At 66.3% G+C, this 122,398-nt stretch overlaps 3 protein-coding genes across 7 annotated transcripts; 2 read left to right on the forward strand and 1 right to left on the reverse strand.

The window, feature by feature from the left end:
* The first annotated feature begins 5,793 nt into the window (after positions 1–5,793).
* On the forward strand, positions 5,794–10,990 carry GINS2 (GINS complex subunit 2). Its single transcript, XM_062586388.1, has 6 exons — positions 5,794–5,954; positions 6,675–6,789; positions 7,911–8,010; positions 9,135–9,261; positions 9,662–9,788; positions 10,791–10,990. Exons 1-5 carry the CDS (start codon positions 5,865–5,867, stop codon positions 9,785–9,787), a joined length of 558 nt encoding a protein of 185 aa, XP_062442372.1. The 5' UTR covers positions 5,794–5,864; the 3' UTR covers position 9,788; positions 10,791–10,990.
* A 2,271-nt stretch (positions 10,991–13,261) lies between these two features.
* On the reverse strand, positions 13,262–92,946 carry GSE1 (Gse1 coiled-coil protein). Of its 5 annotated transcripts, XM_062586363.1 has the most exons (18): positions 92,686–92,946; positions 91,879–92,532; positions 68,262–68,433; positions 26,075–26,293; positions 24,690–24,892; positions 22,962–23,143; positions 22,108–22,305; positions 21,641–21,832; positions 21,225–21,547; positions 20,799–21,123; positions 19,071–19,648; positions 18,603–18,715; positions 18,224–18,494; positions 17,964–18,086; positions 17,089–17,442; positions 16,360–16,662; positions 15,777–15,880; positions 13,262–14,439 (listed from the first exon to the last, which is right to left on the reverse strand). In XM_062586363.1, exons 1-18 carry the CDS (start codon positions 92,869–92,871, stop codon positions 14,305–14,307), a joined length of 4,635 nt encoding a protein of 1,544 aa, XP_062442347.1. In that variant the 5' UTR covers positions 92,872–92,946; the 3' UTR covers positions 13,262–14,304. The 5 variants fall into 5 exon arrangements, with proteins under 5 accessions (XP_062442347.1, XP_062442346.1, XP_062442348.1 ...); XM_062586362.1 differs by having other exon boundaries at positions 17,964–18,071; positions 91,879–92,946; XM_062586364.1 differs by lacking the exons at positions 68,262–68,433; positions 91,879–92,532; positions 92,686–92,946 and adding an exon at positions 65,595–65,667.
* A 19,164-nt stretch (positions 92,947–112,110) lies between these two features.
* On the forward strand, positions 112,111–116,380 carry CIBAR2 (CBY1 interacting BAR domain containing 2). Its single transcript, XM_062586861.1, is given in 8 exon segments — positions 112,111–112,145; positions 114,206–114,440; positions 114,991–115,059; positions 115,120–115,221; positions 115,814–115,819; positions 115,980–116,084; positions 116,190–116,256; positions 116,259–116,380. Coding segments are annotated over 8 exon segments (741 nt in total).
* The last annotated feature ends 6,018 nt before the right edge of the window (positions 116,381–122,398 follow it).

The following is a 122,398-nucleotide window of genomic DNA, read 5'->3' on the forward strand; positions in this document are numbered from 1 at the left end:
AGAAACTGGGTGATGCACAGGAGAAGTCCCAGGTGCTGCTGTCACCTGGGGCCCGAGGGTCGATTTCTGCCCTGCCGCGTGGGGGCCAACACCGGGTGTGGGGCCAGGGTGGCACAAGCGGGCTCCGGGGAAGAGCCAGCGCTTGCGTGTCTGCACGCCGGGCGCTCGCCTGGCAGAGAGACGAGAGACCTCCGGCCGCGCGGGGGAAGCTACGGCGTGGGGCTTTCACGGCGCGGGGAGCGCTGGGGGAACCCGGGCGAAAAGCAGAGTTAAAACCAGCGCAGCGCGCAAAGGAAAGTTCCCTTCGCCGCTGCCCGGTGTCCTGCCCCGAGCACGTCAGTGCTGCTTGGAAATGCGCAGTAAACCCGTGACGGAGGTCAGGCAGCGGCAGAAGAAGGTTTTCTGCAGGTCCTGAGAGGTTAGACAAGCAGAAATGAGTCACTGACCCTCTTTGCAATAAACTTTTCCCAGCAGCTGTGGGCAGGAGGGATATGAATTTCCCAGTAAAGGCATTTTGCCCAGAATGATTTTCAGCCTTTTTTTTTAAAAAAAGGGGGAAACGCTGCAGCGGGCAGTGTCCTAAGACACACCGCCGTAACTCGGGACCTCCAGCCGCCCGCGCCTGCCTTGCCCAGCCCCTCGCCCAGCCTCTCTGTGCCTTGCTTGGGAGCTTCCCCCCCCCCGGCTCAGCGCGGAGCCGGCTTCGCCAGGGAACTTTCCACCCGAAAGCTCTCGGAGGCACCGCGGGAACCCGCTCCGCCGTCGGAGGCGCGCGCGGGAGGTTTCGTGGGCAGACGCCTGGTGCCGTCGCTCAGGCAGAGCACGAGCCTGCCGGCGCGGATCCCAGCTCCGGGGACGCCTGGGAGGAGGGCTGCGGAGCGAGCGGGCCGGCTGCGGTTCCCGGCAGGGCGGCGGTGGGTTTGCGCCTTCGCCTTGCCGCGCCGCGGGGGCAGGCGGCGGGGGCGCGTGCGTCCCGGCCCGGCATCGCCGCCCCGCGGACGGGGAAATCCGCCCGGGCGCGGAGCGAAGGGGCCGTTTCCGCCGGCGGCGCCGAGCCCCACGGTCGCGGGCTGGGAGGCGGGAGCTGGCCCGGGGCAGCTTTTCGTACCCCGAGACCTGGCGACGCGTCGCTCTTAGCAGAGGTCGGCGTTGCTTTCTGGAGCCCGCGAGCCTCGTCCCGGGCTTTCTGCAAACCTCGCTGGGGTGAACGGGCAGCCCGGAGCTGGTGCAAAGCAGGTGCAGGTGGCGGCAGGATCAAACCCAGCCTCCCGCTTCCGCCTTTCGCCGTTTTGCCGGCTCGGCAGGACGGTGCCGAGCCCATTCGGGCAGCGGGCGGGCTGATCTCCCGAAGCGCGGGCTCGGCTGGGTCGCGAGCCCGGGACGCCGAGTTTGTAGCTCGGCAGCCGAGATTGAGTCACTAAACGCCGTGACATCAGCCGGCGGTTTTTCTGCCGAACAGCAAAGCTTCCTGTTGTGCCCAGGCAGCGCTCTGCGCCTGGGTGCATGTATTTATATATATATATATATATATGCACATATAGGTGCATGCTTTTAGCAAGCAATCAAGTTCTCTCTGGAGCCTTTCGCTCGAAACATCAGCGGCCCCGCTTCCCGCCGCGGCGCTTCCTGCAACGCTCGCCTCTCTGTTTTGCAGGGCGAGCGGCGAGGGCGAGCGGCAGGGCCGGCGAGCCGGGCGCCGCGGCGAGGATGAAAACATGGGGCTGAAGTTATCCTGCCTGAAAGGTGAGCGTGGCTCGCTCCGGCCGGGCTCCGGAGCGCCCGTGGGCCGGCCGGCCGCGCCGCGTGGGAAATCCTCGGGGACGGGAAGGACCTCGGAGCCGAGCGGGGCCGGCGGTTTGGGGAGCGGGGAAGGACGGGTCGCGTGCCGGGCGCCGCAGCATCCTCCCCGCCGGCGGGGGCTAAGGGACGTGACCAAGGGCGCTTTGCAAAGCAGTGGCAGGGCGGGAGGGCTCAGAGCCCGGGCGCAAACCCGGCGCGGGCGCGGGCCCTCCGACGCGCCAGCCCTCCGACGGCATCCCTGGGGATGCCGGACCCAGGGACGGGCGCTCGGGGAGGGGGGGCCCCAGCGGCGCCTCCTCTGGGACACCGAGCTCCCTGCGGAGAGCTGGTCCCGGCAGCAAAAAAAAACCAAAAAAACAATAAAACCCCCAAACAAAACAAAAAGGCAAAAAAAAAAAAAAAAAAAAGGCCATTTAAAAGCTGGAAAGCACATCCCCGTTGATCCTCCCCAAACGCAGCCCGACCCGGCCCCAGGTCAGAGCCATTAAATATCCGCCTGCCCCTCTCTTTTTTTTTCCCTGCGGATAAGCAATGAGTCTTGAATAAAATAAAATTACCCCCCCCCCCCGCTGCCCTGCCAGCTCTCTTACATAAGAGAGGGCTTTATCCTTAATTAAAAAGAGATTAAAAATATCAGTGTCTGTCCCCTTCGGGCATTTTCCTGCTTCAGAAGAGTTAAAACCTCCCCCCCCCCCCGCCCCGCCGGCAAAGCAGGGCTTTTCTCTTGATTAAAAAGCAGATTAAAGCTATCTGCTCGGCGGTGGGGCGAGGTCTGGGTGTTTACCAGCCACCGCGAGCCCGGGGCTGCGCCTCCGCCGCGGCTCCTTGCCCCAGCCCGGCCGCGGCGGAGGGCGATTCTCCGGCGGCTGCTACGGGGTTGAGCGCCTCCCTCGCCCCGGGCTCCCGCTGCCCGGCCGGGCCGTCCCGGGCGGCCTGGAGCGCGGCCAGCAGAAAGGCCGGCTCTTTCCCCGCGGAGGCTTCGCCCGGCGCCGAGGCCGCGTCTCCTCTTTCGGGAGAGGGCACTCTTGAGACGCGCCAGCTGCCGGCTCCGGCGCCCAGCGCGCTCCCGGCTCCGGCTCCCTTTGGCCCGGCTCTGCCCGGCCCCGGGGGGCCGCAGCAGCCAGACCCGCCTGGGTTGCAGCCGGGCCGGGGAGCTGCCGGCCGCGGGAGCGCGGCGAAGCCGAGAGCGTGGGGAGCGGCTCGGGCGGTGGGAGCCTTTGGTCTGCTGCGGTTTCGGGCGGTTTCCAGAGCGGTTTCGCGCCCCGGGAGCGTCCCCGTCGCTGCGCCGGGACTCGCTCAGCCGTGAGCACCCGGGGCGGGATTTTCCTCCGCGGCGGGGCGCGATGCAGCCGGCTCGGTGTATAACCAGCGCTCGCGTGCCTCCTCCCTTCTCCAGGCCTGAAGACGTGCGTGAGCGGCGGGAGCGGGGGGCGGCAGGCGGCGGGCGGCGAGAAGCGCCTGCGGGTCCCCGCCATCGTCGTCACGCCGCCCACCCCGACGGGCACCGCGCTGGCGCGGGAACCCCGGCGAGCCGGCGGGCAGCCGCCGCGCGGCGGGCGCTGAGCGCCGCGCCGGGCCCCGGCCCGCGACCAGCCCCGCGGGACCGCGTGTTCCCGCGAGCCGCCGGGACGGAGCCGGCGGCCCCGCGGCGCCAGCCGGGATCGTCCGGGACGACGAAGCCCCGGGAGCACGGCGATGCCGCGGGCGGCACGGGAAAACGGCGGCGTTCCCCGAACGCGACCAGGCACCATTCCCGGGGGCCGTTTCCAAGCAGGTTGTGACATTGCTGACTCTTTTTTTTTTGTTTGTTTGTTTTTTCCTTCTTCTTTTCTAAAAACATTGCACAGGGGTTTCCGCTCTATGGCAGCCAATAAAGTGCTCAGCACCGCCCCGGCCCATCCGGGTCTGACCCCTCCGGCTCCCTTTGGCTTTCACCTCCACCTATATACATATTTTAAAGAGAAGGTGGCTGTAGCAAGCTAGAGGACAAAAGCCCCCTTCACCCGGGCGAAGACGCTGCCGGCGTTCGCAGACGGGGGCGGCGAGCTTTTTCTTGCTGCTCGTTTTCCCCTACGAGGAGCACCCGCGATTTTAAGCGGCCCTGCAAAACGGACTCGGTGAGGAGCAAGGCGGGGAGCAGCATCCCCAGCGCCGCCGGGGCCGAGCTCCCGGCCGAGCCCGGCGCCCCGCGAGCCCCGGCCGCGTCTCCCGGCGAGGCGGGGGCGATGCTCCCGGCAGAGAGGCTTCGCCGGGAGCCTACGGGAAAGGGGAGGGAGAAAGAGTGTGAAAACAGATGGAAATTTAATTTTTTAATGACAGCAGCAGATGGCAAAAGACACAAAAGTGTATTCACACCGTGTCAGAGCCATTTATAGAGCGCCTGGCACAGCCGTAACGCATCCCGGGAGGACGGCGGGTGTCGCTCCCCGGGGGGACCGAAGCTCCGGTTTCGGTGGGGGGGGGACACCCCTGCCTCTCCGCAGGCCCCCGGGGGCGGCCGGATCCGGCAGGGCCGGGCGACGGAGCCAAGCATCCAGGAGACCTGTCACTGCTAATAAGGCTCGGAGGGTTTCCGTTTCCATGGCGACCCGGCAGCCATTCCGGGCTGGCAGTGCCCGGAATCACGGTCCCAGCCCGCCCCATCCATCTTTCCCTCCGGCGTCTCCCGCTTTCTCCGCAAGAGCCAGGGGAAGGGACGAGAACTGAGCCAGGGAGAGGCAGGAGCAAACCCCCGCGGAGATGCTCCGAAAGGGGTTGTTTGCGGCCACCATCGCATCACCGGTCACATCAGGGCAGAGGTGGCCAACCCTCCTCCCCCCCCCCAAAAAAAAGCAGCAGCCTTCACCCCATGAATCCGTGCCCTGCCCTCCACCAGGCCTTGCCAGGTGTGAGTTGAGGTGGTCTGGTGACATAGGAGCCCAGTGGATAGACAGACGGAGGATAAAACACCCGAGGTGGCCGGATGGATGGTGGGTATGGGTGGGTGTCTGGTCCAACGGCACGGATGGGTGGATGCGGGCCGGTGGACAGGTTGGTGGAGCCAGGATGGATGGATGGATGGAGCCGCACGTGTGTGTGCGGATGAGCAGATAGACGGGAGAAGGAGGGCAGACTGCTGGTGCAAGGCATGGGTGGGAAGACAGAGGATGGATGAAGAAGGACGGGCTGATGAATGGAGGAAACGGATGGCTGATGGCTGGCACAAGAGCATGGGCAGCTGCACAGGGACGGAGGGACGGATGGATGGATGGATGGATGGATTGATGGATGAATGGATTGATGGACTGATGGTTAGATGGCACATGGACAGGAAGGGATGGGCAGATGGGTGGAGGGGTGGCTGGACGGCCATGGGGATGGACGACTACCCCTGCTCCAGGCCCCGGTAGATGGAGGGACGCCTGGATGGGGCGGGATAGCCAGTGACGGAGGAGGGCCGGAGGGCCGACGGCTGACGCTGGCCCACGCGCATGGCCTGCTCGGGGGACAGGGGCGCTGGAGGCGCCCGGGGGTGCCCCAGGGTGTCCCGGGGTGTCCGAGATGCCCCACGGTGCCCCATGGGCGCCCCCAACCCCGGGGCCCCTCTGCCGGGCGCCGCCCTCCCCGCCGCCAGGGGGCGGCAGCGGCGCGCAGCGCGCATGCGCAGGGCAGGTGCGTTGGGCGCGTGCCACGGCCCCTTCGGCCCCCTGGCAACAAGTGCTGGGAGCTGATTGGCCAAGACTGTCCACGCCAAGCAACGCCGGCCGTCCTTCCGCCTGGCCGCAACACTAGCCAGTCACAGAGCAGAACATCAGCAGGAGAGCCAATCAGAAATGGCAGAGCCCTACTAACCAATGAGCGGTCCACGACTCTCTGGGAGAGCCAATCAGAGTGCTCCAAGCTTCCCGAACACCCGCCCCGAAGCTGGGACCGCGAAAATGAGTCCGGCGGCGGGAAAATGGGGCGCTGTGGGAGGGGTTTTGCCGCCGTTCAGCCAATGGGGAGGGAGGCCGGGCCGGGCCGCGCGGCGGGTGCGGGTCCGGGTCCGGGTCCGGTGCCGTTGGGGTCCGCCCGGGTGTCGCGCCATGGAGCCGGCCGAGGCGGAGTTCCTGGCCGAGAAGGAGCTGGTGACGATCGTGCCCAACTTCAGCCTGGACCGGATCCACCTCATCGGGGTGGGCTGGGGCGGATATGGCGGGGGGAAAGGGCTGAGGTGGGGCAAGATGGCGGGGAAAGGGCGTGAGGTGGGGCAAGATGGCGGGGCAGGGCGTGAGGTGGGGCAAGATGGCGGGGAAAGGGCGTGAGGTGGGGCAAGATGGCGGGGAAAGGGCTGAGGTGGGGCAAGATGGCGGGGGCAAGGCGTGAGGTGGGGCAAGATGGCGGGGGCAGGGCGTGAGGTGGGGCAAGATGGCGGGGAAAGGGCTGAGGTGGGGCAAGATGGCGGGGCAGGGCGTGAGGTGGGGCAAGATGGCGGGGGCAGGGCCGATGGGGCAGGGCCGCTGGGGCAGCAGGGTCGGGGCAGAGGCAGCTCCTCCCCCCCCAGTGGTTGGGGGGCAGGCAGGGCTGTGCACCTCCAGATACGCCTTGGGTATTGGGCCTGTGGGGTCACATTGTGGTGATAAACATAGTTTCTAGCTCTAAGTTTTGTGAAACACCATTGAAAAGAAAATGCACTGGAAATGTTAGTTATTACTCCGCAAAGAAAAGGAGCCAGAATCTGTGAGCAAGAATTATGAGAAGCAAGAGGCAATGCTGATGCTATTTGACTTGGGCTTTTCAAAATCCCCTGAAAATTCATACTCCTTTGAAATGGCTGAGGCCAGTTTAGCAGATAAGTATTGCAGTATCCTAGCCATTGCTAGCTGTCTTATTCTCATCTTAAATTGCTCTTCCAGGGAGATCTAGGTCCTTTCAATCCTGGTTTGCCAGTGGAAGTACCTGTCTGGTTGGCCATTAATCTGAAGCAGAGACAAAAATGTCGTCTGATACCTCCAGAATGGATGGATGTTGGTAAGCGCAGCAGCTTAAACTCAGGCCTGCCTCAGCCCTGGGCTTAAGTGGTTCCAAAAGAAGCACAAAATAAAGACATATAGTCTTTGTCCTTTAGTGGGAAGCATAAGTCAACAAATACAAAGTAACTCTGAGAGAAGGAGCTAATGTTCCATCACTGGAAAATTTTATATTTACCAGAAATGTAATCTTCCAAGTCAAGCTAGGTGTTTAACTTCTGCTTCCTTGATTAGGAGGAAGAACAAGGATTAGATTTCATTCCTGGCTCTGCCCCTTACCTTCAGTGTGCTGCTTCCTTGCTCTGTGCCCTTTCTGGCCAGAGATAGAATGAGCAACACTTGCATTGCTGCAAGACTTGTTTGTAAAGAGCTTTGGGGACCTTGGATGACATTCTGTGAAGGGGGTGACTTTGGAGAGCATATATGTGTTTTAATGACTTGTTCATTCACTCCATGAAGCTCTTTTCTTTGAAGGCATGACAAATCAAAGGTCTTCTCACTCTGTAAAAAGCAAGAGTCATGGTCCCCTCTTTTTCATAATAATAATATTATAATAATAATATAAATCTTAAGGATTTTATCATAATAATAAATCGTAAGGAAAACTCAGGAAGAAAAGTAAATACTAATGAAACTGCAGTGAGAGAAAGAGCTGCATCAAGCATCCATACTATATTCAGTCAAAAGGACAAAAATCAGTGGAAGTGTTTTGTGGGTAAAGGAACCCCTCTCCCAACTCCTGATCAGTGCAGTGATCAAGCAGCTGTGGATTAGCCTCCTAGACTGACATGCAGAGAGCTGTTTTGCAATGCTTGTCAGCATCCGTGTGTGTTGATGGGCATCTTTTCTCCCTAGGGAGTTGAGAGCTGCTATGGCAATGCTGATGCTAGACACCAGAACAGACATTAGCTGTTAGGGTTGTTTTGCTTCCTTGTAGAAGCCTTTTTCTGTCCGTATATTGATTCCAACTGGTATAAACTTTGGTGTGTAGTTGATCTTCCTGAAATAGGACATACAGAAATAGTTGGTCTTACAGAAAGAGTGTGTGTGTTTTGCTGGGGAAAATCATGTCTGGAGTATTGAAGATCTGGCAAAAGTTGACCATTCGTGGTTATGTTTCAGAAAAACTGGAGGAAATCCGGGACCAGGAACGTAAAGAGGACACCTTCACTCCGATGCCCAGTCCCTATTATATGGAACTCACAAAGCTGCTATTAAACTAGTAAGTAGGAAATGTAACAGTTTCCGCCTGAGTTAATGCTTGCATAGACAATTCTTCAAGCTTTCATTGGCAGTAACCCCAGAGGCCTGTGGGAAAGTGAGAGTTAATGGAGGTTTATTTCACAGTGTGCCAAGATCTTGTTGCAGCAGTTTTCTCATGGTAACTTTGCATTTCAGTAACTTGGGATTGCTTGTTCTACGGCCTGATAATTGGGGCTGTGCTGCTTTACTGAGCAGGAGCTAAGCATTGAGGCCTTGGGTATCTGCAGCACATTCCATGGCTGCAATCTGTTCAGCAGCCTAACCCCTCCAGGCGTCTTTCTTGGCTCTCCTTCAGGAGGAAAGCTCTTCTTTCCTCAGCCTGAGAAGCAGGAGATCAGGAATATTGTGAGTCTAAACTCGTGCCTGCTGAGGCATTTCACTTGTAAAATGTGCTGGCTGGTATTTTTCTAAGCACAGATTCTTCTGACTGTAAGCCCTTGATTACAGTGCAGTGGTCATTTAAGCACTGGCTTTTCCTCTGGAGATGGCGCTCTTGGCGTGCAGCTCCTTTCCACATGCTAGAATAACCCTGGCAGTTCTGTCCATGTGAATTGATCTTATCTCTTGAGGTCCTTATGGCAGTGCTGAATTGCCTTAATGGGAGGATGTGACACAACTTGTACAGTCCTTTCAACTTAATGCTCTCTGATAGAGCTGTGAGAGCAGAGGTCTGAACTCTGGCTCTAATCACAGTTGAGCCGTTTGCATTCCCTGGCTGAGTGCGACTTTGGCCAGGTTATTGGCCCTCCTTGTACCTCGTACCAGCTGGGCAATTAAAGAGCAGAAGGACTGTAGTGAGAACCAGATGCTGCATCAGAGCTGAGAATTCCTGGGTAAATAAACTATCCCAAAAATCCCAGCAGAAGTACCAGGCTGGATTTTAATGTTGAGTGTTGCTTTTTTTTCTTTTTTTCTTTTTTTTCCTTTTCCTTTTTTTTTTTTTTTTTTTTTTTTTTTTTTTTTTTTATATAGCAAACTGCTCTGCTTATGCCTTAGAGGGTTGAAAAGCTGCCAGCATTGCTTATGCCAGTGACATAATGTACGAGTCCCTTGCAGCCTGTTCTGATCTGCTCTTCCCTCTAGTGCCTCAGACAACATCCCAAAAGCCGATGAGATTCGGACGCTCGTTAAGGATACCTGGGACACTCGGATAGCCAAACTGCGGCTGTCTGCGGACAGCTTCGTCAAACAGCAGGAGGCCCATGCCAAGGTATGGTAGGGACGCTTGGAGAGGTTTGTTAGCTCTGTCCTGGGAGTGTTCCAGATGCCATGTGATTGTGTGGGCTTGTGACTGATTAGAGCTGCTCATGAAAATGCCAGTTGGGGCATGTTTTTCCTGGTCTATGGGCTTGTCAGTTGGGAACTAAAGCCATATGCTGAAACCTCTCTCTGCAGCTCCCCACGCGTTATGAAAATAGTGCTCTCGTTGGTCATATGCCTCTCTTGGCCAGGGGTGGCAGCTGGGCCAGTCCCTTGGGGTGTCACTGGAGGAAGAGCGTGTGCCTCTGCTGCAAAGCTGCTTTCTGATTTCCTTGTTCTCCGCTGCAGTAGGGGCTGTAGTGCTATTTCCCCAGATTCTGCTATTTTCTTTTCCGTTTTTTTTTTTTTAGCTGGATAACTTAACCTTGATGGAAATCAACACAATTGGGACTTTTCTTACTCAAGCCTTAGATCACATGTACAAGCTCCGGACCAACCTTCAACCTGGCGAGAGTGCCCACTCTCAGGATTTCTGAGGTATTTTCCAACCTTGGCCTCAAATCTCCCAAGAGAGGGCTCTGCTGCTCAGCCAGTATTCTGGGGTTCATTAATCTGGCCAGCCTCACCTCCCCGTAGAGATCTGAAACAACAGGCGTCTCGTCTCTTATCAGCTGTGTACAGCTCCTTCTTGGCGGTGCTTGCACTGAGGCAGGAGTTCCCCCTCCGCTTGTGCACAGGCTGTTGAAGGTGAAGGCAGCCTTGTGGCTAAATGTGAGTCACTCCAGAGCTGCCACTAGCACAGGGGCATTCCCTGTGCGGTAGCTCTTGAGCTCCGCTCAGTCACGCACCTCCTGAGCAGTGCAGACGATGGTCCCTGGCAGGACTCTCCCCGCTTCGGTGCGGCTGTTGCTCCAAGACGAATCAGCTGTGGCAGCTCAGCACTGCTGAGAGTCCTTGCTGTTAACACATTCCGGCCTTCTTGGATGGAGCTTGCGTTCTGTTTCTGGCTGGTGTCACAGCAGCGTGGATGGTGAATGTTTCTTGTTGTGTCAGTCTTTTCCCCTGTGCCCAGTTTGACAGAAGCTCTGGCTGTTGGCTGCAGCAGCTGACCCAGTCAGCTAGCTTCACCTTCAGGCAAAGCGCGCTGCGCTCTCCCTGGCTCAGTGCCGAGCAGGTGTTAGCGAGCGCTGCTGTGTGGCACGGCGCTCCCCCCAGGCTACTGTTGATCTCAGTCATGTTGCAGCGCTGTAGGTTTTTTCTCTCTTAGAAATGCTGCGTGTGTGTGTATGAAGGGCGCTCTCCCTCTTTGCAGAGGTTTGCCTCTGTCTTTGGTTCAGAGACTGCTTCTGCCAGAGATCTGCTTAGATACAGGTGGTAGCTTGCCAGCACTAGACTGCTGTCTAATGATGTCAGGCAGATACCTCTGCTCTGGAGAGTGTGGGTGTACTTCATAGAGAGAACTTCTGAGGGCAGCACAGGCCACACACTGGCTTGAAAGCAATAAATTTAAAGATAGTGCTTCACCATGAATTTTCTCAGAGCCTTAGAACAAGGAAGATGTGCCAGCAATGAGAGGTGTCTGGGATTCTGCTGGGGAGACAGGCTGGGAAGCAGATCCATCTGCTGCTTGGAGAAGGACAAAAGGAAATATCTTTGCCTCTCCAAAGCCAGGCTGTTCTATATTATTTTACATCTGACTTCTTATCTGAAACTGTGCATAAAAATAAATAAATAAATAAACCCCCAAATTGCAGCTGAGTGAACTATATCAAATTAGTCCTTGTGTTTCGTCACATGCTGTCTATCAAGTGTACATGGGTTAAACAATGCTTGGAAAAACACACACCTCTCCTCCCTTGGCTCTGATCCCATTCCCCTGAGGCAAACCAACAGACAAGGGCAGGATCCTTGCCTACGTCAAGCTCGGTTGCAGCAGATGTAATTATTACGGGTGTGGGGGGGGGGGGGGGGAAATGCCAGATGTAACTGCACGCGAGCAGCGCCTGCTCGCCGGCCAGCGGAAAGCTGCGAGCAGCGCCCTTCCCCGAGCATCTGGGCCAGCAGCTCTGCCGCTCAGCAGCTGAAGCGCGAGCTCTCGCCCGCCATCTGTGCCCTGCCTGCCTGGCCCGCGTACAGGCGGCCGCGGCCGGGGCGGGAGCGAAGCGCTGTGACACCGTGGCGGAGGTGCGCGCGGGCTGGGGGGCTGGCGTGACGCCCTCCTCCGTGCTGGGGGACGAGGCACGGGCCGTGCCTTGCGCAAGCTACTCTGCTGGGGTGCAGGACTGCTTTTCCAGCACTGGTGGGGGGGGAGAAAGAATCCTTTGCCATGATTTAGGAAGATTTTATTTTTTTGGATGTTTTCAGAAATTACAGCAATATATTCATAAATACCTAATTACTACATTCAACAAATAATATATTACATTACAATTAATTCAAACAAGTACACTTAGAACAGGTTTAGGTTTTTTTTCCTTTTTTTGTTTTGTTTTCTTTCACAGCATCTAAACTGCCCCCCAGCAGGCCCTGGCTTTCCTGCCCCCTCCTGGCCTTCCCATGCTCAGGTTTATCTGCTCTAGCAATCCTGCACAGGTACGTACAAATAAACACAACCAGTCAGCACGGCCCAGGGCGAGCGAGTACTTCTGAGAAACCATAAGCATCGAGTCAAAAACTTGATTATGGGCCTGCGGGGCTGTTCCGGGGGCTGGGGGTGGGGGGAAATCACCTCAGCAGCCCCGGGATGGGAATTGCTATGAAGCAAGCTCCAGCCCGTTGCCACCGTGGGCCATGGTGCTGGTCACTGGTGGCAAGGGGATGTTCGCTGCTGGTTTTCCATCCCCAGCCTCCCTCCCCCTCCCCCCCCCCAGCACCCGGGAAAGGAAAAAGCGAGTCAAGCATAAAGTCTGTTTTTCCTGTGTTAAAAATTCATTGTGAAGTCTTGAGTTGGCAGCTACTAGGCCAGAGGCTGGCTATGCAATTGGGATTTAAAAAAGATTAAACTAATTTCTGTCACAAGGGCATTTTGCTTTTTAATCTTGCACAGCTTTTTTGGTAAAGCCAATGGGAGGCCGGGGGGGCTGGGGGGGGTGGGGTTTAATGCTTTCTTTGCAAGTGCAACAAGGGAATTTAAAGCAGAAAGCAGAGGTCACCTTTTCTTGTAGACGTGAGCCTGTCTCGTGGCAAATAAAAAAAATAAATAATTAAAAAAAAAAAAAAAAAAAACTCCCCTGGGAGTTCAAGCACGCACCGATTAGCAAAGAAAGAAGTGACTAAAAATGGCACTGTGCGGCTCCTGGCGGCTGTGTTTTGAGGCAGAGCTGCCTAATTTACTAACAACTGCGGCAGCTTTCCCTGCTGTCAGTCATGCAGCATCGAGGAGCCTGAGCCGCAGATGCTAAATTCGATTCTGCCGCTGCAGCACCGGCCCCCGGCTGCTGCCAGCGCAACGGGGCTTTTGCTGGGCTTACTTTATTTTATGTATTTATTTCTGCAGCTTGGCATTGCCCCTTGGGCGGGAAGGGGGGGGGGGGTGCACAGTCGAGGTGCTGAGGCCAGACAGGTTAGCTGGGCGCTTTTGCCCTGTAATTATGTTCAGTCTCAGCGCTGCCTCCTAGGAGCCCTGGAAACGCATCGTGTGGCTCACTGGCCTGGCTCCTTTTTTTTTTTTTTTTCTTTTTTTTCTTTTTTTTTGGGGGGGGGGGGGAATAAAAATAATAATAATAATAATAATAAAAAAAAAAACCAAGCCGAAGTTGGCCGGGCTGGAGCTGTGCGGCGCTGGGGTGCTGCACGCTGATTGTCTGGCGTCGGGGGCTGCGGCGGCTCGAAGGGCTCCGCAAGCCCCCCCGAGCGTGTGCGGGAGCCGGGACAAGCCCGAAGCCTTGCTAGGGAGAGGGCGAGGGAGGGAACTGGCTCCAGCTGTACCAGTACCTGGTGCTACCCTGGTGGCAAAGCAAGAGAAAGAAAGACCGGGCATGACAGCGTCAGCCCCAGCAGAAAAGAACTGATTTTTGTTTTTTTTTTTCTTTTAAAGACTTTTAAAACACTTCAATATCTTTTTCTTTTTCTGTCCTGACCAGCAGCAGCAATACAAAAACTAAAAGCAAGTTAATATTTTTTTTTTGCTCCCCCCCCAAAAAAAAGGGAGGGAAAGAAACAAAAGCAGAAACATTAAAAAAAAAAAAAAAACACACACACAGGCAAGCTTTTTATAACAATAATTAAAGTAATAAAAACATACAAAACTTTTTTTTTTAATATATATATACAGTACAAGGCTGAAGCACCTCTGGTTTTCTTGACTCTTAAATTGCAAAAAAAAAAAAATCATTTGACTCAGTACGGGAAAAAAAAGAAAAGAAAAATAGAAAAGAAAATCAATCTAAACCCAGCAGGGTACCGCGTGCGTGCATGTGTGCCTACAGACGTAGCTATAGGGGTGTGTGCGTGTGTGTCGTGTAGCTCTGTACACCCTCTGCTCCCCCCCCCCCCTTCCCCGCCAAGCAGGAATAAAAAGGTACCTTTGATTCGTTTAGTTACTTTATTGTTTTATAGCGAAGTGCATTTCCAGCGGAAAGCCCCGGGGTGCAGGACGCGGCTCGCGGGCGGCCGCCGCGGGGCTCCCCGGCTGGCGCGGCCCCGCGGGGCCCCCTCCGGCCGCGGCGCGGCCCTTTTAGTGTTGTCGGTGGAGTCTTTTATCGTAATTAAAAAAAGAAAAAAAAAGAAAAGAAATGAGCTATATAAAGTGTGGGTCGGGGGAGAGGGAGGAAGGCCCTGCCGGCCCCCCCGTGGCAAGGGTGCGGGCGCCAGCCGCGGCGCGAGCGGGAGGGCCGGGCCGGCGCCGGGGCTGCTCCTCCGCTCGGGTCCGCGCCCGGCTCCCGGCCCCCTTTGCTTCATGCATGGCACATTCTCCATTTATTTATTTTTTTTTATTTTTTTTTTAAATTTTATTTTTTTAGCTTCAAACCTCCCAGTGAAAAATATTAAATATTCAAGGTAATAAAATAGATTATTATTTCTAGACTATAGGTTCGGCCTAGCCCAAGGAGCGTCACCTGGGATACCCCTTGAAATAACCCCTAGACCACTGCATTGCAGGCAACGCAAGGCACTTCCGCAGGTGATCTAGTTCGGCTTGCAGTCGCTCCCGCTCCGACACCATCTTCTGCTTCTGGCTCCGCAGCTCCTGCAGGGTGGGGGCGGGAGAGACGCAGTCAACCCGGGGGCCGGGGCAGCTTTGGAGGGAGCGGCGTGCTTGGCACAGCCCCCCCCACCCCACCCCGAGGCAGCGGGCATGGGGAGCCGCGCTGGATACCCGGGCCCTTTGCAGGGGGACCAGAGCACTGCAGGGAGACAAGGGTATGGCAGGAGCATTGCAGGGGGACGGAGACATTGCAGGGGGGATGGGGGGAATTGCAGGGGGACAAGGGCATTGCTGGGGACAGGGGCATTGCAGGAGGGCAGGGGGACGGAGACATTGCAGGGGGACAGGGGCATTGCAGGGGGACAAGGGCATTGCAGGGAGATGGAGGGAATTGCAGGGGGACAGGAGCATTGCAGGGGGACAGGAGCATTGCAGGGGGATGGAGGGAATTGCAGGGGGACAGGAGCATTGCAGGGGGACAAGGGCATTGCAGGGGGACAAGGGCATTGCAGGGAGATGGAGGGAATTGCAGGGGGACAGGGGCATTGCAGGGGGACAGGGGCATTGCAGGGAGATGGAGGGAATTGCAGGGGGACAGGAGCATTGCAGGGGGACAAGGGCATTGCAGGGGGACAGGGGCATTGCAGGGAGATGGAGGGAATTGCAGGGGGACAGGGGCATTGCAGGGGGACAGAGACATTGCAGGAGGATGGGAGCACTGCAGGGAGACAAGGGTATGGCAGGAGCATTGCAGGAGGGACAGAGACATTGCAGGGGGATGGAATTGCAGGGGGACAGGAGCATTGCAGGAGGATGGAGGGAATTGCAGGGGGACAAGGGCATTGCAGGAGGATGGAGGGAATTGCAGGGGGACAGGAGCATTGCAGGCGGACAGGGGCATTGCAGGGGGACAGGGGCACTGCAGGGGGCTGGGGCGGGGATTGCAGGGGGGACAGGAACATTGCAGGCGGATGGAGGGAATTGCAGGGGGACAGGGGCATTGCAGGGGGCTGGGGCGGGGATTGCAGGGGGGACAGGAACATTGCAGGCGGATGGAGGGAATTGCAGGGGGACAGGGGCATTGCAGGGGGCTGGGGCGGGGATTGCAGAGGGGACAGGGGCATTGCAGGGGGGGACAGGAGCATTGCAAGTGGACACAGGAGCACTGCATGGGGATGGGGGCACTGCAGGGGGACAGGGCTTTGCAGGGAGACGGGGACACTGGAGGGAGACGGGAGCGCTGCAGGGGGACACGAGCATTGCAGGGGGACGCAGGAGCACTGCAGGGGGGGGGGACGGGACGGGACGGGCGCATTGGGCGTGCTGCTGGAGGCTGGGTGCCTCGGCGGCTGGCCGGGCGCCTCCGGGCCACCGCTCACCGCCATGCTGTGCGAAAGCTGCTCCGCCGTCAGGCTCAGGCTGTAGTGCTGGGCCTCCAGCCGCCGGCACTGCGTCTGCAGCACTTGGCGCTCCAGGTTTTGTTCTGCAAGGCAGAAAGGGGGGAAAAAAAAACAACAACAAAAAAAATGAGGTTTCGGTAAAGCGGCAGCGCAGCCGCCCTTCCGCTCCCTGAACGCCCGTTTCCACCCTCTGGGCGATATTCCTAGAGGCATTTGCAGACTATAAACCCAGAAAGAGAAGAGGAGGGAGGGAAAGCAAAGCAGCAACAACAACAACAACCCAGCAGGTTTTAGGGGGATCATTTTGCACGCACGGGCGCCTGGATCCTTTGCCACGCGCCGCTTTCCAGGTATGGCTCAGAGGGCGCCGCGCACAGAGGGCTCCATGAATTTTCTTGCCGGCATGAAAAATTCATGCCGGCATGAATTTTCATATGCACCTGTTGCTTTTCTGCCTCTCCTGCCGTACGGGCCAGCTGCCAGCACCTCCCCAGCTGCGAGCCCGCGGCGGGGGGAAACTGAGGCACGCCCGGCGCCCGCGCGCCGCCTCCCCTCTCCTCACCTTCTAGGTGCTCCTGGTAGGCTTCAAAAATTGCCTCGATCCCTTGCCATTTGGGCCGCGGGTATTCCTCCTCCTCCCCTTCCTCCTCCTCCTCCTCGTCGTCGCCCTCGCCGTCGTCGGAGGCCGAGTCGTGGCGGCGCTCGAGGGGGGCGAGCGCCCGGGGCAGCGGCGGCGGCAGAGCCTCGGGCTGCCCGTTGTGGGGGGGTCCCGGGGGGCGGCCGGGCGCCTGCAGCTCGGGCAGGTTGTAGTGGATGGAGGCGTCGAGCTTGTGGTTCTGCTCGGCCGTCAGCGAGGCGGCTCCCCCTGCCAGGGCCGAAAGCGTCGGGGCGCCGCGTGACGCGGTGCAAAACGCCGGTGGTGGGGGACGGGGGGGGCGGTAAGTTTGCAAAACGCCGGCGCTCCCGCGGTGCGGGGCACCCGCCCCCCGCGCGCGCGCCTCGCTGCCCCTTGCCCTCCCCGCTCCCAGCTGCTCCCTACGCGCCGCAGTAGCTTTTATTCCCCTCCCTCCTGCGCACGGAAATTCGCGGGTTTTGCGGGGACTGAGCCATCTTCCTCCCTGCTACCCTTTTTTTTTTTTTTTTACCTTCCCCAGTAACCGCGTGGGCTGCGGAAGCACCGACGCATTAGCGATTCCCCGGCATCCCCCCCGCTCCCGGAGGCTTTTCCCGCGCGGCGACGGGCTGCGGGGAGCCTTTCCCGACCCCCTCCCGAGCGGGCGCCCCCGGGTACCTTTGTGCTTCTGCAGGGCTTTCTGGGTGGACTGCAGCACCGACTCGTGGAACTGGTGGGCGAACTCCTCGGCCATGAAGGGCTCCCAGGGCTTGCTCTTGCCGTTGATGCTGTGCGACAGCGGCACCGGGATGTCCTTGGGCAGCGGGCCCCGCACGTAGCCGAGGATGCTCAGCGCCTTCTTCCCCGTGTGCCCCTCGCTCAGCCGCGGCTTCTCCGCCGGCTCTTTAGCCCGCAGCAGCTCCTGCGGTCTCAGCTGCTCTAATCGGCAGGGCTCCGCCGTCTTTGGCATCTCCGGCAAGGTGATCCCCAGGGGTTTGTCCGAATCCCCCAGGAGCGGCTGCACCAATGGCTCTTTGGGCAACGAGAGTGGAGTCAGGGGGCATCGGGACTGGTATCTCGGCACCCTCTGGGTAGCACCTTGTCCAACACCTTCCCTGCCTCCCACCCACCCATCCATCCATCCATCTATTCTTCCATCCATCCATCTATCCATGCATGCATCCATCTATCTATCTATCCATTCACCCATCCATCGATCCATCCTTCTATCCATGCATGCATGCATCTATCCGTCTATCCATGCATGCATGCATCTGTCTATCCATCTATCCATCCATTCACCCATCCATCAATCCATCCATCCATTCACCCATCCATTCGTCTATCCATGCATGCATGCATGCATGCATCCATCTATCCATCCATCCATGCATGCATGCATCCATCTATCCATGCATGCATCCATCTACCCATCCATTCACCCATCCATCCATCCGTCACGCCACGGTGCCATGCTTGCCCTCCCCTCCTGTTTGGTCTTGACCTCCCAAAACCAGCCAAGACCACGGGAGACATCAGCACCGGGCGCCTACCGGTGCCGGGGATGCCGGGGCTGTCCCGCGGCGAGCTCTTCACCACCACCACGGCCGGCGTCGTCTTCTGCTTCATGGCCTGCAGCATCTCCACCAGCTTCTCTTTATCTGCGGCATGGGAAGCTGTGGTTTAGTGTAGCCTTCGCTCGGTCGAGCAAACCCAGGGCCCCAGCCGAGCGGCGCGGAGCGGGACTGGGCCAGCAACGCCGCATCCTGCGGGAAAAGCGGCCGGAGCCCGCGGGCGCGGGGCATGGCTGTACCTTTCCGCTTCTCGGCGCTGATGTGCGTCAGGTTGAAGATGGTGAGGAAGCGCTTCTTCTCCTCGAAGTTGGGGCTGTTGTTCATCTCGTCGGGGCTGTAGCGGGTGGAGAGCGGGAGGCGCGGGGAGGGCGTGCGGCGCTTGCTCTGCACCGTGGGCGGCGAGGGGCTCCGCTCCCGCAGCATCCGCCGCCGCTTCCGCCGCTTCTGGCTCAGCAGTTCCTCCTTCTGCTGCTGCGTGGTGAGGCCGAAGAGCTGGAGGAACTCCAGCTTCTGGGGGAGAGCAGGGCAACGTCACCCCCGTCCCGTCGCGCCCCGAGGACCGCGCGAAGCCTCCCCGGGGCGGGGGGGGAGGCGAGGGACGGCGAGCGCCGGCCGTACCTCGGAGGACGTGTCCAGCTTCAGCGGGGGCTGCTCGGCCACGCAGCGGAGGTGCGCCCGCACCTCCTCCTCGTCGCTCTCGTCGCACGAGTCGTCCAGGTCGTAGTAGTAACCTGCAGGACGCAGAGGGGCCGGCCTGAGCCCGGAGCGCCGTGCGCGCGGGGTGCAAGGGGGGGCCCCTTCCTCGTGCAAAAGCCCAGCTGGGGGAGGACGCACAGGCGGGAGCAGAGCGCTCGCGGCACGGCACGGCACGGCACGGCACGGCACGGCACGGCACGGCGCCCGGGCCCAGCCGAGCCCAGCCTGCACCGCCTCATCCTAACGCAGCGCCAGACCGAGCGCGCTCACCGCACCGACGGGCTCCCGCGGGCGCGGAGACGAGCCGCGCGCCCGCAGCCCGCACCCCGCACCCCGCGCGGCGCCCGCCCCGGGGCAGGACCGCGCCGAGCAGCCGGCGCCGCCGCTCACCTTTCTCGCGGGCCTCCCGCCGCCGCCGCTCCTCCAGGTCCAGCTTGCTGACCAGCCTGCGGTGCTGCTGCACGAACTCGTCGTAGACGTACGCGGGGTCCTGGGCCCGCGGCGGCGGCCGGTAGGGCGAGCTGGGCTTGCCGCCCTCGGCGAACGGCGGCGCCGGCGCCGGCGGGGCTCTCTGCTGGCTCAGGATGCTCTGCGTCGACTTCTCCAGCTCGGCCAGGAAGGGGCCGTGGGCGAAGCCCCCGTGCTCGGGCTCCCGCGCCGGCGGGTATTTCTCCAGCGCCTCCCGCTTCCTGGCGCCGTCCTCGAGCTTGTCGGGGCAGAAGACCCGCTCCACCTTCACCAGCGGGATGCCCTGGCGGCCGGGCTCGAAGGGCGCCGGGTGGCCGTGCAGCGCGTGGGGCTCGGCGAGCCGCCGCGGCTCCGGCGCGCTCTCCAGCAGGGACACGGGGTTCCAGAGGGACGCGGCCACGGGGTGGTGCGTGGGCTTGGGCGAGATGAGCGGCGGCGGCCCGCCGAAGTGCTGCGCCACCGGCTCGCGGGCGCTCGCCTCGTGCCGGCTCGGTCCCGACCTGCGGGCGGAGGAGCGGCGCGGGGAGCTGAGCGGGGCCGAGCATCGCGCCCCGCCGGGGCGGGAGCCACCCGAAACGCCTGCCCCGGCTGCAAGCAAACCCCGGCCGGCCCACGGCTGGCAGCGCCACGGGGGCAAAGCAAGCGTCAGCTGCCTTTTGGGGGGCAGAAAGCTGCTAACGGGGCGGGTGCGGAGGGGTCTGGCAGCCGCCGGTCTGGGCAGGGGGGCCCACGCCGCCGCGAGACCCGCCGGGGGAAGGAGCGAACCTGTTAGCGGGATAAATATTTCAGGCGCTGAAGCTGCGCGTTTAACGCTTTTCCGCCTGAGCGCCCCGGCGCTCTGCGCAGCGGAGCGGCAAGTTCAGCCCGGCGCCGCCGTCCGCGGCGCAGCTGCCACCGCGCCGCGCGGAGCTCCGGCACGAGACACCCGCCGCTGCCGGCACCGATCCGATTCCCCGGCGCCGGAGAATCCCCGTTCCCGCAGCCGGTTAAGCCGGCAAGGGCTGGCGGCGCCGGGAAGGGGCCGGGGAGCCCCTCGCCGCCGCGCTCGGCCGCACGCGCCGGGGGCGACCTTGGTCTCTCCTCCCCGGCTCGGGCAGGGATGAGCGGATCTGCCAGGGAGGCTGCAGCCGGCGCTTGCCATTGTGCCGCCCTGCAATCCGCTCCTTATTATACTTGATTAGCTGCGCTAATCCCCCTGATACCCAAAAATAACAATAGGAGCCGGCGGCGGAGCCGAGTGGATGAGCCAGCGCCGCTTAAGCGCTCAGCAACGGCGCGGGAAAGCCGCTGTCCATCAGGCAGCAGGCGCGGGCGGGAGGCGGGGGGACAAGCCGCGGCGGCGCGGCGCTTCCCCACCGTCCCCCCCCGCCACCGCCACCACCCCCCCGTGCTGCCGCTTCCCGGCACCGCCGGACACAGCAGGGAGCTGCCGGCCACGGAGCCCGCGTGGGAAATTCCCACTGCGTATTTGGAAAAACGATGCTCAACAACAACCGGAGCAAAAGCGGGGCGGAGGGGGGGATCTCCACCCTTGGGAAGGGGCGAAACGCAGCCGGAGAAGCCCCGAGGCCGCTCTGCCTGGCACTGCTGGTGCCGGGGCGGCTGCCAGCCCCGGGAAGGGGGGGGATTCGGCTTCGAAGCAGGCCCCACCTGGGGTTTTCCAAGCGGTGCTCCGGCTCCGGCTGGCCCGGGGCACGCCCCATGTCGAGGTGCTGCTCGAGCACTTGCTGCCGAAACTCCGACACTTGGGACTGGCGGTCCTCCTTCTCCTGGCGCAGCCGGCGCTGCCGCGCCAGCCACTTCTCCTCCTCGTTGGTGCGGTGGATGAGCAGCGCCGTGGCCGCGCTGCTCCCCGGCAGCGGGAACACGCTGTGGTTGGAGATGAGGCTGGGCACCGGGTGGTGGGAGGCCGGCGGCGGGTGCAGCGGGTGCTGCATGGGCTTCGGCGTCGGCAGCACCGAGTCCTTGAGTTTCTCTGGGCGAGGGGAGGAAAGCGGGTGCCGCCGGGTGACGACGCTGCACGCCCGCCGCCGAGACCGTCCCGCTCCCGCCCGCCGCCCGCCGGCGGGACGTTACCTGGTCTGCCGGGCGCCGGCGGCTCCGACGGCTTGCCCCGCTCCTCGGGCTGGTGGCTCCGCAGCCCGTGCAGCTCGGCCACGGGCAGGAAGGGGCCCTCCATGGCTTTCACCATGCTCAGCTCCTTCTCCCGGGCGCGCTCCCTCTGCCGCTCCAGCTCCCGCTCCCGCTCCTTCTCGCGCTCCCGCTCCAGCTCCTTCTCGCGCTCCCGCTCCCGTTCGCGCTCCTTCTCCCGCTCCCGGTCGGCTTCCCGCTCTCGCTCCTTCTCCCGTTCCCGCTCGCGCTCCCGTTCCCTCTGCCGCAGCTCCTCGTCCATCTGCAGCCTGCCGAGAGGAGGCGAAAGCCCGCGGCGGCGGCTCAGCACCCGCGGCGCGGTCCCGGCGCTGCACCGCGCCGCGCCGCGCCGCCCCGCTCACCTCTCGGCGGTCAGGCTGGACATGCGCTCCGACTGCAGGGCCGACAGCGAGGAGTGCGAGAGCTCGGCCGGGTACCGCACGCCCGAGAGGTGCAGGTGCATGGCCGAGGGGTGCAGCGGCGGGAGCGAGCCCGGCGCGGGCAGCGGGTAGAAGGGGGACCGCAGGGCCGAGAGGCAGTACGAGTCGTCCATCCTGCGGAGAAAAGGGCTGCTCAGCCGGGGGGCAGGCGCTGCTCGGGGCGTCCCGCTGCGGGAGACACCCCCCGGCACCGGCACCAGCACCGCGCGACGCCTCCCCGGCTGCAGGCACCACGCCGCCGGCTGAGACCCGGCGCCGCTCGCTTCATGCCAGCAGAGGGGCTCCGAGGCTGAACCAGCGCAGTGCCGGGAAAAGCCCGCTCCTTCCCGCGCCGCCCCTGAAGCTGGCGCGGCGGGGAAGGCAATCGCGTGTCGCCCGCCGGCTCCCACCTGAAGGCCGGGTGCGGGAAGGGGTGATGCGCCAGGTAGCTGGGGTGGTAGTAAGCGGCGGCCGCGGCCGGATCCAGGCCGAGGGGCGGCAGCGAGGAGACGCGGAGCTCCTCGGCCGCGTGGTAGGGCCGGAAGCTGCGCAGGTAGTCCTCCGCGACGGCGCTGGGAGGCACCACGTGGTGAACGGGCCGCTGCAGGCTGCCGCGGGAAGAAGGAAGGGAGTGATGGTGCCGCTCCGTCCCGTCCCGCCCCGTCCCAGCCCGGCACCGCGGAGCTGCCCGAGCCGGCGCGCGGGGCGCCGTGCACGGTGCCGGGCGCTGCAGGGATGCTGCGGTGAGGGCAGGGGACCGCGCGCATCCCCGCGGGGGAGCATCCCGCGCACGGTGCCCGGCACTGCGGGGATGCCGCGGCGAGGGCAGGGGACCGCGCGCGTCCCCGCGGGGGAGCATCCCGCGCACGGTGCCCGGCACTGCGGGGATGCTGCGGCGAGGGTGGGGGACCGTGCGTGTCCCCGCGGGGGAGCATCCCGCGCACGGTGCCCGGCACTGCGGGGATGCCGCGGCGAGGGCGGGGGACCGCGCGTGTCCCCGCGGGGGAGCATCCCGCGCACGGTGCCCGGCGCTGCGGGGATGCCGCGGCGAGGGCGGGGGACCGTGCGTGTCCCCGCGGGGGAGCATCCCGCGCACGGTGCCCGGCACTGCGGGGATGCCGCGGCGAGGGCGGGGGACCGCGCGCGTCCCCGCGGGGGAGCATCCCGCGCACGGTGCCCGGCACTGCGGGGATGCCCCGGCGAGGGCAGGGGACTGCGCACAGCGCCCGGTGGAAAAGCCCGGCCCGGCTCCTGGCGGACTCACTTGAGCGGCGGGAAGCGGGAGTCCGGCACCACGGAGCTGGGGGGCAGCCCGAAGGAGTACGGCGTGCCCAGGAGGTGCGCGGGCACCGCGGGGCCCCCGGCCTTCTCCTGCGGCAGCGGCGGCTCCGAGATGAGGCGCTCGCGGCCGCTGCTGCTGCCGCCGCCTCTCGAGCCCGCGTCCTGCTGCAAGGGCGAAGGCAGAGCGGGGCGTTAGGGCACGGCGCGGACCCGCAGCCCCCCGGGGCAGGCTACCGCGAGTGCCCCGAGCTGAACGGCAGGTTTTTCCAACCCCCCCCCCGAGCATCTCCGCCAGATTCGGGCCAAAGAGCATCGCGAAATGTCCAAAGGAGGCAAAAGCAGGGGCTGCGGCTTTGCATTCAGACACGCAGCGGGTTTCTCCGCTCTGGCGCCGGGAAGCGCTCGCGTCCTCGCTGCCCTCCGGACGGCCGGAGCACCCGTCCTCGCCCGGGCGGGCGCAGGGCCGGCGCGGGAAAGGCTGGCAGCAGGCCCGCGGTTCACCTGCCTGGAGATTCACGGGCAGCTTTGCTCTCCGGCGCTATTAATCACCCAGGGAGGATGCAGACGCCCACGGAGCTTGCAGCGAGCCCCCCTCCGCGGAAAGGCCGGCGTCAGCCCGCCGGGCCTCGCCTGCTTTTCGCCGGGCGGCGAGATGCCATCCGTCACGCCGGGAGGGAGGAAGGCGGCTGCCTCCCGGCGCCGGGATCCGCGAGGAGGGGCTGGGCCCCGCGCGAGGGGCCGACCGCCGGCCTGGCGAAGCCGCGGGGCCGGAGGGGGGGGGCGAGGGAGGAGCTGTCGCTGCGGGCAATTAGGGGACGATCTCCAGCAGCCGGAAGGCAAGGCATGCCCTATTAGGCTTAAAACGGACTATTCTTCATTTCACCGTGTCCTTTCAAAGGCTCCCCCATTACGGGAGAAAAATGGAGAGACTGGTTGCGGCAGCGAAACAGCCGCCGCCGATCCCCGCCGGGCTCCCGGCCGCCCTCCGCCGTCGCGCGGGGCCCGCGCGCCTCCCTCCAAAAAGAGGGGACGAAACCCCGCTTTGAGGAGGGGGACGGAGGCGCGATGCACCAGCCCGGCATCCGGCGCGTTTCGCAAACGGGGCGGGCGAGCCCTCCGGCCGCGCGGTCCGCGCTCGCGGGGCGGCAGGGACGGCGCCAAGGTCACGGCGGCGCGGCGCGGCGCAGAGCGATGCAGCGCGGCACGGCACGGCGCGTTGCACCGCGGCGAGGGCCGTGCGCGCTCCCCCCGCCGCCGCGCACGGGGGGCTCTGCTCTCGTTACCGCCCCCGTCCCGGAGGCTCTGCCAGACAGCAAAACCTGCTTGCTTAACCCCTGCCACGCGCGGGTCGCTCCGGCAGAGGAGGCCGAGGCGCCGGGGGGGCCCGGAGACACCCCGCGCCGGGGGCGCCCGCGCCACCGGGCACCCAGGCATTGCATTCACCCCCCCCCCTTTTTCCGCGGTGCCTTTCATCCCCTCCCTCCCCCTCTCCGCTTTGTGGTTTAATTAGTCTTTCCAAGTGGCATAATCCCTCCGGGAATCTGCTCGTAACATGCAAGCGGAGGAGAACCACTAACGATGCTTCTTAATTAGCAAGCTGCCTCCCGGCCCGCTCGGCTCGGCCCCTCCGGACGGCAGCCCGGGAACGCGGGGGCGCGAGGAGCCGGGCGCCAGCGGCCCCCGCTGCGCCCCGCGTCCCGGCGGGCCTCACCTGCCTGCCCTCGCTCCTCCAGACGCCGTTGACCGTCTTGGTGGGGGCGATGGTGACGACGGGCGGCGTGCTGGGCACGCTGTGCCCCGCCGGCGGCACGATGATGGGGCCCATGGGGCCGCGCTTGGGCGTGCTGGCCGGCGAGCTGTGGTTCGTGGCGGGCGACGAGACCGGCGACGACTCGCTGCTTATCGAGGACGACCCTGGGAAGAGGGAGACGTCGGGCCGTCAGCGAGCGCCGCGACCCATCCCGGCACGCGGACCGAGCCGGGTCGGAGCCCTCCCGGCGGTGCCGAGGCGCTTCGCCGGGCGCAATCTGCAGCCCGAGCCGCCCCGAGCCGACGGCGTTAGCAGATCGATACCCTCGCAACGAGCCGGGCAATTAATGAAGCTGAAGCCTTACTTCAGAACCTTAATTTGGCTGCGTGGCGTTAAACGGGCGGGTCTGCGATCGTTATAATTAACTGGCGGTATTCAGCCAGGAGTTAGTCAATGAAACTAATCTGGATCGGAGGCGACGGGAGGCGCAGCGCGGCCGTGTCACCTTTGTTTCCTGACCTCCCGCTTCCCGCTCGGCGAGAGCAGATTAGCAGCCGAGGCTGACAGGCAAATGTAATTAACAGCTGAGACCCTGAAGGAGGCGGGGGGAAAAAAAGGATGTCCCAAAAAAAACATGCATATATATCCAGAATCGCCTACGGACAGACCTGGGCAGGGTGTGAGGCTGAAGCCCCCCATCGCGGCGTCGGGGGTTTCTTTGTGCCTTCCTCCGCCCCGGCGCGCGGAGGGAGGCAGAGCCGGGTCCAGCCCGCGGGATTTCTCCCGGGAAGCTCCGGGCAATGCCGGGAAGCGGGCGGAAGCAACGCCTCCGTCCTTCCCCCGGACCGGTCCGCGCGGGCGAAGCGCCCGGCGCACCGCAAAGCCGGGGGGAAAGCCCCCAGACCCGGCCTCCGGCTGGGACCGGGGCCGGGAGCGAGCTCTGCGCCCGCTGGCACCCACGCGCTCCGCTCCGCGCGGCTCCCGTTAAATCGCCGGTTGAAGAGCGAGGCCGGGGAGCCGAGCCGGGCGGCAGGGAAGGGGCGAGCAGGAGGGGAGGACGGGCTTCTGCACCCCGCGCTCTGCCGGGGCTTTCGCTCGGGGCATTCGGACTGCGCCGGCTGAACCGAATTTCTGAGCTGCGCCCCCGAGACACGAAGCCGGGGATGGACGTTAGCCGGCAAAACGGCGGGGAGAGCGCGCGAGGAAAGGAGGAAAAAAAACATATATATATATATATGTATATGCACGCCCTGTGCCGGCTTTGCAGCCGGGGAGCCGGCGAGCCCCGGCAGCCCGCGGGCGCCGCGGCTCGGCGTGCCGGGATCTCGGCGGCCGGCCGGCCTTACCTCGGGGCTCCTCGGCCTGCTTGGCGAGCTTGCGGAGGGCGGCGGCGAAGCTCGACGAAGGTGCAGCCTGGACGGACAAAGTGCTGTTGGCGGCGGGACTGCCATTGGGGACGAGGGAGCCGTTGAGCGGCGAGGGGGTGAGGGGGCTGACGGTGGCCGTGGTGCGCGTGGCGGTGGAGAGCATTCCTAGGGAAGGTGACTTTGACTCATGGCTCATGCCTGCGAACAAGGAGAACAGCCCACGTCAGCGGGACGCTCGGCCGAGGAAGCCTCTCCCCCCCCCCTCCACCACCTCCACCTCCACCCCCACCGCCCCGGGGCGCTCTGCTCCTTCCCACGGAGCCCTCGCTTTGGGCACGCAAAACGGACGGACGGACAGGCGGACGGGCGGACGGACGGACGGGGGCAGCCCCCTCGCCGGCCGCCAGCGCCCCGGCCGGGAGCGGCCCCGGGGAGGAGGGCAACGCGGAGGGCGGAGCGGCCCTCCGGCCTGCAGCCGGAAATCCGCGGGGAAGCAGGGAAAACCAGCAGGGAAGAATTTGGCCGCGCGCCTGCTTCCCCCGAATCCCACCGCCCCCCCTCCCCCCAGCCCCACTCCGCGCGCGGCGCAAAGCACCCGGAGCGTGCAAACCGGGAAGCAAGCAAGCAAGCAAGCAAGCAAGCAAGCAGCGGGGCGCGAGCGCCCCGGCAGCCCCCGCCGCCCCCTCCCCGGCGCCGCTGCCCTCTCCCCGCGCGCCCCGGAGCGCTTACGGGCGCGGGAGCCGGCGGCGGAGCGCGGGAAGAGCGCGGGGGCCGAGCGCGCCGGGGAGCCCCCTCCTTCCCGGCGAGCGCCGGCGGCTTATCTAACAAAGCAACAGCGCCCGGGCGCTCCTCGCCTGCGGAAAACGAGCCGACGCTCCCGGCCTAACAGCTGCCGCCAGCGTCACATGGCCCCAGCTGATCCGTAATATCCAGAGCCGCTCGCAGGGAGCAGGGGGGTTGTCGGCGCCGCGCACAGCGCCAGCCCCTGCCGAGCAGGGCGGCCGGCACCGCGGGGGAGGCGCTGGGGGCATCCCCGGCGCCGGGGCGGTCCTCGAGGTGCTGCTGGAGGTGACCGGGGGTGGGGAGGGGGGAGCCAGCCCCCCCCCCTTCCCCGCGTGGCGCTGCTGAACCCCAAGTCCTCACCGTTGCACCCCCAAATCCTCAGCGTTGCACCCTTGAATCCTCACCACTGCTTCCCCAAATCGCCACCGCTGCACCCCAGATCGTCACCGCTGCAACCCTGGATCGCCCCCATCGCACCCCAGACCCCCACTGTTCAATTCGCGCTGCTACATCTCCAGATCCCCACTACTGCACCCCCAGACCCCCCACCGCTGCACCCCGAACCCTCACCATCACACCCCCGACCCCCACCGCTGCACCCCGAGCCCGGGGGCCCTGCAGGGCACCGTGTCCCCTGCACCCAGGGGCGCCGGGCTGCGGCTGCCCCCCGCGCCGCGCTGGGGTGCCCATGCCCCCCACCCCCGGCCGTCCCAGCCACGCACTCCAGGGCTCTCCACCTCCGAAAACGGCAACTGCTGATGTCAGGGCCCTTAAAATAGACTTCCAAATGAGCAGCTTCATTAACGGCGGGCTAAAATTAGCCCTTCTCCAGGGTGGGCAGGCGAGCAGGGGCCCCGCCAGCTCGGGGCGGGCTGGGGGGCTGAGCCGGGGGGCTGCCCCACGCGGGCCGTGGCCGCCCGGGAGCCGCTTCTCCACTGCCCCGCGATGGGGGAGGCAGGTTTGGGGGGGAGGGGGGGGGTCATCGTGCCTCGGGGGCGACCCGCCGCGGCAGAGCCCCGGCCAACTCCTCACCGGCTCCGGCGAGCGCGTCGGCAGCCCCGCGCTCCGAGCAGAGCCGGCGGCCAGCGCCGCTCGGCATCGATTAATCTTTGCCCCCCGGGCTCGGGGGAGGCGCGGTGGCGGCCGGCCCCTCTGCCCCCATTACACACGCGTTTATTAACTCCGCCGCTCCCGGCCGTCGACCGCCGGCAATGCCTCGGTACGGGAGCAAGAAACGCTTGGGAATGGGCACACGCTGCCCCCCGGCAGCAGGCTCGCCTTGCCGGCTGCAGGCTCGCCCAAGGCCTTGCACGCTCGCGCGCAGGTCTGCATGCTCGTGCATGGACTTGCACGCTCACGCACGGGCTTGCACGCTCGCACGCTCTCCCCGGGGGAGCCGGGCGAGCAAGGAAGAGCCCGGAGGCAGCCCGCCCGCACCGACGCGCGCGTGCGCACGCACACACCGCCGCCGCGGCACATGATGCTCAGCAGATCTCCGCGGCCCGAAACGCCTCATAATAAATTCATTATTTCAGCCGCCTTCAGCGTGTTCCACGCTCGCTTGCAAAGCAGCAATTTTCCCCCAGTGCTGCGCTGGAGGGGAAAGGCAGCGCGGGGAGGAGAGACGCCGCCCGGGAGGAAAACCCCTCCCCGGGACGCGGCGGGCGGGCGAGGCGACGGCGCGGGCAGAGCTCCTGCCGCGTTTAATCTTTGGGAATTGCCGCTCGCTCGGCCGCTGCCCCGGCCGCGGGCGCCGGGCTGGCGCGGGGCAGAGGGCCGGGAGAGCCCCGAGCCCCCGGGGCGGGGATGGGCCGCCCGGCGCTGCTCCCCGTCCGCAGGCTGGGGCGCGCGACACATGCGCCGAGCGCGCCGGGCCCCCGCGCCGCCCCGCGGCCCCGAACCAGTTCTGCAACTCCCCCCCCGGCGGCCGCCGGATCCCAAGCCGCGGCGGGGCGATAAAATCAGCGCTCCGCCTGGGCTCAGGTCTGCGCGGCGCCGCTCAGCCCACCCCTCCAACGGCGCTGGTGTCCGTCTGTCCGGGCTCCCTGGGGCCCCTGCTCCCCGGACGGGGCGCCCGGCCCAGTCGGCTATGGGGAAACTGAGGCACACTGCAATGCACAGCCTGGCCGGCGCTGAGCTGCGCCAGCCTCCGGAGCCCCGGGAGCCAGGACGCCCGGGTCCCCGTGCCGCCGGAGCTCCCGGAGGCGCCGCTCAGCGCCCTCCAAAGCCGGGGCCTCTCTCCGCCCGGCGGGCGAGAAGGCACCGCGGCGAGCGCCGTCGGCACAGCCCAGCCCTCCAGCACGGCGAGCGAGGGGCTTCTCCAGCCCCTCTCCAGCGGGGCTTCTCCCACGGAAAACGTCCCCGGCTGAAGCTTTGCACCGGGCCGCGCGCGGTGCCGCCCTTGCCTGGGAGCGCCCCGGTTTGCAAACGGGGAGAGGCGGCCGCCCTCGCCCAGCTCCCGCGGGCGCCGCCGGGCCGGGGACGCCAGCCGGCCCGCGTCGAGGTGGGGCCGCCGCGCGCCCCGGCCCCGCCGCCGCGCCTCCCCTGCCGCCGGCTGGTTTTTCCCGGCGGGCAGATCCGGGCTGAAAAACAGGTCGAGTTTGCACCCCGGCAGCAACGCGGGGTCACGTCAGCAGCCCGGATGGCCTCGCCCGGGCAGGCGAGCCGCCGGACGCGGCGTTTCCACCGGGAAACGGGCCAGGGCGGCTCGCGGCTCCGGCTGCGGGGAGCCCCCGGCACGCGCCGGGAGCTCGGGCAACGCAACCGCAGCCCCCGAGACCCGGCGCCCGGCGGGGGCCGCGAGCCGGCGCTCTTTGGGCACCGGGAGGCTCCTCCGCAGCGAGAGCCTGGACCCCGCGGCCGGCGGGATGCACGTGCCAGCAGCAGCCACCCGGCGCCGCGAGGAAGAGGAAGGACGAGGCGGCGACGATGCCTCCGCGGGTGGGAAGGGGCTCGGGGCAGGAAGCCCGGTCCGAGGCGCGGGGCGAGCGGGGAAACCGCCGGCGCGCGAAGGGGTTAAGGCCCCGGCGGCCCTCGCTGGCTTTTGTTCTGCTGCGCTGCCTCTTAACCCCGGGCTGCGGCGATACTTCCTCCCCTTCCACCGCCCCTGCTCCCAATCTGGAGCCGGCATCCAGCTGCAGCCTCTCCGCCGGCGAACAGCTGCTTTGCATAGATTTTCAATGCTAATTGCGTCGCTTTGTGGAGCGCCGGCGCTGCCTCAACGCGGCCGCCGGCGCCGAGCCCGCGCCGAGGCCAGGCAGGCGGCGAGGGGCCGCGCGGGCCCCCGGCTGCCCCCCGGGGCCGCCGCCCGAGCCGGGGCAGGGTGGGGGGCGCGGGCACGGGGTGGCGCGAGCCCCCCGGGGCCGCGCGGAGGGGTTCGGCGAGCCGGCGCGGGATGCCGGGCACACCGGAGCGGCCTCCGTGGCACCGCCTGCCCGCCACGAATACTAATTTCCAAAGCGGGGGACGCCGAATTCCCGAGGGAGGAACACTCGTTTCCAAAGCAGGGAACGCTCGCTTCGGGACCCAACGCCCCGGGCAGGGGCCGGCGGCAGCGGGCGCCTCCTCTGCCCGCCCCGCTCGCCACGGCGTCCCGCCGAGCCGCCGCGCGCCCGCGTTAAAACAGCTCTGCGGCACCTACAACGCGCTCCATTAATTAATTAATCGATCGATTGGAGCCCGCGCTCCTGCCTTCCTCCCGGCCGCGCGCTCCCCGGCACACGGCGGTTTCCTAACGAGCTGCCACGGAGGGGCCTTTCCCTGCGGCGCGGCGCGGCGCGGCACGAGGCTCTCGCTCCCGCTGCCAGCAGAGTCGCCGCCGCTCGCTCTCACCCGGAAAGCGGCTCCGCGGCCCCCGCTTCCCGCGCCGGCCGGGAGGTCTGCGCGTGCCGAGCTCGCGCAAAGCCTGGGCATCGCCGGCGCCCTCCCGGCCTGGCGCGGCCGCGCGCCGGGAGCAGATGGAGCGAACGCCCGCGGGGGGGAGGAATCGAGGGGGCCACGTGCAGCGCGGGTGCAGCGCGGGCGCAGCGCGGGTGCAGCGTGGGCGCCGCGTGTCCCCTGCGCCGTGGCCGGCCCGCTTCCCGGAGACGCGGGCGACAGACACGGGCCCCCCTTGGCTCCCAGCACCCCGAGGCGGACGCCCTCACGGACAGCGCTCGGCCGCTTCGGGGAGAAACCCAGCCCTGCTTTTGGGAAGAGCGGGGTGCCCGCGCCTGCCCCCTGCACTACGGGCTACAGGAGGTGTGCGGGTGGCAGCCGGCATCACGCAGCGCCGCTGGGTGCCGTGGGGGGCAGCCGGGCACCGTGGGGTGCAGCAGCTGGGCACCGTGGGGTGCAGCCAGCATGGCACAGTGCAGCTGGGCACAGCAAGGTGCAGCTGGGCACCGTGGGGTGCAGCAGCTGAGCACCACGGGGTGCAGCCAGCATGGCACAGTGCACCCGGGCACAGCAAGGTGCAGCTGGGCACCGTGGGGTGCAGCCAGGCACCGTGGGGTGCAGCAGCTGAGCACCGTGGGGTGCAGCCAGCATGGCATGGTGCAGCCAGGCACCACGGGGTGCAGCAGCTGAGCACCACGGGGTGCAGCCAGCATGGCATGGTGCAGCTGGGCACCGTGGGGTGCAGCCGGGCACCGCGGGCACAGCCGGGCGCCGCACCGCACCGCCGAGCGTCTCACAGGCGGGAGCCGGGCCCGGCCCCGCACCGCCGCTCCGCTCCGCCGGCCCGGCCGCCGGCGTGCCCGCGCCCCCGGCGCCGCCGCGGGAACCGCAGGCTCTGCCGCCAGCCGCACATTGTTCTCGGCGCGAGAAAACCCCCCTGCCCGGCAGATGGCAGGTATAACAAAGCAGCTTGCTGTGGCCAAGCCAATTATTTATCTAATTATGATTTACCACTTAACCACATGATCTTTCTGCAGAGTTGTGGGCAATTAAAACCAGGGTGATTATGTGGATTATGCAAATCGGCTGGAGCAGAGCGAATAAAATTGGAGATCAGACTTCCGCGCAGGCTGGATCTTGCCGAGGGCAGGGCTCCGCGGGGCAGGAGGGGAGGGAAGGGGCTCGGCGGGCTGCCCCAGAGCCCGGGCAGCGGCCCCGTGCGGCGGGGACGCCCCGGGAGCCGCTGCCTGCCCCCTGCGCCGCGCCGGCGACGCTCACACGGTAACAGCTCCTGCCCTAGCAAAGGTCACGGGCAACCCCTCTCCAGCCGGGCGGCGCGGACGGCGCCGGGGCTGCCCGCCGTCGGCCGGAGCCGTGCCCGCCGCGAGCGGCCCCCGGCCCCTCGCGCGCCCCGCCGCTCCATCGGTTCTGCCGTAATGTGTTTTATGAACACGCAGATGGTACGGCATGGGCCAGAGGGAAGGTTTTACCTTGGGATAAGAAATTAACACTGGCAAATAGCAAATTTACTGCATGTATTTTCATTTTCCTAATACCAGCGCCATCTGCTAGCAATTGGTGCCCCACATCACCAGCTTTTCATTTACACACGGAGAACAGGATGCTGCTGAGGTCTTGGCAAGAGGGGGTTAGACCCTGGGCTGCAGCTTGCTCCTCACCCTGGTGTCACCATGGCCCGGGCACGCGCCGTTCCGGCCGTGGATCCCCGCGACAGGCTGCGCTCAGCCCCTTGCACCACGCTGCCCGGCGTGCACCATCGCCCCGGCACGCACCGCCCCCCCCGCCGGGTCTCATCCTTCCCTTGCATGAAATCGCCTGAAAAACAGCCCCGAGGCGCAGCAAGGAGGGCCCGGAGCAGCAGCAGAGTCTCGCTTTGCAGCGGGACCCGCGCAGCCCGCGGCGGGCAGAGGCGCCCGCCCGTCCGGCGGCGGGCTCCGCGAAAGCCGCGCGCGGCGCCTCCGACCCTTCCTCGCGTCAATGCACAGTCGGCGTTTTGCATTGCAAATTCGGCGGAGGAAGAAGTCTCAGGCTGAGGCCTCCATCTGGCAGCCCTGCCGGCTCCCGGCTGCGAGCAGCCCCGGCCAAGGCGCCGCCGCCGTCCTGGGCGCGGAGCGGGCGGCGAAGGATCCGGGCGTCCTCGAGCCGCCGGAGCCCGTGGCGCTCCGCGGGGCGCGACGGCAGGCGCTGCCCAGAGCCCGGCCGGCTCCCGGAGCAGCTGCGGCTCTTGGCCGCCGCCGCAGCGGGCGGGCGGGCAGCTGGTGCCGAGCCTCTCCTGGAGAGCTCTCCAAAACCAGATGGGGAGGCCGCGATCCTCCCAGGGCTGCAAGCCCCAAGCGCTGGCGGCGGCCGCCCGAGGGGGCTTTGGAGGAAGGGCCGCCCTGCGAAGCGCGGCGGGAGCGCGACGGCTCCGGCGCGTTCCCTATCCCGCCCGGCCGCGACCCGCTCCGGGTCTCGCCGCGCTCTCCGCGTGCAGGGAAGGCGGGGGGGGGGCTCTCCCTGCAGCCCAGCCTGCGCCCCTGCGTGCGCAGCTTCTCCCCCCCCTCCCCTTTTTTTTTTCCTTGCCTACAGTAATCCTCAGCCTTTGGAGCAAATTATTAAAATTCACTTATATTAATCTGCCTGCTGGAATTAATTGAATTTTTACGCTTGGCAAATGTCACCGCGCGCGGGTTGGTGGCCGGCGGGTGCAGCCCGGGCACCGCGAGCCCCACGGCTTTGCCCCACGGGAGGCAGCAGCCTCGGCGGGCTCCGGGCGCCCGCGCACCTCGTGCCACGGCCCTGCCCTCCGTGGGCGCCCGGGCACTAACCGCCCGCCGACCCCCCCGGCTCCCGGTGCCTCGGGACTCGCGCTAACAGCGGAGCCGGCACCACGCGGCAGCCGACCCGGGACAAACTCGGGAGGCGCCGGCGGCGGCTTTTGGGAGGCCGCGAGGACCCGCGTGTGCAGCTACGCGCCGTTCTCAGCCAGGACGGGGCGGGGAGCGCGCTCCGGTCCGCGCCCTGCATCGGTGCCCTGCCGCTGTGCCGAGGGACGCAGCAGCGCGCGGCTCTGCCCGGGGGCTGCACCGCGCCTGGCGGGCTGCACCGGGCCCTGGGGCGGGGGGGGGGGATGCACCGCGTCCCGGCAGGCTGCACCGGGCCCTGGGAGGGGGCTGCACTGTGTCCCAGGGGGGAGGCACCGCGTCCTAGAGGGGCTGCGCCGTGCCCCAGGGGGGCTGCACCGTGCCCCTGGGGGGAGGCACTGCGTCGCAGGGGGGGGCTGCACCACGTCCCAGCGAGCTGCGCCGTGCCCCAGGGGGGCTGCACCGTGCCCCAGGGGGGAGGCACTGCGTCCCGGGGGGGGCTGCACCACGTCCCAGCGAGCTGCGCCGTGCCCCAGGGGGGCTGCACCGTGCCCAGGGGGGAGGCACTGCGTCCCGGGGGGGGCTGCACCACGTCCCAGCGAGCTGCGCCGTGCCCCAGGGGGGCTGCACCGTGCCCCAGGGGGGAGGCACTGCGTCCCAGGGGGGGCTGCACCACGTCCCAGCGAGCTGCGCCGTGCCCCAGGGGGGCTGCACCGTGCCCCTGGGGGGAGGCACTGCGTCCCGGGGGGGGCTGCACACGTCCAGCGAGCTGCGCCGTGCCCCAGGGGGGCTGCACCGTGCCCCTGGGGGGAGGCACTGCGTCCCGGGGGGGGCTGCACCACGTCCCAGCGAGCTGCGCCGTGCCCCAGGGGGGCTGCGCCGTGCCCCCAAGCCCCAGCACGCGCGCCCAGGCCGCGAGACGACAGGCTGCGCTCCGCTCCGCTCGCCTCCCCCCCTTCCCTCCACGCTCCTTGAAAAACTGCCGAAGCGTCTAACTCGCCCGCCTGGAGGGACGCGGGGAAGAGCCCCTGTCTGGCAGGGCACCGAGCCCCGCAGACAACGGCGGGACGAGCCCTTCGGCGAGGGGGAAGGGTCCGGCCGACCCCCCCCCCCCACCGCCGCCGCCGCCGCCCCCCGCCCGGGCCGCCCCGGCAGCCCCCAGCACCCGGGGCGCCCTGCCCGGCCCTGGCGAGCCGGCGGCTCCCGGCCGCGCGGGGACCCCGCGCCGGGGCAGGCGCCGCGCAAACTTGACTCCCGCTCAGCCTCCCTCCCGCCGCTCGCCTGGGATTATCATAAATTAAGACGTAATTACTCCATGGAAATTTACAGCACAAAGATGCGGCGCTAACAAGTGTGTTTCGCAGCAAGTGGGAGACGCACAAAGCGCCGTTGTCTGGCGGGCACAAAAAATCCTCCCCCCCCCCCCCGCCCCAAGGCAGCGCGTCGTCCGTCCGTCCGTCCGCGGGCTCCCGGAGCGGGACGGGCGCGCTCGCTCCCGCCGCTCTCCTCCCGCCACGCGGGCCGGGCAGCGCTCGCCCAGGGCCTCCGGCTTTTCATCCGCGGCTTCCGTCGCCTTCCGAGAGGGGAGCGCGGCGCTGGAGCTGTCAGCACGGGGCGCCCCCCCCTTCCTCCTCCTCCTCCTCCTCCTCCTCGCCCGCCTCTCGCCGCCGGCGCGCGCCCCGCGCCGGTGCTGCCTGCCACGCTCCTGCAGCTGTCACACGCATTAAAAATAATAATCAATGTGGAAAAACAACAACACAGCGCGAAAAAATTTCAGGCGGCTAAAACAAATACAGCAATAAAGGAGCCGGAATCCTCGAAAAGCTATCTGTGCAATTAAGCAGTTTTCTGCTGTACGCCGATAATCACCTAATTATACTATTAATGACAGTCAACCTGCTCGGAAATAAAAGGACATTCTTCCATAACAGGATGCCAGCTGTTTGTTACAGATGTCAAACATCTTTAAAGCATTATTATTAAAAGAAGGGGGGAAGGAAAGGGGAAAAAACAAAAAAGACCCTATAAGCAGAAGCGCAGCCGCCTTCTCCATCCTTGCAAAAAATAACACATGGCAGAAGCGTTCCCGGGCAGAGCGAGGGGGTGCGCGGAGGGGGGGGGGAGCAGCACCCCGCTCGCGTTTTAACTGCGCTTTTAATTCCTGCCAATTAAATAACGCGCTGGAGACGAGGGATGGTTTCTCCTGCGGGATGATGCATCTCCTGGTGACTCAGGCGCTGCCGCCGCCGCCGTCCCCTCCCCGCGTGGAGAGAAGCCGTAAAACCCGCCGCGGCCGCGAGCGAGCGAGCGAGCGCCCGCCCGCGCTGCCCTCCGCGCGGCAGACGGACGCTCGGGATGCTATCCCGGCCGGTGGTTCTTTGAAGCAGGGAGGGTCCTTCGACGTTCGGGTAGAGCCAAGGCGTCATGAACACCCGGCTTCGGCTTTTGACGCGAGGCAGCTGCATTTATTAACCGGAGCGTTGAGGAAATAAAATAATAATAAAATAATAATAATAATAATATGGGGCGGAAGGAGGGGGGGGGCAAACTGAGGGACAGGAAGCAGGGGGGGAGCAGGCACCGTGAATACAGGCAGCAGCCGCTGCCCCTGCGACGGGTCCCAGCCGGGAAAACCCCTGGAAAGGGATTGCACTGAGGCCGGTCAGCCCTCAATGACAGGTCCCAACTGGGAAAACCCCTGGGAAAGGGATGCACTGAGGCCGGTCAGCCCTCAATGACAGGTCCCAACTGGGAAAACCCCTGGGAAAGGGATGCACTGAGGCTGGCTGGCCCCCAGTGACAGGTCCCAGCCAGGAAAATCCCTGGGAAAGGGATGCACTGAGGCCGGTCAGCCCCCGGTGACAGGTCCCAACCAGCAAAACCCTTGGGAAAGAGATGCTTGGAGGCCGGTCAGCTCCCAACAACGAGTCCCAGCTGGGAAAACCCCTGGGAAAGGGATGCACTGAGGCCAGCCGGCCCCCAGTGACGGGTCCCAGCCGGGAAAACCGCCGGAGAAGGGATGCTCGGAGGCCGGTCAGCCCCCAACAACGGGTCCCAGCCGGGAAAACCCCTGGGAAAGGGATGCTCGGAGGCCAGCCGGCCCCGGCGAAGGCCCCTGCCGGCCACGGCGCCCCTGCCCCGGCGCAGCCCGCGCCCGCTGCCTCGCTCCCTCTTCCCCTCCCTCCTCCCCTCTTTCCTTTCTCTCCTTCCTTTCTTCCCCTTGTCAAATAATCACAGGGAAGCTAGCAAGTGGTTGACATGGTTGCCATGACGACCGAATTTAGGACTGGCGAGGGGGGGAGAGGAGGAGGAGGAGGAGGATGGCGGGGCTGGGAGAGGAAGGAAGGAAGGAAGGAGGAGTTTCCGGGGACGGATCCTGCCGGGAGCGGGCGGGCAGCGCCCAGAGACCCCCGCGGCATCGCCCGGTGCCCCGGCATCGCCCGGCGCTGCTGCAGCGGGCGCCGTTCCCGGGAGCTCCCGCGCTCCCCCTGCCCCGGGAAAGGGCCGCGGCGGAGCCGAGCCCCGCGGGTGACTCAGGCGCCGCCGCCTCACCCAGGCGCCTCCCTCTGCTTTGATCCTCGAGCTAAATATGTCCGGGACGGCTTAAAAATAGGAGCCGGTGAGAAAGGGCCTGAGTCAGCAGCCGCCATCGCGGCACGGCCGTGGCGCTCGCCCCGGCAGCGCTTCAGCGGGTTTTACCGCCCGCCGGCGCCCTTCGCGCCGCGCGTCCCACGGCATCTCCCCTTTCCATCGAGGCCGAGGTGCTCCGGCGCCCGGGGGTGAAGCACGGTCCCGCCGGCGGGACCCTCGGGGGGGGAGGGGGGCGGCTCCGGCCGAGCCGTGCATCCCGCTACGCCTCCGGGAAGCCGGCCGGGTCCCATTGCAGGCGGGTGACACCCGTTTTGCAGCTCCCGCACCCCACGGACGGAGCTTAGCAGGATGCACGGGAGGAAGGCGAACTGGCGGGTCCGGGGGAACCGAGCCCGTCCCGGTGCCGACCGGAGGACGCTGCTCCGGTGCCGAGCCGGTAACCGTCTCGCGGAGGCGGCCGCTGGCCCGGCGACCCAAGGGAGGAGCAGAAGGGCACCGAGGAGCACGCGCGGACCACGCACCAGCGGTCCAGCCCCGCAACAGGGCTCGCGGACACCGGGCCCGACCCGCGAGGGCGCGGAGCGGGCACGCGGCCGGGAAGAGCCCCGGACGGCGCCGGTCCCCGGCGGCGCTTGTGCCGCTGCCTCGCCGCCCTCGCGGGCCCAGCCGGGGAAGGTCGAAACCTCCGTCCGCCCTGACCCTACCTGTGCGACCAGCCTCTCCCGACGCCTCCAGCAGCTGCGAGCGGTCGCGCGCAGCGACTTCCCTGTTCGACAGCACCTCGAACAGTCCGCACATAATTTTCCTTAATTGCTCCAAATCTCACAGGCTGACACTTCAACGCTCCTCTCCTGTCTCTCTCTTTTCTCCTCCCCCCCCCTTCTTTTCTTTTTTTCCTTTTTTTTTTTTTTTTTTTTGAGGCTGCCTGGAAAGAAAATAGACCACCTGACGGATGCTCAGAGCGGGCCGCGCCGGGGGGAGGGGAGCGGGTCTCCGCGTGCTTTAGCGGCGCTAGCTGCGACTTCCTGGCACAGCCCCCCTTCCCCAGCTGCAGCATATCTACGGAGAGATATTAAATGCTGGTTGGTTTTACAAGGTGCAGGAATTAGTGCATTAGCAATTACAGTAAAACCGAGAAGTTTCACGCAACAGGAGACGCCATCAGTAAACACTGCTTGATTGGAGCGTGTTGAATACAGAAAAAAAAGGGGGGGGGGGGGAAATATCTCCTTGTATCTGCAGAGCCCTTCTAGGAGTCCCTGCCTGGATTTACCCACCACCAGCAGCCGAAAAAAGCCCCCGGAGAGCGCGGCGCGACTGTGCAGTCGTTATTGATTTCCATTTTAGGCAGCGGAAAAAACAGACCCAAGCGAGAAACGGGAAAGGGGTTTGCGGCGCGGAGGGAGGCCGCCGAGGAGGGGCGCGAGCCCCCGCACGGCGCGGGGCGGCGGCCGCGCGGGTCGCCCCACGCCCCCCGTGGGGCCGAGGGAGCCCTTCGCGGGGGGGCCGAGCAGCGCGGCCGCCCGCCCCCCAGCCCGCTCCCCCCAACCGACCGCGGCGCGCAGAAACCCGCTTCCTGAGCCAAACCACCTTTCCCCGTCGCACGGCCGAGGCAGCGCGCCCGGAAAAGCACCCTGGCCGGGGTGGGGGTGGGGGACCCCACGGGGGGTGGGCTGGGGTGGGGTGCGGGCCCCCCCCCCCGCCTTCGCCCGCTGCCGCGACCCCCCAGCCTCGCTGGCAGCCGAGGAGCCTCCGCACGGCAGCCGGCGGCGAAGCAAAAGTTTGGTGGCCAAAGTGGCGAGCGGGGCGGGGGGGGGGCGGGCGAAGGGAAGGGGGGCGGCACACGGCCCCGCTGCCCCCCACCCCCGGCACAGGGTATAGCGCTATGGCCCCCCCTCCCCGGATCAACACGCCAGCAGAAGCCGTCCCAGCCGGGCGCGCTGCTCCCCCCACACCTCGGTGTGGCTGGGGGCGGGGGGGGGGCCCAGCACTCGTGGAAAGCAGCGGGGAAGGAGGGAAAAAGAGGAGAAAGAGAAAAATAAAACCAAAACCAACCGGGAGAGCCTCGCAGTCGCCGCCCGCTACGCGATCGCGGCTCGCCGAGCCACGAAACGATATTCGGTACCCGGAGAAAGTAACTTCACACCACGCTGCTTCATCCCCCTTCCCTCACTCCAGCGCCGCTCGCTGTTAAATAAAACACGGCACGGCCCGGCCCGGCACGGCCCGGCACGACCCGGCCCCGGGCAGACAAAGGAGCGGCCGCGGCCCCCGACGGCCCCGGCGCGGCCCCGGCGCGGCCCCGGGCAGCCCGGCGAGCCCGCGCACCGCCTTACCTGGTAAGTAATAGAGAGGCGGTTTCAACCCAAACATGATTTATGTTACAGTTCCATTGCGGCGAGAAAAAGCCGAGGTGAAGAGGATGTGTCAGGAAGCGCCAAAAAAAAAAAAAAAAAAAAAAAAAATCAGCAACAAGCCCCACGGAGGGGGTTGGAAAAATAAAGCAGAGGAGAAAAAAAAATAACATGAATCGGAGAGGAGGAGGAGGAGGAGGAGGGGAAAAAATAAAAAAAAAAAAAAAAAAAAAAAGAGGCAGGCGGAGGAGGGGGCCGGTCCCCGGCGGCTCCGGGCGCAGGCTGTCACCTGCGGCTCGGGCGCGCTCCCCCGCGCAGCTGCCGAGCCGAGCCGAGCCGAGCCGAGCCGAGCCGAGCCGCGGCACCTCAGCGGGCAGCGGCGGCGGGGAAGCGCCCCCGGGCCGCCGCCGCCGCGCCCCGCCCGGCGCCCATGCGGGGCCGCCGCTTTGGGCCGGGCCGGGCCGGGCCGGGCCGGGCCGTGCTGGGGCGGGGAGGGGGGGGCCCGGCCCGCTCCCCCCGCGGCGGCAGAGCGTGAGGCTGCGACCGGGCAGGCGGCAGCAGGAGACGGACTAGCCCCTCGATCAATTTTCATGCAAGAATCATTATCGGTAAATTGGAAATCTGGCTACTTGACAGCAGATTTGTCTCCCCTAATGAAAGGGAGAGGGTAGGAAACCATCAGGCATCTGCTCATCGCGGCAGCGTCCCCCGCGCGTCGGCGCTGCCCTCGCTCCTCCGCTCTCCAACGCGCGTCTCCCGCTCGCGGCCGCCGCTTTTATTTTGGGGAGGGGGCGGCGGGGCGAGCGGCGCCGCACACAGCCTCGCCTTGCAAACACCCTCCGTCCCCCGAAAAGCCCCACTCCTCCTCCTCCTCCTCCTCGCCACCCGGATCCAACCCTCCTCCTCTCGCACACGCACGGTTTATTTATTTATTTTTCCTCCCCCTCTGGATGCAGAGGCCGTTTCCAAACAGCTGCTCATCGGGGTGTGTTTTGGGGACGAGGGGGCAGAATAAAAATTAAAAAATATATAAAAAAATCAAGCCCTCCGGTCACTTAGAGGTAAAAAAAAAAAGAATTACAAAAATGTAAGAAATAAAGCAACTTTCTTGCGCGCCGGGGGCTGCGTGTCCGCCCGGCTCCTTCACAAAAGGCGGCGGGAGCAGGGGGCCGCCGTGCCCGGAGCCCCCCCGCGAGCCCCGCGGCGGCGGTAATCGAGCGCCCGATACGATCTCACGCGTTCCCTCTCCGCGATGCATTATCGGATCCGGGGAGACATGCTTGCAGGCAGACAGGGCTAATAAATGCTATTACGGGGAGAGGAGGGAGAGCGGAGATCCTGGCTGCACCATAGTAACGAGGGCCCGGCTTAATTTGCTTTAAGCAAACGATCAGCCAACACGGGAGGCGGGCGGGGGGGGTACAAAGCACGCGTGTGCGCGTGCACGCCCTGTACGTGTGCAAGCGTGTGCACGCCCACGTGTGCGGGTGCGTGCGCTCGGCGTGCCCCCCCACGCCCCCCCACCCCGCCGCCGGCCCTCTCTTCCCGAACCGCCGGCGAAGTTCGCGCAGGCCGCGCGCTATCTCCACCCGGCAAGACGCGGCCACATCCTGTTCGGTAACGACCGGCCCTCCGGCGCAGCCCAACGCCGCCCCCGGGGCTCTCGGAGCCTGGCTTTGCGGGGGGGTGGGGGGGTGCGGCGGTGCGGGGTCCCCCGTGCGCCGTGCCGTGCCGTGCCAGGCCGTGCCGCCGCGGCCCGGGCGCGTGACGCACGGCCGAGTTTCCCTGGGACTCGTTTGGCGAAGAACGGCGCCCGTGGAAACAAAAAAAAAAAATATAAAAAATGAAAACCGACAACCTCTTCCGCCCCCTCGCCTCCCCCCCCCCCCCCCCGCCACCCTGATGTTAAATATTCCTTTTTTAATTTCAGATCAGCGGATTATTGTTATGTCTTTTCTTCCCTTCCTAACCTACATCTGTCAAGATCGGCGCCGAAAGTGTTTCTGGGCCCTCCCCGGAGTCGTCCCTCCAGGCCCGTCCCCCCTCCCGGAGCAGTTACGTTGCACCGAGATGCTCCGGAGCCCGCAGGGTGCAATCTGCCATCCAGCATCTCCTCCCGGCAACCTCCCGCCGGAGCGACGACCCCCCCTTCCCCCCAGGACACCTCTCCTCCGCACCGGGCAGCAGCAAAGCGCTGACGGGGTGAAGCAGCCCCGTGGGGGGGGGGGCGGGGGGGGTTCAGCCCTCCCCGGCCCCCCCCCCGGCCCCGTAGCACGAGGGCTGCGAAGGCTCCGGGCAGGATGCTCAGCCGTCGGGGAGGGGGTTCACGGTCTCCCCCGGGCTTAGCATCACCCACTGCCCCAGGGGACCCCCCCCCACACTACGCCAATCCCCCAAATCCCTGCTTGCAGCTGTCACGCTTTTATAGGGTTTTAATTTGCCGGGCTCATGCAAACATCAGTAGCAATTAATAGGGGACCCCTCCTCCGCCAGCCCCCCCGCCCCCCCACCAGCGATGGCATGAGCCATAAAAATTAATTTGCAAACATGTCATTACACAATAGCTGTACAGGCAATAAACCTGTAATTACAGGCCAACGGCGGCGCGGGCTCGGGGGAGGGACGCTGCCAGCCTGCCAGGTTGGGGTTTGGGGTTTTGCTTCCCCCCCCCCCCGCTCCCTTTGTTCGTTATGCAAACGAGAATTGCTTCATTTCGGGAGAGGGGCGCGCGCTGCCTCCCCGCCGGCGGGCGCCGCGCGCCCCGGCAGCCCCTCGCCCCCGCGGCGCAGACCCGCCCCCCCTGCAACCCACCCGCCCGCCCCGCGCCCGGCCCGGCAGCCCCGCACCCCGCCGGGGCAGCGGGGCCACGCGGGCCCCACGCACCGCCACCGTTGGGAAACGCTCCGGCCCCTTTGCGACATCCCAACCGAATTATCCGCCGGCGCTCGCCGCCCGCTACCCGCTTACCCCCGCGCCGGCACGGGGCACGCGGCGGGGGCCGGGCGCCCGCCGCGCCGTCCGGCAGCCCGGGGCGACGCGCTTGCTCCGCCGCACCTCGACTCGCCCCTCGTTAGCGGGAGCCCGACGAGCCTGACCCACTTCCCAGAGCGCCGCAGGATTAATTGGTTCCTGTTTGCGCGGCCGCCCGGCGCTGCCGGGAGCTGGGGCAGGTGCCAGGCGGCATTAGCAAAGCATGAAAGAGCAGCTCGCGGGGCTGGTGCGGCTCGGCACGGCACGGCACGGCACGGCACGGCACGGCTCGGCACGGCACGGCGGGCGGCCGAGGCGGCACCCCCCTGCCACAGGCATCGCCCCGAGCCCACCCCCCGGCAAGCTTTCGGGGCCAAATCGGGGCTTTTAGGGCACAGCCGAGGCAGGCGGCGGCGCCGGCCCCGCGCCCGGCCCTTCTCCTTCGAAAAGGGGGCGAGCGGAGGCCGTTCGGGGCTCCCCGGCCCCCGCCGCGGCGCGCAGGGCCCCGCGGGCGAACGCCGAGCTCGGCCGAGAGGCCGAAGAGCCGAAGAGGAAGCGGCGCCTGCCTCGCGCAGTAAATAAGCGGCTCAGCAATGATTTCCTGCTCTTGTTGACCTTTGACTATGCAGAATAAAGACATAAATCCATATTTTAAACCCATCTGAGCGCCAGCCAGGCCCGCAAAGCCATTTACAGCCTCCGATTTGGACAGGGTAGTGAGCAGGAAAGTGATGGTTTCTCGAGGTGACATTCCCCAGGAGGGAAATGAAGTGTTTTATTTGCAGATATATAGGGCACGGTCGTTCCTGCGCTTCCCCTTCCCTCCGCCCCCCGCTCATAAATAAAACATACGGCCGCGTAACTGGCTAATTACGAGAGGATGGCAAAACCCGCCGGTCGCCGGGAAAAGAAATCAGCTTTTTAATCATCCCACTTTCCCCTCCATCAGCCTCGAGGAGCGCCGCGGCTCGGGGGCGCGAGCGGCGGCCCCAGCGCGGGGCTGTGCGGCCCCGGTCGTCTGCGCGGGGACGGGGGTGTCAAACCTCCTCTTCCCCCCCCCCCCCCACCCCGGACAGACGGACGGACGGACGGACGGACGGAGGCGAGCGGCTGCGGGGAAGGATGTCTTTGAAAAGTCTAATTGTTCCTTGCACATTAGACACATTAACGAGGTCTCCGATCAAGCGGCCGGCTCGCCGGCGAGGAGGCTTCAAGTAGCAATTTTCCATTTGTGTTTCAAATTTTAATGAATGTTCCCGTCTGCGGCTGCGATGCGCGGCGATAATCCGCGCGGCTCGGGTCAGCGCGGGAGCGGGGGCTGCCGCGCGGGAGGCCTCGGACGAGGGTTTGATTTCTTTGGGGAATAGTTCATACAAAAAATGGAAATGGCAGGCGACGCTCCCCAGCTCCCATTGGCCGCCGGCGCCCGGCAGCTACAAATCAGAGGGTTATTATTTCTTTCCGATGTCCCCAAAGTATCCTATATCTTTAGCAGCAGAGTAAAGTTCAGCCCTGATAAGATTGCAGTGCTGGGTGAGATACCTTCCCGCGCTGCTTTTTCTCTTCTCCTGCCTTTATTTATCTCCCCCCCCCAACTCCTTCCCTCCGGCTCCGTCCCCGGGGCCGGCCGAGCCCCGGGAATGCTGGCGGGAGCCCGGCCCACCGCGGCGCCGGGGGGCCGGATCCGGACCCCACCCCGCCAGGACGGGATTTTTACAACCTTGTTTTGGCATGCCTGCCATTAACTTAATTTACCATCCATATTGCCGCTACTTAATTAAATAGATGAACTCATTTTACATTTGCAAGTCTTAATTCATCCTGAGCAAAATTGGCCGTGTTTCGCTCTTTCTACGCTACCGGCTCCCCGGAACAAACGACCGCCTCTTGCAGCTAACTGCTAGTACAGGTTAAAAGCTAATTAGCAGCCCGGGTTGGGTGTTAACTTCCTTATTTATCACCCGGCGCCACTCGATTACGGAGGGGCGAGGGCTGCCGCCTCCTCGTCCTCCCGCCGCTCCCGGCCGGAGCGGCACGTCGGCCCCCGCGGAGGCGCGCGGGGGGTCCCCGGGGCGTCGCGCTGCCGCAGCCCGCCCCGCGGCTCCGGGCAGGCGAGGGCACGCGTGCCCCGAGCACGGCTCCGGCGCCCGAGCTGCATCCCGAGCACGGCTCCGGCGCCCGAGCCGCGTCCCGCGCGACGCTCCGGCGCCCGGCCGCGCAGCCCGGCCCGGCAGGAAGCCGGCTCCGGGAAGGCTCAGCTGGTTTGACTAACAAATTGCTAACTGCTTCCCCGGAGGCAGGTGGAAGGAAACAAGCTCTGCTGCTGTAAACAACCGCCCAGCCCCTGCTCCCGCCGCTGCCCGGGACGGCACCCACCCCGGGCCCCCGCCGGGGACGCGGCCGGCGCAGCTGGGGACACGAAAGCGCTCGGGGAACGGCCCCCGCCGCCCCCTCCGGAGCGATCCCGGCGCGCTGTTGCAAGCCCCGCCAACTGCCACGGGGGCCGCGGCGCTGCCGGAGCCCGCCGGGATTTGCTCCCCGGCGCCTGCCCTCCGGGCTGGCTCGCTGCAAGGGCCAAGCACCCGGCCGGCAGCTCCGGCACGGCGCTGCCGATCCCCCCCCCTCCCTTCCCGGCCTCCTCCTCCTCCTCGCAGCCAGGCAGGGCGCAGGGGTGACGCAAAGCTTGCAACAGCCGCAGCCGGCCCCGCAGGACGCCCGGCAGCAACAGCGCTGCCGGCCCGCGCCGCGCCGTGCCGTGCCGTGCCGCCCAGGCTGGCGGCGACGCCGGCGAGGCGCGCGGCCCCCGCTGCCTGCTGGCTCGGGCACGCCGGCACGGCGCGGCACGGCACGGCGCTGCACGCCGCACGGGGACGTTGCCAGCTCAGCAAGGGAGCAGCCGGCGTCGAGGACGCTGCAGCTCCGGGCACGCGGGATGCGGCCGATGATAAAAATCTGCCCGTGGCCCGTAAGCCGATCCGCTGCCCTCCGCCTGCTGCAACGCCAGCCGGGCGGGCGAGCGGCAAGCTCCGGTTACCGGCCCCGGCCCCGCAGGCGCCCGGCCCCGGCCGCCCGGCTCGCCGCGGGGCTTCGACGCAGCCGTAAGCGTCGTGCCGGCGCCGGCGCGGCCTCGCCGAGCCCCCTCCTCCGCTCCCCCCCCCCCCCCGGCAGCCCGGCGGCGCTGCGAACCCCGGCTCGCGGCGGCCCCGCCGGGACCCTCTCCAAAACCCGCGCCATCAGCAGCGGCGCACGACGGGGGCCGTAACGAGCAGGCGGGTAACGTGATAACAGCTCTCTGCACGGGAGAGATAAATAGCCCCAGCAGCGAGAAGATGTATTCGGCTAGGAGCTAATAGCGTCTGTCAGGGCGTTTTAGGAAGAGAGCATCGCTTCGGGGCCCGGCAGGAGGATGCCAACAGGAAGTGACAAGGAAGCTGAGCAGAAAGCGACAGGCAGTACACAAAGAGCATGTCCTCTGTAAGTGGCGATAAACCTTGAAAAAAAGAAAAGCTAAATCAGTTGTTTAGCCGATGTACCACATGCTGACAGGGCAAATGTGAAGGCTTTTATGGCCACATGGGTTTTCATTTGCAGTTATTCATAGCAGAGCTGGGCGCTTTATCTCACTTTACATTATGTGCAACCACAATGCAGACACTTGCACCGCAACGCACTGCCTCCCCTAGAAAATATTAATATGTAAATGTCAGCCTCGGAAGGGCAGAAAGGGAGCGGCGGGCTGGGAGAGCCTTGCAGGGGAGATAAAACCCACCCTGAAAGGGAGAGGAACGAACGGTGCACGGCCAGGCTCGGGCCACCCCCGCCAGGCACCTCTGTGCTCGGGGGAGGGAGGCAGGAGCACGCACACGCACGCACACGCACGCACACGCACGCACACGCACCGAGGACACAGCTGCTGCAGGGGGGCGCACATGCCTGCACATACACACGTGTGTGCACACACACAGGCATCCACAACCTCTGGAGGGTGTAAGTATGCACGCACGCACACATGTATGCACATTATCTGTGGGTGCACACACATGCATCTACACATGCGTGCATGCATGCACTCGCATCCTCTGGGGTGCATGCACGCGTCTTCGCATGCACGCATGCACGCACATCCTCTGGGGACGCATGCATGCGTGTGGCCGCACATCCTCTGGGGGTGCATGCATGGGCACACGCACACGTATGCATGCACACATGCACACACACCCTCTGCAGAGGGGAGTGCACACACACACACACACACACACGCACATCCCACTTCCGCAGAAGGCAGTGCGTGCTCACACCAGACTCCTCAGCCAGGCGCAGGGAGCCGCCCCGGGGCACCCACCGCCGCGCCGCACCCCTCCCGCCCCGCCGCAGGCCGTGCCCGGCCGGTGCGCCCGCGGCGGCGCGGCCGGGCGCTGCCGATTTCGGAGGAAGCCCCGCCTGGGAGAAGCGCGCCAGCTCGGCGTGCCAGCGCCTGCACAGCCCCGGCGGGCAGCGCTCCAGCCATGCCTGCTGTTCCCGGGCTCCGTTCCTCTCCAAGCGCCTCCAGCCCCGGGGTAGTGCCAGACTGACAGCCTGCAGGCTATTTATTCGCAGGCAGAGGCAGCGGGGGCTGCTGGCGGACGCAGGCGCCTTTGTCCTGCAGCGAACGTCGTCGTCCCCCCCCCCCCCCCCCGGCTCCGCGGCCGGGGCAGGACTCGAACCGGCGGCCGAGGGACCGCCGCGCGGGAGCGGGGGGCGGCGAGGACCGGCGCGGGGACCAGCCCGGCGGCGCTTCGCCCCGGAGCGCCGCGGGGAGAGGGAGCGCGCCCCCTCGGCCCCTTCCCGCGCTCCGGCGCGCAGGTACAATTAAAGCAGTGTTCTGCTAACGATCTGCCGGCTAATAAGACATTTTCCTCCCTCCCCCGCCTCCCCCCCCCCCCCCCCCCGCTCCAGCCCGATCCGCGTGTGATGGGAGCGCTTTGATATGAGAGTGGACTCTAATGGGTTCGGTGTAAGGGAGCCTTAATTTATTACGTGCCTGTAATTGATGTTTGTATAAAGTAGCTCTTACAGCTCCTCAGAGCGGGAGATGAAAAGCAATCAGTCAGCCATTTGCCTCCAAAGCAAGGGGAGAGGAGAAGACAGACAGCGAGAGAAAACCAGACGTACTTATCAAGCCCCAAGGAAAAAAAAAAAAAAAAAGAAAGAAGAAGAAGAAAGCTCGGAAAGCGAGGGAACGACACGCAACCGGCCGCGCCGGCGCGGCGCAGCGCGAGCCCCGCGGCAGCGGGCGCCCCGGGGCCGCGGCGCTGCGGGGCCGAGGCGCTGGGCCGCAGCGCGGCGCCCCGCCACGACGACGACAAAATCGGTGCTAAATTGAATCAATCCATCTCGGCAAGGGCTGCTGTCAGGCGGCGTCAGGGCGAGCAGCGGGGGCGGCCGGCGAGGCAGGGCAGGGGTCCCCGAGCAGCGCGCCGGGCTCCTGCCCGCTCCTCGCCCCTGGGAAAAGCTCCCGCTCGACCCGCTCCGGCAGCCCCGCTGCGGGCAGCCCGGGCCACGCTGGCACGGCACGGCACGGCACGGCACGGCACGGCAGCGCCATTGCTAAATCCCCGCCGGGTGCTGCAGAGGATGCAAACGCCGCCGGGGCTCGGACGGGCTGCAAGGGTGCCCGGCGTGGCTCCGGCGCCCAGCGCGGCTCCGGCACCCGGCGCAGCTCCGGCGCCCGGCGTGGCTCCAGCGCCCGGTGCGGCTCCGGCACCCGGCCGGCAGCCCGCCGGCGCGGGCAGGAGCGGAAGGCGCGGGCAGACAAAGGCGAGGCGCCTTGACACAAATATAGATGGATCCCTGTGTACAAAACCCGCAGACTGGCAAATTAAAACGTAGCGCGCAAGGGGGCAGCGAGGACGGAAGCAGCCCCGGTGATTGATTTTCCATCCAGACGTTCAAACCAACCGAATATGTCACCCAGACAAGCACTCTAAAAGCCGCGGCGGGCCCAGATTTATCCTCCGCCCGCGCTCGACGCCATCAATCCTGCGCACGGATCCCGAGGCCGGCGAGCAGCCGCCGGGGCCGGGAAGCGAGCCGGCGTCCTCCGCGGCGGCACCGGCCGCGAGCCCGGCTCCTAACGAGGGGAATCAGGCGGGCAAAGCATCTTTTGCCCCGCTGCTCCTAATTAAGAGCCAGCGAATTGCCCGGCCCGCCTGCTCTCCTCCCGGTACGGTCTGTTATTTACCTGCAGCTAATAGCTTCAGCGCAGTAATGATAGTCCTGTATCAAATGACTGGATCTTGGCTTCTGACAGCTGTAAAGACCCGTCTCCGGGACACAAGGGTTTCTAATTACAGCTTTTGTCACTGGAAGGCTCAGTTCAACACCAGCCGCTCTCCCCGGGTGACACTTCTGCCCGGATTTGAAATCTAAACACAGCCCAGACAGTTAAGGTTAAAAATACGGCACTGTGCAAGACAAGGGATCATAATTTGGGTCACTGCCGTGTTTAATTAATTGGAATGGAGCAATCAAAGCGCCGCGTGCGGTAATTACAGACAGGGCCGGAGCAGGGTGCGCAGGATGGCTTCCCCTCGGCGCTCCCCGGGCAGCCGTGGCGGCACCGAGCGCGGGTGTTGGGGGGCGGCGTGGGGACAGGTGGCATCCGCCTGCAGGGCATCATCCTGCCTGGCATACCCCCGGCACACCATCCCGCCCGCGCAGCATCCTGCCCACGCAGCATCCTCCTGCACATCCTCCCACGCAGCATCCTGCCCGTGTAGCATCCTCCCGCGCAACATCTCGCCCGCACAGCATCCTCCCATGCAGCATCCCTCCCGCACAGCATCCTCCCGCACATCCCCCCGTGCAGCATCCTCCTGCGCATCCCCCCGCGCAGCATCCTGCCTGCGCAGCATCCTCCCATGCAGCATCCCTCCCGCGCAGCATCCTCCCGCACATCCCCCCGTGCAGCATCCTCCTGTGCATCCTCCTGTGCAGCATCCTGCCCGCGCAGCATCCTCCCATGCAGCATCCTCCCGCACATCCTCCTGCACAGCATCCCTCCTGCACATCCCCCCACGCAGCATCCCTCCTGCATAGCATCCTCCCACGCAGCATCCTCCCGCACATCCTCCCGCGCAGCATCCTCCCGCGCAGCATCCCATGCATCCCCTCGCACAGCATCCCTCCCGCGCAGCATCCTCCCGCGCAGCATCCCTCCCGCACATCCCCCCGCGCAGCATCCCGATGCTGGGCACAGCGGCTCCATGCGAATCATGCCAAGCGAGGTGGCGCTTCGCCCCTGCCCCAGCCCGGTTCCCGTGGTGCCAGGCTGCCAGCGAAGCGGCAAGTGATTTATTTTATCCAATTACCGGGGCACTTCTCCCTTCCCTGGCACCCCGCTTAATTGATTGAAACCTATTGAAAACAAATTAACCAGCACCGGGACGCAGAGATGCGTCTGCAGCTCCTCCGGCCGGGCACCTGCCCCGCGCCAGGCTCGCGGCTCCGGCCTGGCGCTGCCGGAGGGGGGAACTGAGGGCCGGCGGGACGCAGGAGGGGGCGGCAAGCAGCGCGCTGCCTCCCACGAATGACGGTGACCCCATTACGGGAACCTGGCCAGCATTAATTCGACCCCATATACACGCGCTAATCAGCGGTCACCGTGGCACCCGGCTCAATCCAAATTGATTTACTGAGGCTGCAAATGGATACAAATGTGATTAAAGGCTTTTTTTTATTATTTTACATAGGTCCCCTCTATAAAACGATTTAAGTCCATTCCCGGCGCCCGCGCCGCTGCAGCACGATGCCCGCGGCCGGGCCGGGGAGCAAGCCCGGCTCAGCGTTCCCGGGCCCCGGCACCCCGGTTCCCACCGAGCTCTTCAATCATTCAAGCAATAATCGCACCCTTATTTAAAGTCTAGTCTTGCAGCCTGCGCCGCTGCCGGCTGCCAAGGCCCACGCTAGATTTACACCCCAGCGCGCGCCCGCGCTCACATAGCCAATTAATTAAGTAAACACATTCCTCGGCATGTTCTCAGGTGTGCAGCCGCCGCCACCGTCATTTAATCCCCGGGGCCGCGGGGCAGGAGCACCCAGCCGGGGGCCGTTCCCGGGGCGCCGGAGGCAACAGCCGCGGGGCTCCGGCGCCTCCGGCGAGGCTTGAGCCAGCGCCGGCGGCTCCCGGGGGCCCGGGGGCTCCTGCCCGCTGCTCCCAAGCCACTTAAAGATTAAGCAATACCCTTGTCTACACTTTCCTGCAAATTTCCCGTTTGCTCTCTTGTGCAAAAAAAAAAAAAAAAAAAAGGAAGAAAGAAGAGGAGGGAGAGAAAAGCAAGCGGCGGGGAGGAGGGGCCGGCGGGGGCTGCCCGCCCCGGGCAGCGCTCACGCAGGGCCGCGCGCTCCCACCGACACCTAACGAGGGGGGAGGCAGCGAGTGACAGTCACCGAGAGGTCAATTCATTCATCTGGCAATGTTATTACAAGTCCAAATTTATTGTCACCAGGCCGCATTAGCGCTGGCACAGAGGACGCGAGGTTGCACCCCTACTGAATAAGCAGATAAATGAAAGACATCTGGAGAGCAGAACCAAGGGGCAGATTATTAATGCTGAAATTTAGAAGCCAAGGTCTAAGCCACGAATCCATCAGCGCAACCAGTTATGTCCAATAAATTAGGAGAGATAAGGATTGAAGGATGGTATATTAAAGGCAGCGTTCATCTCTGAACTGGCACACCGGCTCGGAGGCGTCCTCACCCCGCGGCGGTTAACCCTCGCCGGAGGGGACGCGCCGCCGCACACGGAGCCCCTGCGGCCCTCGCGGGTCCGGGCCCCGCTGCGGAGCCCCCCCAGCCCCCGAGCCCTGCCGCGGCCCGGCTAACCCAGCGTCATCCTCCAGGGCCGCAGGCGGGTGGGATGGTGCAGCGTGCACCATGAGGGAGCGCGCACAAGGACGGCGCGTGCGTGGTGGTGGAGGGTGCACCACGACGCGGCGTGCACGACGCCGGAGCGTGCACAACCAACACAGCACGCGCACGACGCGGCGTGCACGACACCGGAGTGTGCACACCAACGCAGCACACGGACGATGTGCCGTGCATGACGCCGGAGCGTGCACACCAACGCAGCACAGGCACAACACGGCGTGCACGACGCCGGAGTGTGACCACCAACACAGCACGCGTGACGCCGGAGTGTGCACACCAACACAGCACACACACAACACAGCATGCACACCGCCGGAGCGTGCACACCAACGCAGCACGCGCACGACGCGGCGTGCACAACGCTGGAGCGTGCACAACCAACACAGCACGCGCACGACGTGGCATGCACAACGCTGGAGCGTGCACACCAACACAGCACACACACGATGTGCTGTGCACACCGCCGGAGCGTGCACACCAACGCAGCACACGCACGATGTGCTGTGCACACCGCCGGAGCGTGCACGCCAACGCAGCATGCGCACGACGTGGCATGCACGACGCCGGAGCGTGCACACCAACGCAGCACACGCACGATGTGCCGTGCACGCCGCCGGAGCGTGCACACCAACGCAGCACACGCACGATGTGCCGTGCACGACACTGGAGCGTGCACACCAACGCAGCACAGGCACGACGCGGCGTGCACGACGCCGGAGCGTGCACACCAACACAGCACACACGACGCGGCGTGCACGACGCCAGAGCGTGCACACCAACGCAGCACAGGCACAACACGGCGTGCACGACACCAGAGTGTGACCACCAACGCAGCACACACACGACACAGCATGCACACCAACGCAGCACAGGCACGACACGGTGTGCACACCGCCGGAGCGTGCACACCAACGCAGCACACGCACGACGCGGTGTGCACGACGCCGGAGCGTGTGCCGGACGACGCGGAGCGTGTGCAGCACAGGCAGGCCCGGCCCGGCCCAGCCCAGCGCACCACGGCCCCCGACCCGGGGCGCGCCGGGGGTCCCCGGCGCCCTCCGGCAGCCCATCCATCCGCCCCAGCTGAGGCAGCTGACAGCTTTGCGGGCCTCGGCGGCTCCACGCGGACACAGCGCCTCCGACCTCCGCCCTGACCTCTCTTCTCCAAAGCCATTACCGGGCTGGGGTTAAGCTGGCCAAGGAGGTCGTCTGGGGACTCGTTAACGAGCTGCGTCGCCGCGAAACGACTGCCGGGACAGGGCCCGGGGGCACCCCGGGCTGCGGCGAAGGGGCGGCCGCCCCCTTTTCGCAAAGGCACCTGCGAAGCAAAAGCGCCCGGTGCAACCCGGCTGCCCGCGCGCCCGCAGGTGCCGGGCCCGCCGCGGCTTTCGGGGCAGGCAGGGCACCGCGGCTGCCCCCAGCACATTTTTTGAACGGCCCTAATCCGGCATCTCGCGGCGTGGGGATTTGGTTAAGCTCTTTCCGCCCGCTGGACTTTAATCGCCGCTGCCCTCTCCCGCCGGCCCCGGGGCGGGTGGCGAGGCGGGAGCCGCTGCCGCCACCGCGGGGGCCCGGTGCAAAGCGGCTCCGTGCCCGCGCCGGGCCCTCGGCGCCCCGGGCCGGCACCAGCTATCGAATAACGGCGCGTTTAAGCCTTGCAGTTTAAAGCGAGGATTTTCCCACGCTCCCGACTCGCCCCGTCCCGCTACCCCCCACCCCCCGGCACCCCGGGGAGCTGCCGGGACTTACTCCGGCTCCGAAGCCGGGACGACCAGGTGTCCGTCTGCGGCGCCCAGCCCCGGCGATAGCGACCATTTTACTCCCTTTGAACTCTGCCGGCGTCTCCGGCGCGCTCGCCCTCCCCGTCCGGCGTCAAGGCAGCTTCGCTTTCGCCTCCTCCTCGCTCCTTGCGCTCGATAGCAGCCTGGCGGAGGCTGCCGAGCCGCGGCTGACCCCTGCCCCGGCGCTGCTAATTAAGGCTCCGCGCCCGGAGCTTGCAGCGCCGCCGCTGCTAATTGGAGGCGCTTTTCCACGTCCGGAGAGCCGCCGCGCCGGGGCTGGGGGGTTCCCTGCCCGGCTCGCTCCGGGGGGTCGCACCCGCCGGCGGGGAGCGGGCAGCGAGCAGCACCTCTGTGCCCTATGCCGGAGCCGCGGGTTTTCCACCCAAAAGCAGCCCCGGGGTCCGGCTGACCCCAGCCTGCCGTCCCCGTGCCGAGCGCGGCCCAGAGCTTCGCGGCTCGGCGTCGAAATCTAGCAGGATGTGCGAGCGCTCGTGCGGCCGTCACCAAGGGATGCTCCGGCACCCCGGGCGAAGGAGCTCAGCCCGCCCCGTCCGGCAGTGCGCCCCGAGCCGGGCATCCCCACACCCGCCCCGTCCGGCAGTGCACCCCGAGCTGGGCGTCCCCAAACCTGCCCCGTCCCACGGCCGGGCGTCCCCACACCCGCCCCGTCCGGCAGTGCGCCCCAAGCCGGGTGTCCCCATACCCGCCCCGTCCCGCGGCCAGGTGTCCCCACACCCTCCCCGTCCCGCGGCCGGCGTTTCCCTCCCGCCCCATCCCACGGCCGGGCGTCCCCGCACCTGCCCCGTCCAGCCACCAGCATTTCCAACCCTCCCCGTCCCGCGGCCGGCGTTTCCCTCCCGCCCCGTCCCGCGGCCAGGCGTCCCCGCACCTGCCCCGTCCAGCCGCCAGCATTTCCAACCCGCCCCGTCCCGCGGCCGGCGTTTCCCTCCCGCCCCGTCCCGCGGCCGGCGTTTCCCACCCGCCCCGTCCCGCGGCCGGCGTTTCCCTCCCGCCCCGTCCCGCGGCCGGCGTTTCCCACCCTCCCCGTCCCGCGGCCGGCGTTTCCCTCCCGCCCCGTCCCGCGGCCGGCGTTTCCCTCCCGCCCCGTCCCGCAGTGCACCCCGAGCCAGGATCTCCGCAGCTCCCGAGGGACCCAGCGCCCCAACTCAGCAGGGGCTCGACGGGGAGGCAATAACGCCGCGACTGCCTATGCCAACGGGCCTTGTGCACGGAAGGAAGCAACCCCGGCGCCCAGGGGGCCGTCCCCCCCGCCGGCCTCGGCTTGGGGGAGCACCGGGCTCCCACCGGTGCCAGGCTGAGCCAGCCGAGCCCTCGCGTCCCGCCCAGGCGCTAATTGCTTTCAAGGGCTCCCGGCCCGGGGAGGTGATGCCGGGGGGAAGGACCCCAACGCCCCATTGCTTGCCCAGAGGAGGCACCGCTCGCCCCAGCGCGGGCAAAACCCTCCCAGAGCAGGGCAAGGCGTCGCCGGAGCCGACCCGAAGCGGGGACCGCGGGGCGCGTCGGGAAGCGTCACCGCGGCATCGTTAGCTCCCGCCAGGCGCCCGGCTGGCTCCGTCCCAGCACCGGGGCCCGCGGAGCCGCTCCCGCCTGGTAATTAGCCCGGCCTTTCGGCACGTGAGCCAGCAAACAAGCAAACAAACAAACAAGTCGTGGGGAGGTTCTGACGCATCAGCAAATTATGCACGCAAGGAGTCAGACAGCTTGGCTCTCGAGACATAATCGTTTTAATTGCAAACCCTCAGAAAGGCCAGAGTTGCAAACTGTTCCCTGCTACCCGCTCGCTGCATTAAAATCCAATTATTCCCCTTTGCTGGGGGTCACTTTACCAGCAACGCAGCGGCCGAGCCCCAGCTCCAGGAGGGACGCGGGCGGGCGGGCTGCCGCGGGGCGCCGGCGCGGCGGGGGCTGCCCCGGGCGGGCACCTCGGCGTGCCGGCTGCGATCCGGGGCGGCAGCCGGGGCGCCGCGGCGCGCGCCGCGCCAGCTGGCGTGCCCCGCTCGGCCCCGGGCTGCCGCCCCCGGGGCGGGCAGCCGCCCGCGGTGCAGGGCGTTGAGGCCGTTCCGGGTCACGTATATCCAGAAACGTAACCCGGCCGCCGGCACGCGGGGAGAGAAGCGGACTCGGAGCGAGCCGGGAGCGCTGCAGTCGGCACGCGGCGCGGCGCGGCGCTCCCCCCGCGAGCGCGGCCCTCCGCCGGGCCGGGGCGGCTGGGCTCGGCGCGCGCCGAGTCTGTCGTTAGCGCCGTGCCAAACCCAAAGTGGCTGCTTCGGAGCGGCAATCCAATAAAAGTGCTACTTGTCTATTTATCATCCTCAGGGCTTTTTATCACAGTGCAGATGGCTGCTACCTTTGCAAGGCACAGCAGTGTGCTGGCACGCGCCCGCCGCGCAGAAGCTCGCGCGCCGCGGCGGCTGCGCCCGCACCTGCGCGGAGCGCGCGGGGCGGCCGGGGCAGCGCCGGCGCCGGGCCGAGCCGCGGAGGGCGCCGGGCCGGGCCGACGTGGCAGCGGGGGCTGCAGCGCGCAGCGGCGCTTCGCACGGCGCTGCACGCCGGCGAGCGGGCGGGCGGGCGGGCGGGCGGCGCGCCAGCCGCCGCCGCACCTGCTTCCCGGCCTGTAATTACCCCGGACGCGAGTTTTTCTCCCCGGCGAGTTTTTCTCCCCTCCCTGGCGGGTGGGAGCCGCCGGAGCAGGTGATTAAAGCCGCGTTAAGCGTCTGTCGGCGCGGGGGAGCAGACACACCTAACCACCCCGGCGCAGCCCAGGGCAGCGCCGCGCAGAGCCGAGCCGGCGGCAGACGCTCCGGCCCCGGCGAGGCTGCCGCGCCCGGCCCGGCCGTGCCCGCGACCGCGGCACCCGGGCAGGCACCGCTGCACCGGCGTCGGGAAAGGTCCGTTCGCCTCGCAGGGAAGGCGCCGGCGGCGGGACGCCGCCGGAAAAGGCGTCCGCCGGCCCCACCTATTGCAAAAAGAGCCGAGCTGGCAAAGCCGGGCTCCCGCTGCCTGAGCGGGTCCGGCGGCTCCGCGGGCGCCTCCCTTGCAAGACGCCGCGGGTGCCGGGCGGCCCCGCCGGAGCTCGCGCCCGCGCCCGGCACCGCGGCAATTCCCGGCTTCGGAGCGGCGGCGGCGGCGGTCGGGGGGGCGCGGGAGGCCGTCCCCCCCCCCTTTCCCTTTTTCTCTTTTTTTTCCCCCTTTCGCGGCGCTCTTCAGAACAAAGTACCCGCTCTACCTCTCCAAACCCACCACCATCTGCGCGCGCGTCTGAGCGCCGCGCGGCAGCCGGAGCCGCCAGCGGCCGCCCCCGAGCAGATGGTGCCGGGGGAAGGACGCGCCCGCCCCGCCGGCGCCGGCACCGCTCCGGCTTCCCCGGCCGCCGCGCGCCGCGCCGGGACGCCTCGTGCTCGGCGGCCTCGTGCTCGGCGGCAGCCGGCAGCATCCCGAGCTCTCCAGCCCCGACGGCAACCCGCGGCGCCGCGCCGGGGCGGGAAGCTCCTTCCTTCGCCGGGACCGCGAGAGCGGCTAACGACGGCGTCTTTTGGACTCATTAAAATTCATTCTGCATGATTTAGGACCTAATCTCGGCGAAACTCCGCAGCGCTTTATTAATAGCGCATTAGCGGATAATTCATGCGTTCGGATGAAAAATCACCCCGCGTTGCTTCGCGGGGAGGGGCCGGCGGGCGCGGGGAGGCACGGGGGGGCCGGCACCTCCGCGCCGCCGCGGCAGCAGCCCCTTCTGACAACTGCCACCGCTCATTAATCTTGACGAGTTTTCTGCTGAATATTCTTCCACGGGCTTTCAAGCCGCTCGCTAATTGCAATTAATCACTTACCGAAACAGATGTCAGGAACAATGGAATTGGGAAGTCTGGAGGCTTGATAAAGCTGTCAGGGGCGCCCGCTCGCGTGCCGGCGGGGAGCGCGCGGGGGCCGCGGGCTCGCCGGCCCCGTCCCGCCGCCGCGAGAGCCCGCCGGGAGGCAGAAAGCCGCAGCGAGCCCCGGCGGGGCGTCACGGCCGCGGTGCCCGCGCCCTGCACCAGCCGCGATCCAACAGCCTGCTCCGGCGGGCTCTCCGCCGGTGCTCACCCGTCACACGCGAAAGGTGCCGCGCCGACAGCTCCGGAGCCGGGAGGCTTCTCCCCCGGCGCGGGCACCCTCCGGCGAGCAGGGGCGCCCGCCGCGGCAGCTTGCAGCGCCGAGCGCGGCCCGGGCACGCGCTAAGATAACTATTCCGGGACGAGGATCCTGAGATCCGGGACGGGGCGGCGGCAGGGAGGGGGGCGACTTTCACGTCGCTGGCTGCGAGCAACGGCCCTCCAGGCACGGCACGGCACGGCACGGCACGGGACGGCACGGCACAGCACGGGACGCCCCGCCGCGGCACACGTCCGTGCGCCCCCCCGCCCCGGCGGCCGGCGCTGGGGAACCGGCACCGATGCGCGGCCCGGCCTCGGGCGCGGCGCCCGGCCCAGGCTCGCCCAATATTTGCCTTGCGCTTGCAAGCGTTTCCTGCCGCCGGCAGGCTGCGGCGGGGCCGGGGCACGTACGGCAGGGAGAAGCGCCGCGTTCGGTTAATTATTAGTGAAGATGCAAATTCCCCCGCCACGAGATAACAATAAACACGGCGATTTCGGAGCGATAAACGGGGCTTTAAATTTCCAGCAGCCTCTCCCGGTGTAAAAATAAGCGTCCCTTATTTATTTAGCTCCTTTGAGAAACCACATCAGTCCCCAAACACAGTCTTTTACTGTCAAGCTACACTAGGAGCCTTTCTACGCGGCGGAGACGCTGACAGCCACCCCTCGCACAACCATCTTTTATTCATGCTCGTAATATAAACTCCATCGCCTGGGAAACAAAAGGATTTAACTCGCTGCCGCCCGGGCCGGCCGCGGGGGTCCCCGCCGCGGACCCGGCCGCGCCGCCGGCAGCACGGCCCCGCTCGGCCCCTTCTCCCGGACGCCCCGGCGGGGGACGGCGCCCGGCCCCGGCGGTGCGCGGGAGGCCGGGCAGGAGGGGAGGCGGGAAGCGGGTCGGAGCGAGGAGGGCCGGAGGATTAAAGACTGGGGAAATTGAGGTTAAACGCCTGCCAGACCTCGGTGCCACCGGCTCAGCAGGAATTGCATCGACTTCCCGCAGCTCCCCAGGCTGCTGCCGCCTTCCTCACCCGCCGCGCGCGCGCTCCGGAGCCGGACCCGTCGGAGCGCCGGCCCCCCTGCACCCCGGGCGACCTTCCCGCCGGAGCTGCTCGCGCCCCGAGTCACGCCGGGCTGCGAGGGAGGAGGAAGCTCCTCTCCGTGCCCGTGGGCGCCCGGCTGAGCACCCGAGCTCGCTCTGCTTCGGTGCATCCGGGGGGAAAACGAAATCAAAATAAAAACCACCCGTTCAACCTTGAGTGATTGGGCAAAGCCTCCTTGCTCTGTGGCTCCGAATCCCATCCTTCCTTCAAACAAGCAGGCAAAGCAGTGGTTACAAGAGTGGTTTGTATTTAATAATGCAATTTATATTCCACTCTCAACATAAACTATTGTAAAGGCACACTAATGTAAAAATACATCTGGCTTGTCAATAGTTTATCTTCTGGATCTGCATCTAAATCCCTGGGCATTCTTGACTTATGGCTGCACCAGTGTCTAATGAATAAAAAGGTGCAAATTATAGGCCTTGCTTTAATGCTCATCATAAAATTAGATGATAGTTGCAAAAGCTGCATTCTCCTGCCCACAGTGCAGCAATGGTAAGCTATAAATAAAGTGTATTTAATGTATCCCAGCGCTGTGCAGAGCCAGGAAACAGTATGTTACTGCACAGCCTTCAATGGATCCGCCACAAGTTCAATGAAGTGATAACTGATCCATCATGTGAATTTATGTTAACTGTCTGCTCACAAAGTCATGGCCTCAACACTGTAAATAGCCTACAATCCTTCTAGCATGGCCTGCCTGCCAATAAAACTGTCACCGGCAGGCTTGTAGCAAGCACCTTAGGACAGTGGAAACAAACCATTAAGTTCTTGGGTTTCGACTTGGGTTTCGCGGCCCCAGTGGGCTCGCGGCTCCTCTGCTCTCCGCCGGCGCGCTTCATCTGCAAGTGAAAGCGCGAACGCGCGGCCTCGCCGCCGGGCCCGCGGGAGCCCCCGGCCCGCCGCCGCCCGCGGCAGGTTCCTCGCGGTTGCCTCCTCCCGTGGCGGGTGTTTAAGGGGCGCCAGAAAGGCGATGCAACGCCCAGTCCCCGCACGGCACCGTCCAAGGCCAGGGCTGCCCTCGCCGGCCGCTGCTCCAGCAAACAGCCCCGGGCGCTCCCGAATCAGACCGGGACCTCCAGGGCAAAGGGGAAGCGGAGAAACCGTCACGGCGCTTCCCGGCGTGGCCCCGCGCCGGGGGCACCCGCGCCAGACCGGAGCCCCACGGACTGAACGTGCCCGAGCACCAGCACCCTTTGCACCCGCAGCACTTGCACCCGCAGCACTAAACCCCGGCCTCTGCAGCCCGGGCGCAGCCCAGGAAGGGTCGCTCCCGCCGCGGCTCCCGCAGCGACGGCGAGGCCCCGAACCCAGCCGGAGAGGCCGGGAAGAGGCGCCGGGGCCGGCACGCGCCGGGACACCAAGCCCACAGAAAGCCACGTTTGCCATTTCCTGGCTCTCATTAACGCGGTGCTGAGTAGTCCCTAATAATAGCAACAGTAAATTCTCCTAACCAATTCGGGTCCATTTCTATAAATAATGTAGAATCTTTTTATTTACTGACAGGTTGTAAAAGTATCAGTGAGAATAATGTGAAATCAGGCACTGCTGAATAATTCATGGCAGCAGCTTAGCTCCCCCCTTCCCCGCGCTCCCCTCTCCCCCCTGGCCCCAGCGTTTACACGGCGGCACCTTACGCCCGGGTTATCCAATAAAAACCCCGACTAACGACCTGGCACTAATTCTTTATCAGTTGGGACTTTTACGGCTGGCGAGGAGGGAGGCGGAAATAGAAAGAAATAAAAATAACCCTCCGTGCACCCCATAAAAAATGCATGGGCCGGCGTGCACGCCTCCGCACGGAGCCATCCGCCCCGCGAGCGCGGCGCCGGGCTGCGCCCGTGCCGGGCCCTGCACCTCCAACCGGCAATTCCCCCCACCCCCCAGCCTCTCCAGAAATCAGTATTAATTAGCAAAGCCGGCAGCTCGGCGCGCGCTTTGCAGGCTGTCGCAAGCCAGGCAGCCCTTCCCGGAAGGAAAGGCTCCGTCGGCTGCTCGATTCCCGCTCCCAGCTGGCTCTTCCCGGCAGGCGGTTGCCTCTAATCCGGGCTTCGCTGCCCACCCGGGCGGCTCAGCGCCGGGATCTGCCGCTCGCCCGCTCCCTCCGGCGCTGCGGGAGCCTCCCGCGGGAATCAGGGCTCGGGCTCCGAGGAGGAGGAGGAGGAGGAGGAGGAGGAGGAAGGCTGCGGGAAGCTTTTAGGTTAAAAGCCCGCGGCGTGAGCAAAGCCCTTCCCGCGGTCAGCCCCCCGACAACCTGCTCCCGCGCCCCTCCCGCGGGGCCCCGGCGGCCCCCCGCTGCCCTCCCCGGAGCGGCGCCCGCCCGCCGCCATTTTGATGTGCGCCACAAAGCCGCGAGAGCTTTCCGTGTAACACGATAAAAGCAAGTCCCCAGCCAGCACAATTATTTGATAATTCTCCCTTAACACCCATCAAATTAAAGCAATGTCCAAGGGCTGCCTGAAGTGGCACTGATAGGTATTAAACTTTAATGAGATTTAATGGCACTGCCCTACTTTTTAAGCGCTTGGGCCTATATTTATGAACATTTAATTTCCCGGGCCCTGACCTCTTTTCTCCCCCCGCCCGCCGGGCGCGCGCAGCTGGTTCCCGTTAGCGCGTCGAAGGCGACGGCCGGGAGCTCGGCAGGGCGGCCGGGAGAAACCCCCGGGCGCTCGGGGCCGAAACGGTGACTCCAGCAGGGAGCCGAGCCGGAGCGGGGAGCAGAGGGCGGCCGGGATCGGCGGGGAGGGGCACAGCCGCGAGCCACCAGCGGCGAACGCGGCCCAGCTCGCGCAGTAACTTAATTAATTTGCTCCCGGACCGACGTTACGCCGCGCGGCGGGTTGGCTCCAGCGCCCCACGCCGCGCGCTCGGCTCCTCTCCCTGCTGCCTGGTTGCGTTTAAGAGCCTCCGGCTCGTCTCCACTCCCCCCAGACAGCCCTCGCCTGCTCCAGGAGCGTGCATCCCACCGTGCGCATCCTCTGCTGCCACCCTGGGATGCTCGCGGGGAGCCCGGGATGCTCACGGGGGCCACAGGATACTTGTGAGGGGGCCTGGGATGCTCGCAGGGGCCGTGGGATGCACACGAGGGGTACCGAGATGCTCGTGGAGGGGCCCGGGATGCTCGTGGCGGCCGTGGGATGCTTGCAGGGGGGTCCTGGGATGCTCACAGGGGGTACGGAGATGCGTGTGGGAGCCTGGGATGCTCGTGGGGGCCGTGGGATGCTCACAGAGGGGTACCAAGATGCTCATGGGGGGCCTGGGATGCTCGCAAGGGGGCCCTGGGATGCCCATGAGGGCCCCAGAATGCTCGCAGGAGCCCCAGGATGCTCATGAGGGGGCCCCGGGATGCTCATGAGGGCTCCAAGATGCTCGCAGGAGCCCCAGGATGCTCAGGAGGGCTCCAGGATGCTTTCAGGAGCCCCAGGATGCTCAGGAGGGGGCCCCGGGATGCCCACGAGGGCTCCAGGATACTCGCAGGCGCCCTGGGATGCTCACGAGGGGGCCCCGGGATGCCCACGAGGGCTCCTGGATGCTCACGAGGGGGCCCCGGGATGCCCACGAGGGCTCCTGGATGCTCGCAGGAGCCCTGGGATGCTCACGAGGGGGCCTCGGGATGCCCACGAGGGCTCCTGGATGCTCACGAGGGGGCCCCGGGATGCCCACGAGGGCTCCAGGATGCTCACAGGAGCCCTGGGATGCTCACGAGGGGGCCCCGGGATGCTCGCAGGAGCCCCGGGATGCTCACGAGGGGGCCCCGGGATGCCCACGAGGGCTCCTGGATGCTCGCAGGAGCCCCGGGATGCTCACGAGGGGGCCCCGGGATGCCCACGAGGGCTCCTGGATGCTCGCAGGAGCCCTGGGATGCTCACGAGGGGGCCCCGGGATGCCCACGAGGGCTCCTGGATGCTCGCAGGAGCCCCGGGATGCTCGCGGGCACCCCGGCCCCACGCCACATCCCGGCCGCGAGCCCGGCCAAGGCCAGGGCCCTGCGCTCCCCGGCGAGGCTCAGTCCCGAGCATCCCGGGGACCGAGCGCCGGATCCCGCTGATCCAGCTGGTTGCTGCCCTCTAGCGTGTGCAGGACACGCCAGGCCCCTTCGCCAGGCGCTGGGATGCAGCACCGGGTCAGGGTGGGGGTGGCTGGGGGGGGGGGGATGCTGGCATGGGCCCCCCAACGAGCCCCCTCCACTCCCCAGGGAGCAACGTCGCAACGTGCCGCCGAGGCCCCGGCAGGCGCGCGGAGCTGGGGAAACCGAGGCAGGCGCCGGGACGCTGCGACCCCCCGTGCGCACAGGGGCAGCGCGGTAAAAGGGGACGTTACCGAGCCGAAAGCCTGCGCCAAGCCAGGGAGGGGAGGCGAAGGCAGGGAAAGAAGAGGGGAGGGAAAAGAAAAAAACAAGAGGGGAAAAAAGAAAAAAAGAAAAGAAAAGAATCCATCCTTAACCCCGCGACCACTTATCATTCAGGCTGCATCACACAGCTCGAAAGCGCAGACACGAAAATGTAATGTCATAACATTCGCAGTTCAATAACCTTTGCTTCACGAGACGGCTCGGGCTGTCAGAGGGGCTCGAAGGTAAATATTTCAGCGCGCGGACGCTGGCCGCGGCGGCGCGGGGAGGGGGCCAGCGGCGGCGGCGGCAGCCCCCACTCTCCCGTCCGGCCTCGGCCCGCTCCCTCCTCTCGACTTAACCGGATTGCAAACGTCGGAGCGGCCGGAGGCGGCAGGCTGCCGAGGGCCCCCGGAGCAGCCCGCCGCGGGGAGGGGGGGGGGAGGCGGGAGCGCGGCCGGAGGCAACGGCCGAGGCAGATGCCGGGCGGCAGATAAGGGCGGCGGGCGGGAGAGCGGTGCCCGGGCGGCGAGGGCCGTGCCACGCTCCAGCTCCGAGGGCCCCCGCGATAAGGCGGCCGCCCTTATCGGCGGCTTCCTCTGCGCCGCGGGCGGGCGGGCGCCCGCGCGGGGCCCCGGCCCGGCGGGGAAAGCGCTGCTCCGAGGGGCGACCCCCTTGGCGGCCGTCCGGCCCCCCCACCCCACCCCGGTGCAGAGGACCACCTGCAGCCCCGCGCTGCCGCCGGCGAGCCTGCCCCCTCTCCCTTCCCCTCCCCGGTTTCTGGGCCACCATCCAGCTTCCTGGCCAGGAACAAGAGCGCAGACGGGAGCTGGAGACGGCTCGCCTCCCCCCCCCACCCCCCCGCCGCCGCCAAGCTCCGGGAACGGCTCCGGGGCGGCACTCCCGCGTCCCCCGCCGCGTGTGCCGGGAGCGGGGCTCGCCGCGAGGAGCAGGGCCAGCACCACCGGCACGTCCCTCCGAGAGCCGGCCGAGCCGCCCCGAACGCGAGGGCACGGCTGCCCCCGGCTCGGCTCGCGATCCGAGGCCCCAGGCGGGAGCGGGAAGGTCGGAGATTAAAAAGCAGCCCCCCCCTTCGGCAGCCCCCCCCCGCCCCCCAGCCCGAGCCTGCAGCCCCGTCCGGGGCCCTAGCATGCCAGGGAGCGATAAAACGCTGTGCTGCTGCCGAGCCGCGCGTCCCGCTGCCCCCTCCCTCGCACCCCCTCCAGAGACGGCGGGAATCCTGGCCCCCCGCCAAAGCCACTGTCTCCACTGTAATTCTCTCTGCCCGGGAGCCAACACACACACACGCTGACACACACACACGCCCAAGAAAGGCCTGGGCGCGCACACCCGTGCACGCGCGCACCCGTGCACACACACGTCCATGCACGCGCAGACACCCGTGCACGCACACGTCCGTGCGCGTGCAGACACTCGTACATGCACACATCCATGCACGCGCAGACACCCGTGCACGCACACATCCGTGCACGCGCAGACACCCGTGCACGCGCAGACACCCGAAGGAGGGCACGGACACGTGGAGCACACGCGCCCCCAGCTGCCAGCGGCGCCCTGGGCGCCGGCGCGACACCTGCCCGTGCACGGAGACCCCCCCAGCACGTCCCCCGTTCCCACACCCCAGCGAGTGGAGCCCTCGCCGGCCGCCGCGGCCGCCGGCGCCGCGAGGTTACACAAACAGGCAGCCGCGCACGCCCAGCGCGCCGCACGCCCCCCTCGCCCGCGCGCGCACCCACAAACCGCACCGGCTCGCCCGGAGAGGGAGGCGCCGCCTTCCCGCCGCCTCTTCCCTCCATTAGCTCCTGCAAGGCTCCCATCCGCCGCCCGGCGGGTGCAAACGGCTCGGGAAAGCGGGCGCCGGCGGAGGAGGAGGAGGAGGACGAAGAGGAGAGCCCGGGCGGCTGCTGCAGCCGAGCGCTTGCAGCGGACGAGCGCTGGCGCGGCGCGGCACGGCGTGGGCAGAGGGCTGCCGCGCCGGCTGGGCTTCGGGGCCGGCACAGCGAGGACGGAGCAGAGCGGAGGAACGCGACGGAGCCGGGGCGAGCCGCAGGGCCAGCGGCCTCGCGCCGCGCGCGCGCCACGTGCTCCCGGCACGCCGCGCGCCAGCTCCCGCGGCCGAACGCCCCCTCCGGGCAGCGGGGCCGGCGGAGCGGCAGCGCGCCCGCCGCGGGAGCCCGGGGGGCTCGCAGAGGGGCACTGCGACAGCGTCCCACGGAGAAGGAGCATTTAGGGGGCTCAGAGAGGGGCACTGCACAGGGTGCCCTATGGGCAGAGAGGGACTGGGGGGGCTCAGAGAAGGGTGTGCCGAGGGGTGCCCCATGGAGAAGGGGCGATTGGGGGGCTCGCAGAAGGGTGTGCCGAGGGGTGCCCCACGGAGAAGGGGTGACTAGGGGGCTCAGAGAAAGGTGTGCCGAGGGGTGCCCCACGGAGAGGGGGCGATTGGGGGACTCGCAGAAGGGTGTGCCGAGGGGTGCCCACGGAGAAGGGGCGATTGGGGGGCTCAGAGAAGGGTGTGCCGAGGGCTGCCCCACGGAGAAGGGGTGACTAGGGGGCTCAGAGAAAGGTGTGCCGAGGGGTGCCCCACGGAGAGGGGGCGATTGGGGGACTCGCAGAAGGGTATGCAGAGGGGTGCCCCATGGAGAAGGGGCGACTGGGGGGCTCGCAGAGGGGCAGGCGCGGGGTGCCGGGCGGAGGAGCCCGGGGCGCAGGGAGCGGGGCCGGGCCGGGCCGGGCCGGGCCGGGGGCGCGCAGCACTCACCCAGGGGCCGCGCCGTCCAGCGGGGGCTGCGCTCCTCCATGGGCACGGCCGCGCCGGAGGGAGCCCGGGGGCTCGCGGCGGGGCCGCCGTCGGGGGGCGGCGGGCGGGGAGCGCCCGGCGGCGGCGGCCGAGCGGGAGCGGGAGCGGGAGCGGCGCCTTCCCCCGCCGCTTCCTGCTTCCCTGCGCGCCCGCCCGCCGCCCCGGGAGCCGCTCGGCTGGAGCGTGACTCACCGGGGGCCGGGCCGGGCCGGGCAGGGCCGGGCCCCGACGGGGCGGGGGGGGGGCGGCCGGGGTGGCACCTTCCCCCCGCCGGGGCCGCCCCCTCAGCGGAGCGGCAGCCCCGGAGGGAACGGGGAAGGGGGGGGAGCACACTGCCCCTGCAAAACGGGGTGCTGGGGATGGCCCCCCCCCTTCACGGGAGCTGGGAGGGGTCTGGGGGGGGCAGCCCTGCACTGGAGCAGGGAAGGGCGGCTCCAGGCGTGTGGGGCAGGGTGACGGGGGGGGGGGGGCGCTGCCTGGGCGAGCGGAGGGGCCAGGATGAGCAGCAGCACCCCCCAAGCGCAGGGTTTGGGGGCCGGGGGGGGGGGAGGAGGGGTGCGCCAGGGGACAGGAGACTGGGGACAGTGGCAGCAAGGCCACCACATCCGCTCCCTTCCCAGAGGAGAGGGGCAACCCCCCCCCCCAGAGCCCCCCTGAGCCCCCCCAAACTCCCTAGCTGCACCCGTGGGGGGAGGGGAGTGCAAGGTCCCCAGGGTCCCCGCGGAGGGGGCAGAAAGGGGCCGCGCAGCAGCAAGCACTGCCCCCCCCATCCCCTCTCCCCCCCCCCCCCCCCCCCGGGCCACCATTGCCCCTGTGCTGGCCCGGCACGACATTGGTGAGCCGAGCGGGCCGGGGCTCAGCCCGCTGCCCGGGGCAGGGGGCCGGCAGCCGCTCCGGCGGCCCCGACGCCCGGCCCGGCAGGCCCGGACAGGCCGGCGTCTCGACCTTCCCCGGCGGCTGAAGGGCTGCCGGGCGGCCGCGGAAGGAATTTCGTCTTGACGCCGCCGGCCCTGAACTCGCGCGTCCCTGGGAAGCGATTCTAGGGCACGGCGGGGGCGGCTTCGCGGCAGGCCAAAATAACCCGCGGCAGACGCCGGGCGGCAGAGCCGAGCGCCGGACGCCCCAGCCCCACCGCGGAGCCCCGGCCCCGCTCAGCCTCCCCCTCCAGCCAGCCTCCCGCAGCCCTTCGCGCCAGCAGCACCAGCGTCCCCCCCCCCAGCCCCATCTCCCTTTTTCCCGTTCTATTTTAAATTTTTATTGCATTCTTTTTAAAGAATACAGAGGAACAAATGCCCTTATCAGCAATTCTCACAAGGTATAAAGAGTCGCTTTTATCTCGCTGCCTTTACTAATCTAGAGCGAGCCAATGCCTGTTAATTTTTTAATTTTCCTACTGAATGCATTTGTAGCTTTGTCAGCATCTATACACGGGCGCACATATATACGCACACGTATCCGTGCACGCGTGCGCCCAGAGCCAGCCGGCATTTGTACAACGTGCAGAGATAGGCAAACCCCCGAGGCGGGGCTGGCAAGGACGGGCGCCCGCCGCCGCTCAACGCTTCCCGTTCTAGGACCCTCGTTTTCACTCGCTCATTAACGTTGTCGAGCCTGAATCGTTCGGGCCGAAATTCTCCACGCCGGGGCGCCTCGGCTGAGCGGCTTCCCCGAAGCAGCGCTCGAGCCGTCTCCGAAGACGAGATTTGGGGGGGAGCATATTAAATAAATAAATAAAGGAGGAGGAGAAATCCCGAAAAAGCCCCGGCGTGGCACGCTCCTGGCCGCCTCCCGTTTCAGGTGCCGGGGCGCGCCGGGGGTTCGCCGGCGCGGCGGGCGAAGGCTGCCGGCGCCGCCAGCGCCCGGCCGCAGCGCGCAGATGAGATGTGGCAGGCGTGTAACAAGCCATTAGTCACTGTCACCTTTGCCCGGCAGCCGCTGGCAGGGTAATAAATCCAGCGCTGACTCCGGCAGGCCCGTTCCAGGCCACGGCTCCCGGCTCGCCTCTCCCGCCGGGGCTGCGAGCGGCTCGCAAACGCGCACCCGGCGCCAGGACGCCGGGACGGGCCCCGGGCGCTCGGGGCCGATCCGGCCCGGCGGGCTCGGCTCGCGGCACCCGAGCGGGGCCGGGTCCCCCGGCGAGGCTTACGCGGGCCACGTCGCCCCGGGAAGCTCCGCGCTCGGCCCTTCCTCCGGGAAAAAGAGGGGGCAACGCAAAACCCCGCCAGGCGGGTGGAAGCCGGCCGGGAAGGGGCTCGCCCCACGCGGCGCGGTGAGTCACGGCGGCTCCCGGCTCTCCCCGGCCGACATCAAAGCGGGCCGGCGCGGTGCGGCACGGCGCGGCGCGGCGCGGCGCTGCGAGCCCGCCGGGACGGGTCGCAGACAAGCCCGTCCTGCGAGGCGGCCGCCGACGGGAAGCGCCGTGTGATACCTCTCCCAAAAAATGCTGCCGCTCCTGCCGGACGAGGCGGCCGCGTGCCGGGAGCCGCTGCCCGGCCCAGCCCCGGGGCCCCCCCCAGTCCGGCGCCCCCGGCCCACGCCGGGGGGGGGCGGTTCGCGGCCGGTGCTCGCGCGGGCACCGTCCCCAAGCAGAGCCCCCCGCTCCCCCCGGGCAGCTCCCGCGGCACCTACTTGTAGCTCCGGCGTCCGCGCTCTCCGCATCCGAAGCCGTCCGCTGGCCGCGGTCGGGGTCCGGGGCAGCGCCGGCGCCCGTGCCCGGGCTCCGCCGGGCGCTGGCCGCCCGGTGCCGGGGCTCGCCGGCGGCGGGCTTGGCGGCAGGTGTCTCGAGGGAAGCGGCCAACGCCTGGAAAGAGAAGCGGGACAGAGCCTGAGCGCCTCGGGCGGCGGCGCGGGGCGAGGGGCCGGCGGGCCGCCGCGCGGACACAAGGCGCTTTTGTTTTGCCGCCGGCAGCCCGCACGTGGCCGGCGCGGGGAGCTGCGCGCCGCTCGCCAGCCGGCCCGCGCCGCGGGGCTGCAGCTGGAGCCGGGCGACCGCTTCCAGCACCGGCACACAAGAAAGGCCGGGGGGGAAGAGGGAGGGCGAGGCGGCGGCGGGGGGCGGGGGGGGGACACGGAGCCGAGCAGCCTCCCCTCGCTCGCGAGCGGCAGCTGGCTGCTACCGATTGCTCAACCGGCCAGTGTTTGCTCGAGATCAACAACTCCCCCTCGCCCGGGCTGCTCGGCGGCGGCGGGAGGCTGCGGGCAGGGCACGCCGCGCCGTGCCGCGCGTGCCGCGCTCTCGCCCCTCGGAGCGGGCCGCCCGGCGCTTTGCTCCTTTTATTCCTATTTATTTTCGTTTTCTTTCGTCCGGCCGCCCCAGCTCGGCTCGTTCCCAGCCCTGGGGGTCGGCACCGACGGCGACGTTCCCGAGACGGAGGCGAGCCCGAGCTGCGGGCCGGAGGCGGCAGAGAGATGCCCGTCTCCCGGGCCCCGAGCAGCCCCCCTTCGCCCGGCACCGAAACAAAACGAGGCTCCGGCCGCTCTCCCGCCGCTGCTCCAGGAGCCGGGCACGGCCCGCGCCGCCGAAGGAGATCCCCAGCCCCGGAGCGGCCGGCACGCGATAACCCCCCGCTCGCGGGCAAGGGCAACGGCCTGGGAAGCGCTCGGAGAGCCGCAGCGGAGCCGCGGATCATTAATTATCATTAACCGTCTCCGCTCACGTGTCCCGGCAGCAGCATTAGCAACGCGCAGGCGGGGAGCGACGCCGGCTGGCACGGCTGGTGCTCCGGCTCCCGGGGAAGGGGGTTTCCATATGCCCAGGGGCTGCAGCACGGCTTCCCCCCCCCCCCAAACACAGGCTCGAGCCCCGCGAGCAGCATCCTCCCGCGGCGGGACCGGCTCGGGCTGGCGCTCGAGGGGCGGCAGCACCCGAGGACGCGGCCCGGGGTGTGCAGCGCCTGGTGCTTCCCGGGGGCCGGGCCGGGCGGGGAGGCCGCGGGGATGGGGGTGAAGCAGGCAGAGCCCCGGCGAGGGATGGAGGGCCCTGCTCGCTCGCACGTGCACAGCGCATCCCCCAGCGCCCTGCGCCTGCCTGCTGGCCCCGGGGTGGGGGGGGGAGGAGAGGGACCACCACCACCAAGGAGCGGGCTTTCCGGCCGGGCGCCGCCGGGATGCCAAACTGCCGGAGACGGGCCATCCAACAGCCAGCCTGGAAAACCCCCAGCAAAACCCCCTCGGCGCGTCCGCAGAGCAGCCAGGGCGAGGGGCGAGAGCCGGCGCACGCGCGCGGACCTGCCCCTGGCTTTAACTTTACCCCGCACTATCTGTCAGCAAATCATCCCGCTTACCCAGATAAGGAATAATTGATGCAAAGAAGCCATCTGTCTGCGAGCACGGAGTATCTGCTCAATTAGGAGGGACCTGTCCGCCCAGATAAAGCATCTGACAGCCCCTCCCGGGGAGGGGGGCTTCCCTCCCCGACCGGGCCCTCGAGGACTCGCCCCCAATTAGAGGCGAGCGGAGTGCGCTGGGCACCACCATGCTAGCTGGCACCCGGAGGCGCCCCGGCCGAGCCACAGCACGGTCCTCTGCCGTGCCGGGGAGCGCCAAAACCCAGGAGACGCCGCCGCCGCCGCCGGCTCGCTGCTACGGGGCGACCGAATTCGAGCCCAAAGCCGCCAGAGAGGCAGGGTGGCCCTGGGCACCGCGCCGGGCGCCGGCGGGGAGCGCGGCCCCGGGCAGGGTTCCCGCGCGGGGCAGCCGCGCAGCGCGGTGACGGCGACGTGCCAGCGCTCCGTGACATTACCAAGGCGGGAAGAAGCGAGCCGCCAGGCCCGGGACGGCCGCGGCTGCACGCCCCAAGCGACCGCTGCCCTGTCAGCGATATCTGCCGGTCGTGCCCAGGGAAGGCGCCAGGGCGATCCCGCAGGCGACAAAGCCGCTCCGCGGGAGGAAGGCTCGGAGCGGAGCCGGCGGGCGTTGCACCACGCCGGGACCCCCGGCAAAAGCATTTTGCACCCCCAGCGTCTGGGTCCCACCAGCAGCGCGGTGCCCGGGGCAGGTGGCTTTGCAGCCAGGTGAAGCGGCACCCGCATCCATCCGTCCTCCCCCCGCGTGCCGGCCAAGGGCACCTTCTTCCGCACCCGGCGCCAGGGACAAATGACCGCGGCGGCACCCGCCGCGCCAGGGCCGCCGCCAAGCCGAGGCTCAGAGACGGAGCAGGAGAGCCGAGGGCACCGGCCGCCCGCGCCCCCCCGAGCCGCGCCGCAGGGGGAATTCCTCCGGAGGGGAATCCCACCGCTCCTCCCGCCTAGCAGGAAGCGCAACTCTGCAAAGGGATATGGGACACAGGAACCGCACCGCAGCCCCCCACGTCAAGGGGAGGGGGTCTGAGCGGACCCCCAGCGCTAACGCCACCGGGTCCCGGCACGGCTCCCCCCCGGACAGAGCTCCTGGCGCTGTGGCGCAGCTCGCAGGGCTGCTCTCCAGCCCGGGATCTACCACGCGGCAGGTCCGCGTGACACCGCGGCGCGTTTCCTGGGGCCTTCGGAAAAGGCAGCTTCCTCATTCCAAGTTCCCCGTTTGCTTCACCTGCTGCGAGGGCTCGGCAGGGGCAGGGGCACGCTCCAGGGCCGTGCACGGCGCTGCACCGGGCTCCTGCGCCCCATGCACGGCACTGCACCAGGCTCCAGCGCCCCATGCACGGCGCTGCACCGGGCTCCAGCGCCCCGTACGCGGTGCTGCACCGGGCTCCCGCACCCCGTACGCGGTGCTGCACCGGGCTCCCATGCCCCATGCACGGCACTGCACCGGGCTCCAGCACCCCATGCACAGCACTGCACCAGGCTCCAGCGCCCCATGCACGGCGCTGCACCAGGCTCCCGCACCCCGTACGCGGTGCTGCACCGGGCTCCCGCGCCCCGTGCACGGCGCTGCACCGGGCTCCCGCGCCCCATGCACGGTGCTGCACCAGGCTCCCGCGCCCCGTGCACGGCGCTGCACCGGGCTCCCGCGCCCCGTACGCGGTGCTGCACCGGGCTCCCGCACCCCATGCATGGCGCTGCACCAGGCTCCCGCGCCCCGTGCACGGCGCTGCACCGGGCTCCCGCGCCCCATGCATGGCACTGCACCAGGCTCCCGCGCCCCGTACGCGGTGCTGCACCGGGCTCCCGCGCCCCATGCATGGCGCTGCACCAGGCTCCCGCGCCCCGTGCACGGCGCTGCACCGGGCTCCCGCGCCCCGTACGCGGTGCTGCACCGGGCTCCCGCACCCCATGCATGGCGCTGCACCAGGCTCCCGCGCCCCGTGCACGGCGCTGCACCGGGCTCCCGCGCCCCATGCATGGCGCTGCACCAGGCTCCCGCGCCCCGTACGCGGTGCTGCACCGGGCTCCCGCGCCCCATGCATGGCGCTGCACCAGGCTCCCGCGCCCCGTGCACGGCGCTGCACCGGGCTCCCGCACCCCATGCATGGCGCTGCACCAGGCTCCTGCGCCCCGTGCACGGCGCTGCACCGGGCTCCCGCGCCCCATGCACGGTGCTGCACTGGGCTCCTGCGCCCCGTGCGCGGCAGCAACGCGCCGCACAGCCCCTGCAAGCTGGTTTAATGCTAGCTCGCGCCTGGTGTTGGCGAGGCGGGTCGCTGCGCTGGCAGGGGCCCAGCGGCACGCTTGGGGCTGCCGGCTGGTTAGGCGTTTAACCAGGCATGGCGTGGGCAGGCCAGGCGGCACGTGAGAAGCACGCAGGGGCTGTTCTGCCCGGCCCCAAAGCGCTGGCCCTTGCACTGCCGCTCGGAAACGTCTCCCCAGTCTCCCTGTGCCCCGCCGCCCCATTCCCGACCCCGCAGCCCCGGCTCACCCACCGCAACCTGCCCCGCGCCGCCAAGCCCAGCTCCAGCTCGCCCGCGGCAGGCTCGGGGAGGGCACAGGGGCCGGGGCCGTGCCCGTGCACGCACGCCCCTCCGCAAGCGGGAAAGGAGCGTCGGGGAAATTCCCGACCGCCCGGCGGCCTGGCACGCAGCCCTCGCAGGCTGGGGCGGGGGGACGCTCCCGGGGCAGCCGGATCCGGGAGCTCAGCAGCACCCCTCGCTTGCCTCGGCAGGGCACGGGGCGCGCTGCCAGAAGGGATGCGCCGCGGACGCGCCGGGCGCTCAGCAGCCCCTTGGGTTGCACCGGCGGTGCGGGAATCCACCGCGGCGGCGGCGGCACCGTCGGAGCCCTCTAGCGGGAGCGCACGCAGGCGGCCGGGCATCGCCTGTCCCCCCCCACCCGGCGCCCTCCCGGCCCCTCTCCGGGCACGACGCCAGCCCGCTCGGAGCAAAACCCCGCGGGCGCTCCAGGGGAACAAGCCGGAGCTGGTATCCAGCAAGGAGCCTTGCCTTTGGCACAGGGGCTGGACGGGGGGGGGGGAGGGGGAAGCGGGCGCTCAGCCCGGCTCTGGGATGCCGGCTGCTCCACGAGCAGCTCCAGGCCCCGCTTTCCAGGCTTTCGGGGGGAGCCAAGTCCCCGCCACCCCCCCTCCCCGAGCCCGCTGCTCCTCGGCGCGTTGACTGAGCCGCGCTCCCCCCGCCGCCGCGGGCGCGCGGGGCTGCACTAGAAAGAAAAGGCGCTTGGAGTGTTTACGGCTGGAGCGAGCGGCCCCCCCGGCCCCCTTTGTTGGCGGAGCCGCCGAGCCTCCGGCTCACGCTGTGGCTTTATCGCCGCCAGCCGCCAGCCGCCCCGCGCAATTACCGCCGCGGAGGGCACAGCCCCAGGCACTTGTCAGGCCAGCCGGTTTCAGCTGCTCTTCCCTCCAGGAAGTCATCTCCCAGCACCGCCTCCCTCCTCCTCCTCCTCCTGCAAGCACCAGCTCCCGCGGGCCGCAAGCCAGAGGTTTCTGCCCCAAAAAGCTGGGGCAGGGGCAGGGTCTGAGCCTGGAGATGCAACCTGCCCCCGGCGCTGCTCCGGGCGGCGCTGAGCACCCCTGGAGCAGGGCATCCCCAATGTACTGCCGTCAGGGGTAGAACAGTCCGGACCACACGTGCAGCAGTTTGCAAACACGATGGGCCTCAGCACCTTCTCTAGGCCGGGCGCCTGCTCCCGCGGCCGAGCATCCCCACTCCTGCGGCCGAGCATCCCTGCTCCTTCTCCCACAGCTGAGCATCCTCACTCCTGTGACCGAGCATCCCCGCTCCTGCTCCGGCGGCCGAGCATCCCCGCTCCCGTGGCCGAGCATCCCTGCTCCTCCTCCGGCGGCCGAGCATCCCCGCTCCTGCTCCCATGGCCGAGCGTCCCCACTCCCGCTGCCTCAGCTGAGCATCCCTGTTCTCCAGCCTGCAAAAACACCCAGCCCCGTGGCCCTGTCCTGCAGAAGCACCCTTCCAGGGAGGCTGCCCCCCGCCAGGGCACTGCTCGCAGGCACCGCAGCGCCCGCCCGGGGCCCAGCCTCCAAAGCGGGCTATCCCGGGAGACCGAGGGCTCGTCCCGGGCCGCGGGAGGCCGAGCCGCCCCCTCGCCAGCGGCCCCAGCGCGCGCTGGCTTCGCTCCTCGCTGCCGTACTTAAAGTTTCTCAGCCGTGTTTGCCTTCAGAAAGTTGGAACCTGCAATTACAGCTGTGATAACCTGTAATTAAAAAGGGGAAGGAAAAAAACGGGGGGGGGGGGGGAACAAAAGGCTCCAGTGAGAGACGATGGTGTTAACCCTTCCCGAGCTGGGGACGTGCTCAGCCTGGATGCCCCCCCCGTGAGCAACGTTTCCAGCAGGGGGATCTCCCAGTCCCTGGGGTCCGGGGACGAGCTCCGAAGGGCAGCGCCGCCGGCACGGCCGGACTGGCCCCGCTGGGCCGTGGCGCGGCGAACCGGCTGCGATCCGCCCACGTCTCGCTGGCTGGAAGCGCGGCCGGCGCCGGGGGCTGCACGGCGCTGCACGCCCCCTCCGCGCCTCCGGCCCCCTCCCCGCCGGGAGCAGAGCCCCGTGCACGCACGCACGCAGGCACGCGCGCTGCCGAGCCGGGCGGCGCGAGCCGGGACGCCTTCCTCCCGCAGCAAGCGCCCCGCCGCCGCGCGCCCCATCTCGCCCGCCGCCGCCGCGATTTTGACAGCCGGCTAACGAGCTGCAGGCGGCAATTTGGGTTATATATAGCCGCACCGGGGACTGCGTCTAATTGCTCCGGCACGCAGCGGCGCGGGGCCGGCGCGGGCGAGCGTGCACCCCGCCACCGCCGCAGCCGGGCACGCAGCCCCTCGCCCGCGGCAGCTGCCCGGCGAGGCGGCGGGCGCAGCTGGGCCCCCGGGCCGGGCCGGGCCGGGCCAGGCCGGGGGGAGGCCGGCGGCGGCGCGGGGGTCAGGGGTGAGAGCAGCAATAAGTGGTTTATGCCTTTTGTGAAGAGGCTGAACTGACAGCTCGGGGGATTAACAAAGACGCGCTCTGTTTGCCGGCAGGTCATGTGGAAAGCGCGGCGACGACCCCTGTCACTTCTTTTTCTTGCCAGAACAGACATTTGTTCGCGAGCGAGCGGGGAGGTGACGGGGGGGGGGGGGGGGGGGAGGGGCCGGCGCGGGGGGGCGGCGGGGGCGCGCGGCGGCCGGGAAAACCCCGGCGCCGGGAATTGCCGCAGCCGGGCTTTGCACCGCCACGGGGGCACCCGGCATGGCCCCCCCCCCCCCCCAACACCACCACCCCCGGGTGCTTGCAGCGGGGCCACGTGCCCCCCGCAGGCAGCCTCCCCTCGCCCACATGCCTGCTGCCACCCCGGCCGCGTGGGAAGGGACGTCCTCACTCGATCTCCGGAGTGCCCATCGCTGCCCAGGGATTCGCCCCCCCCGCCCGCAGCCCCCGGGGGGGATGCACCCGCTAGACCCTGCCAGGCTGGGAAACGCTCCCTCCACCCTGCTTTCGCGGCAGAGAAACCGAGGGGGGGAACGATGTGAGAGTACCCAGCACACCCAGCACAGTGCCTGCGCAGTCATCATTAGGTTCCAGAGTCAACAGGCCAACCAGCCCATTCTGCCTTGCTGAGACAAACACTAGCTGCCTGACCACCCTTCTCGCCGCGGGGGCCGGGAGGGAAGGGAGGCGGCACGTTCCCCAGCACAGGGACCGCAGTCCAAACCCCGCGCGGCCCCCTGAGCAAGGCAGGGACTGGCGGGTCCCTGCGGAGGCGCTGCCGTCAGAGCCCCGCTCCGTGGCCCCCCCCCCAAAACGTTAATCCGTGGATTAAACGCGCGCCATCTGCACGGGGAAGCTTCACTGCAGGATACGACCCGCAGCGCCTGCTCTGCCGCGTCACCCAGGGCGAGCGGCTCCCCGGGGGCACCCGCAGCGCCCTTCCCCGGGGTGAGGGGGCGGACGGGACGGGGGGACACCCTCCCGCGCCGCCGCTGCACCTGCTTCGATGCTTTAAGGCATCCGGAGGCTCTTTGTCAGCGCGGGAGCGGCGCGGGAGCAGCGCGCCCCGCCGCGTCCCCCCTGCGCCAGGCTGCAGTGCACGTATAGGGCCGGGCGGCCCGGCGGGCGTACGCATTACACATACGTGTAGATATAGGGGACGGGAGGGAAGGGGCTGTGCGGTGCAGCGTGGCACCCGCGGCCCGCCTGCCCAGCCGGCACGCCCGTGAATTACGCCGGATTGCGGCTCGGGGTCACGGAGGAAACGAGCCGGGGAGGCTTCCCGCGCGCCGGCCCGCTCCCACCGGAGAATTTATGGCCGGGGCTCGGCCGCGGGCTGAGCAATTAGCGCCGGCTGAATCAGCGCGGAGCACCGGGCACCGAAGGGACGGAGCCGCAGCGGGGTGACGGCTCGCAGGGACCGAGTGAAGGGGGGTGGTATTTTTGCAGAGGGTGGGGGCGGCTCACCGGCGACGCAGTGGGAAAAGCCTGCCGGGCCGCGTTTCCCACGCGCCGCCCGCTCCCGCGTGCCGGGAACGCTGCCGCGAGCTATCGCGTTAAGGGGGCTGCAAGCGCCGGGGCCGCCCCCCGCCCGCTTTGGGCGCAGGGCTGGGCCAAGACCTGCAAATTTGCGACGGCGCCGGAGGCGCCAGGTGCCACCCAGGTCCTCCCCGGGGGCCTGGCCGCGAGGGCCGGGTCGGGGAGCGCCGCCAAGCCGTGCCCGCAACCAGCCAGCCGCCGGCGGTGAAGGGCACGGCTCCGGGCTCCGGGCGCGGGGCCAAGGCCGGCCCCGGAGCAGTCGGAGCAGCGGGAGCCCGGCCACACACAGCGCCGGGAGCCGGCCGCCCCCGCGGCTCCCGCCCGAAACAAGGGCCCCTTTCAGCGCCCAGGGGCTCCGCGCTGCCCCGTGCCGTCGCAGAGCCCCGGCGTCTTCCCCGGCGAGCGGCGCCGCGACACAGCCAGGGCTTCGGACGGAGACGGACCCCGGCGGAGGCCGCTCCAGACGCCCGTTCCCGACCCTCGGCGGACGCAGCTCCCGCGGCGCAGAGACCGCCGAGGGTCCCCGCGGGCTCCGCAGCCCCCCGGACGACGGCGCGCCCCGGGATGCCCCCGGCTCCCGGGCATGAAAGAGGGTTTGTTCCTTCGCCGCAGAGCCCGGCACGGCGGCGAGGAGCCAGCGCAGCGAGAGCCTCCTCCCCAGCGGGCACCGCGACCTCAGGCCTCGCTCGGCTCGGCGCGGCATCCCTCGAGGACGGACGGCTCCAGCCCGTTCTCCGGCTGAGCCGCGAGCGCCCGCGGCCCCCCCCCGAGGGTGGGATCACCCCCAAAAGACGGCAGAAACCAGGCTCGCGCTGCCCAGGGAGTCAGTGCTGCCCCCCCCTGCTCCAGCCCGGCATTGCCTGCCCCCAGAAAGAGCCCAAATCCCCGGAGCGCTGCTCCTCCAGCACGTCCCGGCCCGGGGGCAGCCGGCCCGGGGCCACATCCTGCCCCAGGAGCGGCCGGCGTGTCCGGAGCCCTGCCAAGGCCCGGCCGCGCTCTCCTAGTTTCCAGGGATCGGAAGGAGCCTTCCGCCCGGGATAATCCTTCCCTCCTGCCGGCGAGGGCTGCCCCCTCGCCCCGCAGCACCCCACGCGTGCCCCCCAACGAGGTGTGCCGGGGGGGGCTGCAAAGGGCTGCTCGCTCGCTCGAAGCGCGGGTCGGTCGGCGGGCTCGAGGCGAGCAAACCGGCCTGGCAGCACGTTGCAAAGTTTGCAGCAAGTTGCAGAGCGCCCCGGGGTGTGGGGGGGGGCGGTGGGGGAGGGCGGCAGGGGAGGGGGGGCTGCAAGGGGCCCCCCACGCTGCCACGGCACAGCAGCAGGTCCCGGCGGGGGTGGGGTGGGGGAATCCCCCTTCGTCCCCTCGTGTGTGTGTGTGTCCCCCCGGCACCATCCCCAGCCCGCCCCCCCCCCCACCCCCCCGCCCCGTGGGGCCGGGGGCAGCCCCGCGGCCGGCGGTGCACCTACCTGCGCGCTGCCGGGGGTGCTGGGACGAGCGCGGACCCCGCGGCAGCCCCGCTGGCGGCAGCCGAACGGGGAGGAGGAGGAGGAGGAGGAGGAAGAGGAGGAGGAGGAGGAGGAGGAGGCGGCGGCAGCAGGGCCGCACGCACACACGCACCGCGCTGCCACAAATCTGGAGCTGCCGGGCGAGAGCCGGGAGAGGGAGGAAAGGAGGCGGGCAGCGGGGGGGGGGCGGGGGGGGAGCGCCGGGGAAATTAATAACCAACAGAAAAGCAACTCTGGCCCCCTGCGCCGGGCCACGTCCCGGGGGGCCGAGGTGCCCGGCGGGGGGGGGGCCGGGCCCCGGGGCCGGATCAAAGCCCGCGGGGGGGCTCGGCAGCCAGCGCCGCCTGCCACAACAAAGAGCCAGACACAACAAAAGCAGCATATGGCCCGAGCGGCGCGGGGCCGTAAATTAAACATAAAGGGAAGATTAGGTAATTAATGAGCGCGCCCCGGCCGGCCGCGGCGGCACGGGAGGGGGCTGCTCCCCGGGGCGGGGGGGGTGGGGGTGGGGGTCCGTCCCCGGGGCAGGTGGCCTGGGGGAGGGGGGCGCCGGGGCAATTTGGAGGGGGCGGGGGGAGGCCGGGGGAGGCACCTGTTGCGGAGGGAGGCTGGGCGGAGGCCGGCTGCGGCCTCGCCAGCTGCTCGGGGGCACGCGCCGCCCCGGGGCGCCAGCGCCTAAGAGGATTAGCGGGGGGGCTCACACCCCCCCCCCCCCACCACCACCACCACCACCACCTCCACCTCCACCGGCTGCAAAACCCGCTGCAGCGCGGCTCTGCACCCGCCTTATGTGGGGGGGGGGGGGTGTCCCTGGCTCTGCACCCGCCCCGGGCACCGGGCACCCCCCCCCCGTCACCCCCCCGGGCCGGGGTCCGTCTGCTCCTCTGGAGCATCTTTTGTTTGCACCGCGCTGCTCCGCCTTCGAGGCGGCTCTCTGCACCCGAAACCCGGCAGCGTGCCGCGGCAGCCGGCCCCCCCGCCTCGAGCCCCCCCCCCCGGCACCACCACCACCACCCCCAGCGCACGGCCGCCCTCGTCCCGCGGCGCTCGGCGTTGCAGGAAGCCGACCTCGCTGCCAGGCCTTTGCCAGCTGGCTTGAAGGAAGGGGGGGGGGGGACATCCAGAAGGGCCCCCTCCCCAGGCCTCTGTCCTGCAACCTCCCCCCTCGCCTGCCCGGGGGGGGGGGCTCCGGAGCGGCGCTGGAAGGGGATGCCCGAATCGCAGGCAGCCTCAACCCCAGCCAGGGGAAAGAGTTAATCCCGTTATTGGCAGGCTCACAGATGGCGGCAGCAGCGGTTCCCCCCGCCTAGCAGATTTAACAGATAACACGGGAGCGGGGGGGGGGGAGGGGGGGCCGAGGGGGGGAGAGAGCCTCCACCTCCCCAAAAGCACGCAGGCAGCAAGACCCCCCCCCCCCCGCGGGGATGCACGGGGGACCGCGGTGCAGCGCGAGCCCCGCGCCAGCGCGGCGCTTGGAGCGGGCACAGCGGGGCCCCGCGCGACCCCCCGATCCCCCGCCCCCCCCCCGCGAGCCGAGCTGGCGGCCGGGTCAGCGCCGGGGTCCTGTTTACCGAGCGCAGGGATATTTAAGCAGCTGCTCCCAGCACTTTGGAGGTGGCATCAGCAGCCGCCGCTGTAACCCTGGGATTAGGGAGCGTCGGGAAAGGCTGGAAGGAGGCCAGTGCCGGAGAGGCAGGGCCGCGGCGCGCGCCGAGCGGGGCGGCAGGGAGGAGCTGCCCCGGCGCCCGGGTCTCGCCCGCCGCCGCTGCCGCACGGCAGCCGGGTGCGGAGCCCGGCCCCGACGGGCGGCACGAGGCCGGCGCCGTCCAAAGCAAACCTCCCCCGCTGGATTTTAAGCTGTTGCAACACACTGCGCCTTTGATTTTCTGCGGGCAAAGGGGAGGCTCCGTGCAGGCGGGCAAAGGGGAGGCTCCGTGCAGGCGGGCAGCCGGCGGCGCTCTGCAAACGCCCCCGCCGCAGGCCGGGCGCGCGCCGCCCGCTGCCGTGCCCGCTGCGCACTCCCCGCGCGCCCCGCTTCCCCCACGTGCACGGCCCCTCCGGCGCAGCGGAGCTCCAGGGCGCCGGGGAGGGACTGGGAGCTGCTGAACTCCCAGGAGCTTGGCCAGCACCGGCTGGCGCGTGACCCTCTGCAAGGAGGGGGACAGCCCTGGGGGACGTGGGGCACCGCGGCTGCTCCGCGCCTCCGTTTCCACTCCCGCCAGCCAGCCAGGCACGAGAACGCCAAGGCGCCCCTTTCTCCCCGCCGCCGGACACACGGACGGATGGACAGGCAGCTCCCGGCCCAGCCGGCCTCCCCGAAGGCGGATGGAGCCCGCGCAGCTGGGGGGGCTCATCCTGGCTAATCCGCCCATATGGAAGGCGTCGCTTTAATCTCGGCCCATACGGAGCCCGGACAAAGCCCTCGCAAATCCGCCGCGGCGAGCGCCGGGGCTGGGAGCCGGAGCCCGGTGAGCGGCGGGGCGCGCCCACGTCTGAGCGGCCGAGCAGGCTACCGACAGCCCCCGCCGTGCCGTGCCGTGCCGTGCCATGCGGCGCTTCCCGCCCGTTACGGATCCGCCGATCCATCCGATCAGAGGCGACAGGTCGAGGCTGGGAGCTGCCTGTGCCGCTGCAGCCCAGACAGCGCTCCCGGGGGACTAATACCGGCATGTAAATATTAGATACTTTTGTCTCCTCCGAGACCAATTACACAAATCGTGGCAGCTCCCGCAGGACTCTCCGCTTCTACTTACTGTATCATCATTAACGGCTTATTAGGGAACAGCTGCTCAAAGAGAGGGGAAAGAGGGAAAAAAGGAGAGGAGGAGAGAGACAGCAAGGAGACACGCTGCCAAGGCCACCTCCACCCCGGCAGCCGGGCCGGCCCCGGGCCGCCGGGGCAGCCGGAGCATCCCTGGGCACCGCTCGCCTCTCCAGCAGCGGACCCCCGCCCGGGGAGAGCGAGGGCGGCCGAAACGGCCGGGCACCCGCCTCGCACCTGCTTTCCCGGTTGCAAAACCCTTCACTGCCCGGTGCCCGCTGGCGACGTCCCCCCCTGCCCTTCCCGCCGCGACCCGGCGGGCGCGAAAGGCACCCCCAGCCGGCACAGCGCATCCCGGGGGCTCCGGCTGCCAGGCGGCAGCTTCCTGCCTGATTGCTAATTAGCCTCGTTACTCTGTGTCAGGCGCTTCACGAAGCGCCCGAGTGATTTGCTCTTTCCCTCTAATTAGGCACGGTGCAATTACCGTCTAATCCAAGTTCAAGCTCCTCGTCCTCGCGACCTTCCAGGCCCCGACACCGTGTCTCTGTCCCTCCCCGCCGGCGCAACGGGCGCTCGAGGCACCGGCGCGCGGTGCCGGATGCCGCGGGAAACCTACCTGCTTCCCGAGCAAGGAGGGCACAGGAACGGCTGTGTGGGGCTCCGCGGGAACCGCGCACCCCTCTCCCAGGGGCTCGTTAACCCTCCTGCTCAGCCACAGCTAATAATAATAATAAAGGGGGGGACCCTAAGGAGCCTGAACGGGAGGCCCCCGCTCCACGGTTAATTATAGCCGGGGAGAGGAAGCGCTGCGGCGCTGGGCGAGCCCGTCACCCCGCTTCCCCGCGGATGCCTGGCAGGACGCGGCTCGCGGCGGCGCAAAGCCTCCCTCCCGCGGCCCGACCGGAGCCTCCCGGCTCGGAGTCCCTCGGGAACCCGCCCTCGCCGGACACTCCATGCGCCAACGATGCCTTGGGCGCCTCGAAGGAGAAGCCAGGCACGTGCATGGAAAAGACACAAAAAAAATTAAACAAAAAAATAGATCACTAAATGCACCAAAACCCACCCAGCTCCCAAATTCCCCGTGATGCAGAGCGCTGAAAAGGGGGGGGGAATTGCAAAGGAGAAGCGTTGCCACGCCGCTCTCCGGGATGCCTTAGGAGACTGGCAGCACCCGGCCCTGAAAAGCCCCCCGGGACAGGGGCAAGGGGACAGGAGCGGCGGGCAGAAAGCCCCGGCGGGCGTGCCGAGCCCCCCGCCGGCATTCCTGCAAGGTAACGCAAGGTTAGGAGCAGGCAGGAAGACAATATCGGGACTATTTGGCCTCCCCGCAGCCAGATGTGTGCTAATAAGGCAGCTGCCCCCTAAGCTAATAAGGTCACTTACTGGCTCCAGCAAGACGAGAAAACAAGCAGGGTCTTGGCTGCGGTACAGCCTGACTTGGCACCGGCCGCACGCCGGCTTCCTGAAGTCTTGCCGCTTCAGGAGTGGCGCAGCACCGCTGCAAAGCCCAAATGCAAGTAAACAGAAAAAAAAAAAAAAAAAAAAAAAAAAAAACCCACCCCAAATGCCCCCCCAACCCCCGCTTCGGGCATTCCCAGCGCCGCCCCGCGCCCCCCTCCGCCAGCCCCCGGGAGGCTGCGCGGCGGCGGGACGGGGCAGACCCGAGGGGCTTGGGGCACGCGCGTCCCCGCGCACCGCGGCTTAGCGCCCGCTGACACCTCCGCGGGCGGGCCGGGGCTGCGGGCCGGGGCTCGCCGGGACCCCTGCGCGTTTTCCGAGCAGTCGCACCTCGGCGAGCAGACCGCCGGCCCCCCGCCCGCCCCAATCACGGCGCCTCCAACTCCCTTTGTTTTAATATTATAAAGCAAGCCAGATGCCGGCTTTAATCCCCTCAGCTGGTGAGGATTTGCAAACGCATTAGGAGGCAGAGCCGCGGCGAGGCGGCCCCCGCTCGCCAGCCCCACGGCGCGCGCCGGCCGGCCCCATCTGCCGCCTCCGACCGGCCATCCCGGCCCCTAATTGCCTTCTCATGCCCGGATTAGGAGCCGACGAGGTGTCCCCGGTCGCACGCGCGGCCGCGCCGCGGAGCCCGCGCCTGACCCGGGGCCGCTTGCTCGACCTCCCCTGCGGCTCCGGCGATCCAGCTGGAAAAGCAGAGAGCAAACGGGAAGCGGGCTGCGGCGGCCAGGGAACCGCGGCGGCCAGGGAACCGCGGCGCCGGGGCCGCCCGGCGAGCCCGCCCCCCCGCAGCCGAGGGGATTTGCCCCGGGGCCGCGGGAGGGGGCGGCCCGGAGGCGCGGAGCTCCTGCCGCGCAGCGGCACTAGGAGACGCTGCGCTCCCGGGAGTCCCGGCGGCGCCGGCCACCCGCCGCCGCCGCCGCCCCCCGCCGGCTCCGGCCGCAGGAGCCGGGGCGCTGCCCGCATCCTCTCCCGCTCCGGCCGCCTCAAACCCCCGCGGAAGAGCCTCCGCGCAAACGCGGGGCAGCTTCGCGAGCTGCCCCGAGCCTGCCTACTTGCATCGCAGAGCAAATGACGATGCTTTATTTAATTGTATTTATTTATTTATTTAAGACAAGGATCTCCCACATACCACTTAGCAGCCAGGAGTTCAGAGAGAGCAGAGCTCAGTGTTTTAAAACGTTTCATTTGCCAAGAAACAATCCCAAGGAACAAAAAAAAAAAAAAATAAAAAAAAAGAAAAAAGGAAGAAAACCAACACAACCCAGACTCAAAGATAATTAACTCCACAAAGCAGCAGCCCTGACGAGCTCACATCTTAGCAGCAGCCACGGAGCCTGCGCTCCAAACACTCATTTCTCGCCGTCTGCACCAGGACGGCACCAGCTCTTGGAGGCCTGGGGGGATGGGGGGGGGGGGAAGGAAAAAAAAAAACAAAAAAAAAAAACACAAAAAAAGACACACACACAACCCGGGGGAGGGGGGAAGCCGCCCTTCGAGGCGCCCCCGGAGCCTCGAGAGGAGGACACGGCCCCCGAACGCCGTGCCTGCCGCTCCGGCATCCCCCTTCCCCTCCCGGCAAAGCCGCTGTCTCCGCGCACCCCTGCGGCCGGGAGGGGGGGCGGGAATGTGGAAGCAATTGCACTTGGCAAGGCAGCAAGAGTGAGTCAAAAACAGTTGTTTGGCTTGTCAGCCACCCAGGCCCTGCAGCGCTCTTGTTTTCCTTCTCCCACCTTAACCCCTTGGGGAGCAGGCGGCCCCGAGAAGCCCCGCGGGACCCCCCCGCCACCCCCAGCCCAGGCAGCCCTTGCAAACTGGCTGGCTCAGAGCCAAATTCGGGGGGGGGGGGGGGGTAGGGCGGAAAAGACACATGCACAGCAAGCGGTGGGCGTTCGCTGCCGCCCAGTGCCGGGGGAGCCCGGGGCAGCCCGGCTCCGCGGGGGCCGCCGAGGAGCAGAGGCATGCCCGGCGCTCCCGGAGCATCCCGAAGGCGGCCGGTGGCATAATTCCTGTGGCGGGGTACGGGCTGGGCTGGCGGTCCTGCCGCCGGCCACGGCAAGGAGACCCCGGAGCAGCAGCAGCGGGTCGGGGGGGGGAGAGGGGGGGGCACACACGCTCACACCATGCCCAGAAGCTAAGCCCAGCTCCAAACCTCCTTCCTCCACCCACCCCGTCCCATGGCGCGGACCCCCAGGGATGCGCACAGGGCGGGGGGGGGGGGGGGGTCTCCCAGGTGCCGGCGAGGAGGGATGCTCCCGCTTGCCGGCCCCAGGAGGAGAAGCCTGGGAGGAAGGAGCAGGGGGGGAGCAGGAGCCAGAGCGGCGCTCGATGACCAAAGTCATTGAGCGTTTTTTGGCATGCCGGGCCCCCCCCTCCCCGCGTATCCTGGCCGCTGGCCCAGCGCGGAGCTGAACTTAAACAAACTCCTGTTGCAGCCATCTGCTTGATTTTAAAATAAATCAAACAATCTGTTGAGCCGTGGGTGATCAAATTTCCATCTGTGCGGACGCCTGCTCGCCTCCTCGGAGCCTCCGCTTGCCTCTACCAGCCAAACGCTCCTGGCAGCATGTGGCCTCCCTAATTCCTGCAGGAAAGGGAGAAACCGGACCTCCCCCCCCCGCCACCCTCCCAACACCAGCCGCGCGCTGCTTTCCCAGCCGCCCGAACCTGCTGGCATTTGGGACCAAAAGGGGGTAAGAGGAAGGGGACCCCGAGCAGGCATGCGACCCGGGGCACCAGCGGGATGAGGCGCGACCCCCCCTGTGCGCAAGCAGCGGCAGCAAGGCCGGAGGGGCCGGCAACAAGCTCTTGCATGGGATTGCAGTGAGCTGCGTGCTCAGAGGGCCCGGGAGAGCTCCCGGGAGCGGGCCGCCGGCTGCAAAGGCTTTGCACAGCTCCACAAGCGAGCAGCACCAGCCCCCTGCGCTCAGCATGGCAGAATCAGGCCTGGAGAGCGCCTGGATCAGGGACCAGTGAGGGAAACGCAGCTGGAATAAACAGGCAATGCAGGGGCTCTCTCCCTGGCAGGGCCACGACGATGCCAAAGCATCCTCGTGCAACCCCTGCCCGGCACCTGCCCTGCCGACAAGCCCCCCAAGCATCCCTCCGACACCAAAGCATCCTCGTGCAACCCCTGCCCGGCACCTGCCCTGCCGGCGAGCCCCCCAAGCATCCCCCCACACCAAAGCATCCTCGTGCAACCCCTGCCCGCCACCTGCCCTGCCGGCGAGCCCCCCAAACATCCCCCCACGCCAAAGCACCCTCGTGCAACCCCTGCCCGGCACTTGCCCTGCCGATGAGACCCCCAAACATCCCTCCGACACCAAAGCATCCTTGTGCAACCCCTGCCCAGCACCTGCCCTGCCGACGAGCCCCCCAAGCATCCCCCCATGCAAAAGCATCCTCGTGCAACCCCTGCCCGGCACCTGCCGTGCCAACGAGCCCCCCAAACATCCCCCCCCAGTGCCACGGCACAAGGTGCAGCTTCGCTCCGACACCCGGAGCAAGCAGGTTATGCTGCACAAGCAATGCAGGGAGCCGGAGGGGATTCAAACCCCTTTTTCGGGGAGGGAAGGGCTGACAGGACCTGGCTGGGAAGCAGGAGAAAGGCCAGGTTTCCCAGTCGCCGCACAGATGTTCTGGACTGCAAACAGAAGACGACAGCAGCGAATTCATCTCCCGCTCCAGAGACACCGCAGCCAGGGCATCTGGAGCGTATCCGAAGGCAGCAGGGGTGGCGCCCCCCCGGTGCCGGGGACCCGCGGAGCCCCGCGCACCAGGGCCGCTGCAAAGGCGAGGCGCCGATGCCGGCCCCCCCGGCAGCTGGGCCCCCCCGCCGGCGTCGACCTTGGCAAGTCTGCCTCCCAGGAAAACTGAAGGGCCTGGTCTTCCCCGTGTTTTCACTTCGGGGTAACTCGTGCTAGTTATTGCAAGGGGGCGAAGAAAATGCAGCTGCTTTCGCAGTGACGATAAGAAAACAGGGTGGGAGACAGATATCTATTCAAATGTTTATACACACATCTATTTTGCCTCCCGGCCAGGCTAGTAACTGAAATCATTAGCACTTGACCGTCACATGATGAAAAGCTGCTCGGCCCGACTAAAGTCCGCAGCGATTTGCAGCTCGCCCGGCGGCCCGCGCCCGGCTCCGGGGTGCCGCGCACGGCCGGCCGGCCCCGCTGCCCGCCTCGGCTCCGCTCCGGCCGGGGCCGCGCGCCCGGCCGCCCGCGCGCCCGGCCGCGGGGGAAGCCGGGGCAGCTGCCGCTCCGACGGCGCCAGCTCAATGGATAAACACATGACTTCAGTCTCCCGAGATCTACTAAAGCCCGGCAGCGCTTGCATTAACTTGCATCCCCCCCCAAAAAAAAAAAACCCCGCTCTGGGGCCGCCACGGCGCAGGAAGCTGTGCGCGGCCAGCACCTGCTAAACGCACCGCCAGCGCGTCCCCGTCCCCCCCGGCTCCGCAACGAGCCGCCGGGACGGCACGCTCGAGGCGCCGTCGGAGCGGCGGCGGCAGCGGGGGGGGACGCGGCAGAGCTGTCAGAGCCCTGGGCCGGGGCCCGGGAGGGTTGTGCCGCTGGAAGGTCTCCCATCTCCAGCTGTTCGCAGCGCAGGAAAACCCGGCGCGGCTGGGAGCCTGCCACCGACGGCTGCGCGCCGAGCGCGGCCCCCCCCGCCCCGGCCGCCGCTCCGCAGAGGCGCCCGCGGGGGCACGGACCTCACCGGGCCCTCCGACAGCCCCAGCAGCGGGGGTCCGTCCCCCGGAGGGGCCGTCGGGTGCCCTGCGAGCGCAACACCCGCACGGGCTGCGGGCAGGGGACCGACCCCCCGGCAGGAGCCCCCCACCCCACGCCGGCGCGGGGAGGCAGCGCCAGGCTCGCAAGGCTCCGCGCTCCGCTTTGGGGACAGGGGAAAGGCGGGGGGGGGGGGGGGGGCCGGCAGCCAGCTGGCGCCCGGCGCAGGCAGCACGAGGTCTCGCGGCCGGCCAGCACGCGGCACCCCTGGCATTTGGGACAGCTGGGACAGCAAGGTCAGGCGAGCCAAAGCAAAAAAAATAAAATAAATAAATAAAAATAATTTTTTTTAAGCCCCTTTGCTCCCCGGCACCCAAGGACACGCGGTCCCGGAGCCGGGACGCCTCGGGGACGAGCAGTGAGGGGCCGGGCGCCCGCGGGCAAACGCGCCGCGACCTCGGCGGCAGGAAAGAGCCGGGGGCGCGTTTTTCCTAGTGTTGTTTCTTTGTTTGCCATCTGGGAACCCGATCCAGCGGGAGGCTGTGCCCCGAGACATGAAGTCATGTTATGATTATATTGCCACCTCCGAGCTGGAATTGAGATCTCATCTGAAAATGCCAGACGCGTTCATTTTTAGCCGCGGCAGGCTTTATCTCCCAGAGCAGCCACGCATCCAGCGCTGAAAAAAAAAAAAAAAAAAAAAAGTCTTCTTTCCTGAAGTGCAACACGAGCCTCGCTAAACGCTTCTTTACATGCGCATTTGCTGCAAACGAGGCAAGTTTAACCTAGCAAAGTTGGTTTAAAATACCTTGGCCTGATTTTGCTCTGGTGTCTGCTCGGATTAGCGACTGCAGCAGTCAAGCCGGTCACGTTCGGATGTTTCTATTTGCACAAAAATAATCAAAGGCGCTCGAGCCGAAAGCCTAAGAACCGAGATCCCTCAGACCTCGTCCGCTCCTCCTCCGCGTTGCCGGGAGCCCCGCTGACCGCGCCGCGATATACCCCAGCCCCGGCGAGGGGGGCCACGCTTGACCCTGCGCTTCCCAGGCTTTCGCGCCTTCCGCTTGTTTCTGCTGCTGCTCGGACTCCTCGGGACAAGGCTGAGCCGAGAATGGGAAAATTCTGATGTTTTGCCTGAAATCTTTTATAAAAAGGAGAAAAAACAAATGCTACCACCAGCTGTAAGCTTGGCTTCGCCTTTCGAAAAACACAGCACGACATCCAGAGTTCGCGGCTCGAACGCAAGGGGCCAAACCCCCGGCCGGGCTAAGGACGCGGCCGCCGGGCGCAGGGGCCGGGGCCGTCCGGACGCGGCACCGCCGGGCGGTCGCTGTTCGGGGACGCCCCAGGAGCCGCGCAGCCCTCGGCGCCTCCTCTTCCTCCCTCGGGAGGGGGTTCCCCCCCCCTTATTTTGAACCCGGCACGAAGGCGCACGCAGAGCGGCGAGCGCCGGGTGCTCAGCACCGCTGAGTCCAGCCGAGCGGCTCCCAGACTTACGCCGCTGCAAAGCCCGGAGCAGGTATAACCCCGGCGCGACGAGAACCACGCATTCCCCACAAAGCGCTAACGCGACACAGAAAACCAGCTGGTTTCAGCCCGAGAAGGGAAAAGCCTCGGCTTCAGCTGGCCTGAACGCTACGAGCAGCGAGCCGGATCCGAACACTTCCGACGGGCCTCTCCTCCGCAGGACACGAGCTACGCGAGACGAGCGGCTCCGCGGTGCCGAGGGACGCGGCCGAGGCCGCGGGCGCGCAGAGCGGGCAGCGAGACGCGCGCGGAGGCCCGGGCACCCGCAGAGAGGCGCAAACTCAGCAAGGCGCCGGGCAGCGTCTTGAAGGATGCAAGAGCGGCTCGGCTCGAGGTACAACGGGATTTTAGAGCCGTCCAGAATGCACTTGCAAAAAAAGTTGCATCAGAAAAAAATAGAAGTGCAGATGCCTCTTAGGGGTAAGTAACTGTGGTGCAAAGGTGGCAATCAAACGGGGGAAAACAGGGAAAGCCAGGGGAGGATTTTCCCTGTTCAAGTGTTGGCAGACAGAAAGGATTGGAGCAAGCACAGAAAACTCGAGACAGATCGAGCACGAGCATCCCCTTGGCCTGCGAGCATGCAGGCGACGCAGCACGCTGCCGTCGCCTACGTAAGGGAAGGAAGACGCGGATCTACGAACCAGCGAGCCGACCTCGCTGCCCCCCTCGCAGGCGCTCCGACGGACCCGTTTTATGGTTTCTTCTTCAGCGCACCCACCCTCAACGCCCGCACAGTGCAGGGCTCGCTGCCGGCGGCCCCAGTGCCCCGGGGCAGGGGGCTCCCGGGGGCGGCAGCAGCAGCGCTAGGTCAGGACGTGGCATGACCCAGGGACAACGTTCTCTGTCCTTCCTGCAACCCCTTGGTGACACAGCACCGCAGCACGCATCCGTGCTCCCGGGAGCTCTCCCCGGCCTGCGGGTCTCCTGTCCGAACCCTGCTTTTTCCTGCTTCTGTTTTCTGCAAGAAATTCTGTCAGCACCCGGAGGGGGCCGAGGCGTGCAGCACCCGGAGCAGGGCCCGGGTGGCCTGGCTGCCTCTCTGCAGCACAGACCGGCCGCCCCATCTGCTAGCAAACAGGGCAAAACCCTAAACTCACCCAGGCGAGCCCACGAGGGCTGGGTTTCTGCAGCCACCCCGCAGCAGCTCTGCTCCCAGGCAGCCGCGGCGGCGCCCGCCAGCGCCCCTGCCCGTGGAGAGCCGGCGAGGAGCACGGAAACCGTGCCGGCAAGGAGCTCACCTCCCTCCAACGCCCTCCCGCGCCGGTCGGGCCCGCAGGCAGCCGATCACGCCTCTCCTGCTCCTCAACACCCAAACCAGGAGCTGAGCCACCACCACCAGCCCCCTTATAAACATCTGAGCCTCGTGCAAGCTAACGAGCTGCAGAGGTTGCTCCCTCGTTAGCTGCTCCAAGCTGTTCTGCAGACCCCCGAGGATGCTCCTGCTGCTGCCGCCCGGTTGCTGTTGCAAACCGCTGCCCCCCGCGGTCGCCCCCGAGCGCGCGAAGGGGACGCGTGCATTCAAAAACGAAGACTGCAGAGCTGCAAGGAGGCACGGGGCAAGGGTGTTAACTCCACGGGGTGAGGCAGGCTCGTCCCCCCCGCCCCGTCCTGGGACCGCGGCAGAGCTGAAGCGCGAAAGGCCTCGTGCCGGGGGCTGGTTTCCAGCGGCCAGGGTGACCAAGTGAGAGTGCATCTTTCCAATTAGTTAAATTAGCCAAATGCCCTCCCAACTCGCTAAGCCACGTTTTAAATAAACCTGACGTCCTGGAGGTGATGGGAAGCGCGTAAGGACAGGGGAAGGGCGAGGGGAACGCGCCCCAGCAGCGCCCATTCCCCGGCCGGCGCCGTCTCGCGCGGACGAGCCCCCGCGCGCGCCCGCCTTCCGGGACGACCCGCCTTGACGTCGGGTCGCTCCGGCTTGGACCGAGGTCGCGAGGGAGCCCGGGGGGAAACCGTCGGAAAGCAACAGCTTCCGGACGATTCCCGCCTCCGGCGCCAGCCCGAGCTCGCGCTCCGGCCTGGCGCTCTCCAGCCGGCGCAGCTCCGGCCCGGCGGGCTGGAAAGCCAGGCTGGACGTCGAGCCCGTGGCTAGCACGACAGCCGGAAAATTGCCTCCGTAAGCAGGCAGGAGGGAGCAAGGGCAGCTTCACGTTTCCAAAGAAAACGCCAGCGCCGCGGGAGCCCCGGCGCGCGGGCTGCGAACCGAGTCCCACGACTTTGATAGCGAACTTAGGGACGCGGGACGCTGGTGCTCTGCAGGGGGCGGCCCAGGCCTGGTTTGCAGATACAGAGCATCTGCTCTGCAGGAGCTGCGCTGCTGCCAGTCGGAAATTCGGGGACAAAAGCAGTAATTTCCCCGTTTCACGAGACAGATAAACTTGCCGCGAGTAAATCCCCCTCGCTCTTCCGTGCTGCTCTGCACGAAAGCAGCCCGAAGCGTGCCGTGCCACCCGGCTCAGGGCTCGTCCGCACCGGGACGCGCCAAAAAGAGTAATCCGTAACATAAATCAGAAGCGACCGGGTGACGCTGAACTGAGGCCACTAATTCGGGACAGGACTGTCGACACGGAGCTAAATCACAATAAATCTGTGCTCTCTCAATTCTACCTTTTTGAACATACAGCTTAACTTGAAGGAGGCAGAAGGCATTACCCTCTCCCTACAGATAAACACGGAGGAGCGGATAGCTGTGTCCCCGGGTCCCAGCCCTGCACCCAGAGGACACATCTCACCCCCGAGCTCGGGGGAGCAGCAGCCCACCCAGGCTCGGAGGCTCCTCTCCCGCGGCCGCGCACGGGCAGGGCGCAGCGGCTCGGGTCCAGGAGCCCCCGCGCTGGCTTCCCAGCCGCAGGAAGGACTCGAGTTTCTCCTCAAGGAAACCGTGTCGCTAGGGCGCCTTATAAACCCAAAGATAACTCGGGAGCTTTGCTCTGCGGCGGAGACTCCGCGCTCCTCGGGCTGGAGGAATTTCCCGAGGATCCCGTCTGCCGCGGGCAGGCCGGCCAGCGCTGCTGGCAGGGCACAGGCAGCCTGTCAGACTTCCCTCTGCTCTGGCAACTATTATTATCCATGATTAAGAGAGGTACAAGATCAGGATTTCCCATTCTGGCCACCTCGAATCACAAACAACCCCACCTCCTCTATCTAGGGCTCCAAAAGAGCAGGCGCCAGTAACACAGATACGTGTTTTTGCAACAGGACAGAACTTGGCACCGCTGAGCCTCTTGGAAGGATTTCTCTCCATTCCTTTTCGGTTTGATGCCTCCAGAAGCTCGTTGCTAAAAGCACCCCATTTATCCACATTCGCCCCCAGAGATCAGACCCAAAAGATGAGCATCCATCTGTAGCACCGCTCCAAACCGTACTGAAGCCAGCCTCCGGGAAAGCACGGGAGCGGAGGGAAGGGGCCCGGGCCAAGCGCCTTACCTTGGGGAGCAGAGCTGGGGGCGTCGCAGCCAGAAGCTCCGGGGGCGTCACGTTCTTGCCAGCCAGGACCACGGCCCCGCACTCGGCACACGCGCCGATGGTCAGCTGCTTCCCGTCATCCACCAGCAAGCTGTTGGCCACGCGGAGCGTGTAGAGGAACACGGGGAGCCTGGCAACTTGCACTGCTTTTAATCCAAGACATCGCTTCTTCTCCTGGCGGCAGAAGAAGCAGACGAACGTCTCCACTCTGTACTGCCGGGACCAGGCGCTGCTGGGGTGGTGGGAATTCCTGCCCTCGTGCTGCAGCCACTGCCCAAGCAGGTCGTGGTAGCAGAGCACGCAGGTGGCCACGAGCCCCGTGGAGTCCGCCGGCCTGGCCCGAGGGGCGGGCGGGTAGACCGTGAGGAAGGGGAAAAAGGGCTCCTTCTCGCCAAAGCGCCCCGGCGGGTTGACGTTGAGCTGGAACTCCTTGCCGGCTCCCAGCTCGGCCCCACAGATGTAGCAAACTGAGGTGGAGCCGGACTTGATGGTGGGGTGCCCGGGTAGGCCGCTGGGGTCGCCGGCGGAGAACACCTGGTGGTACCTTCCTAGGAAGCTCTGCACCGAGGTGATGAGCTCCTCGTTGTGGCAGGCCCTGTACATGGCCCACAGGTCCTGCAAGACCCCGTAGCACTTCCGGCAGCTGCTCACCTCCCAGTGCTTGTTCAGCCCCTTGGCGCTGGGCGGGCACGGCAGGAGGCTGAGGAAGGGGAAGTGCATGGTGCTCTTGGCGTTCCCGTTGGTGATCTTGGCGGCCACCAGCCTCACCTCTTTGCCACACTCCTCCCCGCAGAGGTAGCAGGCCTCGGGCGCCGGGGCTGGGCCTGCGCCGTCCTCCTTGAGCCCTCGCCTGCCCTTGGGGGGCATGCCCGCGGCGCCGGCGTTGAGGGGCACCACGTAGAGCCGCTGGAGCACGGGCACGTTGGCCAACTCGAAGCTTTGCCACTGCTGCATGAGGGAGGCGAAGCAGCAGGGGCACACCAGGGTGCTGCCGGTGGGCGACAGGGGCTGGGCGCCCGGCGGGGGGCTGTGCAGCCACAGGAAGGGGAAGAAGGGCGCCTGCGACGTCTTCTCCTGCTTCTGCACATGGACCCGGTGCTGCGAGGCGGGCGACAAGGGGCTGCCGCAGACGTAGCAGACGGTGCCGGCCGCCGGCGCGCCCCAAGCGGGCCGCTCGCCCTCCTCCTCCTCCTCCTCCTCCTCCTCGCTGGTGATGTTGATCTCGCTGTCCTCGGAGGAGCAGCACGGCGGCCCCCGCTTGGCCGCCGCCGGCGGGAGGGGGGGCCGCGCCGCGCCGCCCGCCCCCTCGGGCTCCGAGAGCGCCTCGGCGTCGGAGAGCTCGGAGAGCTCGGAGCCCGCCGGCGGCCCTTCCTCCTCACCCCGCTCCTCCTCCTCCTCCTCCTCGTGGTCCCGGCCGGGCGCGGCGGCGCGGCGCGGCGCGCCGGCGGGGTCCCAGCCCGGCGCCCCCCGCCGCAGCCCGCCGCCCGCCGCCGCCGCCGCCTCGCACTGGTGCGGCCGCTTGAGCCAGTACATGCGCTTCTCCACGGGCGTGCGGCTCCGCTCGAAGGAGTCCCACTGCTCGCCGAGGAAGCAGCGGCAGACGGCGCAGACCAGGGCGCAGCCCTCCGCCGAGACGGCGCGGGCGCCGGGCGCCGGCTCCTGGTGCTGCAGGAAGGGGAAGAAGGGCCGGTGGTCGCGGGGGGGCCGCACTTGCAGCTTCAGCTCCTTGCCGCGGCTGATGCCGCCGCCGCAGATGAAGCAGCAGAGCGGAGCCGCCGGGGGCTGCGGCGCCCCGGGGCCGCCCGCCGCCGCCGCCGCGCCGCCCTCGCCGGCCGCCAGCGCGGCCATGAGCCGCTGCTTGCGGGAGAGCGGCGCCGCCGCCGGCCCCGGCCCCGGCCCCGGCCCCGGCCCCGGCGCGCTCATCGCCGCCCCCGGCTCATCCCGCCGCTCCGCCGGACACGCAGGCTCGGGGGGCGGGTTTGCAGCGCCGCTTCCCCGCGCCCGCCCCCGCCCGCCCCCGCGCTCCGCGGAAAGGCAAAGGAAAAAAAAAAAAAAGAAAAAAAAAAGGAAAAAAAAAAAGAGAGAGAGAGAGAGAGAAAAGTTCGCCGCCAAAGTTTGGCTCCGGCGGCGGCGCGGAGCGAGCAGGCAGGCGGCGAGCAGGCGCCGCGGCCCCGCCGCCCCGCGCTGGCCCCGCCGGCGGGCGGCCCCGGCGCCCCCGGCCCGGCTCCTCCCCGGCCCCGCCGCCCGCCCGCCCCGCGCTCGCCTGCTCGGGGGGAGGCGGCGGCCCGGCCCGGCCCGGCCCGGCCCGGCCCGGCCCCGCCGCGCCGCAGCCGCAGCGGCGCTTGGGCGGCCGCGAGGCTCCGACAGCCTCCGCGGGAGGGGGGTGCGAGCCCGCCCCACGGGGCGGGGGGGACGTGCATACCGGCCCCGCTGCAGCGGGGTGCAGAGCAGCCCCACGGGGCGGGGGGGAAGGGAGGGATCGGGCAAACCGACCCCACGGGAGGGGGGGGACTGTGCAAACTGACCCCACGGGGGGGACCATGTAAGGCAATCCCACGGGGGCAGGGTTGTGCAAACCGACCCCATGGGGGGGGGTGCAAACTGCAGCGGGGTGCAGAGCAACCCCATGGGGGGTGGGGGATTGCGCAAACCGACCCCACAGTGGGAACTTTGCAAGCTGGTCCCACCAGAGGTGGGGGGAGAGGACGTGCAAACCGACCCCACTGCAGCGGGGTGCAAAGCAACCCCATAGTGTGTGGGGGGGGGCAATGTGCGCTCTGACCCCACTGCAGCGGGGTGCAAAGCAACCCCACTGGGGGGGGGGGTGCAGACTGATCCCACAAAGGGGATTTACACCCAACCCCACATGAGGGGACCTTGGGGACCAAACCCGCAGGGGGCATTCGCAATCCGCCCCCCAAGTGCAACTGCCCACACATGGTGTTCTGCCTCCCGTGGCAGTGCTGCGTCACCCGCCACCCCCTCCCCACGCTGTGTGTGACCCCCCCCCCCCGTAACCCCCACCCCCACCCCTGAACGAGCATGAAAAGGCACCGCAGCTCGGAGCGTCCAGGTCTGCGCGGGCAGGAGGGATCCTGCGGCGCTTTGCAGAAGACACCGCTAATGTCTCTGTCCTTTACAGTGCTGTGCACCAGACATTAACTCAGCGTCCTGACTGAATACCAGCCCTGCTAATTTATTTCACATTTAAAAGTCCTGCTGCTGTTCCAGTTCAATACCAGATTCTATTTCCCGCTTGGTCCTAAAATGCTGCATCGGTTTGCCACTCACTGGTAAATAGCTGATCTGTTCCCAGCCAGGGCTGGCCGCATTTCAGCGATGCATGCAATAAACCCTGTATATCCTTACCTGCCTTGCAGCCTACGATAAGATTTAATGCTTGTAAAGCGCTTTGCTGTCCTTGGACAATCGGCACCGCGGAAGTGCAAACTGTGCTGAGGTCCAGCCACAATTAAACCTGGCTTATTAACCACCCGAGCATCCAGGCAGCGAACCCACAGGCTCAGCAGAGGTCTCCCAGTGAAAGAAAAAAAAATATATATATATATATATTAGCAGCCACAAGGATATTTTCAAGCAGTTGTTTTAGGAGGAAGCCTGCTCCTCATGGTATTTCTGAGTTCACGGCAAGAGCCGCTCCAGCCCCCCCAGTCCTGTCCTTGGGAAGCACTGAGCGTGTCCCACCGGAGGGTGCTGAGGACCTGCCGGGATCAAACCCAAAGGATGCAAGCGCCAAGCAGGAGGCCGGGGACCACCGGGGTTGGCCGGCCCTCGATGTCACCTCCGTCCTCGGCCGCCGGTGCCGGCGTAAGGCGCTGCCCGGCACCTGGCCGCGAGATCAAGCGGATTGCCTGACATCAGCTGGAGCGCGAGCGGGGGGCAGGAGGGCTCTGCGGGGCCGCGGATCCGGTTTCCACGCAGATGGCTCCAGCAGCAGGGAAACGTTGGGGGCGGGGAGGGGGGGGCCGAGCCGGAGGCACAAAGCCGAGAACACGATACCTTGGGAGAACTGCCTCCGCGGGGACGTTTGCAGGGTTTTCCAGAAGGCAGCAGGGCCTCGTTATATTTTATTTATTTATAGGCCTGATGTTGTGGCTGCTCTATGCAGCGAGGGCGTTGGGAGCGCTGCGCGTGTTGCCGTGGACGTGACTCACGCGCTCTTTAAAGGTGCACATGGCAACGCTTCAGAGCCGCTCGCTGCGGCCCCTTGCCCGGCACGCGGCGCGGCCAGGAACGTGCCTTGTTTCCTTCCAGTCCTATCTAATGTGCCACGGTGGTAATCCGGGATTTTCTTTTCTTTTCTTTTTTCCTCCCAGAAGAGCAGAATTAGGCAAAAAGGAGCAGGCAGCCTGGGATTTCCCGGCCGCCCCGGGCCGCCCTCGCAGAGCTGCCGACGGCCGCGCTCGGACCCAGCGGCTCCTTCGTCATCCCGCGCCGCTTGCGACAGAGAGGCCGGGAGGGAGAGCGAATTTCTCAAGTCGGCCTCGGGAAGAACTGAAAACATATGCCCTGGCGGCAAAGGCGTTCCCCGGGGGCGCGGGGTTTTCCTCCGCGCCGCGCCGGCGCTGCAAAGCGGCGCGAGGCGCTGCGCAAAGCGCCTGCCGCGCCGGCGCCGCGCCGGCTGCGCGCCCGCGGGGCCCCGCTCCCCTCCGCGCGCGCGGCCGAGCCCGCCGGCGCTGCGCCCTCGCGCGCGGGCACGTGCCGCGGATCCCCGCTCCCCGGCACCGGGAGGCTAATGTGGAAATTACCAGCTGCTTATTCTTTCCAGCTGTTGCTGTGAGTCATCAAGTGCCTCAAAGAGCATTTCAAACAGCGCAGTGCCTTCGAGACAGCGTGACTGCTCCGCCAGCCACCCCCTCCGGATAATCCTCCGTGGGGTCTGCTGGTTGAAAGGGGAATATTTCTCCAAGGAGTCAATTCCCACGGGAACCGAGCCGGGCGGGAGGAGAGGGCAGGGACTTCCACCTCCCTGCATGAGCTCCCATCTCCCTGCATGGCTCCCACCTCCCTGCATGGGCTCCCACCTCCATCCACGGCTCCCACCTCCATCCACGGCTCCCACCTCCGTTCATGGCTCCCACCTCCGTGCATGGCTCCCACCTCTGTGCATGGCTCCCACCTCCCTGCATGAGCTCCCACCTCCCTGCATGGCTCTCACCTCCCTGCATGAGCTCCCATCTCCCTGCATGGCTCTCACCTCCCTGCATGAGCTCCCACCTCCCTGCATGGCTCTCACCTCCCTGCATGAGCTCCCATCTCCCTGCATGGCTCCCACCTCCCTGCATGAGCTCCCACCTCCCTGCATGGCTCTCACCTCCCTGCATGAGCTCCCACCTCCCTGCATGGCTCCCACCTCCCTGCATGGCTCCCACCTCCCTGCATGAGCTCCCACCTCCCTGCATGGCTCCCACCTCCCTGCATGGCTCCCACCTCCGTTCATGGCTCCCACCTCCGTGCATGGCTCCCACCTCCCTGCATGAGCTCCCACCTCCCTGCATGGCTCCCACCTCCCTGCATGGGCTCCCACCTCCCTGCATGGCTCCCACCTCCCTGCATGGCTCCCACCTCCGTTCATGGCTCCCACCTCCGTGCATGGCTCCCACCTCCCTGCATGGGCTCCCACCTCCATCCACGGCTCCCACCTCTGTTCATGGCTCCCACCTCCCTGCATGGCTCCCACCTCCCTGCATGAGCTCCCACCTCCCTGCATGGCTCCCACCTCCCTGCATGGCTCCCACCTCCCTGCATGAGCTCCCACCTCCCTGCATGGCTCCCACCTCCCTGCATGGCTCCCACCTCCGTTCATGGCTCCCACCTCCGTGCATGGCTCCCACCTCCCTGCATGAGCTCCCACCTCCCTGCATGGCTCCCACCTCCCTGCATGGGCTCCCACCTCCCTGCATGGCTCCCACCTCCCTGCATGGCTCCCACCTCCGTTCATGGCTCCCACCTCCGTGCATGGCTCCCACCTCCCTGCATGGGCTCCCACCTCCATCCACGGCTCCCACCTCTGTTCATGGCTCCCACCTCCCTGCATGGCTCCCACCTCCCTGCATGAGCTCCCACCTCCCTGCATGGCTCCCACCTCCCTGCATGGGCTCCCACCTCCATCCACGGCTCCCACCTCTGTTCATGGCTCCCACCTCCCTGCATGGCTCCCACCTCCCTGCATGAGCTCCCATCTCCCTGCATGGCTCCCATCTCCGAGCATCTGCCAGCCCCGTGGAGCTTTGCCCCGGCACGATGCTGCAGGGCCTGGGAGGGCAGCGAGCCCCAGCACGGCCCCAAGTGCGTGCTGGGCACCGTGCCACCGCCGGACTCCCGCTGGGAACAACCCCCCGGATAGCGAGCTTCCTGCTGGGTCCTGTTCTGCCACCCCTCACCGGAGACTAGCATTTTTCCACAAATCCCCCTGGGAATTGCGGCGGTGCCCAGGTCGCCAGCAGCTGGGGGGCAGAGCATGGAGGGGCGCCGGCACAGAGCCGGGTTCCCAGCTCCACCAGGCTCCTGGGAAAAGGCCCTCCGGGACCCGGCGGGGTGCGCGCGCGCAGCAGAGCGGCCACGTCACCTGCCCCGGCGAGGCTGGCAGCGCGGGCTCCGCGGGAGCGCGGCGGCTGGCCTGGAGTTCAGCAGCCTTGAACTCGGTGCAAAACAGCTGTATTTTTCCCTGCAAGCTGTGCTTTTTTTTTTTTTTTTTTTTTTTGCCTCTTTTTTTTTTTTTTTTTTTTAAGAGTGATCTATGCACTCAGTTTGTGCTTATTTTTCAGATGGGAAAGATAGTGCTGGCTTATGGTAATATTCAGGATATATCCTTCTGCTGACAGTTTTTGGAGGTTCTCAAATGAGTTTTTTAATTAAAGTTTTTTATTCAGTCGTTTTGCTGGAAGAGGCCAGACGGCTTTTCTCCTACTTGTCAGCTTTTTCTTGTCAAAAAAAGAAAAAAAAAAAAAAAAAAAAAAGACAGAGAGAAGGTGTACGGTGGGGTTCCCCCTGCCAAAAATGGAAGAAATTTGTAGGAAAAGCTTTCACTGGAAAACAAGAGCCTTTCAGGGGCATGCAATCCAGCACGCGGGAGCCGGCTCTGGGAGGAGCAGGGCAGCGAGGCAGCGCGCCGGGCTTATCGAGGAGGGGGCCCGCGGGGGACGCCTGGAGGCCAGGGAAGCCCCCCGGTCCCTCGCGGTGCCTCCGGAGCCGGACGGCCTCCGCAGCCCGGCGGCCGCCGCCAGGACACGACGCTGCGGAGCCGGAGCGGCTCTGCTCTGCAAAGCGCTTTCGGGGACACTGCACAAAGAGAGGAAAAAAATAAAATAAAATTGCAGCTCCTGTGACAGCCAGAGGACGAATCCGCACCGGGGAGGCTGTTCAGCGCCAGCTCAGCTCCCGGCCCCGCAGTCACACATCACCGAGGTCCAACTGGGGACAGCCTGGAGGCTGTGTGCAAACATGCACGTGTGCACATGCATGTGCGTGTGCATGCATGCGCGTGTGCACGTGTGTGTGCATTCCTCTGTGTGTGCACGCACACGTGCGACAGCGAAGCGGAGATCCGGCGTCGGAGAGGGTCCCCGCATGGGTATCTGCCATCCGCACCCCTCGGCTCACCCCCTCGCAGCCCTCGATGCTGCGGCCAGCACCGGTGATTGCTTGTTTTTGGGAAGGGGCAAGAGTGACGACGCCCTCCCGGGCACCACGGAGTGGGAAGGAAAAGCCGGGGGGTGGGATCTCCGGGGCCAAACCCTGCCCGTACCAGCCTGACCTCCAGCGCGGGCGCCTGGGCTGCTCCGGGCGGGAGCAGCGGCCCGCGGCGTGACTCACGGCGTGGCACCGTTCCCTGCGAGGCAGGAGGGAGCCACGTCCCCCGGCGCGGCACAAGGGCTGGGTTGCTTTTTTTTTTTTTTTTTTTTGGGGGGGGGAAGAGAGAGAGAGAGAGGGTTTTTTTTCCTTTTCCTTTCCAGAACGCGCTGCTCTGCAAATGCCAAGCGCTGATGCCAAAGGGCCGTGTCAACAAAGAAGAATGAGTGTGGCTGTTAGAGGCTGCTATTAAAGCAGGGTGGGGAAGGCGGGGGGGGGGGGGGGGCGGGGGGAAAAGGTTTTTAAGTGCAAATATTAACATTTACAAAGCAGTAAAAATTTGGGAGCACCAGCCAGGCCCCTGCAATGCCTTGGGGGAGGGGGGTCATGCTGAGCAAGCAGCCTGCAGCCCGCGTCCTTCCCGGGGACTTGGCACCTTCCCCGCAGGGCCGGCAGAGCGTTTTTCCAAGCGTCTCCCTCCCCGCGGCGCCCGGAGCCCTGCCGGGGAGGGTGGCCCGCGCCGCCCCAGCTCGGCCGCGGGAGGCCCCCGGAGCCGAGCGCCCGGAGCTGCTCCCAGGCGGTCGCTGCCCGTCGCCGCCTTTCCCCTCGCCCCGCTCGCGTGACGGCGAAGATGCAACGGCAAGACGGGCTCTCCGGTTTCAGCTTGCTATTCCCAGCCCCTGATTCCCGGGTCCAGGATGCCGTCTGCCCGCTCCTGCCCGGCCCGGGGCCGCTGGCACCCGCGGGCGCCGGAGCCGGCCCGGCCCGGCAGGGATCCCCCGATTCCCTCCCTGCCACTCGACGCCGCTGGCTCCTGGCACACGTTTGCGCGGGAGGAGCTGGCCCGCGGCGAGCTCGAAGCCAGCCCTTTTTCTCCAGCCGGATATATCGGAAATATCAAGGGATAAACAAAGGGCAAAGCCTTCTCCCAAATTCCCCTTTAAAAAAGCAGCAACAGAAAAAGCTTGGTGTTAATGCAAATATTTCCTCAATTTTGACTTTTAAAGATTTTCCAGCTGACACTTTTTAAAGTGTGTTTTAGGCTCACGTTATCCCTTGCTCGGCTCTTGCGCCGGAGCGCACGCTGCGAGTTTCGGAATGGTGATTTTTCCGCGCTTATTTAGGAAGAAATGTGTTAGAAGGAGGTCAAACCTCCTCGAAAGGCCCTCTTTGCATGTTCCCCCCCGTCCTTGCAGAGAAAAAAACGAAAATTTTCGTCAAAATCGAAACGTTCCCACAGAAATTGGTATTTCCCGATGGGAAAGCACTCCATCAGCAAAACGCTGACCCGCTCCGGTTACAGGCTGGTCACGGCGATGAGGCAACGCAGCTGGGAAAGGAATTAAAAGGGAGCCGGGAAGCCGCGGCGCGGCGGGGCCGGCTGCGCCCGCACGGGGCCGCGCGGCCGGGGAGCTGGCGGAGCGCAGGGCGCCCGGTGCTCACCGCCGGGCTCCCGGATCCCCGCCGGGGCCGGAGAGCACCGGCTGCCATCCCCGTCTTAACGGCGAGAATTGGTGCAGGCAAAAATTTTGCAGCTTTTTTTTTTTTTTTTTTTTTTTTTGCTTTTTTTAGGCAGCCTGGTAAATACAGGACGCCTCCACGCAGGAGGAGCCCGTACGGGTTGTCTCTTCCAGGGCCGGCGGGGGAGGAAGGAAATTCATGCGTTGGAAAGATTTTGTGCCGGGGCAGCGCTGGGCCCAGCGGGGATGCCTCGAGCCCCGTTGCTCCAGGCCCGGAGCCGGTTCCTGGGGAAAAGCGGGCTGGAAACGCACCTGCGGCGACATCGCCTTCCCGGGGAGGAACGGAGCCCGGTGGCTCCCTGGGCCTCCCGCTAAAAGCGGCCGTCGCGGAGGGATGCGCTGGAGCCGAATCCGGATCCCGCAAATGCTCCTTCGCTCCCGTGCACCCCAGGCGCCCCCGGCCCCCCATCTCTTCCGAAAGGAGGGGGCACCAGGCGTCCCGAGAAAGCTCCATCCCGACCCCTCCGCATTCCTCCCCGCTCCTGCCCCCGCAGGAAAGCAATGCCGGCACCGTGGACTAAAAGCAAGTTTATCTTAATGGCTTTTTTTAATATATATATTAAAAAAAATACAGCTTCATTGGAAAGACGCTTTTTGGGGGGCTGAGGGAGGGGGGAAGGTTTATGCCTCCCTGGAGACCTCTTCAATAAACCGCGTTCTGGCTCTCCGCGCGTCTGACTGCAAATCAGGTTCCAGCCGTTCCCTTCCTGTGCCGACCTGCTGGAGTCTGCTGTTATTCTTGGCAGGGTGCCCCGAAGGAAGAAAAATCCCCCCCCGGCTCCCAGCGGCTGGGAAATGCTGATGACATGACACCTTCCAGCATTCCTCAAGGTCAAGAGGGGAGGCAGGGAAATGAAAGGGGAGAGGGCGTTCGCGGCGGGTTATTGCTCCGCTCCGGCATTTCCCTTGGATGCTCGCTCCCGGCTGCGCCCGCTCCCAGCGCGGAGAAGCCGAGCGGACGCTGCCGGCGGCGGCGGGGCCGGGTGGGACGCGCCGCGGCTCCGGGAGGGGTTTGCACCGGGCGCTGAGCGCGGCGATGTCCCCCGGGGTCCCTCGCAGGCCACGTCTAGGTGCGCCAGCGTGGGGACCCGCGTCTCGGGCCTCGGGCTCGGAGCGGAGCAGTGCCGGCTCCCCGGCCGCCCCGGCATCGCTGCGGGCGGCAGGTTGCCCTGGAAGCCGGCGCGGGGCCGCATCCTGCTCCCAGGGCCGCCGCAGGAAATCCTGGAAGGCCGCCTTACAATGCGCCGCTTCCCGTCCCCGAAGGAGTGGCGCGCACGGCCCCGCGGCCCCGCGCCGTGCAGCCCACCCGGGCGCCGCCGCCTCCGGGCAAAATGCAAGAAATGCGGCTTCCCCGGGCCGCTCCGGGCGCTCCCGCGTCGCGCTTCCCGCTGGCTTCCCCCGCGGGGCCAGCTGGCTGCCTCGGCGCTGGAACACCGTGGCCTATTTTAAACCGCTTGCACAAGGAGTCAGCAGCTCCGGCCCGTTTTTTTTTTTTTTTTTCCCCGAACTTTATTTATCCAAATGCTCCGCGGGGAAGGAGGAAGGGGGGGAGGGAAGCAGCTCCCGGCTTGCTCCGCGGCCAGCCGCTCACCTGTGCCCGGATCGCTGGATGAAAATGCCACCGTCTTGGGGATTAAGCATTAATTATATCCCCAATTTGCTCCTCTTCTCTACCATGTCCTCCAAAAACGTTTCCGAGGGGCGATCCTTTCCTGAAGACCGCAGGAGCGCTGGTAGCCCTGAAACACACTCCTAGGAGAAACTGCAAGGAAATGATTTCCGCCTCGCCGAAAAGTTTATATTCTGCAACGTGGCCAGGGCACCCATTCCCCGTGAAATTTTTCCATGCCGCTTTTCGTTAAATCAAGCTGCTTGTTGAAGCTGTTTATGAAACGAGTCCTCCTGCACCAGGGACTGAGATGAGGTGAGCTCAGAAGATCTCTTCCAGCTCTTTTTGTCCAAAAACCTACATTTTTGCTAAGGGTCAATGGCCACAATGATGTAAAAAGCGACTTCCTGACCCGTGTGGATGGGAAAACACTGCAGAGAAGAGAAAGGGATGACAAGGGCTTCAAAAATTCATTTGTGCTCGAAGGTCTCCCTCTTTTTTTTTTTTTTTTGGTTTTTATTTTTTTTCCCTAAAAAGGTGGGAATCGTTCTGGCCACCAGAAATGAACGGCTTTTGGCCGAGGCAGCAGCCTCTTGGCTCGCCGGGCCGCGCTTCCGCCGGTGCGCGGCGCCCTGGGGTGCCCGGCCCGTGCCGGGGCGCTGGGGCGATACGAACACCCACATACGTGCTCTATAACCGCTAAACCGCCCGGCTAACAAAATCTGCGTCCCGGGCCCTGCGCTGTTGGCCGGAGGCCCTTTAAAGCCTGTTAGCTTGAAGAACAGCTCAACTCTTGGAAGAAAAGGGGAAAAAAAGTTATCAGCTGTTGAGTGCTAGCTGGATGCGAGAAAGCCGTTGATCTTGCTTCGCGGGCTGCGCGCCGGACAGACGGACGGATGGACGGGGAGCTGCGCGGATATCGCGCTGGCCGAGCGCTATATGTTTACGGCTCCGGCTGGAAGCCCTTCTGAGAAACCCATCGCGGTGATTTACGGCGCTTCCGATGCGCATGAATCCCGTCCTTTTCCACTGACCAGCCCTAAAGAAAACATCTGCAATGTGTCAAAGCCGGAGAGATGCAGAAATATATAAATACATGCGCACGGCCGAGGGACGGGCGCCGCGAAGCGCCGCGCGTTTCCCCTCCGCGCGGTCGTTCCTGCGGAGGAGCCGGCGTTCCCGCTCGCGGCCGCCGGTCCCGCGGCTTTCCCGTCGAGCGGCAGCGCGGCGATAAAACACGCTTTAAATTAAACAGGCCGCCTTTCCCACCAGAGCCAGTCCGCGGGGATTGAGCCCGGCTCCGTTTCCCGCTGCGTTTACCCCGGCGAGCCCCGCGCGGGGCCGGAGGGCGCCCGGCACCCCGGCCCGGCCGGGCTCCCCGCGGCAGAGTGGGGCTCGCCCCCCGCTCTGCCGCGGGTGGGAGTGCGCGCAAACCCGCTTTGCCTTGGCGCTGCAAATTTCCTCGATGCACTCGGGTAGGAGAGGGGGGGAGAAATCCTGGAATTATGAGGCTCCAGCACCAATTAGGGCTGTTTACATTGACGTAAAGTCTGGGCAAAGTCCCCACCCCTGCTCGGAGCATATTTATGAAATTACTGCTGCTGACACGGACGAATGCAGGAGGGAAAGTCCTGGCGAACGCGTATCCCGCTCCGCCGGCGCTCCGGCGAGGGCTCCTTCGACCGGCACACTTTGCTCTTGCACCGAGGCAGCCAAGTCTTCTAAAAAACCACCTCAGACCCCCCCCGCCCCGGGAAAGGGCATGGGAAGGCACAAGCACTTTTGCAAAAACGGGATCTTTTGGGCCCTTCCACCTGGATCCCTCTCTCGTGACCCCCCGCCCCCGACCCGTGGGAATGCGCTGCAGGATGACCGAGGTGCCCGCGTGGAAAAAGAGGAGCCGGGGAGGCGTGCGCGGAGGGACGTGCTGCCTGGTGGGGGGCAGCGCCTTTTGCTCGGCCGCATCCTGTGCAGCCCTGCACGGAAACGCTCCTCAGCGCCCTTCGGAGCCGGCAGCGAGCGCCCAGGGAGGGCGGAGGCTGCGGGAGGCGGCCGGGTGCAGCTCGGTCCGGGCGTTTCGGGGAAGGGCCTCGGGCGAGACGGCAGCAGATGAGTTTTCAGCGTGCCAGAACGCACATAAAAGCTGGTGTGAACGATTCCTATGGGCCGCTGGGCTCTAAATGAGCTGAAATCCCTCGGGAAGGAGATCTGAGCGTCGCGGCAGACGGATCAATGCAAACCGCTCCGCTCACCGGCGGGGAAAGGCAAAACCCCAAAGGAAGCGGGGGAAAGGGGGGGGATCCGGAGCACCGGGAACGGGCCGTGCGGCCGGTACCGCACGCTCCGTTCGAGCGGCTCCGCCGGCCCACGGCACAGCCGAACGCTCTCCCGCAGAGCCGGGAGAGGAGGAGGAGGAGGAGGAGGAGGAGGAGCACCCACGGGAGAGGGGCAATGCGGTTAAGAGGAGCCATCAGAGCTGCAGATAAAATATTTGGGGTGAATAGCGACTGCCAGGAGCTTCCCAGCGGAATCAGTTCGCCGCTAACCCGGGGAACTCCCTGCTCCTGCCCAACTGCAAAGCAAGAACGGGATTAAAGCACAGACTAATTCCCTCCTCAACAAATAAAACAAATACCTGTTAGGCACTTATATGAACAGCAAAAGTAGCTGTAGGTCCATTTGCTATGATAAAAGCACGTAAATAACAGAAAGCGTCAGGCTGCAGAACCCTAACCCAGCCGGATTTGCGGATGAGGTCTCGCCGCCGCGGTCCGTAACCCCCGGCGGACGAGCCGCTTCGCTGAGCCCCGCAGGAGCGCAGCAGCCTCGGCGCACGGGGTTTTGCAGCCCCCGGGGCGCGCTGCGAAGCGCTTGCATCACTCAGCAACGCCGCAGCCCGGCAGCCCCGGGGGTGACGCTGGGAGCATCACGCTGCCTAACACTGTGGATTTCCCCTTTATTTTTTGATGGATTCGAGATTATTTAACATAGGTTGCAAAATGACGGGTTTCCCAGCCAGAAAGCAGCTCTTTTGCTTCGGGATCTGACATGTGCACCGCTCGTGTCTAAACCCCCGCCGCCTGCACTCGCCGCAGCCAGCATCCCGCGGGTCGGAGCAGCTCGCTGGGCCGACGGGGCTGAAGATCCCTGACACCAGCTGAGTCTTAGCCTTGCAATGCAGCAACGACATGCCAAAAAAGCAGAGCTTTCAGAAATTTAACTATATAGGGCAAATCCTTGTTCCTCTCCCCAGCGTTCTTTTCACCCGGGTCCAGCTGCGTCCCACCGCGGGGACACGGTGCCGCTTTGGAGGTGAAGCTGGGAGTGGAGCTTAGGAAGCCGGGGTGCCCGCGAGCGGGAAGCCCAGCAGCATCCGTCAGCAGCCCTGGGGTAGAAGCAGAGTGGAGACACGTCACCTGAATCCCATCACGGGCCGGGGGGCACGCGCCCCGCTTCGGGCACGCAGGCAGGGTCATGCAATGCCCCCGTGGAGGCGGACCCCACTCCGGTTTTGGTGCCTGGCGGGATTTTGCAAGGGCAGGGAGCCGATAACTCGCGCAGCTCCGACGGCTCCGGCCGGGGGCATTGGCTAAGCCCTCTCCGGTGGCTTCCCTGCTGTCCCCGTGCCCTGGCTGAGCCGGGACGGCTCCGATTCGGCTCACGGCCCCCTCCTGAGCAGTCTAGCCCGCTCCGCGCTGCCGCTCACCCCAGCTGGGCGCCCACCCAGCTTTCCCGGCGAGGAGCAGATGGCCGGCGCAGGCGGCACCGGCTCCGGTGCAAGCCGAGCTTTCGCACCTCCCCGCCGGAGGCATTTCGGCACGGCGAGCCGGCCCCCGCCTCCCGGCCAGGTGTGCGAGCCGGCGAGGAGCCCGGCATCTCCGGCGGGATGCCTTCCGCCCCAGGGCCGGGAGCGCCGGCTGCCGGCGCCGCCTCTGCATTTTTTTCCCGGGGTTTTTCCCACCTCTCCGGCCGGGCTCTGAACGCTCTTTCCTTCCTCCGTTGCCCCTCGCTCTTCCCCAGCCGCTTTTATGACCTGGAATGTTTTTGTGAATGGAATATTGTAACCGGAGCGGGAAGGGAGCAGATGGGGAGTGCGGCGCGGCCGGGGCTGAGCGATGCGGCCAGGTGCCGCGGGCCGGCCTCGCTCGAAGGTTACCCGGCTCGCCGAAACCCGAGCTGGCAGAGACCTCACCGAAGGGCAGGCCCGTCCTTGCGGCCCCTCGCCGCCGCCTTGAAAGGTCCCCGCTGCCAGCACAGCCCCGCCGCAGCCCCCCGGGGAGGGGGATGCCTGCGCTGGCACCCCGGGGGGAGCATCCTCCCCGGGCAGCTGGTCAACCCCCCCCCCCCCCATGCCTCAGCGCCAGCCCCCAGCGCAAACAGGGAGGCGCTTTGGCCCCGGCTCCCGGCCCACGGACACCTCCCGGCCCGCGGACGCCTCCCGCCCGGCCTCGCCGGTTCGGCAGCGGGGCGCGGGAGGCGCCGGGGCCGGGCAGACCCCCCCCCAGGACACGCACGCATTCCAGTGGCTTTACCCCGTGGAGTCGGAGCGGCTGGAGAATTCCAGCTATTCCAGCATCTTTATCTTTTTTGGCCGCAATTGCTCTTTCGGCCACGCTATAAATTAAGCCGCTTTTGCTTTCAACCTCCTCCAAGCTGCACCTTTTAACCCCCCCCTCCCGGGGCCGCAGGCAGCCCGGGGGCTGCTCCCGGCCGGGGCGCTCGCCCGGAAGGCCCCGAGCCGCGTCCCCGCTCCCCCCCGCCTGCCTGCCTCCCGCTCCGCGCACGGTGCCAACAAAGGCTCCTTGCAAAAGGAGCTTGTCATTGCTGATGGATGACGTGGCCGCGCGGCGGCTGGAGCCGGCGAGCCGGCGCGCGTCTGCGTGGGGCTCAGCCGGCCACCTGGATGGCACCGGCGGGGGCTCCGCCGCCGCCAGCGCGCCCGTGGGCCACGGCACCCCCCCCAGACCGGAGTGCAGCCCCCGCCGGCCCCCCGGGCAGGAGGGCGTCGCGGGCGCTCGGGCGGCGGGACGTGACGGACGGGCAGCTCCGGTTTTTGAGTGCCGAGGAGTAATTCTCTCTGTCCTATGCGGCTTGCTACATGAGGTATCAGTGCTGCTCTTGATTAGAGCAAAGCTTCCCATATTACAGGCTTTTGGCTCCAGGGAGGAACAAGTTGGCCAATTGCAATTATTAAGACATTTAAAGTGCATTTAACCCAGGAGCCCTTACTTTCCCCTTTCAATGTAACCACTAATTCCCCCTAAATGCTCTGCTCTGTGCTCAGAAGCAGACAAAGGCTTTAATGTTCGCCTGAAAAGGCTTATGGCAGAGGCGCTGCGCGCGGCGGAGAGGAGCGAAATGAAAGGCTGCTGCGGCCTCCGAGGGGAAATCAAACGCGGCGACTGGCAGCTGAGCGCGGCGCGGAGCCCGGCCGGGGCGCGCTTGCAGAGCGGCCTCGCCCCCGGCCGGCCCCGGCGCCCGCGGGAGCTGGGAGCGCGCCGCAAGGCTGCCGTCACCTCCCCCCCCCCCCGCCCCGGCGTGCCGACACGTGGGGTCCGCGCCGAGCCCGACCCGCAGCCTACCGCGGTCCCAGGCGGGAAACGCGCGGCTAAGGCTAAGCGGGGCAAGGACGGGCGCGAGGAAGCGTTCGCGCCGCGCGCAGCAGTGCAGCCGCAGCAGAGGAGCCAGCCTGGCTGGGGAGCGCTGCCAAAGCCGCCGGGGCTTAGCGCGGGCAGCGCCGCCAGCAGCCCCCCCCGCCGCCGGCCGCGCCGCCGGGCACGGCGCCCCGGGGCTTGCCCGGGAGCCACGCTTTCTTCTCCTTTTCCAGAGCTGGCTTTTCGGTCTGCTCTTCTGCTAACCTCCGACGAATCCCCCTCGGGCGAAAGCCGTGGCGGCTGCGTAACCGAGGCCTGGAAGCGATGGATTTGTACCAGGGATGAACGCGGAGCTTTAGTCTATAATAACGTTACTGTTTCCTCGCAAGGCAGCCGGCGAGGGAGGCCTCCCGACGTGCTGCTCGTCCAAAGAAAAGAGCTGCTCTGGAAGGAGGCCGGCTCCGCGCAGCCCGGCATCGCCGCGCTTAGCGCCCGCTGCCCCGGGGGCTGCGCCGCCCCGGCCGCTCGCCTCCTCCGCGCTTAAAATGCCGGGCTGGATTTATCGCCTCCGAAGGGATCCGCGTCCCCGTTGGGGCGCCCAGCTGCTCGGATACTCACGGATCGCCTCGCACATAATTCCTCCAAGAAAAAGAGACTCTCGGAGGAAGTTTTTCCAAGCCCTGGCGTGTCTCCGGGCTCCCATTCCCACATGAAGTTATCGCCGTGCTTGGGCCCGATGGGTAAAACAGATGCGGCAGCAGATGGGAAAGTCATCGGCTCCTTCAGGGTGGGGGGGAGCCAGGCCAAAAAAGCGGAGCGAGCCGCCGAAGGGGAGCCAGATTGCCGGCGCCGGGGAGCCGGGAGGCGGCTCCGCAGCTCCATGCGCCGGATCCGGCCCCTTCGCCTCAGCTTTGCTTCCCAACCAGCAACACCAAATCGACTGCGGATTCCAACCCGGGTGGGAAATAAAATGCAACCAAACCCAAATCCTGGGACTACGGCGGCGATTAAAGGGAACGGGAGGCCAAATGCGCAGTGAGCACCCAGCTCCTGCCCCGCACGTGACAGAGGCTGCTTTAAGCCCAGGCTGTAATTAAACAGCTGTGTTTCCTTTAAAGTACAACTTAGCGTTTGTTTGAACACCATGTTTGTAAAGCATCCGGGATTGCAAGCGAACAGCCTTCTGCAACCGCGGTTTGCAGGGGGGCCCCGAGCCTGCGGCCGGCGCGGGAACCGGAGGGAGAAGGCGCCCGGCGCGGGGCAGCCGCCAGCGAGCTCGGCCTTAACGCTCCAACCGGCCTCTCTATTAATGGCTGAGAGCTTTTAATGGTTTAATATTAACCGGAGCGTGACGGCAGGAGCTCGGCGGCGTGCTCGGCCCTGCCGAGGGCCCCGGTCCGCGGCGGAGAGGGCGAGAGGCGGCAGCGAGCCGGGCTGGCCGGGGGGAAGCGGCACGCGCTCCGGCGGGGCGAGGAACGGCGGCCGCCGGCGCGGGCACGCGGGGGACGAGGGCCGGCGCTTCGGCTTCTAACCCGGAGCCAGCCCAGCTCGGCAGGTAGTCAATACCTAATTTGAGGTTTAGCCTTTCAACCGCTTCCCATTCATTCCAGAAAATGGATTGGATCCCCACGCCTGCCGCGAGATCGAAGGGGCTCCCGCGTGTCCCCCCCCCCCGTGCAGTCCCCGCAGTCAAGGGTGGCAGGACAGAGGCTGCAAGACTCCCCCTCCCAGCGAGTCAATGGCATTAATGGGAAGTCGATCCGACTGCTAACGACCGCTCCAGTTTTGACCTTCAAGTGGGCCCAAGTACGGAGCTATTTTGTTAGGAAAATTACAGCGTAAGCCTGCTGGCTGGTTCACAAGGCTAATTGCAGAGTGTGGAGTCATTGGCAACTGAAAATTGGGGTTGTTGGTGCAAATCCAGTCTGGGTTTCAGGTTCCTGGTGCTGCTTCAGCCTCTGAAACCCAGCCGAGCTGGATGCGGCCGCAACCGTCTCCAGCTCCCCAACCCTTCCCCAGCGCACTCTGCCCGGGCAGGGGTCCCTGCGTGGGGGGGCTCCACCCTCGCCCATCCCTGACAATCGCGCTCCGATGGGAGCCCCCGCCCATGGGAAAGCCCAACTGTCCCCCTGCAGCAGGGGGAATATTTGGAGGGTTGCTCCCAGGCTTGGCTGAAGCAGCCCACGTGCGGGGAGCGTGTTTTGGGGGACATCTGGTTGCAAAGGTCACTGTTGCCCTCTACTGGTCCAGGGACGAGGAAAGCTGGGCCAGCCTGGCACTGACACCCAAGGGCCTGGTGCCCAGGGTGGCAGGGGCGCTTCTGCCCTGGCGGAGCCCGGCCCGGTCACCCGGAGACCGGGAGGGAAGGGCACGCCGCTATGCTTTGCTTTCTTCCCCTCTCCGGGGAAAAGCAGGGGAGAAAAGCAAGAGGCGGCTGTGTCACCCACGCACCAAGCGCGCCCGGGCTCAGCCAGGCAAGCTCGTGCGTGCCTTCTTCAAGCCAGCAAGGCGCCTTCGTGCTTCATGTCACCTCTCATGTAAGATTTGTTCTTTCCCTGGTGCCTCAAAGCCAGCCCAGCCGAGGCAACAGGTCCCGTGCGGAAAATGCATAAGATCCCGCTCCTGGGGGGGGGATCATCGCCTCCCTGCTCAGCAGCGGGCAGAGCCCGGCCGGCGCTGGCCGCCGGCACCTCCCCAGGCGCTGCGGCTCCAGCCCGGCACGTACCGCTGCCTCCCTTCCCTTTCTCTAGGCTCAATATTTCCTCTCTCACAAACAAATCAATATGAGGTACCTGCAAGCTAGAAAGCAGAAGGCAAAGCCCGCAGCTTGCTAAACTCGAAGCCGTAACTGCAGCTGCAGCGCCGGAGGAGAGCCGACCCTCCTCGGCGCTCCTGGCAAAAGCTGCCCGAGGAGGCTGGCTAACGGCGGACCGGCTGCTCCCCGGGGCGGAGGAAAGCTGGCACCGACAGGAATCCTTTCTTTAATTCCTCTTTCTGGAAAAACGATGGATTTTCCAGTAGCTCAAGCATGACTGTGGTTTCCCCTTCCCTTTGCCCCAGCACTTGCCTGAGATGCTCCGACTCGGCCAGAAATCGCAGCGCTCCTGTGGGTGCCAGGCTGCAGTTCCCTGCTCCCGGTCCCGCGAGAGCCTCGAAATCGCCGAAACACACGGGAGGAGGGATGAGAAAGGGGAAGCTGGCGCGGCACTGGCCGTCCCCAGCGGCCTCACACGCCGGCACTCTGGGCACTGGGAGAGCCTGGGGCCAAGCGGGCTCTGTGGCTCCCCGAAATGCGCGTGGCCCCTGTGCTAGGGAAGGGGATCCCAGGATCCTGGGATGGGGGGGGTCCATCAGGATGCCAGGGAGGAAGAATCCCTCAGGATCCTGGGGAGGGAGATCACTTGGGAGCCTAGGAAGGGGATCTGCCAGGTCTTTGAGGAGGAGGGATAGAGCAGCATCCTGGGGAGGGGGATCCCTCAGGACTGCGGGGTGGAGGGATGGAGCAGCATCCTGGGGAGGGGGATCCCTCGGGACCATGGGGTGGAGGGATGGAGCAGCACCCTGGGGAGGGGGATGCCTCGGGACCACGGGGTGGAGGGATGGAGCAGCACCCCAGAGATGCTGCACTGGCACCAGCCATGGGAGCAGGGCAATGGGGATGGGCCCGTGGGATCCAGGCGAATCCCTCCAAAGGTGAGTGAGAGCCTGAGCTGGGGAGGAGGAAGAGGAAGAAGGAGGCCTCGGAAACTGGCAGAGGCCCAGTTTCCCTGGGAGACCGAGGGCAGGTCAGTTGGGTGTAGCCATACCAACGGGGCCGGGACCGGAGCCACTGCCGCCCCCCTGGCACCGCCGTGGGAGCAGCCGTCCTGGCCAGGTGAGGCGACCCGAGGGGCTGCCGTGGGCCTCGTCTACCTTAACCTGCGTGTCCCATCCCGTGCTCGCAACACCCGGCTAACAAGCGTTGAGGAAACAGGCAGCTCACGAGGGAGGGAAAAAACCTGTAGGGTTAAGATAAAGACAGCAGGACGTGATGACAGAGCAAGACAGGGTGTTTTCTCGGGCACGGTGCAAGGAAACCAAGGCTTTGAGGGAGGGAGGTGGAGAACAGGGCTATTTTCCCCTGGAAAACATAAGTCTGCCAGGCTGAAGGTCAGGAGAGGTCTGTAGCAAACCAGCTTTTAATTGGAAACGAGCACAGTAATCACGCCTGTCCGTGGGTGCCTGGGTGACGCCGGCACAGGCAAACCGCCACGCTGTCTGTCTTGCAGCTTCACTCCTCTGCCAGATACAAGGTGGGTTTTTTCTCCTGTCGGCATAATAAGTGACAGCACATCCTCACAAGGAAAGCCACGTGTTCGTACACGCAGCCCCTCCTGCAAGGTTTTAAAGGGAGGAAAGCAGAGAGAAAAGCAGCCCACTATCCTGTTACCTCCCAGCTAGAGTGAGAGGTGCAGGAGAGATCCTGTTTGGCTTCAGTGTTTAAAGACACATGGAAAACCCACAATTTCCTAGAAACTTTGCATCTGTTGGAGCTATGAGGCTGCTGTAACAAACATGCACTGCACTATATTGGATCCATACGTTATATTGTGCAACCAGAGCCAAGATTTAGCTGTGGGATTTGCAGGGCCTCATCAGGAGAAAGCACCAGATCCAAGAGGTTCCCAGGCAGTTAAAACCAGGCTGCAGCATCCTTCCTCCCCCAGGTCTTCCTCCATGGGGCAATTCAATGGCAAAGATGCCGTGCTATCCAGCAGGTAGATCTGCTGGGCCAAACCCCTTCTCCAGTCCCTCGTCCCTGAGTCGAGTGTCTCCTAGCACTGCTGCCAGGCCCCCCCTGCTCTTCTGGCTTGTCTCACCTTTCCTTCACTCATCACCGTGCATTTTGGCTCTTTCCACCTCTTCCTTGCTGGCCCCGGTTCTTTCCTCTTGTTGGTCTCCAGCTCATTAGCAGCAACGAGGTGGGCATGACCCCGCATTGCATACAGCAGTATAGCCGACGAGCAGCAGCGCTGCTTGCAAATGATTTATTTTTGGCACAGGGTCACTGAAAGCAGGGAGGGGGGAGCAGCAGTTAAGCGGAGCTCCAGGATCTGAGAAATTTAAGGCGCTGTTAGTCTTTCATGGCAGCGCGTCAAGGCTGCACAGTGGAGACCGAGCAAGAGGGGGATCAGCAGGTTTTACAAGGTGATGCACAGCGGCCAAAGCCTTGGCAGAGCTGCTGGGAAGAATGAGGCGGAGAGGCAGGCTGCAGCTGCATCCTTCCGTTAACGCTGCTTTCACAGCGAATGCAGAGGTCTGACACAGCTAGCTCAAGGACAGGGGTTTCTCGGTCGGGAGAGCCAGCTCGGTGCGTTCAGGGAAGTGAAAGCTCATCCACCTGGAGCCCGCCAGCACCACCTGCATCGTGCAGCAGGGAACGTGCCAGGAGCTGCGGGGAGCCACGAGGAGCACGCTCAGCACCTAACGGCCTCAGCCGTGCACTGGCCAGAGGGACTCTTGGCATCACAGCTTCAGCAGTTAGTTTGAAGTAGAGTGCTTCAGGTCCCAGCTTGGGAAGGGGACGGTCAAGGTGAACGACAGCCCAGTCTGATGAAGTTCAAGTAATTCCTGACTGCAGACACACAAAAGAGGGTCTCGTGCCCATACAAGAGCCTCACGTAAAGCCTCGAGGCTCCAATTCCCGCTGCAGATTCAGAGCAGCGTTGCTAGCAAACCCCGCCAACGCCCCCTCCCTTTCTTTTCCCACCCAGGGACAGCCAGGTGAAGATCATGGAGAAGACGGTGGCCAACGCAGAGAAGTACTTTGGGCGGTTCTGCTCTCTGATGGCTTCTTACACCCAGAAAGTGGCCAAGCTCCGTGACAAGTCTGATCTCCTGGTGAGGCAACTCATTGACTGCGCAAACACCGAGAGCCCCGAGCTGCGAAACACCATGAAGAGCTTTGCGGAGGAGTTAGCCAAAGTGCAGGATTACAGGCAGGCCGAGGTAAAGAGCGGTCGAGACCACAACCCCCTAACAAGGTCCTAAGCAAATACGTCCCAGATGTGGGCCTTCCCATCAGGAAGCAATAAACACACACGAGCAATAAAGCGAGCAGCAAGCACTGCGCCGGGTCTGCGCCGCGCTGCGACCGGCGCTCTCCCGCGAGGGCCGTGCTCCGTCCCGCTCGCGCCGCCCCTGGGCAGAGACGCTGATCTGCACAGCGTGTCCTCGCTCCTTCCAACTCGGGGTAGGGGGAAGGAACCAAGCCAAGGGTTGGACCTACCTCCTTGCCAGAGACGACAGCCTGTCTCCGAGCATTTTGAGGTGGTTCCAGCCAGAAGGGAGGAATTCCCACCCCTCACCACTAGCTACCACCTTGTGGACACCTGGACAAAAGTGCGTCTTTCGAACCCCCTGTTTGGCACCATCACTTGACCTTGAGGCCTTGGTCTGGCCTGAGCATGTTGGCTGGAGGCTGTCGGTTTGGTCCTGTTCATGCCAGGCTGGTGGCTCTACCTTCCTGCTTGGCAGATAATAACCCCTTTCCTGGTAGATAGAGCGGCTGGGAACGAAGGCGGTTGAGCCCCTGAAGCTCTGCGGCACCCAACCGAGGCAGACGCGGGTAAGGCCCTGTGAAGCTGCCCTACCAGCCCCCGCCGCAAACACCGGTGTTATTTTCCAGGCAGAACTCAAGAGGTTCAACAGCACCCGCAGCAATGAGATAAAGCAGCTGGAGAAGCTGGTGTGGCTGCGACAGAAGGCCCTGCTGCACCGGCAGGTCATCGTCTCCTTGCCTACAGAGGATGGGCAATCGCCCATCCACAGAGACGTAGGTAGACATGATGCTGCTTCTCCATCTCCCCTTTCCCCACCCAGGAACTCAACAATCCCAGTCCAGGGGGATTTAGGGTCAAGACCCTCCGCGTTCCCCTGACCAAAGGTGCATTTCCAGGAAGCCCAGAGCACTGGGCTTGAGGGTTTAGCCTCCCAAGCACATTTTGGCTGCCTTAGCAGCGATGAGGCTGCACGCACTGTCTCCAGGTGCATGCACAGACCCCACTGCCGCAAATATCTTGACTAATTTCAATGCAATTCAAGTCACATCATAAAAATATTAAATTCAGGCAAATTTCATAAGCATGGCTGGAGACCGGAAAAAGACCTTTCTAGACCCTGCTGCAATGAAGCCTGTTGCTTGGATCACTCCTAAGCCATTAGGGAATCCAACCTGATGGCTGAGGGAGAAGGATAGCAGGGTTGGGAAGGGAGATGGACCCCGGGAAGCACAGGCTGATGGAACAGCACAGTAAATAAAAGCAAATGCAAGCGTAGAAAAGCACCTTCCCTGGGCAGCCTTTCCTTGACTCCTGCTGCAGGCCCAGGTAAGCACCAGCCCCCCCAAACCAGCAGGATCCTGCAGCCAGGATACGGCTCCATGCTCCGGGATGGGCACAGCTGAGATGGACCCCGGAGCAGGACAGCGAGGACAGGCCTGAAATGAGCTTCATCCTGTGTCTCCAGAGGAGATATTCCTTCCCGCAGGCTGAATCCAGCGTGCACCAAGCTGTGGCGGACACAAGCCGCACATCCAAGCACCTGGAGGAGACCTTCAGCGGCTTCCAGCGAGGGAAGCTGAAGAACATCCAGGTACTGGCTGCTCGGTCCGGTGGTTTCCCCTCCTTCCCCGGCCCCTGGGGAAGCCGTTCCCGCTGGGAGCACGCTCACGCTCTGCCCCGTCTGCCCTCCCCACAGAGGATTTTCTCAGATTTAGTTGCTGTTGAAATGATTTTCCATGCCAAAGCCCTCGAGGTCTACTCCGACCCTTCCAGAGCCTGCACAGCTACGGCAGCAGGAAGGATCTGGGGACTTGCCGGAGCGGCCGGGTGGAAGCAGGGCTGCGTCGCCCCGCGCAGCCCCCCGGCGCGGGGGGAACCGGCGGCTGACGTGTTTCTACCTCGATCGCAGAGCTGCGGGCGCTGCCCGTGCCCCGGATCCGCTCGCCCCAAACCAGCTGCATTCCCGGGGCGCTCGCCTTGCGCCGGCTTTCCCAGCCGCTCCGAGGCTCCCCGCTGCCGGCTCCCGCAGGGACAAACACCAGCGGGTCTAAGGCCGCTGTTCAGCCGGGGCTAACAAGGCTGGCAGGGCTCTAACGAGCCCCAGAGGCCCGAAGACGTTCACGGCTTGACCTGCCCCGTCTACCAGGGAATAAACGCGTTTCTGTGCCGCGCGCGCAGCGGCTCGGCGCGGACGGCCTGCCCGGCCCCAGCAGGGCACTGCAAAGCCCGAGGGCTTTTACAGCGGGTCTCCATCCCTCCATCCTGGAGCGGCTCCCGGAGAGCCGGGGACTTCACCCTCCTCCTCCCCGTTTCCTCGCAGGCTGTTTTTCTCCCCCTCTCCTCCTTCCACCAAGCAGCAAATATGCTTTCAGAGCAATAAGACGGCTGTTCAGCCTTTGGAACAAATGTTCTCTGCCAGGCGTCGAGCACCGGGGTGGAGGGGGGACTCACACTGATTTAATGACAGTGATTTAAGCAATTTGATCCATTTTTATGGCGCATTTACAGTCAGGGGAAAGGAAAAAAAAAAAGAGGAGAGTGAGAAACACAGGAGCGGAGGCAGGAAAGGCTAGGGAACGCACCCCGGCAGGCGCGCGGAGCGGGGAGAGGCTGCGGCGCCGCTGCAAGCCGTCCCCCCCGCCGCGCCGCCAGCGCGAGCCCTCGCCAGCCTCCGGCGCCGCGCGCCCGAACCCGCCGCTCGCCAGCCGGGATCCCGGCACCGCCCGCGTCCCCGCAGCCCGCCGGCGAGCTCGCGCCCGCGTCCCCGCAGCCTGCTGGCAAGCCTTGCCCGGCGCCCCGCTGAGAGCGGGCGCCCTCGTCGCACGCGTGCTCCAGCCCGGCCCCGCTCCCGAGGGGGGCCGGGGACACGGTGAGGGGCTCCCGCGCGGCTTTAACGCGGGGCCCGGAGCCCCGTCCGCGCCGGGATGCCGCGGCTGCGACGCGGAGGGATCGATGGGATATTGATGCGCGCATCATGCGGCTTTCACCGGCGGCTGCGGCGCGCGTGACCAACGCCGGGCGAGGGGGAGGTTTGATGGATTGTCCTGGCGCCACCAGCACGGACTGGGCGGGAAAAGAAAACAACAAAAAAAAAAAGGGCGGAATAAATGTAAAAGGGGCGCAGGGAAGGCAGGGCAGCCCGAGGGAGCGCGAGGCTTGCCGGGGCGGCAGCACCTAGGGGTGGTGGTGGTGGGGGGGTTGCAAGGGCAGCAGCAGGACGAGCCGTTCCAGCACCGGAGCCGTTCCTGCCGAGCAGGCACCGCTCCTCCGTTGGGAAGCTGCCAGGAGAAGGAAGAAATCCCGCGGGAAAGCCTAGGGGACGAAGCCGGCCGCTGCCGGGGCGCTGGTGCCCGGTACGCCCCTCGCCGGCGGGAGGGTTTCCCCTCCTGCGGCACGCGCGGCGGGGCTCGGCGGGGCTCCGGTTCCCACGCAGCCTAATAAATCCCCCCTGCCCCCGCGGAGCGAGCCCGCCCGGCCGCTCTTTCCTTCCTCCGCTCCCTCCCGGACAGGTCCCCGGGCAGGCGCTGGCTTTGCAGCAGCGGCCTCGGGATCGCTCTGGGCTCTAGTCCCAGACCCGCCCGGATTTTAAGCAGGCGCTTAAAAGCCCAGCAGAGCCGTCAGCGGGTTTAAGCACGTGCTTAAGTAATCTCCAGCTGCTGGTTCTGCTCCTGGTTAGTCGAGCTGCTCGTTGCAGCTTGGACGAGCAGGGCCTTGGGTGGGCGGGCAGCCGGGACCTGCGGTTTCTGGGCTATTCGCAAAGCGCCAGGAAGGCCGTATCTAAACAGGCTTGCAAAACAAGCGTCTGAATGGATTTATCCTCCCCCCGCAGCTATTTTTGAAGCGAGAACGCAAGCTGCAAAGGCTCCCGCGGCGCTAACGCGCCCTGCCCGGCGCGCCTGCTCGGCGCGGGGCTCCCGCAGCGCCGAAGGGCCCGGCGGCCCCGCGGCGCAGCCGCCCTCCGAGCCTCGGGCCTCCTGCGCCAGGTCGCGCAAGGGCGGCTTTAAACGCGTTTCCCGCGGAGCCGGCCGGCTGGTCAGCCCAGCATGGGCCGCTTTCAAGTCGTGCGCCGGTAATATTCACGCGGTAAAGCTGTACGCTGCAATTAAATTGGCTGTTCGTTTTGCAGGCTTCCGTGGTCAATAGTTTTATGGTACGGTAATTGCAAAGTAATGCAAAGAACAGAAGAGATTAACCCCGTTTCAGCAAGAGGCAATGTCAGAAAACGTAGAGCAAAGCCCGGGCAGAGGCAGGAGAGAGCAGGAAAGAGGAGGGAGGCGACGCCGTCACATTTGGGAGCAAGCAAGAAGCCAGCAGCAGAGCAGAAAAGAGGCTGTTCAGCTCCGGGCTGCCTGTGCCGGAGCTCAGGCACCGCGTCCCAGGGCTGCGCACAACTGCGCGCCGCGAAGCTGCGCCCGGCGCCGCGGAGAGCATCTAGGACGGGCAAAAAGCCAGAGGTCCCGGCAGCGGCCCCACGCGCGGGGCCGCGACGCTCCCCAGTGCGGCTGCCGCCGGGCTCCGAACCCGCGGCCGAGCGCCCCGACACCGGCCCGTACGTGCTGCTCCTTCCCTCCGCCTCGGGGACGTGCGGTGCAGGAGCAAACCTAGCAGAGACTTGCGGTTTTTTCATGTTTTTAATGCCCTCGAGAAAAAAAGAAAAGGAGAGAGGAAAAAGGAAAAAAAAAAAAATCCAAGCAGCAAACAAAATAAATCTTCCTATCCAAGCCAAAACAGAGAGAAAATAGCCAGGAACCTTGGAAGGGAAGCTGTTTATTATAGTTGTGGGATTCGCTGCCAATTTCAGCAGTTGGACAATTTTCCTTTTTCATCCCGTAAATAGACACCGCTCTGCACCGCGGCCCCCGGCGCGCCGGGGTGGGCCGGCTCCTGCAGCTCGGCGCCCGGCCGGGAACGCCTCCCCGCGCCGGCGAGCGCCCCGAGCCGCGCACAGCGCCGGCTCGGGCGGCCCGCGCCTGCGGCGGGCTCGGCCCCCGCTCGCTCCAGCCCGCAGCATTTTGTCTCCCCGTCAAAAACCCACGAGGGCGGCAGAGCTCCCGCGGCCGCCCCGCGCCGACGGCTCAGCAGCGGAGCCGAGTGCGCTCAGCGGAAAGGAATCCGCGGGCTGCGAAATCAAATCCACGTGGGAAGCGCCTGCGAGTGAGAAAACATAATTGCGGGGCTACGCGGTGCCTGCCGGGGCTGGGAGCCGGCGGCCGAAATCCCGCGGGCTCTGGCCCAGCACAACCCCTCCCCCCACCGCACACACCCGGATTTGCCCCTTTGCAAAGTTTTTTGCACGACGAAGGTGCCGGCGGCGGCCGCAGCTCCCGGCCGCAGCAGAGCGCCCCGGGGGACCTCACCGAGACCGGGCTCATCCCCGCACGACCTGTCGGGCGGCGGCACGGAGGCGTTTCCCTCCCTGTGCCCTGCTTTGCCAGGGAAAAAAAATTAAATTTTCGCTCAAATTTTCGCTTCGGCAGCAGAGAGCGCGGCTCAATTTCAACCTGCTGCTCCGAAGCCTTCGCCTGGCACGGGAGAGGCTGCAGGCGCCGCACGAGCGCCCGGCTAGGCGCGAAGCCGCGCGCGCCGGGGCTGCCCGGGGCCCCGCTTGCACCAAGCTCTCGGCCGCGGTACGGGAGCGCTGCAAGCGGCCGCGGGCTGCTCCCGGAACAGCTCCCGGGCCGAACGCCACCGCTTCCGCCGCGCCACCTCTCCGCACCGCGGAACCGGTGAGCCAGCAAATCCCGGATGCCGGGGCCTCCCCCCGGAGCAGCTCCCCCCCTTGCAGCACCAGCGGTGCAGAGGAAACCGGAACCGACATCCAGGTCGGCTGCCAGTTCTAATTATCACCTGCGGCAGCAGCAGCTGCCGAGCGCCGGGTGCTCGGTGTCGCGGCTGCGCCGCGGCGCTCACCGGCGATGCCCCGCTCGCGGGAAAAGCGGGCGCGCTCCCGGGCGGCAGGTGAGCCGAGAAACCTCGGCAACAGCAGCAAGAAGGAAAAAAATAATAATAATAAAACCCACCCAGCCGCTGCACAGAGGTTATCCGGGGGACAGAGCAAATAATTGGCGAGGCGAACAATGCATTTTAATTAAACCTCTGCAGGAAACGAGGGGAGGGAATCAAGTTAATTGCACAGAGCGGGAGCAGGAGATTAAAAACGCTCTCCGCTCCGGCGACGGTGGCTCCCGTCTGCCTGCGCTGAGCAAAACAGGGCCACCCCAGGGAGGCTTCGCCCCGGGGGCCGTGCGTGCCGCCGGCTCGCCCTGCGCCGCTGGGCACGGAGCCGCAGCGGATACCAGGAGCGCCCTGGGGAGCCGCAGGGTGGGCAGCGGTCCGGGACCCCCAGGGGATGCCCGCCACCGTGGAGGGCCCGTCCCGCGGTTCCCCTCCGGCAACAAGGGGCATTGCCGCTCCTCAGCTGTTCCTTAGTATGGGAACAGCTGCAGGAATCACGGGAATAGCGGGCACGCCAGGCAGGGGCAGCATCCGCCGCTCCCGCGCTCTGCCCTGCATCCGGCCGCCGGCTCGTTAGCGCCCGCCCGGCCCCGAGCTGCAATCAGCCCTGCTGCTTGCTGGCCATCAACCGTCGCCCTCCTTCCCTCCTCCGCACAAATTTCCCGTTTTTTTTAGACTCTGATCCTGCACTGCTTTATTCACAAGTCCCGCTGGGAGCAAGGAAATTACTCCAGCGAGCAAAATTACCCCTGCGCGGGATGCACGCACGGGCAGCGGCGCCAAGCCACGGCGCTGCTTTTCTGCACGCTGTCAAGACCAAAACAAATCTGCCGAGGAAGCTCCAAAACCAGGCGCTGCTCCTGACCGTTTATAAGAGCCAGGACAAATTATAGCAATTAGAAAGAAGAAAGAGGCGTGTCGACTTTCCTATCCGCAGGCCTCAGGGCGTACTCGGTGGCGGAGCACATTTCGCAGCCACACGCACGGACGCTTTAAACCCCGAGCCTTGCCAAAGCACGTTGCAAAACGCCCGCTGTCCTCGGCGGCACACGCTGTCCCTGCCGGCCGCGAGCGCGCCCGCCGCGCTGGCGCAGCCCGTCCGCAGCGAGGGGACGCAGGCGGCTTCGCGGCCCCGCTGGCAATGCTGTGAAATGTTTTCCCCCGCAGCTGCAAACGTACGGGCAAAAACCCACCACGCTCCGCAAAACTGCTTGCTGCTGCTGCCGTGCGAGCGGCCTTTGTGCTCGAGCGGCTGAGGGTAACGGGCAGAAAAATGCACGTGGGGGAGGGAGGAATTGCCCAATATTTTCACCCGAAATCTGAGTTAGAGGCAGGATACGAAGCCCTTCATCCAGGCTGCGAGTAACTACAGCGTCTTCAGGCTGCCGAAGCGCATCCGAAGCGTAAACGAGGCTGGGAAAAGCCTGAAACAGAGCTCAGCATCCCTAAGAAACCAGCTGCGCAGAGACGGCCGGCTGCGGGCGCGCTCGCCACGCTCCGGGCACGGGGCCGGCCGGCCGCTGCCTGCGGGAAAACCATCCGCAGCGCTTCTCGCGCGGCATGAGCCGGAGCTCCCCAGCGCCGAGGCCTGACGTCTGCCTCCTTCTCATTTATTTAGCACGGCAAATATTTGCCCGGCGCGGTTGCACCAGCCGCACTTTATTCAGGGACTTGTTATGCGTTATCGCTACCAGCGTATAGGGGAATAAAAAAGAAGCCACAGTGCCACCTTGGGAAACTCGCCTCGTGGGCAGCACGCCGAGCGCCTGGCTCGAGCAGCCCTCGTCAGCCCCGCTCCTCCGGCCGCCGGCTTTCCTTTGCACCGGGGGAGATTTGCAGGCAGAAATCAATCCGCTGGCAAAAGGCAAAATAACCCGCGGCTGGAAAGGCCGGAGCTGGGGCCTCGCGCAGCGGGAGCCCCCCCCCGGGGCAGGTGCCCCCCTGCAATCT

Source organism: Rhea pennata, chromosome 13 (genome assembly GCF_028389875.1).
Source record: "Rhea pennata isolate bPtePen1 chromosome 13, bPtePen1.pri, whole genome shotgun sequence".
Lineage (NCBI taxonomy): Eukaryota > Metazoa > Chordata > Aves > Rheiformes > Rheidae > Rhea > Rhea pennata.

Excerpts from the sequence above, each read along its gene's own strand:
- GINS2 (XM_062586388.1), top strand. The coding sequence starts at position 5,865 with ATGGAGCCGGCCGAGGCGGAGTTCCTGGCCGAGAAGGAGCTGGTGACG. Across the intron at positions 8,011-9,134 it reads ACAAAGCTGCTATTAAACTA|TGCCTCAGACAACATCCCAA; the intron begins GTAAGTAGGAAA and ends TCTTCCCTCTAG. Across the intron at positions 9,262-9,661 it reads AGCAGGAGGCCCATGCCAAG|CTGGATAACTTAACCTTGAT; the intron begins GTATGGTAGGGA and ends TTTTTTTTTTAG.
- GSE1 (XM_062586362.1), bottom strand. The coding sequence starts at position 92,871 with ATGCAGCAGTGGCAAAGCTTCGAGTTGGCCAACGTGCCCGTGCTCCAG. Across the intron at positions 18,716-19,070 it reads GCGGGAGGCCCGCGAGAAAG|GTTACTACTACGACCTGGAC; the intron begins GTGAGCGGCGGC and ends TGCGTCCTGCAG. Across the intron at positions 14,440-15,776 it reads AGCTTTCGCACAGCATGGCG|GAGCTGCGGAGCCAGAAGCA; the intron begins GTGAGCGGTGGC and ends CCCACCCTGCAG.